The following is a 144179-nucleotide window of genomic DNA, read 5'->3' on the forward strand; positions in this document are numbered from 1 at the left end:
CTCATGGTTCTTCTCCCCCTCCGATTTCCCCCCCTTCATTCTTCCCCTCCTGCTACATTCTTCTTCTTCTTTTTTTCTTTCTTAACATATATTGCATTATTTCAACAACTGCAGGTTCTATAGCAATATTTGATGTGTCATTCTTGGTATCAATTACTTGTACTTTTACCCTTTTCCTTGGATTAATCTTGCCAAAGAACCAGCTTATTGCCTTCTTGTTGTTTCTATTATATATTTTCTATTTATTTAATATACCCTTGTCTTACTTGCTTTGGATTTATTTTGCTGTTCTTTTTTCTGACTACTTGAGAAGGATGGCTAGCCCCTTCCTTGTTGGGCTTTGTTTTTTACTCCCAATAAATGCATTTTAGGCCGTTTACTTTTGTGCGTTACTGCTTTAACTGCATTGCACAAGGTTTAGTGGGTACTATTTTGTTATCACTTGGTTCAAAATGTTTTTTTATTTTATTATAATTTCTTCTTTGACTCAGAGGCTACTTATAAATACATTTTTAAATCTCCAAATATATGAGGATTTTATGTTTATCTCTTGGTTACTGATTTTTCAGCATAACTGTATTGAGGTCATAGCACTAACTATAATTTCAGTCTTCCAGTGCCAAGTATATAGTCAATTTTGTGTGATGCTCTATGTGTTCTTAAAAAGAAAGTGTCCTACACAGTTTTGAGACCAGTGTTCTAAATATGTCCAATAAGTTAAGTTTTTGCCAATCGCATTTTAGAAATTTCAGTATTTCACCAATTTTGTCTGTTTGTTCTAGGTATTATAGAGAGACTGTGTTTAAAAAAATTCTCACTGTGGTTGTGAATTGGTCTATTTTTTTCTATAGTTGTGTTCATTTTAGACATGTTATATATGTGTACAAATAGAAATCCTCATATCTTGCCAGCGAATTGAACTTTTAATCATTTGGAAGTGACTACCTTTTATTTAGTAATCTGTTCATTTTTAATACGGCTGTACCAGCTTTCTTTTAGCTAATGCTTGCATGATAGATCTTTTTCCTTCTGTTACTTTCAGCTTTTCGATATCCTCGTGTTTTAGGTATGTTTCTATGTTTCTTATATGCTGCCTATATTTGTGTACGCTGTTATTTGTAATTCATTCTGAGAATCCTTTTCTTTTGACTGGAATATTTAGTCTATTTATGTTTAATGCAGTTATTGGACTTTAAATTATGCAATTGTTAATTTTATCAACTTTATCATTTTTCTTCTGCCCCCACCCCCCAAATAACTTTAAAATGTGCTTTAGTTTAGATTGGTTTGTGGCACATTCTCTGAGTTTCTGCTTGTCTGAAAATAACTTCACCTTCTTTCTGTAGGATATTTTCAAGGGACAGACGTTCTGAGTAGGTAACTATGTTCTTGCACAATACTAAAGTTATTTTACTTTTTCCAGCTTCCATGGTTGCTGTTTAGACACCAGCTGTTAGTCCAGTTGTTGCTCCTCTGAAGAGAATCTGTTTTTCTTTCGCTGGCTGTTGTTTAGCTTTGGCTTTCTGCAATTTCACTATTCTAGATTTGGGTTTCTTTTTACTTATCCTACTTGGCATTCATTAGACTTCTTATTGTGAATTGATGTCTTTCTTCAGTTCTGGACAAGTCTAAGTCATTATCCCTAAATCGCCTCTGCCATGTTTCTGTCTTCTCTCTTCCAATTAAAAATATGTTAAAAACACTTTCTCACATGTCCTTTGTCTCTCACTTTCTATTCTACATTTTCCTTTTTTTTTTTTTTTTGGCACTTCATGGATAATTTCTTCTTACCTATCTTCTCTTCAGCTGTTTAATTTGCTTCTAAACCTGTTCACTAAGTTTAAAATTTTTATTGTTTTATTTTTTAATTTTAGAATTTCTTTTCCTGTTTTACCAAAATTTATGGTTTCTGTTCCCCCGAGTTGTATGTCCATCCTTTATCTCCTTGAATATACCAAGCATTGTTTTATAATCTATGTCTGATAATTCTAATATCTGGGGTTCCTGAGTCTGTTTCTGTTTTCTGTTTTTTTGACTGGCTCTTGCTTGTGCTATTTTTTCTACCACTATTTCTTCCCATGTATTTGAAAAATTATTTGTAGAAACAATTTTGGGCATCAAGTGGACTAATAGGATAATGTATATCAGTTATACTTAAATAAAAATATAGATAAATAAAACAAAATAAAATGATTGTTGAGATTCAGGAAGCCTCCCTCCAAACAATTCAGCAACATGATCCACTAATTTGCTGATTGTCGATTAATGTAGACCAACTGCTGTATTACTGGCAACATAAAGACTGTGTCTATTACTCATTAACAGTCTTTCAAGATGCCATGTTCTTGGCTTGCTTAATGCCAGTCAGAAATAAATTTCCAGATATAACATTTTAATCCATGATATTCTTTTGCTCTCAGCCAGGAGGATGTAACAGGGAAAGAAAATAGAGCTGAGGGTAAAATACATGTGTATAAAGGCACAGATGTGATACAATAAGGTATATCCCAGTTCTTTTTCCCACTAATCCTATTTCAAGACAGCCATTTAAACACTTGCTGAGCATAAGAATCAAGAACGAACCATCTACCATCTAGGTTGCAGCAATGAATAAAGCATGCCAAATCCTAAGGACTCTAAAGGTAAAGTTACCTTCATCAGGCTGGGAACTTTCACAACAACGAAAAATGGGAAAATGAAGGCAGTTTTTACTTATTTTTTTTAAAGATTTTATTTATTTATTTAAGAGAGAGAGAGAGAACACAAGCAGGGAGAGTGGCAGAGGAAGAGGGAGAAGAAGGTTCCCTGCTGAACGGGCAGCCCGGACGCAGGGCTCAATCCTGGGTCCCTGAGATCATGACCTGAGCCAAAGGCAGATGCTTAACTGACTAAGCCACCCAGGCGCCCCTGAAGGCAGTTCTTAAAGCCATATCAAAAAGGATGAGGGTGCAGAAGCAAAAGTAGCAGGAAGAGAGATTTCTGAGGGAATAGGACATGCTGAGTTGGCCAACAGCTGAAGATGTAACCTGGGTGTCCCAACACAGAAGGCATTGACAGTGGCTTTTCAGCTCTGTGGCTCTGCAAGACAGAGAACCACATGTCAGGTAACTCAGATGGATCCAGGGAGAACATGAAGAGGGAAATAAAGTGAAGAAAGGCAAAGGAGACCAACAGATCTGGAAAAGGAGAAACAAGCCAAAAAAGGTTCTCACCCACATATCCACATAGTAAAGCACTTGAAGCGTTATTAGTATATCACATGCTTTTATTGTGTGGCCATTTTAATACACTTTATTATATAATTAATATAACAGCACAAATAAGTTTACATTGCCGCAGGAACTTTGGTTTGGATGTTTCTTGTTTTGAGAGTGTAGCTTCTCTCTAAATGATGCCCTAAGGATATTTGTGTATCTCATTTTTCTTTTTTTTAATTATTATTATGTTATGTTAATCACCATACATTACATCATTAGTTTTTGATGTAGTGTTCCATGATTCATTGTTTGTGTATAACACCCAGTGCTCCATGCAGAACGTGCCCTCTTTAATACCCATCACCAGGCTAACCCATCCCCCCACCCCCCTCCCCTCTAGAACCCTCAGTTTGTTTTTCAGAGTCCATCGTCTCTCATGGTTCATCTCCCCCTCCGATTCCCCCCCTTCATTCTTCCCCTCCTGCTATCTTCTTCTTCTTTTTCTAAGAAAGTGATATGACTTCTTTGCCTGGGCTTTTGTATCACTTTAGAGTTTGTTCCGGAGTGTAGAGGAACTGCCAAGTGGAATCACCACCACACAACCTGGGAAGGAAAGGATGTCTTTGAGAATAGAATTCACCATGTAACTATCTTTGCCCAAAGAAATCCTCTTAAATGTGTATTGTGCAAGAACTTTTCTGGGCTCTGCTTCAAACTAAATTGGCTTAGATTTTCATGGGGTGCACTGACAAGTGTTTAAGGCTAGACAATAAATCAGAACCTTGGATCACTGGAGGAGCTATCCAGCACAAGGAAAATAGCCCCTCCTTCCCCACCCCAGAGTGAGCGTTTTTCCAAACACATGGTGCTCACTGTTAAAAGAGGTCACTTATTGAAACTGGAAGTCGGTAATATGAAAACTGACCCATTCCCTTTGGCATTAACTTTTCCACATCTCAACCTGTATAACATTATAAAACACAACCGTACCACAACCAGATGTAATGTTTCTTCCTGTTTGAATTAGTCTACCTTTGTTCTTTGCTTCCATAGCACAGAAAACCTTTAGGTTCACTAAGACCTTGTACCTTGTGTACCCCAAACATTTTCAGGCTCTGCCAGAAAGTGGATACAAATGAGATCATTTTAGTATTTATGAAATAAGTGTCCTCCAAAGCTGCTGGTATATGCTAATCAACTTCCTCTCTGCCATTTTCCCTCCCACCCATCCCCACACATTCTTTGAGTTCCCAGGTTTCTCATATGCTCCCTGAACAAGTTGGCACCTCTGATCCCTATGTGGGATGGTTTTCCTTCTTCTCCCCGCTCCCATCCCTCTTGTCCTCTTCCCATAAAGCCATTTAAGAACTTTTCATTTTTTTACCAATGTTAATGGTGCCTATTGTGACCAGCAACATCCAGGTCAAGGGCACGAGTTCCTGCAGGTCCTGAAGCCAACAATCCAAATATTCCAGGGTTGGTTTGCTCATCAGGTATTTCCTGAGAGCCCACTGTTTTCCAGACCCTGTGGCACTAGTTCCAGGCACTATGGCACCCTCCACATATCTGGGCCATACACTGCCACTCAGGCCCCTAAGTGACACTGCATGGGCCAAGAATTTTGAAAAGGTCTTTACAAAAGTTCCTTTAATTTTAACTTACCACTCATTGAGCAGAGATTCAAAACCAGTCCAGTAGCAAAGGCAGAAGAGAAAAGCATTCTACTCAACTGGTCTTATCCCTTTCTTCTCTATCAGGAGCTCTTCTAAGCTGAGTAATAAGGAAAAACAAACATTTTTCTTACTCTTTCCCTAGAAATTGCAAGTCAATGTGCATTCACTCATGCTGTCAGAGAAGTCATAAACCCACCAGTTTCATGAATAGCTGAGCTCTCAAGCCTCTTGTTTTAGCTATGACATTCTGCTATGATATTCTGTTAACATACTTAAATATATTTCTTAGGTTCCCCACTAAATTATCAATAGCTTAAGAACTTGTCGACTTTATACTCTTTCCCCACACATTACCTAAAATAGTGTCTTACATATCATTATTTAATTGCATTGATAATGACCTTTCATGTATAGTTCTAGTAAATCCCAAGGGATAGGACAGTCACATTCACAAAGTCACATTCAAAGAAAACACAAGTCAGTCTGCATAACTCACAAAAAATTTATATCTTCACTATTGGTAAAATGTTAGAATTTTGTATCATGCATTCACTGCCCAGAAATTTCCCAGGAGTCTTATCTTCCTTCTCATCACAGTTACATGACCACAACAATTATAAAAACCGAACAAACAAAACCTCTTCTACTCTCTTTATGTATTTCTTTTCCCATCTATCCCTTGGGTGCCACACTCCCAACTTGTGATACTCTGCAACTATTTCTCCAGTCTTTCACTGTGGATATATAGTTGAAGTATAATTCAAATTCAAATTTCTCACTTTTGTCACTTTTTAAATGAGAATCATCAACCTGGTGCGGGAGGGGGAGGATAGTGCAAGAGCTGACTTGGAAATAAGTCTATGCTAATGATATAGTAGTAATTTTTCCATGTTAAACATATAGCTTCCTTGTTTTTACCTGTTTATTATTTTTAAAACTTAAAAGCAAAGTTGGTACTGAAAAATCTATTTTTAGATGTTGTTAGCAATTTTGTCTAAAGAAGAAAAGTTCTGACACAAAATATGAGTAGCCCGAAAATATTTTTCTGCAGTATTCTGACAAGTTATTTTTGTGGTATTTTTGCCTTATTAAGCTCTTGTGAATTCAAGCAGCATTGAATTATCAGAGGGAAACTAAGAACAAATTTCAAACACTACATTCAGCTAGTGTTTAGAAAACCAAAATGAAATGAGGAGCATTCCATCTGGATACCTTTTTGCATACCCCTTCACATCATCCATTCATTTGCTATGATCATCTATTACTGTGTAAAATACCACTGCAAAATTTATTGGTTTAAAATAGCAACCATTTTATTACCTCTCATGATTTTGTGGGTTGACTGGGCTCTGCTTGGCAGTTCTTTTGCTCCAGGTGATTTAGGTTGTGGCTACTGTCATCTGGGGCCTCAACTGGTCTGCAGTGTCCAAGCCGGCTCACACGCACGTCTGATGCCTCAACTGGCCTGCCTCAAAGACTGATGTTTTCCATCTATCTTTTCTCTGAGTTGGGATTCTCAGGTAGCTGGGCCTCTCTCTCTCTCTACTTCATCTCAGGGTCTCTCATGCTCTCCATGTGGCTTCTGCAGCAGAACTTCCATGAAGACTCAGAGCTCCCAAAAGCACAAAAGTAGAAACTTCCAGGCCTTCTTCAGACTTAGGCATGGAACTTCCACATTCTATTGATTAAAGCAGTCAATAAACAGGGCCAGCCCAGACTTTACATGGAAGGGAGTGAAAACTAGAAGACGTGATTCATCAGGAACCATCTTTGGAGCCTAGCTACTTCCAACACGCACAACAATTTGCTGGAAATTTTAATGTCTCTTTTAACAGCTAGTATTTTCTTCTGTCTCTATCGCCAGTTTAACCTGATCTTTCTTCCAGTTGAAAATTTCCCCAAAGTATCCAGCAGTATTGCTTTGGAGTTATTGCACACATTTTTTTTCCTGAAATAATTAAAACTTTGTATACTTTTTTATAGAAACACTAATATTCAATATCTTAGATGATTTAGAGGTCTGAAATTAAAGCTTACTAACTAATAATCACTAAGAGTGATGGCCCTGATGAAATAGGATTCTACACTTTTTCTGTGTCAAGGGAAGTGGGTTTTTCCCCCCAGTTTTATTGAGAAATCATTGACATACATCACTGTATAAATTTAAGGGGTACAGTATGATGGTTTGATTTATGTATATTATGAAATGATTACCACAATCAATTCAGCTAACATCCATCTTCTCATATAGATACAATTGTAAAAAAGAAAGAAAGAAGAAAAGAGGAAAGGAAAAACATCTTGTTACAAGAATTCATAGGATTGATTCTGTTAACAACTTTCCTATGTAATCACACGGCAGGGTTAGCTATATCACCACACTGTACATGACATCCCAATACTCTTTTATCTTACAAGTGGAAGTTTGTACTTTTTGACCACCTTCCTCCAGTTCTGCACTCCCCACTTCACAAACTACACACTTAAACCTAAAGCGTAAAGCGGTTTCCCAAAGAATATTTCATAACATTTTGGTGCTGTGGGTTATCAATGTTATTGTGTGGGCAAGGAGTTTGGAGGAAATGCTTTGGTTCAATAAAGTCAAGGAGATTTTTTTTTTTTAAGCCAAAATTTGTTAGACCCTTAATGTGCAAAGTGGGATTGAATGTGTTTTGTTTCCTTAACGTATTTGAACATGGAACTTTTTGACTTAAAACCACCCCAGGGACTAAAGTTCCACCAAACACTCTCTGGGAAAATGATTTTTAAAGAATCATGTACTCTGAAGATCATATATATGACTACCCAGTGCATTTATGTTCCATGATTTGGAAAAATATTTATGAGTGTAAAATAGATCCCTGAAGCATGGTTGTTACAATAATTATGATCATAGTCAGTGACATTTATTGAGCATTTACTATGTACTGGATATTGTGCTAAGTACTTTGTATCTATTTGCTAATGCTCTGAGTGGTTCGCACGTATTATCCCATTTAATCCTACTAATAACTACACGAAATAAATATTATCATGATCTCCATTTTACAGATGAGGAAACTGAGTCAGGGAGGTACACAGTTCGGAGGTACAACTCTGACTTGAACCTGTTTGTATGCCTCCATAGTCTGGGCACTTCACTCCTGTTCTAGCCTGTCTTCTCTTTTGCATATCAAGTCAAGTTTTCAGTTTCGAACGTTAATGGTTCATTTTAGTCTGAGATTCCACAACTCTAGAGAAAACTAATACTTATCAAGCACCTACAACATACCAGTCTTTGTGCTTTTATATATATTTATTAGGTGATTTATCCTTACAATAACCATAGGAGAAAAGTATTGAATATTTTGTGAGAAATGAGAAAAAAACCCTCTTTTGCTTTGCTAGTAAATGTCTTGCGAACGTAGGATAAGCATCTCATAAACCACTTCAGATGATTTCTCAGGAACCCACTCAATTCTGAAGTACAAACTATCATCCTTCATCTTCCTCTAAAGAGTTGCTTCCCTGAAACACCCAGAGCATTCAAACCGATTTTAGCTTGAATAAACCCTTCCTCCAACCTATTGAATTATCTACTTGAGTCCTAGGGAAAATTATATAGAATAACATGTTTGGAATCCACACTTGTTAAATTCTATATCCAAGTGATAATGTATCTCTTTCTTCAATAAATGTAAATATAAATTATATATAGATGTGGAAATTAATAGTACAGCTTGAAACTCTACTTTTTCACACAGTGTCATTTCAATATAGCAAAATGGCAAAAATACCCATAGAAACATACTTTTGAAGTCATTTCAAGATGGCAGCCTGAGCACAGATTTACAACCCAGGCCTCTGAGAGTCCGCTGAAATAGAAATACAGACACACTAAAAAGGATAAAGCGTAACAGCAAAGTACTTTAGATGGGGATGTGGAGAACGGTGGTCATTAGTGAATGAGAAATCTAAACAAATGTCTGGCTGACACGAAGCAGATGGAAGCCTCTAAGAATATGAGACAGCACAGAGTTCCCTACATAAGCAGTGGCAGTGAGGTGAGGCAGGAGCTCTTCCACCAGCAGCAAAGTTGGGATAAGCTCAAGCTTGGAGATGGTAGAGATGAGGCAAATAGGGAGCTGATAACATGTTCTTTGGGTCTGTGGAAGCTAAGATCTATAGAGGAAAAACTGTCTTACCTACCCCTCAATCTCCACCTCTACTCCCAGAGAGGGCAATCATCCCAGAAATAGAACCTAGAGATTTAAAAAAATGGACTGTGAAGGAAGGTCACCTCGGTTCAAAGTCTGCTTCTGCCCCTGAGTGACTGGGTGACTTGAGGCAGGTTATTTAAGCTCTCTGTGCCTCCATTTCCTTGTGTATGAACCAGGGACAGTTAGAGTACCTAACTTAAAGGAGTGTTGTAAGTAGTAAAGGAATTTCTGTGTGTGATGTTCTTAAGACAGTGCTGGCGTGTGATCAATTAGCCATCATCTTTATCATCATCATCATCATCACCTCAGAACAAATCTCTTGAATAAACCAGGAAAACATCTGTGGCTTAGGGTTTGGGAATTGGAATCCTAAAGTAAAGCCTTCCTTAATCTGGAATTTGGTGGACTAGGACTGGCTGCTGGCTCCTTAGCCACTTATCCCAAAATAGTGCTGTCAGTGCATCCCTCCACCCCAGCTTCACAGGGCTTTGAGTCCGACTTCCCACTAAAGGAGAGGGAAAGTATAGCAGGAAACAGACCTACTAATATAATAAAGAATAAAGCAAACCTACTCCAACAACCCAGTCCTTTGTTTTAAATATAAGTAGAAAAACCAAGGATCACTAGGCAGAATATACCAGCATCTTTATTTTTATTTATTTATTCATTCATTCATCCATTCATTTTTTAAATTCATTTGTTTGTCCATTTATTTATTTATAGGAGTCAAAATAATTTATTTTATTTTTATTTTTTCCAGCTCTATTGACATATAACTGACATATGACATCATGTAAGTTTAAGATGTACAACATGGTGACTTGGTATACATATATATTATGAAATCATTATCACAATTAGGTTAGTTAACACATTCATCACCTCACGTAGGTACAAATAGCAGAAATTTATCCCAGAGGAATTAGAGATAATTCAGGGAGCAGAAGAGAAGTTAAAAACAACAATAACATACTCCCATTAGAGTTCTCAGAGAGACTTGAGACAATTTTGCACCTACTATATATATGCACTATATATGCACATATATATATAGTGCATATATATAGTATGTGTGTGTATATATATATATATATATATATATGCCATTAAAAAAAGAAACCAGAGCAACAATAAAAAAAGAGCTCTTTGGTATTAAAAACATAATTTCTAAAAAAAACAAAAACAAAAACAAAACAAAACAGGGGCGCCTGAGTGGCTCAGATGGTAAAGCATCTGCCTTCGGCTCAGGTCATGATCCCAGGGTCCTGGGATCAAGCCCCGCATTCGGCTCCCTGCTCAGCGGGGAGCCTGCTTCTCCTCTTCCTCTGCCTGTCACTCTGCCTACTTGTGCTCTCTCTCTCTCTATCAAATACATAAATAAAATCTTTAAAAAATAAATAAACAAAAACAAAAAACATAATTTCTGAAAATTAAAATAATTTCAAAAGAAAAGTGCTAAGGTAAAATCAAGATTTCCCAGGATTTAAAGCATCATGACAACAAGATGGAAGACTAAAAGAGAAACAAACAAAAGCCTTAGAGCGCTAATTCATGAGGGTTCCACATAAAACTAATGGATTCTAGAAAAAAAGAAGTCAAAATGGATGGTACATGTGTTACCAAGGATTATTATATTGGACAATGTGTTCCATGGCTGAGGAAGGACTTAATGATTCAGATTGAAACGATACGTGAATGCCAAACAGGGGGAATGAAGTCCACACTGCTCCCATCATTAGGGAATTTCAGGAGACTAAGGCCTAAGAGAAGATCCTAAAATAAAAACCCATTGAGAATAATTATGTTAACAACAAAGTAGTAATGAGGTCACATCGGAATCAGCAACACTGGATGCTAAAAGACAATGTCCCCAGGTACCATCCATTCACTTTCTCTGTAATAGGTAGGGATGCTGATTGTATGGCCTTTGTTTCCCAGCCTCACCAGCCCAGACACAAAAATAAGATCATAATGGTAATGATACAATTATAATTTTTTCTAGTTTGGCCCTCTTAAGTAAGGACCCTAGCTAGCCTTCAAATCCCTCTTAACTATGTTAGGATTTTTTCAGTGTGACCTGCCAATCAGTCCTGTTGGCTCCAAGAGGCAGCCATGCATTCCACCTGTCCTGCACATGCCCCTTTGGGGAGGTGTCCCATTCCTGACAACACCAGTGTCTGCCCAGGGTCTGCCATTGATCATTGTCTAAGCGAGGCGGGCTATCATGGCACTTGGCTGCACAGGCCATATCAACCGTCTTCCTGGACTTGAATCCCAGGCCCATCACATACTAAAAGTGTAACCTTGACCTCTCTAGGCCTCCAATTTAACATCTGTAAATTGGGAATAATAATAGTATTTATCCCACAGTGCTTTGAATGATGCAGTGAGACAATCCCATTTTAGAACTTAGCACAGTGCCTAACACATAGTGAGCATTTGATAAAGTCTTAGTATATAGCAAAAACAAAAGCGATCTCACACGTGATGCCACTGATGCCTGCCAGTGTACATACCCCAAATGCCGGCTGCCTGCACATGGCACCATCTCCTGGCTGAACAGAAGCTGCTGTTGCCTTGGGTAACATTTCACTCAGGGGAGCAGTCAACATAATTCCCTTGATTTATGACTTCACTCACTTTCTACTTTAAGCACCCATTCTGAGGGGCAGTAGAAATTCAGTGAATTCAGAGCCCCTCTCTTACCACCCAGGTGGCATGTACGTTTCCAGGGGATTACAGCTCCTCTGTGTTGTCTGGGGAGGGAGGAGGCAGCTCCTAGTCCTTGGTTCCTCCCCTGTGATGTACTTTGGCTCCTCGGGGTCCTCCTGGACATCAGTGAAGTTAGCTGCTTTGTGTCCCCTGAGTCTGATCCTAAAGGCCTTTCAGACAGAGCTCTCTGACGGCTACTTGCATGCCACGCTAGAGCCTCAGAGAATCTTCTGGGACTCTCTCTGGCCCTTCACCATCACTGGCCTCATAGTGAGTTCAGGGGAAATCATTCTATGGATGACCTGGCCACCCAGGCAGATCTCTTCACTCAAGTTCTGAGAAGGGGCACAGAGGCACTCGACTTGGCTCCAGATTCCCTGGACTTGTCTGGATCGTTCTGTCCACTTTCTCCTCCTTTGAGGACTCTGGGAGTTAAGAGGAGAAAGATGCAGTCCCCTTCGAGTAACAAACAGCATCTGCTTCCACTGCTTCCTTCTGGTTATTCTTATCCTATGCTGGGAGGAATGTCATCTCACTGTGGGGAAGGAGGAGACAGGAAAAGCCGAGGTCATACATTATGCACTCTTTGCCCAGAGGCCCTCAAGGGCCTGTTGCTTTCGGCTCTTCAGCATGACCTCCCTGATGACAAAGCAGAGAAGGGCAAGGAAATGCAAAGATACAAAAAGATATTTAGGAAAGCCAGATTGTCATCTGCCACAATCTTGATAACTCATAGAATAGTCCCAGGGAACATATATCGAGAACCTGCCAGATGCCAGTCTTTCTCTAAGCACTTTGTGTGTATTAACTCATTTAATCCTCATAACAACCTATGAGGCAAGTAGGATTTTATCCCCATTTTCCAGATGAAGACATGGAGGATTGGGCAAGTTAAATAATTTTCCCAAGGTCGGTGAGGATGCCCATAAAAAAAGTGGAATTCCAACCCCAAATATGGTGGCTTCAGGGCCACAGCCTCCACCACTTCCATCTACTTCTCCCGGACCGTGACCCAGCCAGCCCCTGCGTTTTTCTCTGTCTCTTACTGCAGCATGGGGCCTGCAGCCCTGCCTCTGGGCCAGAGGTCGGCGGGGGTAGCAGGTGGAGCGGCACCGCCCCCCATGCACGCCCACTGGCCGTGAAGCCACCGTGCCTCCTGCACCTCTCTCTCTCGGGATGGAGTTACTACCTGAATCCCTCTTAAAAGTCAAGCCACTGTTCCCCTGTGGGCCACCCCAGTCCTCTAGACTTCTTCATCAGGCCAGGTCATGATGTCTATTTAGAAAAGCAAAACAGGTGCACCTAATCTCAGCTGGTCCACCCGAGACCCCCTGAGCGCCAACCATATTCCCCCGCGCGGTCCCATTTCTGCTCCAACAAGATGAAAGAAACTGTCATGAACCAGGAGAAACTCGCCAAACTGCAAGCACAAGTGCGCATTGGTGGGAAAGGAACTGCTTGCCGAAAGAAGAAGGTGGTTCGTAGAACGGCTACAGCAAATGATAAAAAAACTTCAGTTCTCCTTAAAGAAGTTAGGGGTAAACAATATCTCTGGTATTGAAGAAGTGAATATGTTCACAGACCAAGGAACAGTGCTCTACTTTAACAACCCCGAAGTTCAGGCATCACTAGCAGCGAACACTTTCACCATTCCAGGCCACGCTGAGACAAAGCGGCGGACAGAAATGCTACCCAGTATCTTAAACCAACTTGGAGCAGACAGTCTGACTAGTTTAAGACTGGCTGAAGCTCTGCCCAACCAATCTGTGGATGGAAAAGCACCACTTGCTACCGGAGAGGATGATGATGATGAAGTTCCAGATCTTGTGGAGAATTTTGATGAAGCTTCCAAGAATGAAGCAAACTGAATTGAGTCAATTTCTGAAGAAGATAAAACTTGAAGAAGTTACTGGGAGCTGCTATTTTATATGATGACTGCTTTTTAAAATTTTGTTCATGGATCTGATAAAATCTAGATCTCTAATATTTTTTCCTTTTTTAAAAATTTTTTATTGTTATGTTAATCACCATGTATTACATCATTAGTTTTTGATGTAGTGTTCCATGATTCATTGACTGTGCATAACACCCAGTGCTCCATGCAGAACGTGCCCTCTTTAATACCCATCACCAGGCTAACCCATCCTCCCACCCCCCTCCCCTCTAGAACCCTCAGTTTGGTTTTCAGAGTCCATCGTCTCTCATGGTTCCTCTCCCCTTCCAATATCCCCCCCTTCATTCTTCCCCTCCTGCTATCTTCTTCTTCTTCTTTTTTTTTTCTTAACATAAATTGCATTGTTTCAGAGGTGCAGATCTGTGATTCAACAGTCTTGCACAATTCACAGCACTCACCATAGCACATACCCTCCCCAATGACTATCACCCAGCCACCCCATCCCTCCCACCACCCCCCACTCCAGCAACCCTGTTTGTTTCCTGAGATTAAGAATTCCTCCTATCAATGAGGTCATATGATACATGTCTTTCTCTGATTGACTTATTTCGCTCAGCATAACACCCTCCAGTTCCATCCACGTCATTGCAAATGGCAAGATCTCATTCCTTTTGATGGCTGCATAATATTCCATTGTATATATATATATACCACTTCTTCTTTATCCATTCATCTGTCGATGGACATCTTGGCTCTTTCCACAGTTTGGCTATTGTGGACATTGCTGCTATAAACATCGGGGTGCACATACGCCTTCGGATCCCTACATTTGTGTCTTTGGGGTAAATACCCAATAGTGCAATTGCTGGATCATATGGTAGCTCTATTTTCAACTTTTTGAGGAACCTCCATTATGTTTTCCAGAGTGGCTGCACCAGCTTGCATTCCCACCAACAATGTAGGAGGGTTCCCCTTTCTCCGCATCCCCGCCAACATCTGTCGTTTCCTGACTTGTTAATTTTAGCCATTCTGACTGGTGTGAGGTGGTATCTCATTGAGGTTTTGATTTGGATTTCCCTGATGCCGAGCGATGTTGAGCACTTTTTCATGTGTCTATTGGCCATTTGGATGTCTTATTTGGAAAAATGTCTGTTCATGTCTTCTGCCCATTTCTTGATTGGATTCTTTGTTCTTTGGGTGTTGAGTTTGATAAGTTCTTTATAGATTTTGGATACTAGCCCTTTAACTGATATGTCATTTGCAAATATCTTCTCCCATTCTGTTGGTTGTCTTTTGGTTTTGTTGACTGTTTCTTTTGCTGTGCAAAAGCTTTTTATCTTGATGAAATCCCAATAGTTCATTTTTACCCTTGCTTCCCTTGCCTTTGGTGATGTTTCTAGGAAGAAGTTGCTGTGGCTGAGGTCGAAGAGGTTGCTGCCTATGTTCTCCTCAAGGATTTTGATGGACTCCTGTCTCACATTTAGGTCTTTCAACCATTTGGAGTCTGTTTTTGTGTGTGGTGTAAGGAAATGGTCCAGTTTCATTCTTCTGCATGTGGCTGTCCAATTTTCCCAACACCATTTGTTGAAGAGACTGTCTTTTTTCCATTGGACATTCTTTCCTGCTTTGTCAAAGATGAGTTGACCATAGAGTTGAGGGTCCATTTCTGGGCTCTCTATTCTGTTCCATTGATCTATGTGTCTGTTTTTGTGCCAGTACCATACTGTCTTGATGATGACAGCTTTGTAATAGAGCTGGAAGTCCGGAATGGTGATGTCGCCAGCTTTGCTTTTCTTTTTCAACATTCCTCTGGCTATTCGGGGTCTTTTCTGGTTCCATACAAATTTTAGGATTATTTGTTCCATTTCTTTGAAAAAAGTGGATGGTATTTTGATGGGGATTGCATTGAATGTGTAGATTGCTTTAGGTAGCATTGACATCTTCACCATATTTGTTCTTCCAGTCCATGAGCATGGAACGTTTTTCCATTTCTTTGTGTCTTCCTCAATTTCTTTCATGAGTATTCTACAGTTTTCTGAGTACAGATTCTTTGCCTCTTTGGTTAGATTTATTCCTAGGTATCTTATGGTTTTGGGTGCAATTGTAAATGGGATTGACTCCTTAATTCCTCTTTCTTCTCTCTTGTTGTTGGTGTATAGGAATGCCACTGATTTCTGTGCATTGATTTTATATCCTGCCAATTTACTGAATTCCTGTATGAGTTCTAGCAGTTTTGGGGTGGAGTCTTTTGGGTTTTCCACATAAAGTATCATATCATCTGCAAACAGTGAGAGTTTGACTTCTTCTTTGCCGATTCGGATGCCTTTTATTTCTTTTTGTTGTCTGATTGCTGTGGCTAGGACTTCTAGTACTATGTTGAATAGCAGGGGTGATAGTGGACATCCCTGCCGTGTTCCTGACCTTAGGGGGAAGGCTCTCAGTTTTTCCCCATTGAGAATGATATTTGCTGTGGGTTTTTCATAGATGGCTTTTATGATATTGAGGTATGTACCCTCTATCCCTATACTCTGAAGAGTTTTGATCAAGAAAGGATGCTGTACTTTGTCAAATGCTTTCTCTGCATCTATTGAGAGGATCATATGATTCTTGTTCTTTCTTTTGTTAATGTATTGTATCACGTTGATTGATTTGTGGATGTTGAACCAAACTTGCAGCCCAGGGATAAATCCCACTGGGTCATGGTGAATAATCCTTTTAATGTACTGTTGGATCCTATTGGCTAGTATTTTGGTGAGAATTTTTGCATCCATGTTCATCAAGGATATTGGTCTGTAATTCTCCTTTTTGATGGGGTCTTTGTCTGGTTTGGGGATCAAGGTAATGCTGGCCTCATAAAACGAGTTTGGAAGTTTTCCTTCCATTTCTATTTTTTGGAACAGTTTCAGAAGAATAGGTATTAATTCTTCTTTAAATGTTTGGTAGAATTCCCCTGGGAAGTCATCTGGCCCTGGGCTTTTGTTTTTTGGGAGATTTCTGATGACTGCTTCAGTTTCCTTAGTGGTTATAGGTCTGTTCAGGTTTTCTGTTTCTTCCTGGTCCAGTTTTGGTAGTTGATACATCTCTAGGAATGCATCCATTTCTTCCAGATTATCTAATTTGCTGGCATAGAGTTGCTCATAATATGTTCTTATAATTGTTTGTATTTCTTTGGTGTTGGTTGTGATCTCTCCTCTCTCATTCATGATTTTGTTGATTTGGGTCATTTTTCTTTTCTTTTTGATAAGTCTGGCCAGGGGTTTATCAGTCTTATTAATTCTTGCAAAGAACCAGCTCCTAGTTTCGTGGATCTGTTCTACTGTTCTTTTGGTTTCTATTTCATTGATTTCTGCTCTGATCTTTATTATTTCTCTTCTCCTGCTGGGTTTAGGCTTTATTTGCTGTTTTTTCTCTAGCTCCTTTAGGTATAGGGTTAGGTTGTGTATTGAGACCTTTCTTGTTTCTTGAGAAAGGCTTGTATTGCTATATACTTTCCTCTTAGGACTGCCTTTGCTGCATCCCAAAGATTTTGAACAGTTGTTTCATTTTCATTGGTTTCCATGAATTTTTTTAATTCTTCTTTAATTTCCTGGTTGACCCACTCATTCTTTAGTAGAATGCTCTTTAGCCTCCATGTATTTGAGTTCTTTCTGACTTTCCTCTTGTGATTGAGTTCTAGTTTCAAAGCATTGTGGTCTGAAAATATTTAGGGAATGATCCCAATCTTTTGGTACCGGTTGAGACCTGATTTGTGACCTAGAATGTGATTCTGGAGAATGTTCCATGGGCAGTAGAGAAGAATGTGTATTCTATTGCTTTGGGATGGAATGTTCTGAATATGTCTGTGAAGTCCATTTGGTCCAGTGTGTCATTTAAAATCTTTATTTCCTTGTTGATCTTTTGCTTAGATGATTTGTCCATTTCAATGAGAGGAGTGTTAAAGTCCCCCACTATTATTGTATTGTTGTCAATGTGTTTCTTTGCTTTTGTTATTAATTGGCTTATATAATTGGCTGCTCCCATGTTAGGGGCATAGATATTTACAATTGTTAGATCTTCTTGTTGGATAGACCCTTTAAGTAGGATATAGTGTCCTTCCTCATCTCTTATTACAGTCTTTGGTTTAAAATCTAATTTGTCTGATATAAGGATTGCCACCCCAGCTTTCTTTTGGTGTGCATTATCATGGTAAATGGTTTTCCACCCCCTCACTTTCAATCTGGGGGTGTCTTTGGGTCTAAAATGAGTCTCTTGCAGACAGCACATCGATGGGTCTTGTTTTTTTATCCAATCTGATACCCTGTGTCTTTTGATTGGGGCATTTAGCCCATTTACATTCAGGGTAACTATTGAAAGATATGAATTTAGTGCCATTGTATTGCCTGTAAGGTGACTGTTACTGTGTATTGTCTGTGTTCCTTTCTGGTCTATGTTGCTTTTAGGCTCTCTCTTTGCTTAGAGGACCCCTTTTAATATTTCTTGTAGGTCTGGTTTCGTGTTTGCAAATTCCTTTAGTTTTTGTTTGTCCTGGAAGCTTTTTATCTCTCCTTCTATTTTCAATGACAGCCTAGCTGGATATAGTATTCTTGCCTGCATATTTTTCTCATTTAGTGCTCTGAATATATCATGCCAGTCCTTTCTGGCCTGCCAGGTCTCTGTGGATAGGTCTGTTGCCAATCTAATGTTTCTACCATTGTAGGTTACAGATCTCTTCTCCTGAGCTGCTTTCAGGATTTTCTTTTTGTCTCTGAGACTTGTAAGTTTTACTATTAGATGTTGGGGTGTTGACCTATTTTTATTGATTTTGAGAGTGGTTCTCTGTGCCTCCTGGATTTTGATGCCTGTTTTCTTCCCCAAATTAGGGAAGTTCTCTGCTATAATTTGCTCCAATATACCTTCTGCCCCTCTCTCTCTTTCTTCTTCTTCTGGGATCCCAATTATTCAAATGTTGTTTCATCTTATGGTATCACTTATCTCTCGAATTCTGCCCTCGTGATCCAGTAGTTGTTTATCTCTCTTTTTCTCAGCTTCTTTATTTTCAATCATTTGGTCTTCTATATCACTGATTCTCTCTTCTGCCTCATTTATCCTAGCAGTTAGCACCCCCATTTTTTATTGCACCTCATTAATAGCCTTTTTGATTTCAACTTGGTTAGATTTTAGTTCTTTTATTTCTCCAGAAAGGGTTTCTCTAATAACTTCCATGCTTTTTTCAAGGCCAGCTAGTATCTTTAAAATCATGATTTTGAACTCTAGGTCCGACATCATACTAATGTCCGTATTGAGTAGGTCCCTGGCATTCAGTACTACTTCTTGTTCTTTTTGTTGAGGTGATTTTTTCCATCTTGTCATTTTGTCCAGAGGAGAATAGATGAATGAGAGAACAAAATGCTAACAGGGTAACAACGTCCCCAGAAAATATACTCTAAACAAATCAGAAAAGACCTGAAACCGGGGGAAAAGAAAGGGAAAGAAAGAAAAAAGAAAAAGAAAAAAAAGAAAAAGAAAAAGATAACAACAAACAAAAACAGAACAAAACAAAAAAAACAGAATATGATCAAATATGATCAGGCTGGTGAATAGATCAGTGCCACACACTAGATTTGGGGTGTATTTTGATCTGTTAGAAGAAAGTGCCTCCCAAAATTTTAAAGAAAGAAAAACTTATATATGTACAAAAATAAGGGTTGATACAATGAAGGAATGGAATATGACTGTAAAGATGAAAATTATAAAAAATTTTATAAAAGGAATTGATAAGATAAGAAGTTGTTTGAAAAAAGAAAGAAGAGGATTTAAAAAAGAAAAAAAGGAAAAAAAAAGGGAGAGAATGTGATCAGGCAGGAGACTAGAACAAAGCCATACACTAGAGATTTAGGATATATTTTGATCTGTTAGAAGAAACTGTATAGCAAAATTTTAAAGAGAGAACAACATATATATATGACAAAAATAAGGGTAACTACTATGAAGGGATAGAATATGACTCTATAAATGAAAAATAAAAATGTTTTTTAAAAAAGGGATTGATAAGATGGTTGAAAAAGGGAAAAAGAAAAATTAAAAAAAAAAAGACAGTTAAAAAAATTAACTTTGAAAGACTAAAGTAAAAAAGCCATGGATTCTATGTGCAGTATTCCCCTAGCTCTGGAGTTCTGCCATTCTCATTGATCGGTAAACTTGGTCTTGGCTGGCTGTTCTTGCTGATCTTCTGGGGGAGGGGAGGGGCCTGTTGCCATGGTTCCCAAATGTCTTTGCTGGAGGCGGAACTGCCCCGCCCTTGCCCGGTCTGGGCTAAGTAATCTGCTTGGGTTTGCTCTCGGGAGCTCTTGTTGCCTGCAAGCTTTCCGTTTGGCTTTGGAGGACAAGAGTGAAAATGGCGGCCTCCCAATCTCCGCCCCAGAGGAGCCGAGAACTCGGGGCCCCGCTCCTCAGTGCACCCACAGAGAAAAGCTGTCAGTCACTCCCGTCTTCCTGGTCTTCGGCCGCACTCCGTGCTCACCCGGCCTGTGACCGAGCGTTTCTATCTCTGGCACCTGACTCCGTGTGGAGTCTCCAAACCCAGCAGATCCCTGTGGTGCGCTCCCATGCTGCTCCTCCCGGGGCAGAAAGGGGAGTCTCCCCGGATCTGCCACTTGTTGGGTCCCTGCTGGAGGAGCAGTGGCCCGATTGTGCCGCGGATCATGGTTTATGATAACCCCGAGCTGAGAGCCCGCGCCTGGGCTCCGTCTCTGCGGCCGGCTTCCCTGCTCCGATACCTGGGAGCTCTGCCGCACTCAGGCACCCCCGGTCTTCCTGTGACCCCGAGGGTCCTGAGACCACACTGTCCCACGAGGGTTCCACCCCCCACTTAGCCACTGGAGCGACGTCCCTCAGCGGAGCTGACTTCTAAAGTTCCGATTTTGTGCTGCGCGGCTCTATCACTTGCCGGTAGCGGCCAAGGGAGACCCCCTCCCCCACCGTCTATCCACCTGAACATCGCCTCAGATTCACTTCTCCGCACATCCTACCTTCCAGAAAGTGGTCGCTTTTCTGTTCAGAGAGTTGTTGCTATTCTTTCCTTCGATCTCCTGTGGAGTTCATAGGTGTTCAGAATGGTTTGATCCCTATCTTGCTGAATTCCTGAGAGGAGACGAAATCCAGGTCTCCTACTCCTCCGCCATCTTGCTCCTAGATCTCTAATATTTTTAAGCCCAAGCCCCTTGGATACTGTAGCTCTTTTCAGTTTTTGCTTATACACAATTCATTCTTTGCAGCTAATTAAGCTGAAGAAGCCTGGGAATAAAGTTTGAAACAAGGTTAATAAAGTTCTTTGCCTAGGGGAAAAAAAAAAAAAGAAAAGCAAAACAGGGCCTAAGGGAAAATACAAGCTCAGCTTAAACCACCACTTCACTATTACAGCTGTGAGACTTCGATAAAGTTCTTCATTGTCTCTGAGCCTTAATGATTTCATGTCTAAAATGGAGATAATATGTACATGGTAGGGTCATTAAATATGTGAAGTGTTTAACACAATGCCTAGCACGTAGAAGGCACAAAGTAGATATTTATGTGGCTGCTTCTGTAATCTGAGTTTGCAATGAGCATGTAGATGTGTTCTTTTTTTTTTTAAGTTTTTATTTAAATTCAGTTAGTTTACATACAGTGCAATACTAGTTTCAGGGGTACAATATAGTGATTCAACACTTCCATACAACACCTGGTGCTCATCACAAGTGCCCTCCTTAATTTCCATCCCCTATTAACCCATCTCCCACCCCCTTCCCTGAGGGGATAACCATCAGTTTGTTTTCTGTAATTAAGAATCTGTTTCTTGGTTGCCTCTCTTTTTTCCCCTTGCTTTGTTTCTTAAATTTTACATATGAGTGAAATCATATGGTATTTGTCTTTCTCTGACTTTTTTCACTTTGCATTATACTCCCTCAATCCATCCATGTTGTTGCAAATGGCAAGATTGCATTCTTTTTTATGGCTGAGTAATATTCCATTATATATATGGAGAGTTAATATACCAATCTTCTTTATCCATTCTAGCCTGTGAGGGCATAAACCTACTTCAGTTGCTCTGTGTGAAACGCTCTGCTTGAGGTCCTTTATCCTAGGGTCGAAACCATCACCTGATTATCTGTATCACAATCAGTGTACTGAAAGATTCACTCTTAGCAAAGGTTTTTTCCTCAGCAAATGACTGCTCTGTATCTCTTGGATTATAACCAGGGTTAAGTCAATTAATTTTTTTCCTGAAGGAACTAAGCACATAATCTTAAATCAAAGTGCTCAATACTAATGTTAATAGCTACCATTTGTAAATTACTCACTAGGTGCCAAGTACTATGCTAAAATTGATTTAATCTTTACAGTCTTGTGAGAAAGGGATTCTTGTACCCATTTTATAGAACAGATCATTGAGGTTTGGAGAGGTTAAGTAACTTGTCCAAGGTCACAGAGCTAGCACATGGCAGAGCTGGACTCTAAACAGTGTTGTCTCCATCTGAATCCAAAGCCCATGCTCTCCACCACTATTTTAAAATAATAATAGGATTAACAATGGAACATAATGAGAAACTGAGCTTCTATACTCTTTTTGCTTTCCAACAAATTGTATATTAATTTAAGTCACATGTTCCATTAAGCCTTGTAATATAGAGGCAATGGCAATAAAATAGAATTTGTCTTTGTAGAACTGTTAATAAGACCAAGGAAAAGAAAGCCCCATGAGAATTTCCTATTATCTAAATATGTGCAAAATCTTTTGGAGGACATTGAAGGCCAATTGTTAAAATCTTGTGAGTTGGTTTTATTTAAATCTTCCATGAGTATATTCACGGGGCCTCTCCAGTGTAGTCAAAAGGGACTGTCCCTGGGTACATCTAAGTTAAAAAGTTCAATTTTCTAATTTGAATATTAGGTGCCGATTTATTTCTCCATTGGTGTTTGCTGTAATTCACTTAGCCAATTCCCTTGGGACTGTAGTTAGCAAACTTCCTGGAGGTGGGGCGTCCTTTGGAAATTAAAAAATAACAAACAAACCAGAGTCAACAGATAAGTGACACATCACTGTTCAGAAGCTTTTATGGGTTTGACAGAGAACAGAATCCAACACCCACATCCTTTCATAGACCTGATTAACAAGAAAACTTCTCCAAGTAGATAGAGCATGAAAATTGGTGCCCCTTGGAATCAGTTGTCTGAGTTTAATATTTTCATTGCTTTTCCACTGTTATTATTATTATTATTGCCATCTTAACTTATGCATTATAGCCACAGCATATGCCTCTGGGTACAAGAGGAAGGAAAGATTCAATTTTAGTGTCTGTCTTATTTGTGCTTTACTTGAAGCAATTTGGTTTGCCACATGGAGTGAATAAAGCTGTCATGTTATTTTTTTTTTTCAAAAAGAACACAATAACTATAATGGACTATGCATTCATTACTAAGTAGATTAATTTTTTCTTCTGTTGAATGGCATAAAAAAGGGGGATAATTTCGAATTGCATTGTGTCTGGTGAATCATGATGCACATTTCAAACCTAGGCACACACCAGGTCCCAGCTTTTCTGCCAGTGTTTTCCCAACACACAATCTTTTTTGAAGAATATTACTCAGAATGCAATAAAAACATGTTTTATGGCTTATATGTAGTAATTTGCTGCAGGAAAATGTAAATTAAAATATAACCTTCGACTCCCAGAAAATACTGTCTCTGTTGAATATTTAACTTTCTTTCTTTTGGGGTAGGGGGGACTTAAATTCTCTCTTCCTTTTTTCTCTTTTTACATCGTCTCCTTTACATGCTCATCTAACAGCTAAACATTGCCAAATCCTTCCTTGTATGTTAGAGATGTTAGCTGTGCTCATACGAGCATTCAGATGTGCCTGGCCCTGCCCAGAGGCTCACTCTGGTGGGCCCTTGGAGCCCTGTTTCATGACGGATTGAAGATTTCCCTAGGAAATAGCTCATTACCAGAGAGGAGAGAGTTGAGGGACATATGTTTGTTTCAAGACAATGAGAAAGGGTCGGAGGAGAGGGTCATATGGGCAAAATGTGATCATTTAGATCACTCATTCTCCATGGAGTCCCCCTGGGAGTGGGGACTATGAATACAAACTTTAAGAACTGTTTTACCAAAAATATCTTTAGACATTGGGAGCACAAAGAAGCACTTTTGGTAACCTAGGTAACAGATGGTAATAATAATAATTAGCATTTATTGAGCTCTTCCTAATTACTAAACATGGAACACACATCGTCTTACTCATGCATTATCATAATCATCAGGTGGCCCTTGGATAAGGCCTTTATTCTCTCCATTTCAGAGATGAGGAAGCTGAGGCTTGGAGGGCATACCTAACTTGGCCTGTGGCCATGCAGCTAAAAAGTGGCAGATCCAAGATTCTAACTCAGATCTCTCTAATCTTAAAATCTACTGTCTGGACCACATTGCCAATAACATCTTCCACCAAGTCCAACAGGAGTACACTGGAGCATGGGATAGAAGCTGTGGGCCGAGAGGTCGTTCAGGCCAGCCTATATGTGCCATGGAAGGTGGGAGACTACCGGGCATTAATGCACACTCAGTGTGGGTATCTGATTCCTTCCTACTCCTATCAGAAGCTTCTTGTTGGCTTCTTGACAATCTCTTAGCTGCTGAGTAAGAGGAGGAAAGCAGCTCCTGGCAGACGTTAGCCTCAATGACCGCTTTTGGGAACACACGTGAAATAACTCCTGGGTTTCCCAGAATAATTAGGGGGAGATTCAAAGGCAATTGGAGTTCTGGAAGAGTGAACTGGTGACAAAATAAAATGGATTCTGTTTTGTTACTGTTTGATGACCCTATTTTTAACCTTAGATTAAAAGGTTAGGAATTTTAGGTCCTTGGTTAGGACTAGGGAAATGGGTTATGCAAAGAACCTCCCAAATCAGGATTTGGCTGGTAATGAAACGAGGAACATGGCCTCTGGTTTTTATCTTTGGATGCCCTTACATTCTGGTTTGTGAATTCTGGGTGAGTGAAAACAACTCTGGAGTGCTGTTTTCTTCCCTCTGAGCTTGTTTAGGAAGAGGACAACTTCTGCCTCTTTCCTCCCCAACCTCAATTATTATTCAAAAAGTATTGCCAAGCACAGGCCCTTTACCAAATGAAAAAGTGCTTGATCACCAATCATCTTTGTCATATTTTTTTTTAAAGATTTTATTTATTTATTTGACAGAGAGAGAGATATAGCGAGAACAGGAACACAAGCAAGGGGAGCGGGAGAGGGAGAAGCAGGCTTCCTGCCGAGCAGGGAGCCTGATGTGGGGCTCGATCCCAGGACCCTGGGAGCATGACCTGAGCAGAAGGCAGACACTTAACGACTGAGCCATCCAGGCGCCCCATCTTTGTCATATTTGGAACATCTACTCTTCACAAGAGGCACAGCACAAGGGACTGGGGACCCGGAAATGACTAAGCTGGGAATCCTTGCTCTTAGTCAATTCCCCTCTCCTGCAGAGAGACAGACAGGTATGTAACTAATCACACACACAACCAAAGAAAACAGAACTAAGTGGAGACAAAGTAGCAAAAGTATAGGAGGCTTTAGGCATTGAGTACCATTCTTATGAGGGTGGGGGCTTTGTCCATTTTCTCTTGTCAATCCTGTTTAGGTAAATGTATGTTTTGGGTAGATGCTATTTCACATTATTCTTCCTGGCTTTCCCACTCTGTTCCCTCACTTATTCATCCTTCTTGGGCTCTCTCTACAGTCTCTTCCTCTCTCCCCTTCCAAAGCCCTTCCCAGACACCCACTGAAATTACTGAGCTCCTACTCAGAACCACCTTCACATCAAGCTACTAACGACATGTTCTTGCCAACCATTACTCTTTAGTCCATCTGTCTTCTTGTCTGCTCAGAAGAGTCCAAAAGTATTTCTAGATCTTTAACAATCTTTAAGCTACATGGGGGAAATGCATTTAAACTAGTTAATAAGACCACAGGCTAAGGGCAAAGCGCTAAGATCGACTTTTATGTACCCAATTACCACCTTAGATGTCAACTGTGCACCAGGGGGTTCTTAATGAGTTACGTAAGGGAGAGAGTCTTTGAAATGGTTTGGCCTTTCCTCCTTCCTTTATAACCCGGCATCTATCCTACTCTGCTGGAAGGAGCAGCTGAAAAATGCAAAAGAGAGCAACAGCAATAAGGGAAAACTGTACGATAGCGGGGACTTGGCTGTGTTGCTCACTGCTCCATTTCTACCACCTAACACGCAGTGGTACTAGATAAATATTTGCTGAAAGGGGAGGGAGGGGAGAGATTGAGATAAACATTGGACTTGGCTTCTACTAGATGAACTCTGAGATCCCTTCTTACTGAGATTTTAGGACCCAATAACAGTGAGAACATAAATTTGAAAAACTATGTAAACTCATGATGTTGCATTGTTTCCTATCCCATCTTCTCTGTATTTACAAGTCGTTACATTGGTATGGCCAATATTGAGATCAAGGAAGGGAGAACAGAATCAAGGCAATGGAAAGAATTTCAAAAGGCTATTTATTTTATCCCCAGTTGGCAACTAAATCATCCCATAAAAGGACGTACGGTGACATAATGGAAAGTGTGCAGGCTTTGGAGTCAAACAGAGCTGGGTTTGAATTCCTGTTCTGCTGCTCACAGACTGCATGACCTTGGACGACGTAACATCTTTGAGCCTGATTCCTCTTTTATAAAATACATACCATAAGAAAATATTTGAGGGTTTTGCACCTTGCACAAACTGACACATAGAAGGACCTCAAAAATATGTTAGTTCCCTTTCTCCTCAGAAAGCTATATGCACATAATTATTTTTTAAAAGATACATTTTGGGGCACCTGGGTGGCTCAGTTGGTTAAGCATCTGCCTTCAGCTCAGGTCATGATCCTGGAGTCCTGGGATCGAGCCTCAAGTCGGGCTCTGTGCTTAACGGGGAGCCTGCTTCTCCCTCTCCCTCTGCCCCTTCCCACTCATGCTCTCTCTCTCAAATAAATAAATAAATCTTTTTTAAAAGAGATACGTCTCAGGGCGCCTGGGTGGCTCAGTCGTTAAGCATCTGCCTTCGGCTCAGGTCATGATCCCAGGGTCCTGGGATCGAGCCCCGAATTGGGCTCCCTGCTCCGCGGGAAGCCTGCTTCTCCCTCTCCCACTCCCCCTGCTTGTGTTCCCTCTCTCACTGTGTCTCTCTCTGTCAAATAAATAAAATCTTTAAAAATAAATAAATAAATAAAAGAGATACGTCTCAATTTCCTTTAGTATATCAACATCTTACAGATGTTCTAGCCTCATAAGTCTACAGATTTTGTAATTGTGCTGACATGAAAGGCCTTTTACTTACTTAAAAAAAATGTTGAACTTACTGTTGGTTGGAATATCAGTTGAATAACATCACTACTGCCAAATCCCCATTTGTACAGTAACCCTTCATAAACTTAAAGATCATTGTTGAGTCCTTTGTGAGCCTGTTATAAAACCCAACCCTTACATTGCCTCATTTGTCAAGGGTTTTTAAAGAAAAGAATTCTTTTAAACACTTAGTATATGACTAGGTCTTAACCTGCTTTAAGACAGGACCTTGTTTTCACTCCAGCAAGGCAGAAGCTAAAACATTAATAACAATTCTAACTATGGAAGATATAGATCAAAGCTAGAAGAAAAGAAAACATATATTACCTCCTTCTACTAAATGAAGGTTAAGCTCTCTTCAAAGACCTTTAAGTTTAAAATAGTTGTTATACAGCCAATTGACTTGCAAGGTGACTGGAGACAGAGGAAACTTGACCTCTAATAAGAAGTGTTTAAAAATGGAAAGAAGGTTCTGGAGCAAACTTTTCTAGGCCAGGGACTGAGTCTTAATCCTTCATGATTCTCAGGCATCAGGGGCACGTCTGGCACCAAGTAATGGTTAGAAATCTTAAGCTGAATTGAAGTAACAGTTGTCACCTCCATAAAAACTGTAACAGGAGTACTTTAAATAGAAAAACAGAAAATATAAAAATTAAAACCTAATAATATTAATATTATACTCATTATTTTAAAAGTGGTCCTACTATTTCCTTAAGATGCATGTTGCCCTTTAAAGCAAAGAATAATACTTTATTTTTTTTTTTATGCTTTTGAAAAAATATTTCAAAGGCCATTAGTTCTGGGTCATAAACTACTATCTTTTCTCTGGATCCAATTAAAAGTACTCAGTAAGGGAGCACCTCGGTGGCTCAGTCGGTTGAGTGTCACTCTTGGTTTCCACTCAGGTCGTATCTCAGGGTGGTGAGATCGAGCCCCACCTGGGGGGGGTCCACACTCAGCATGGGGTCTGCTGGAGATTCTCTCCCTTCCTCTCTCTCCCTCCCCCTCTACCCCCCCCCCCCCCCCCTCGTGCACATGCACACACCCTCTCTCTAAAATAAATAAATAAAATCTTTTTAAAAAATACTCAGTAAGGAGATTCACATGAAAACTGATTTGTCTATGTGGTATAGATTCATTGCCACCCACTTCTGCCTTCAGTAGACAGGGCCATTCCACCGCATTTACTTCTGGGCTGCCATTTCCTTTCATGGCTGACATTCATCCCTACACATGTAGCAATACACAGGTGTCCTAAATGTGTGAAGGAAACTTATTTCAGGCATACAATAATCGGAATACATAAAAGTCTTCTGTCTTGCAATTCGGTAGGAAGGCTAATAACTACCACATGGGGTTGTGGTACAGAGTAAGTAAAATAATGAATGTGTCACTCAGTATATGCCGGGGCCATGAGAGTAGGCACCAAATTAATGTTATTAGTGGTTATAGGAACAATAGTAGTAAACAGAATAGATCCATCTATCAGGCAGGCCTGAGTTCAAATCCCAGCTCAGCCATTTTACAGCTATGTAAATTTAGGGCAAGTTGTTAAATCTCTCTGAGCCTCAGCTTTTCCATTTACAAAATTTGGACACTTACGGCATCTATCTCAAACCACTTTTGAGACAATTGAACTTGATAATCCACTTAAAGAATTTGGGACAATGTATGTTTCTCGGTATGTGTTCAACAAATGTCTATTATTCTTATTACCATCATTATTATCAATAATAATTCACTAATTAATTTTGTCTGTACTTTAAGGGAAAATGGTAAGTAAATTAAATATCTAGAAAATGAATCTCAAGTCTTGAAACCAAAGAAATAACTAAATATAGTAATTACAAATGGAGAGAGGGGTTTGTATATTGGTGATCAGTTGGAGCTTTCTTAGGATAGAGATCCTTCTTTTTCCCAATACCTTGATACATCTTAGAGAGGTGGTGGAAATAAACGTAAGAACTTAAAAAATACCTGCTTTTGGTTAAGATATGCTCTCCTTTTCATTTTAAAGATCACTTATTTGTAAGAATACTAATTATAATTTATTTTTAAGAATTTTATTTATTTTAATTTTTTATTTTTAAGAATTTTAACTAGATACAAAAAGTTGGCAAAGTTGTTTAAAATGTTAATTAAAATAGACAAAAGCAGAAAATAGAAAAGATTTTAGAGGATATGTATTTACCGCATCATTTTGAAGATGAGGGCACTGAGATGAAGACTTGCCTGGGGTCATCTAGGGGAGTATGCGTGGGGCTCAGGCTAGGTTTCGTGATTACTCTGCAGACCACTCTGTTACAGCTCGACAAAAGTTAAGTCAAGGTGCTGATTAGCCAAGCCTGAGTCTCCATGAGCCAGAGAAATGGAAGTATTTCACTGTAGTCCACGACTGAGTTCTTCAGTGCATGAAAATCCTATCATGTTCTGCTTGGTATGATTCATCTTTGGTGTATAATATGTCATAGCTATGCATTGATTTTGTCAATTTAATGTGAAGAAAATTAATGTAATTAATTATTGAATGAACCAGTGTTTCCTTGTAACCCCATGACACTTGCCCTAGAACATGCATCTACCTTTCTTCCTTCAACTGTAACTCTTTTGTATGACCAGTGATAAGGCTTGGCTCCACAGCTCTCAAAAGCTCTTAAGGTTTTCCCATCATATATTTTATCTCTAGAGTGCCCATATATTTTATGAAATCATTCACATTACTCCTCAGAGATTAAGAACTGATTAATATAGGACATTAATGACATTTTAAGGTCCCAGGCTCCACTTTATCCTAAGCTTGTGAAAGGCCACTGTTTAATTACAATCATTCCATTCTCAGAGAGATTTCCACTTTGTAATAGATAGATGGCTGCAACAGCCTCAGAACACGCATTCCCTCTTAAAACGCAGACCAAAAAAAGCACTTCAGTCTTTTTTCCAGAACTTGTGAGAAATATTTCAAAGGCTTCTCAATGGCATTGGTTTGGTCACATGTCTATGTCTAAGCCAATCACTATGGACAGAAGAATGTGTGGCCAAGCTTGGCTCAGACACCATCCCTGGGATGAGGTTGAAGGCAACCCCACCAGGACCATATATAGTGAGAGTGGCAAGTGATGAATCCCCAAGTAACCACTGGAGATGGAGTGGCTTCTGATCTAATAAATGTCTGCTATTCGGGGGAAAGTCTCCGAGCCATGGAATAATAGGATAGTAAGACTGGGACCCTTTAGTTAGGAAAGATGGAACCTAATGGAACTTCTTAAAACTATAAACATTCTATACAAATGAACACCAAATCCTTAATTATTGTAATAAGAATACCACTTTTGAAATTTTGAAAGTTATTTTAGTAGTGAGAGATGCTACTTTATGTAGTAGGCAATATCTTCATGGGATTCTTTATCATCAAGGGGCTGCACTTCTGAAAAATATCATTAATTCAAAAAATTCGGTGGAGGGGGGAAAGCCTAAATTAGTAATGTAGAAATGGATAAGACACCCCAAATTTCTGTAACTCCTTTTGAAAACTGAGCTAAATGATCCTCTGGAGCAATCTGTGTATTCTCTTGAGGACTGGATAGTCCCCCAACCTTAACAGGCCAGTTCAACTGCATAAGCTCTTAAGTCCCTAAAAAAGTCTAAGGAGGAAGCAAAGCAGAAAGCTGCAACCAGGCTCTAAAGAAAAAGAACATGCATTCCCCTGCTTCATTTGTAGATCTAACAGAGAGAAGACGCAGCTGTAATCTGCATAAGTGAATCAAGAGAGTAAGAAAAAAAAACCATGTTTTAAAATTCAAAGAAATTTTGCTTGAGACCAAAAACAAACCAAGTAAACAAATGATTGTACATTCGAGCTAAACATTTATCTTCAAATTTTTTGTTTTTGATTTCTAAATTATAACTCACATATAAAATAAATATATTATTAATTATATGATTACATATCATATAGAATATTATATATCATCATACATAGCCTCATAGTTAATCATTGAGTACTCGATGAGCAAGGACATTTTTGCTCTTTTCCTCCTGCCTCCTGAAACAAAGGTCTGATAAGTTCCTGATTCTTACATTGGAGCCTGTTTCATCAAAAAAAGTAGAAATTCTTAAGAATGTAAATGTGTCCTTCGGGCAGCCTTTCATTCCCTTTTCTTTTTTTCCTGGGGTATCATTGTGCTTTCCTGGTGATTTAGCCACTGAGGAATGATGAAAAGAATTATCTGTCTCAATGACTTGTGGCTTATTGTAGGCACTGGGGACAAAGTTGAAATAAAAGGTCACAATGAGATTTGATTGTTCTTCATGTTCTGTCACAGACAGGAATAAAGGCATGCCTTGGGAAAGAAGCTGTGTAGAAACAGAACTTCTTGCTGTACATTATGCAAAACCATAGATACTGTGCTTTACAGAAAATAAATGTTTTTAGAGATATCATACTTGGTTCCAAATTATGCCAAAATCATTTGAAATAAAATCTTTAAAAAAATGTGAACATTACATTTCTAGAAGTTTGGGATCTATGAACCCAAGATACTTTTTTTAAAAATGGGTTTGGGGCTCAGAGTGGGCAGTTGCTTAATTTATTCCTTAGCTATGCCCATTGACTTGATCAAAGGTGTGACCGTATGAGTAAAGTCATATACCTATTTGCTCACTCACTGAACAACTATTTATGGGACTCATTCTATGTGTCAGAAATAGAACACTGAATAGGACAAAGACTTAGCCTGGTGGGAAGTCTCCTGGGAACACAGAAAGTAAATAAAGATATTTAAATTGTGAGTGTAGTAAGTGACACAAAAGGAAAGCATGATGGGAGTGTCCAATGAGGAAGCCAAGAGGTAGGTAGGTGGAGGTAGTCAGGGACAGGATGAGTGGCAAGAAGAGGCAGAGGACACTATATCTCTGAAGTTTCTGAGGTGGAAAGGAGCATGAGGTGTTCAGTGAGCTAAAAGGAGATCCACAGGAAGAAGGCAGGTGTGAACGAGGGTTGAAACAGGAGAGGAAAGAGGCAGAGCACATAGAGTCTTGAAGGCATAAGAATCTGAAGCTTTATAAACAATGGAAATTCATGGGAGAGGGTTGTTGTTTTTTTTAATGCATGTCATTGTCTTATTTTTGTTTTATTTTGAAAGATCCCCTTTTCCACAGTTTAGGGAATCAACCGGAGAGGTATAAGCACAGAGATAGGGAGACTTCTTGTGTCTGTTATGGTGGTCGAGAAAGCAGGTGATAGTGACTCTGCCCACCAGGGATGGCAAAGCTGGGGGAGAGAAATAGAAGGATTTGAAAAGTATTTAGGAGCCAGAATCAATCATAGAATGGGTAAAGTGAGTGAACATGACTCCCATGTTTCTAGACTGGATGGAGGGCAGGGAGGGCAGTCCCTGGCGTTGGGACCTCCCACGGCAGAGGATGTTTGAGGAGAGACTAATGTCAGTTCTGGAAAGGTTTGTGTCATATCCAAGCAGAGACAAGGAGTTGACAGTCAGTTACTTGGGCCTGGAATAGAGCGGAAAAGTCGAAACTAGATCTCTTTGCAAGTTTTTGTACTTAACACTTTCAGATGCTTCCTAGTTACCAGTCCCTTTCTAAGCACTTCATAAACACTAAACTGTTTTCATCTTCCTTAAACCCTCTAAGGCAAGTGCAACTGTTAAACCTCTTTTACCAGGATTGTTAAAGTTGCCCAGCTAGGGGATATAGAGTCAGGATTCCAACCCAGACCGTCCGGCCCCGGAGTCCACACTTCTAACCACGAGGCTGCAAGGCTGAGCCCAGGAATCAGATGGGCGGGTGAGATGGTAGAGCACTAAGAGGAGACAAGGGAGCCCCGAGGAGCTCACATTGTTAAGGTCAGGAGAGGAAAGTGAATTGGCAAAGGAGACAGGTGACTTGTACAAATCCATTAGACCCATTTGTCCCAACATGCTCTCCCAGCAGGGCCTCACACATTGAAGTCAGCAGAGCCCAGATGACATTCATCTCCATTAGCCTGGACACCCTCACCACCGGATACAAAGTCTCAGGGATTTATCCTCCTTGAAAACCTAGGACAGAGCTACCACGCCACTTTCCCGGCTCTGCTCAATTGGTGTTCCTCCAAGGCTGACTCTTTTGCCAGTAACTTGACTTGTATTATTTTTAGTGAAATATCATGTAGCAAGCTGCTCCTAAAATATTTCCAGTCTGGAGTGCTGGCAAGAAAAAAAAAAATCAAAAAAGAAGAAAGCTGGGAGTGGAGGGCAAGAATGGGAAAAGAAACGGAATAATGAAAGGTGAAGGGCAGACCACACCCAAAAACTGTGTCAGAAAGAACACAATCTTTTAAGTGAGAAGGCTGGAAACTTATCAACACGTTCTGATTGATCTTAATCTCAATGAACTGCCACCCACTCCTGCCTGCATCTTTCCTAATTAAGCAATTACCCAGTTCCTCTGTAGTGAGGGTGTTAGTTGGTTTCCACTGGCTGTACAATTTCACAGTGCCTCGGCGCCGGGAAGCCTTGGAAAGTCCTATCTAAGAGCCCAGGCTGTGGATTTGAATAAGCACAGGGTGAGTTCAGGCTCTGTGTTAAATGCAGGACTTTAGGAAGTCACTAATCTGTGGTCTCAGTTTCCTCATCTGAGAAATGGGGATGATGATAAAACCTACTTCATAGAGTTCTTATGAAACATTCAATATAGTACGTGGCCCGTAGAATAGTAAATACTCAAGAAGCATTCATTAATCTTATTTTTATTATCATTAGAAAGGTTGGTGCTCTTTAAATGCTTTTAGCAACATAATATGCCATGGTATTTGCAAGAGCACCAATGCACCATATTAATAGTAAGTCATGGTCACAGCCATTAAAGGAGGATTTTGAAACTTAATTTGAGTATTACTAATTGAATTACTCTTAACTACTGTTTGTATCTGGCAGCATTCGGAGAAGCAGAAGTACTCTGTGTGTGTGGGGGGGGGGTGTTGGGGAGAGAGAGAGAGAGAGAGCGAGAGCGAGAGCGAACACAGTTTGTCATAGAGATTAGACTTTATACAACTGTGGGATCTGGTTCAGCAGTCTCTGTAAGTCCGTTGTCTTCCTGTCTGACACGGGAGCTTGAAGCCAAGGAGCAGGCCATCAGAAAGAGAAGACAGACGTAGAATCAGGGAGAACAAGGACAGACTGGAACCCATAATAGGAACTGGAGCCCATAAGGATGGATTGAGACCGAGTTCTTGTTATCTCTGACCTTAATTATTTGGCTGTCCTGCAGAAATGGGGACCCTTAGTCAAGGAACTAAATACACAAATGGTCCAGGAGTCAGAGAAGCTAAAGAAAGCTCTGGAAGAAGGAAGGCAGTTGTAGGCCCATCCACTACCTCACACCAACAAGGTGAGCTAGCAAATAGACAATAATGTGTGAAAACTACAGAATGATAGTTGCTTCAGTTTGCCCTCTAAATGTCCCAATAAAATCTCTTTTGTAGTCCACCCCAAAGGGAAGCACACAGGAAAGGGAATTCTGGGAAATATATTTCAGCCCTGCCAATTGCTGACACATCACAAAACCACCCAATTGTTATTGCCGTGGATATTTACTGAACAGATATGTGCTCAGCACTGTGCTGACTGCTTTACTTTCCTTATTTCATCTATTTTCACCCCAAACCCCACAAGTCTAGCTATCACAGTTGAGGAAACTGGGGAAAATAATTCTTCTTGAGTAACTTGGCCACAGTCAGATGAGATTTATTTATAAGTGATGAAACATACAGGTAAGTGTTGGAGTTGGTGTCTGCATTAACCAGATTTTCTGTATCATTAGAATTCCTCTCCAAAACAGCTTAGCTAATGACTACGGCAGATAATCATCATGCAGTTCCTATCCCGCTCTTGTTAAAAATAATAAGGCAAGATAGGCCCAAGGCACTGATGTACCTAGTGATAATATAACACTCTTGGAATCCTAATGAAAGCGAAGTAATTTTCAGGTACTTTTATACATAAATATTATTCTCTTAAAAATTAAATAGATATCAACACCAAATGGAATTAATCTTTAGGCTCAATTTATTTCATTTCAAAAGCTATAAATTAATTTTAGTTACATTCTAAATGGAAGTCATAGCTAGTATACCATTATCTTGTCTGTGGGTATGCAATCTGCATCAGTTTGCACTGAATTTAATAAGAATTGAAACGGAAATCCTCATTGTCATTTAGCTAAGAGTAATCAATATCTGTGAAGTTGAGATTCCTGTGGCAACCATGGGATCTCACCCACACAGGCAAAATCCCAATTTACCAGTTAAAAGCTGGTTATAAAGAAAATATAGGGTAACTGCTGAGTAAGGTACAGATCCTCCTGTAGATAGCTATAAACTCTGGACATAGGTAAAAAAAAAAAATTACCTAGCTGAAATCACTAGAGACTGCAGTGAGGCAAACAGATTCTTTTTTTCTTTTAAGATTTATTTATTTTAGAGCGAGAACGAGAGCTGGGGGGAGGAGCAGAGGGAGAGGGAGAGAGAGAATCTCCAGCAGACTCCCCACTGAGTGAGGAGCCCGATGTGGGGGCTTGATGTGGGGCTCGATCTCACGACCTTGAAATCATGACCTGAGCCAAAATCAGAGTCAGATGCTTAACCGACTGAGCCATTCAGGTGCCCCAAGGCAGCCAGATTCTTACAGGAACTCCATGCTCGTAGGAATGAAGTAAATAGAGTGCGTTTCCATGATTGTCCTCAGCCTGGGACCGGGTATAGTCAGTAGGGATTCAGTGACCATGGGGGCACTGGTGGAAAACTGTAGTCTTGTCCTGGGGACTCAAAAGACTACATATGAGGAAACTTGTCACCAAAGAAACAGGGGAAGCTGTGTAAGGAAAATGGTCAGAGAGGGCCCACCAAATTCTGTCTGCTATTACTCTCAGTCACTCTTGAACTATTCATGTGCAGAACAGACGCAAAACAGCTCTGCCAAGCCAGAAGGTATAAACTGGATTTAGAACTGCTACTCTGAGTTTTCAGTTCCAGTACAAACCAAGAAACTTTCTGGCTAAAACAAAATGAACAATATCTATTGATACTTATTGTAGTGCTAGATAGTTCTAGTAGGTTAGCTCAAGATAGAGAATGACTAGCCATTTCCATATGACAAACTATTGTAGAGCAAACCAAGTGCAAGGAAGATGAAAGAAATGCTCTAAGTTGACCTTGAAACCAAGCTTTGGAAATGTGACCTAAATGTGGAATTCAAATAAATCCTACATCTCATGGGCTCCTCATGTTCTTCCTCCTGCATAAAGTCTTACTTTTCTGATTGCTGCATACAGACTAATACATCACCTCTGAAATCCTTGCTATTTCTTTTTTTTTAAGATTTATATATTTGAGAGCGAGAGAGCTGGGGGAGGGGCTGAGGGAGAGGGTGAGGGAGAGATTCTCAAGCAGACTCCTTGCTGAGCACAGAGCTGGATGTGGGGCTCAATCTCACGATCCAGAGATCATGACCCGAGCCGAAATTGAGTCAGACACTTAACCAACTGAGACACCCAGGTGCCCCAAATCCTTGCGATTTCTGATCTTTCATGCAGCATGACTCTGATACTATCTTATAATAAAATTACTTTCATGTAAGTATCACCTCAAGTTGTGTTGGGGTTAACAGGATATTGTGCCATGATCAATTAACGACGTCTGCCATAGGCAAGTAGACCATGTCATGTATACTCCACATCCCCCTTTTCGAGCCCTCTTAAGCATTTTACAGATATTGTCTCACTGAACCCTCACAATAACACTCTGAAGTAGATATTATTTTTTCCATTTTGTGGATGAGAAAACTGAGTTTCTGAGAGGTTGCATAAGTTACTCAGAGTCCCTCCTACCCTGTTGTCAGTGATGGAATTAGGCTTCAACGCCTGAACTTTTCCCACCATACCACTATGATTCTCTTTATAACACTACCTCCTACCTACTCAGTTCCTGGCAAGTGCTTTGCATAAAATAGGTTCTTGGTAAACATTTTTATGGACTTAATAAATGGATAACATGTCAACTTGGCACATAGCAGCCTAAAATAAGGAGGTTATTTTTTTAGACAGCTGTGAAGCTGAGGGCAAGTCTGAATCAGAATAACAGAATTTTTTAACTGGAAGCCATATTTGAACATAAAATGTTATCATGTCTATGGTGCACAGAGGATTGTGGCCTGATAAACATGTCTTCAAGTGACTAACAGTAGTATCATTTTCAGTAAAAATAAGACAACAATATTAAAATCCACATGATAATTAATCTATAATTTTTTCATGGCAGAAATTGTCATCAAATGAAATTTTAACCATATTACTTTGTGCTTAAAATTCTTAATTGGGCTGTCATGCATATCAAAGACCATAGCTGAGCCCTAAATGTTCTTCATGATCTGATCAATATCTTTATCTTTAGCCTCATCTCTACTTTCGCTCATCTGACTAGCCTCACCTCAGTCATATCAAGTCACTTAAAGCATTCATATAACATGTAATTTTACCTCTTCTCTCTCTCCCTTTTTTTTTTTAAGATTCTATTTATTTACTTGACAGAGAGAGCGAGAGAGCACAAGCAGGGGGAGCAGCAGAGGAAGAGGGAGAAGCAGACTCCCTGCTGAGCAAGGAGCCCATTGTGGGACTTAATTTCAGGACCCTGAGATCATGACCTGAGCCGAAGACAGACGCTTAATCGACTGAGCCACCCAGGCGCCCCTTCTCTCTCCTCTTATACAGTATTCTTTCTCTCTAAACTGTCCATTACTCTTCTTTATTCTTTAACATTAATTTAAAGTGTTACCTCTTTTTGCAACTCTTCTCTGATCTCTGGAACCTAAAGTTTCCTTGTTCTTGCTCAGAGTAGAAGCCTGGATTCATCAGAGCATCTTCTTCATTTTAATTGTTGATTGAACTTTCATCCTCTTCGACCTGACCGAAAGCCTTTGAAGACACAGATCACATCTTATTTTATAACTATATCACCCAGGATAGTGTCTGGCATACAGCAGGAGCTTAATAATTATTTTTTGAATGAATGAATGTCAGTTCTATTCCTAGATGACATGTGGGTATAAAGGAGATAGGAAGGAAAAGGTCAACTATTTGTCATGGGGATGGGGGGGGCGGTTTTTCTAGGAGATACAGTAGTTTATCTCTAAGTTTCTATTAGTCAGTCTGGTAGGGACTGCAGTTAGTATTCACCAAATTTCCCAGTTTTACTTGCAATTTGGTTGGTCACGGGATGCGTTATGGTAAGTGGGATCTATGCAGAAATTATGTAAGCCACTTTTCAGCATGGCTGACAAAAGTTTCCCATGTGTAATCCTTCATTCTCATTGTCTTCCTCCTATCTCCTGTTGGATGGTGCTGGGGTGACTTTGAAACTTCAATACAGTGGAGTCACAAGATGGAAATGGTCTGAGTCACTGCTTGGGTGAGAGCTAGTGCAGAGCCATTCAATTAGAAACAGCCACACTGGAAGTTAAATCACTGAGATTTGGCAGTCATCTATTATAGGAGCTTCTGTCATTTATCATGACGAGTAAAGTCAAATATGAATTCTATTTGTACCCATGTTGCTCTTAGACAAGATTCTACAAACATCTGAAAATGGAGCTTTTAAGGCCTTAAGGGGGACTCATTTAATTAAGTAGCACTTATTAAATCTCTCACTGCAATGTGTTCACAAAATAGAAGCTGGAAGTTGCAGAGGAAAACATTTCAGAATCGAGCAGACAGGATGCATACCCAGAGGGGACCTGAGATATGGTGTGTGTGGTCTCAGAAATATACCTATAGACTAGTTTTGAGCTAGCCCCTGTATCTTACCTTTAGGACCTGTATATCTAGAGTCTGCAGAAATGCAGCCTGCTTGACTCTCTTAGTGACAAGCTAGGGAAAAAACGAAGGTAAGACTGTAATTAAATGAATCTTTGTGGGTCAGGATAAAGTATGTATGGCAAGGGATGGGGACCCAGAGGGGGGCCTTTCTTCCCATCCGCATGCCCCTTTCCCTTCTTCCTACTCCCAACTCTGTTTCTCTCCTACAAGTGATGGTGTTTCTGCCACTAAAGTCATGCTCTGATTATTGTAGTAGCCAAACTGTAACTCTAGAGATGTGGTTGCTGGTAAGTAAGAAAGTAGAGCAAACCAGCTGTGAGTGCACTTATATAAGCAAAACAGCCTAAGACCGTTCAGGTATCATGACCCAAGGGCTGGCTTTCCTGTGACACTGTAGAGGATATTCGATTCAACTCTATTTTCCTTGTGTAGGATCTTAGAATGTGACAAAACAGGGTAATGCAAAGCTGAATGGATATTGTAGGAACTGAGGAATTACTGGGTCTGATTAGATTCATGGCTTAATCCAGCAGAGGCCCAAATAAAGGCATCACTCAATTCTCAAGAGTTGGTCTCAAAAGGTTAATGCAGAGGACATCTCTTGGGGTGACCTCCCAGTTCTCTGTGATCACATCTATGGGGGGCTTCCAAGAACTGAGGCTGTGTTCTAGGATCCTGCCATCATTGCCACGGGAACTAGACAACTGACCAAACTGGGGCCATGAGACACTCAGTCCCTGGAATTTGGGGTGTCATACATATCAAAGCATGGGGTACATGGGGCTCAGGCATATTGAAGAGCTCCTTGGAGAAGAAGCTCATGAGCTTAAATGTTGAGATCCTGAAGCTGCCTTCATACCTTCTTCTCCTATATTTTTGTTTTTAACTACTCCTTTACATTTTTATAATTTTCCAATTTCATTCCACTGAACTCCCTCTTTTTCCTTTTGCTTGTCTCAGTTGATTTCTGTTACTTGCAACTAGGCAATGACTATGGTGAGGCACAGACCAGATTTTTCATGTCTTTTATGGTACTGCAAACTTTATCCAGATCCTTTCCTAACCGATTTAGTTATCCGACCTCTGATGGCATCTCTGTGGTATTGAGTTTTGTCCTCTGCATGAAGTTGGCTTTATTTTTAAATTGTAAAAATCTTTATTTTTCCAGGATGTTGAATATAAATCTAAAACTCCCAAAGTAAAGTTTAAAACAAACAAACAAACAAAAAAACCCAAAAAACAAAATATGACTCACAAAAAAGGACATTTTAATAGTTAGAAGTTACGGGAAAAGATTTGTCAAGCATCATTTGCTAAATCTCACACATAGTAAGAAGGTGCTCAGAAACTATAAAAAAAGGAATCTTGTCCTATATTAGGCACATAGGAGGGAAGGTCAAAGAATAAGATTACCTCAAGCAACATGTTATTTTCTATCTGGATCTTAAGAGAGATTTTTACTTTCAAATGTTGAATAGCTATTAAAATGGAAAAGATCTTAAATGATGGGGAGGAAAACACTGCAGGAAGTCACAAAATGAAGCAAAAACAGAAGATGCCTACAGACTGCATTCTTTGAAAATACTTTACACCTGCCCACAGCTCTCCATGTGGCAAGGTCAGCATACTTCTAACACCCCTGAGGCACACCTGTGAGGACCGCATCAGACCGCAAGTAACAGAATGGTACCAAATCAGACCACTTGTTCATCGTTAACCTAGGAATCCAAATTAGAGCTGAGATCGGAAGCCCAGATTTCTACAAACTCTTGGAGACCTCGGTGGGATAAAACAGGCCACCCCACCTCTGAAAGGACAGCTGCTTGATGTTTTCAGTTTCATGAGAAAAGTTTGCATTCCTTCACTTGGTTTTCTGAGTGATTCAGAAATAGATGGCAGAAGTTTTAAGGATTGTTTTTAAAGGCTCCAGAAATCCTTCCTTCCTTCCTTCCTTCTTTCCTTCCTTCCTTCCTTCCTTCCTTCCTTCCTTCCTTCCTTCCTTCCTTCCTTCGTACCTCCCTTCTCCTGTCAAATACCAGTCCACTGACCATAATTAATGGGGAAAAGTAAAAAAAAAAGTCATACATAAAATATACATTCAGAGACATGGACGCTGATACGTGAAATAAAAGGATGTGGTCTAGGGTGCCTGGGTGGCTCAGTTGGTTGGGCAACTGCGTTTGGCTCGGGTCATGATCCTGGAGTCCTGGGATCGAGTCCCGCATCGGGCTCCCTGCTCGGCGGGGAGTCTGCTTCTCCCTCTCCTGCTCCCCCCTCTCATGCACTCTCTCTCTCTCTTTCTCTCTCTCAAATAAATAAATAAAATCTTTAAAAAAAAAAAGGGATGTGGTCTAGATTTTCAATTAAAACAATTAGACAATAAGCTGAGAATCTATCTGGCCTCAAGAGTTCCCTCAGGAGTTCACAGATATGTCTTCAAACCCCAGACAAACTGATCATTTCTGTCTGAGCAGCAAAGTCTAGATATACACATCATTACATGCATTAGAGCCCCAAAGCTCTTTGAGTAATCTCAAAAGCTTTTCATTTGGTTTGGAAACAGAGAGGAAGAGATAATTAGTCATCATCTGCTTAATCTTCAATGACAGAGATTGGTCTGACTGGCCTGACTTACTCCTGTCTTAATTCTTTCGAAAGCAGAGGAAAGACGGCACTGTGCTGTGGAACATTCCTTCTTGAGTACGCTAAGCAGAGATCAAAGCCTGTCTTCCCCCTGGAGACCCAGCAACATGTTGTCCTCCATAGAGGATTTGGAGCAAGGTGAGTTGTGTCAGATTCATCTACATGTAGCCGTGCTGGCCCTGACTCTCCTAGGACTCCTAACTTCCTTCATAGTGACAGATAAGGTCTAAATCACAAAGGCCCCATTCCCTACCTGCTTAGTCATGGGAAGTCCAAACTTCCCAGTGAATCCTGGCAATCTCCAGGGGCTGCTTCTGTGTTCTAAGAATTCAGCTTGGTTTGTATTTGCCATTCATTGACTTTGGGCTACCTAGCTCTTTTCTCTTTATAGGGTCTCATCTCTTCCTGCTGGTGGGTTCCATGGTCTCTCCTCCCAATATTCTATTACCAATTGCTTGACAAAAACAAAAACAAAGATCTTCCCAAGGATAATCAATAATTTGGAGTACATTTAAAGACAATCCAAATCCAGATGGAGAAGAGAGATGTCTACACACAGTAACAAATGAGCCAATATTTAGAGTGCTTCTTATGAGCCAAGCTCTATGTGATTTAACTTACTTCTTGCTACCACTTTATGAGTCGTGGACTCTTATTAACACAAATCTATAGATGAACAAACTGAGACATAGAGAAGGTTAAAAAATATTTTGTTGAAGTCACATTTAGTAAGAGGCAGAGCTGGGATTTGAGTCCAGGAAATCTGGTTGAAAAAGCTAGGCTCTTCACCATGATACTGTATATCCCCTCTACCTCCTAATGAAGTAAACATCATCTGCAAAGATGCACCTTTATCCATTGTTAAAATAACATGCTGCATTATCTTTTCAAAACTTTTGTCTTATTGGAGTTCAAATTTCTCCATTCCAGGGTGTTTACTCTCCACTTGCACAACTAACAGAAAACCACAGGGATGATCTGCCCCAAAGATAAAGTCTCCACCTCTTTGTGAAATGTAAATTATTCTGCTCAGAATCCTTGCTCTTGTCAGTTATATTGGTTTTTTAGCTTCTGTCCTCACCAACTAAAGAAGGTCAAACTTCTCCCTGCACAAAAGAAAGCTCCTGTGTCATGAGGCAACTGTCCCATTTCATTCCAGTGGACTTGGTTTCAAGTTTTTAAATCCCTTCTTGACCATCCTTCTTTGGTGGAGAATGCTCAAGGTCAGTGTATACAGCCACTAAGACACATGCTTTCTCTGACTTGTTTGTCCCCACCTCTTTGAACTCTTATTGGTTTTACCTTCTGTCCCAGGAGTCCATTCTTGGTCTGCCTCTTTTCCCACTCTGACCATTCCCATCCTTTCAGATGGAAACAGGATGCCAATGTTTCCCAAGCCCAGGTCTTGAGTTATACCTCTTCCCTGAATTCCTCTTGTATATACTAATCTGCCTTTAGGATATCTCTACTTAGATGCCCCATGGTCACCTCGAATATAGCACAACCACCACCTCAGGTCATTGCACTAGCTCTTTCTCTGCCCAGAGTGATCTTCTACTAGACAGCTCAAGCTCTTTCCCTCACAGCCTTCCTTGACCATCCTCTTTAAAATAGTAGCATCCCACCTCCCACACTCTCTCTGTCTGTGTCTGTCCCTCTCCACTAGAATGTAAGTTCTATCAGAGCATTGCCTTTTATCTGCTCTGTTCGGGATTGGAACAGTGCTTGGCATATTGTGGTCACTTGATACATGTTAGAAGAAAGAAGGGAAGGAAGGAGGGAGGGAGGAAAGGAAGGAAGGAAGGAGCAAATAATGAACAAACCATCTCCTTGTTCCCATCAAAGGTCCTCCCAGCCCCAGCCATTCTGTTTCCAATGTAGCAATCTAAAGCGCACATCTCATCATATGGGTCATCATTTTAAAGAAATCCTTCAAATCCCTCCTATACCCACAAATACTTAGCCTGGTACTGGTTTTATATTCTACCATTTGCCATCCTCACCAGCCTTATTTCTGACCACTCCCACAAGCATCCTGTGCTCTACCCAGCATTTCCCAAATAGATGTGCCATGAACAAATGGTCCTATGGAAGGTGAAATCCGGACAGCTCATCACACTGTTGAAAAATAAACTGAGGCATATTAAATTTTTTTTTAAATGTTTTATTTGTTTATTCATGAGAGTCAGAGAGAGATAGAGAGAGGCAGCGGCAGAGGGAGAAGCAGGCTCCCCGCCTAGCAGGGAGCCCGATGCGGGACTTGATCCCAGGACCCTGGGATCATGACCTGAGGCGAAGGCAGACGCTTAACCATCTGAGCCACCCAGGCGCCCCGGCATATTAAATTTTTTAAAGTTTATTTGAGCAAAAATCAATTTGAATTGCACAGTGCCAAATCAGAAATAGTTAGGAGTGCTCTACCAACGGAAACCAGGGGCAAGGTTTTTATAAAGAAGATATGGAAGCAAAGCAAGGAAATGATTTGATTGGCTCTGGCTTACATTATTTGGGAAAGCCTAGGTGGTTGTTTGTGGTTGGTTGCTCTTCTTACCCTAGAGGCATTTACAAGAATTGCCTGAGGTGTAGGTTTTGGATAGGTAGGCTACTAAGGCATCAGAACCACAGGCTACCAGCCTCCTTGATTGAGTCCTCTAACAGTACTGTATCTCTGTGGTTAAGAGTCACAAAGCACACTGGCATATTAAGAAAATCATGTCATTAATAAACCAGATCAAGCATACATTTAAAAAGGAAAGCTGCTTAGGAAACTAAAGTTTGTTCAGTCCAGGCTTCTCAAACTTTTTTTCCAAGGAACAGCTATGAACGCAGGTCTCACGGAACACAGTTTGGGAAACACTGCTCCATAAGACCCCTTACAGTTTCCTGTGCAACCTAGGCTCCCTCATCCTCCCGTGCTTTACTTTTATACTTCCTGTGTCTAGAAGGCCCATCCCTCTTCCGATTGCTTCAAGAATTTCTATAACCCCATCCTATAACGCTTAATGCAGGTTCACTTCCTCTGAAAAGTCCCCTCAGGGAGAATTCATCACCCTCTCCTTGTGCTCTCCAGCTGGATCTGTGACTCCCCTCTGTCATAGCACTCACCTTGTTTATTGTTCCTGCTTATTTTCTGGATCCTCCACTAGGCTGTGATCACCAGGGGCCTGGGGGGGTCCTTCAACTCCATACCCTCCGTCACTATTCTGGTGCAAAGGACACTGTAAGTGTGATAAAGGAAGAGTCTCTTTGGGGGACGTTACATGGAAATTTATGTCCATGGTATCAGACGTGAGGAGTGGGGTAGATGATGAGGAATGTGCAAAGAAACATTGACTCTGAATCAGTTATGTGAAGAGCGTTTTACCTCCTTCTGTGGGAAGGCATACAGGAAAGAAAAGATATCGTCCACCGGGAGGTGGTCTGGTCTGGACCAAACCCCCCCTGACTAAAAGGCATTCAACACTCTGAAAGTGACTTAATGGGTCTCAAATGCCTAGAATCAATAATTTTCATTGTTGCCGCTGCCTGCCTCTGCAAATGGGAAATAAACAGCCCATCTCCAGCGCACTTAAAACACAGATGCCTCCCAAACCACACGTTTGCCCTGGAAACCTGTCACAGTCATGCCAGCGGCTTGTTTTTACTTTCCAGATTCCAACCACAGACAGGGTGGCTTTTTTGTTCTAGAAAAAAAAAAATAGCCTAAGGACACAAGCAAAAAATAAACATGTGATCCTTTCCGATTTAATAATGAAAAATGTGACATTTACTTGCAAGTTCATATAAAATGAGAAGACAAGGAGTTTGGGTCATTCAGCTTCATAGCATCCAGCATCTGTTCCAGTGCATGGAACATAGCAAGTGCTCACAAATGTGTGATAAATTAGTATCTGTAAAATGTGTCAGATTAGAAGATTTCAACAGATGCGTAAAGCAAGGATATAAACCAGTAACCTTGCAAGGCTGTCTAAATGAGAACTAGTCCTGGCTCCCAGTCAACAAAGACTGAGTTAGGTCAGTGCTTCCAGCTTTGTGAGTGTGCTGTTGGACTATCAGGACCAAGTAAGGGGTGGAAGCCACGGGAGGGAGGTGGAGATCACTGACGGAAGTGTCTTGCCATTCAGCTGATTGAAAAACCAGCTTACTGAGCTACCAGCCTGAAAGCTCTGTGTTTCCATGCACAGTGATTAGCTGTGCTCCCTGCTTCTTTTAGCCACCCCTATTCTAGGGTTCTCTGTCAGGTGCACATAAAGAGTAATGATTTCTAGGTCTTCCAAAGCCACTTAGTAACTACATTGTCTAAAGAACTAGATGGGAGATAGTGATCTCTCACCAGTTGGTTTCTTTTGAAAATTTTAAATCAATTTCAAATGACTGGGGCTGACTCTGCTCTTATCTTCTTGGTGCTGCCCAGGAAACAATTCTGTCCTGTAATGGCACCCAGATCAGTTTTCTGCTCTTCTCTCCCCTGTTCTGCGGTCAGGAAGGCTCACTCCTGTGACTGCATCACCTGGGCTGCTCTGCCCTCTGACTGGCAGTTTTGTTTAGCTCGTGAGAGGCCCCAGCGGGACATCAAAACATAGGAGAGGGAAGCCGTCATACATTTCTTCCTGACCCTCCCAGCGGGTGGCTGTGATTTTGGCAGTGGTCCCAGGCTGCTATGACCGCAACTCTTTCCACAGCTCCAGTCCCCCTTTCCTTCCTCCTTTTGGCCAAGGGGTGGTAGTGGAATCCCACAGTGAGTTGTCTGGGGCTGACCTACCATTCCTTGTTGATCCCCTTAAACCTGCCCCCCAGCCAGGCAATAGTTTCTTTAGTAAATTATTTTCAGTTAGACATGAGTGTGCCTTCTGACTGATACACCATGTTAAAGAGTTCCATTTTTATCCTAAGTATATCAGGAAACCATTGAAATGTTTTAAGCATTGGGGGAAGAATGTGGGAAAAAAAGTCATAATTAAATTTGAATTTCAAAAATCTCACTCTGGCTATGGTTTGAGATATAGATTGGAAAAAGATGAGAGTGCATATGGGTAGGTCAGTTAGAAGATTATCATACTGGTCCAGAGGTGAAGAGAGAGGGGCTTGGACTGGGGTGTTGGTAAAGGTGAAGATGGAGGATTCAAGAGATGTTTGATTGTAAAATCAACAGAAGCTAGCGATGGGTTAGATAAGGAGAGAGGGAGGGAGGTGAGACATTGAGATGTCAAAAGTAACTCCTTGTGGGAGGATGGGTTAGCCTGGTGATGGGTATTAAAGAGGGCACGTTCTGCATGGAGCACTGGGTGTTATGCACAAACAATGAATCATGGAACACTACATCAAAAACTAATGATGTAATGTATGGTGATTAACATAACAATAAAAAATTTTTTAAAAAAGTAACTCCTTGCTTAGCTTTTGATTATGCTATGTGATAAGAAACGTAAACGGAAAAAAAAAAAAAAAAAGAAATGTAACTGGAAGGCCAGCTTTCTAGGATAATGCTCATGAGTTTGATTTAGGACCCGTTCGTTTTGAGTTGTCTTTATGATATCTCAGTAGACAAATAAACGCACAAGTCTAATAACTCAGAGTAGGGGTCTAGACGAGATTTGTATTTGAGAGTTGTCTCTACATAGCTGTTAATTAACCCTGTGAATTATGACCCCTGGGAATGAGAAATGCCTCCATGTTCCAGATAGAAATGTTACTGATACCTGTTAAGAGACCCTACGAATGAAGACAAATGAACAAATATGTGAAGTGAAACTGCCAGTTGGTTTTTTTATTTCTCGGGTCAGATGCATGCATTTAAATACAAATATTAAAAATCTAAAATAATAAAAAGGTTATTTTTTATTAAGTACATATTTTATCATGTTTTATTTCCCAAGTCTGATGCAAAATGTTTTTATGCCTTATGAGAAGATGCATGCTAAGTGAACAAAGTGATATACTTACGTTCTCAAAAAACTTTTTTTTTTTTACCCTGAAGTGCTGGTGGTTCATATGGCACACATTTAAGTTGAGTTGTCATGGTAACTAACTGCAGAAGATTGCAATCCTATTTGCTCTATTATTTGTGCCATGTCCTAGCAGGATGACCAAGGTTCCTATCTGCGTCACCCATACCCAATTCAAAACAACGTCTTCTTGATCCAGAATCCTTTCTTCTGCAATTTCCCGAGAAACTTTGCTAGATTCTGTAGTCTCTAAGAATATTTACTGAAAATGATCATATTGTGGGATCTCATCTTCATCCATCTTATAATTAAAATGGCTCTAGCTGACCATGTAGAACAAAAATATCCATTTTTGTCAATGTAAACAAACAGGGCTACCTTTGGCACAACAAAAGACATTGTTTTAGTTATAAAGGTACATGCATTATATACAGATACGTACATGTACTGAAACATCACATCAAACAATGCTTGCTTTTGCCATTTGCAATCTGCTCTACGGTTTTCTATTCTATCCTACTCAGGTTTTTAAAATGCTGATTAAGGCCCACCAGCTTGACCTCATAATTCACTCTTGGGTTAAGCCTCCAGGTTGCAAATTGTCCTCTAAATCCTAGTTCCTCCATCAATTTTATGGTTCTCTGCCTCACCATTAATGCATCCTTGGACTCTCACAATGAAAGGAGGAGATGAATGACTGGCGACATAAGCAGCTATGGGAGGATGCAGGTGTGTGCGTGTGCGCATATACACATGGGTCTTTGTCACAGTCCGAAGGCACCTGTCATTCTGTCAGCTCTATGGAAGTTGATTTTGTTATATCAGACAGGAATTTTTGCCTGGGCTTACATACAAGAGAATTTGTGTTTCTGCTGAGTAAGGGGTATATGTTTAAGTTTAAAGACAAAGTACATTGTGAGGATGACCAGGTTCCCACATCCTTGTTGGCTGCCAGAAACTTTGAGGCTAACCACAAGGGTGCATTCTCTTCCTTCTAGATCCAAGTTCCATTTTTATCCTTATTTTTCCCTCCTCCCTATCTACATGCTATTTCATATCTTATGTATCTTTGAAAACCACCCCAGAATTCTTTTCTTTCTGAAACATTGCAGTCTATAAAGGAACGAGGGGTATAAAGAGAAATGGGAAGTGAAGCAATAAGGTGGTTGAGAACATGAGCTCTGGAGTCAGATGGCTTGAGTTTAGCTTAATTCCTGCCTCTTTCACTTACTAGTGGGGACCTGAAAGAGCACCTTACTTGACCTCTTTATGCATTGGCTTACTCATCAAGTAAATAAAGGAGAGAAGGACATCTCTCTCAAATGCTTATTGTGAAGAACATGAGGTAATGCATGTGAAATATTTGGCAGAGTTTGTCGTGTACAGTAAGTGCTCAATTACTAATGTAAGGTTAGCTATTGTAAAAACGAGTATGCTTGAGTTTGTTCATGCCTGTTTCTAGACTCACACACACACAAACGCTTGCATGCATCCCAGTGGCATGTGGACACACGGCCTGAAGAAACACTGACAGCCCTCTAGTGATCCAAAGCTGGTGGAATGTGTAAGGAAATGGTGTTTTTATGACATCCTAATGCCCTCCGAAAGTTCACATGAAATTTTTGCTAGCTAGATATAGTAGTCTACTGAGCCGTCCTTTAGGGAGTATCACAGACTGGACAGCTTAAACAACAGAAATTTATTTTCCCATCATTGTGGAGTTTAGAGGTCCAAGATCAAGGTGCCAGCAAATTCCCCCTCTGGGGAGACCTTTTCTTGCCTGGTAGACGGTTGCCTTCTCTCTGTGTCGCCACACGGCCTCTTCCCTCTGTGCATAGAGAAAGACAAACCTCTGGAGCCTCTTTCTTTTCTTATAAGGACACTGGTTCTAGGGAACCTTATGACCTCCTTGAACTTGAATTACCCCCTTCAAGGCCCTGTGTCCAAATACAGTTACTTTAGGGTTTCAGAAGGTCAACACAGGAATCTGGGGGAGGGGGACCCAATTCAGTCCGTAACGGTAGCGTTGGAAGAAGGGAGCACAGGAACTGTCGGGCAGAGAGATAAAAATTTAAAAAGCAAACAACCAGAGAATGAGATTTTTCCAGCATGGAAGGGGGAGGAGCTAGGGGAGGGGAGTCGCCTGGGGGAGGCCTTCCTCCACCAGGACACACTGTCCCCGGGGAAGCAGGGCTGCTGTGGACACTATAGTAGAGTCTATATTGGAAAATCCCTGGCTATGCTCCGTTTGAGTCCCAGCTTCAGGTAATGTGAACGAGGCTGGGGCGCCGCACGAGAACAGGCATTTTCTCATGCCTCAGGGAAGTGTTCCTAGTCAGGCCGGAAACGCCACGGCCGCTGCTTAATGGCGCTTCTTGCTTCGGGATCAGTAAAGTGTCCAGTACATTCTCAAACAGCCCCTCACCGCCTTGTCATTTTCTCTTGATCGCTCATCAGCAGCAAAGACATTTTGGGGGGGCGGGGATTTCATTTGCTAAACTCTGTAGGTAATGTCCCTTAGATGAAATTACAGTGGGAAGGAGGTGATGACGCTGAGCTAACAAACCGCCCCCCCCCCACCCCGCCGACACAACTAGGGAAGGGTGTGTGAGTGTGTGTGTACAAGGAACAGCAAGTAACAGGTCTTGAAAATCGGTCACGTTTTATGATAAGATCCTCCTCTTAGTCACCGCACCTAAAATGAGTCAGTTTGAGAGCCGTGAAGAAAACTCTGACCTCAAAAGATTCTTCTATTCAAACTGTGGCCAAAGCTAAGATAAACGAGTTGACTTGGGAAAATGGCTGAATCTTTGTTTCCATAGACATCACACAACAATTGAGCTCATTGTTTCTACCTTTACCAACAATTACAAATATAGAGAAGATGAAGCTGGAGGAGACCAGGGAGAAATGGCAGGGGGAGAGGGGTGAGGAAGAGCAGCTGGAGGAGGAGGAGGGGAAGGAGAAGGAGAAGGATGGAGTGGAAAGAGAGTAAGAAAAGGAGGAGGAGGCGGCTGGGTGAGGGGTGGCACAAGGAGCCAGGGACAAGAATCAGGTGGGCTCTGAGCTCTAGGTTCAATCGTCACCCTGGAACTTACAGTCTTTGAACTTAAGTGTGAATGTTTGACACTTTGGGGGCCTGGGTTTCTTTCTCTGCATACTTAGGGGCTAGTGTCTATCAGTGGTTTTGAAAGCTATGTTGTTGCTGTTTTTGTAGTCCTTCTCTTGTTCCTTTTTTTTTTCCTTTTTTTTCAATGAAGTTCTTTTGACTCAACAAAAGGCTATAGAGACCCAACATGGAATTCAGACAAAGGCAGAACCCGCGGGGATGCAGAGCTCACTGTGTTAGGCAGCTACTGGTCCTGGGCACCCGGAGAACACTGGCAGAAATCTGGATGCCAGGGCCTAAGCCCTCTCCCACTTGACCCTGCCACGCCCATTACGCTCCCTCCCCAACTCCAGTAGCAGGCAGTCTGGCTGCGAAGCCTCTCACAGAGCCCGTGCAGGAAGCCTGCTGTCTGGTGACTGCTGCCTGAGTGAAGTCCTCCTGGAGCCCCAAGGACGGACATCCCTTCAACAGGAATCAGGCCACGCTATACGGACTTTCACTCTCCAAGAAACAGAAAGATCACAGTGCCGTTTCGAATGTTTCCAAAAACTTTCAGAAATTACTATCTCTGTCCCAGAGGAACAGCGCCCCCAGCCCGGGAGCCACTCTGTGTCATCAGACATAACGGCAAGGCAGACATCTCAGCTCAGGTTCAGACTGCTGCACAGCGACTCTCTGCCCCAGCACAGCCTGACTCACCACCACGTGAAAGACCCACACTGAAAACTCCGGCCTGAAATGATTGCCGGAACAATCCTGGGCACCATTCCACCACCGTCGCCATGCATATGTACAGCCTCTGCGAGGTCTAATCCGAATCCAGAGTGTTGCAAAAGCCCGCCTGAGAGTTCTGTAACCAAACCTCAGTCCGGGAGCCAAACCATTTAACCCCCTGGCATCAAACAGTTCAGAAAATGAACTAAATTTAGAATGCCCAAGTAAGCACTGAAGTTCTTTCCTTGCTATTTGGGTGCAAAGAGCTATTCTGGACATCACACCGTTAAACAGAGTAACGTAACTGACAAGCAGCAATGGCCAACGTGAATTCAGTTTTGGAAATGAGCTAGGCTCTTAGCTTCTCTATAGATCTGCCCTGCAGCTGTCATTCACTGGCAAGCGACAGAGCCGGGCTGTGTCAATCAACACACATTTGAGGGATGACTTCAGGACTCCCCACGTTTGGCTGCTCTTGGTCACAGACCATCAGAAATGGTCTACTTTGGCCACCTTTTTTTTTTTTTCCTTCCAACCACATCAGATTAAAACCTTTTTTTCCAACAATTTGTTCCCAGCACAAGGTATTTCCAAGTAAAAGGCAGTTATGTGAAATCTACCATCAGGCCACAGAAAACAGAGTAAACATTTAATATATTTAAACAATCACACCCGTATTTCTGTTTTGTTCGCCTAAAGCAACTCATGGACTCCCAATATTTATCCCCTTCAGTGCCAACATCGGGCAGCTGCAAATGGGCAAAAAGAGCACTTAGAAGTGAATTCCAAGGTTTCGGAAAAGCTCACAGAAACAGCACGGTTCTCCAAGATAAGACTGCAGAAGCTAACCAGCACATCCAGGGCCTTTATTTTAGGCCGGAATTATATCACCGTCATGGAGTAAATATTCTTTTTAAAATCTTATGCTGATCCAAAGTTTTGATTAGCAGTTATCTAAATCTGTGATTAGTAAAAAAAATATATATTTAAAAAAAAAATTTTTTTTAATTTATATATACATATTTTTAAAAATATATATACATATAAAAAACATTTTTTTTCATACCAAATGTGGTTTGGTACATTGTATCTTTCCAAACACGGGACCTAAGAGATGACAATAACAAAAGGAATCCTTGAGGGTGACAATATGGGAAACTACTTAGAAGTTATTCTAAGGAAGTAATTGAGAAAAATGTAGCTACAAAACAATTTATCCCAGCCCTGCCTGTGAGAAGAGAAATTTAAAGCCACATGAAAGACCAGTAACAGAAGAGCTGTTAATAAATGACGACACATATGTACAGTGCAAGCACCAAGCGCTCATTAAAGGATGCTGCAGATGTGAATTTATCGAAATGGAAAAAATGTTCATAATGTATTACTAAGTGAGAAATGACAGGTTACAAGGCAGTTTAATGATGAGCATAAACCGAAAGAGGGGTTCCTTTTTCCCCTCTTATTCTCCAGCTGGTTTGGAGACCCTTTAAATATCCTTATAGTTTTGTTTTTTCTGTGGGCCTTATCTCCCGACTTGGGTCTCACCACAGTATGGACCATAACCAGCCCAGTACCCTGCACGTCATCAGCATTCGATAAACACCTGTCAGGGCTGTCTACATGACCTTTTCCTTTTTTACCAGACTGTAAATATCTTGTGGGATGGGTCAGGCCCTGCTTATCTCTGCACCTCCTTTAGTGCCTTATGATAACTTCTGCAAATAGTAAGAGCTCAATAAATATTGGTGAACAAAATGAATGACCAAATTATGAGGCCTGACTCTGGCTTCTTTTATGTTTACTAGCCAATTCTAGGCCATTTCTGTCTCCCTTTAGCTCAGAATTTCTCAAGGGAGGGACGATTTTGCTCCCCAGGAGACATCTGGCCATATGTGAAGACTTTTCTGAATGTTCTGCCTGGGGGCAGGGGAGATGTTACTGGCATCCAGTGGCTAGAGACCAGGCACAATGCTGACCATCCTACAACGCAGAGCACAGACTCCCCCAACGAAGTTACCCAGCCCCAAATGTCAATAGTGTCAAGGTTGAGAAGCCCTGCTTTTGCTGTGGATGTCCCTTTAAAAGTCATCATTACACCACACTCATTTTTCTCCTCTTCTATCCCTGCCCAAACACACACATACATAGCGTTGAGGGAGTCTCCAAGATTAAAACGAGAAATCTGCAAGCCTGGTTTTGTCATCTATTTACTGAAGGATAAGACCTGCCCCACCTACCTTTCAGCATTATTGTGAGGGTAATATAAAAGAATAAATCCTTAAATGCTTTTAGAAGCAGATGGAATATATTAAGAAGCGCTGCCAAGATACATACTGAGGGGGAAATGGGATATTTAGTAGAACATGAAACTCACTCCCTCACCAATAGACACATTTCCTTTCTATTCCAAGTTGTCCAATAAGTATTAATTAAGCACTATTTATATAGAATAAAAAATGCTACTAGTTTTTTTGACAGAAAGAAATCATGCAATTTTATAACACGAAGGTAAAATTGAAATCATTTCTGGGCTCCAGGCAACTAGAAATATTTTTGTTAAGCTGGTAAATGCTTTTTTTATTTCTCTATATGGGCATGAAGCAGGGCTGCAGAGGGTGGCTGAGTTAAACCCAGAACTTCTTACCATGCCCATATAATCAAACAACCATATGTTGAAGGTTTTGCTGGTCATATTTATGTGAACTTTGCCTCTTTTGGTTTGGCTACCAATATCCAAAGCTCTTGAATTCTTAATCTATAGATCATAATGTGTTGAGATCAATTCCAAGGAACTGACCAAAGAAAACATCAGAATCTACTGAATGAAGGGAGTTCTCAGAACTTAAGAATTTAAATCTCAAACAGAACATAACAACGTTGAAAGGCATGAGAAATTGTTTTAAAATAAACTACATACGTTGACTCTGGTCAGGCTCCAAAGTGTTGATTTGCTGTGAGGATGGTCTAAAACATGCATGATTGTGTCTCAAGGAACCTACTGCCCACTTGATCTTATAACTACAGAACCGTGATTTTATGCACATGCTTAAGAGACATGTTGGGTTTTCCAATTTTTTTCCAAATTTATGGCCACAGGGTTTTACAAATTGGGCCCCTGTGAGAACATGAGCCAGTTGGGAAACTCTGGAGGAAGAATAGATGTTTTAAAATGTCTAGAGAAAATAAAATGCCAAACACACTTAAGATAATTTTGAGTCAAAAGCGTGAATTGATAACTTTGTCATCTGCTCAATGAATATTTATAGAATGACTTTTATGTAAATAGAGCAAAAGTAAGGTGTTGTGTTAGAGACAAAGAAGTAAAGAGCTTGGAACCTATCTGGGAACATACGTGCATGAAAATATGTCATCTGAGATATGTCATCAGACAAGGAATGGGATATGTCAAGTCAGCAACAAAGTCAATAATTTCTATAGGTGAGAGGAAAGATGATCATGAGATACAGAGTGACAAGAAAGGCTTCGTGGGGGATAAGGGACTTGGCCTTGAGTGACAGGTAGACTGGTCAAGTGAAAAGGAAGGGAAGGAAAACATTTTTGAAAAGAGCACTAATGAGAGAAAAGATACAGAGGTGGAAATTCTTTGATGCATTCAAAATAAGCATCATTAATGTCATTTTTATATCCAAGATGCTATGCTAACTTCCATAGATACAAAACTGAATTAACCACACACTGCACCTTCATAGAGTACCCAGTCTAGTTTGAGGACAACAAATAGCACTATTATAATGCAGTGATCTCTGAAGTGAGGTACAAACCCTCCAGGAAATGTGCAAGATGATCTGTTGGGATACAGAGGAAAACAACAGATTTTCTAATTATGTTTATTCTTAACTTAATCATTTTAATTTACATATATTCTAGACATATAAAAATGTACTACTATGGTAGTGTGTTTACATAATTTATAAATAGCTATGCATATATTAAGGATGAGTGCTTAAAAATATTTGCTGATAATAGTGCAAGATCAGAAACTAGTGGAGTCCTGCTGTGGTGGTGTACTTGTCACACTGGAAGTGCAAACAAATCCCATGGGAATCTAAACCCTTGAGGCTGGACAATATCCACATGGGACAGGAGGAGGGGGTGGGGATGAAGGGAAGGAACTACATTAGAAGTTAGGCTAGAGGGGGCAGATTTGGGACAACATATGGAAGTCATAAGTAGCTTGTTCTCAGAAGAGCAGATAGATGTTATAGATGGGCTGTGGGGGCTAAAATCGACTATGCAAGGGCAAATTCTCATCTGCAGAAGAGTAATGTGTCATTCAAAGACTACAGAAATTCTAGCTAAAGAAGAGTTAGTCTATACGACCAAGGTTGTCTGCTTTTTGCAAGTTTGCTGATTCTAAACCAGGTATAGAAGTCTCACTCTTTAAAGTAAGTTAAACATTCATGGTTCATACCCTTTGGAAGCTTATATCCACGAGCTAGTATGTTCTATTCGAGAGAGAAGACTTCCTTTAAGAAACTACATAGGGCTGAACTCCTCTAGCCTGTTCCTTCCCAATTAGCCATGCTCTGAACAGAAGACACTTCCAAGGTGAAATCATCCGTGCTGTCTACTAATGTCCCCTTGATTTTCCAGAGCAAAGACTATAGACACATCAATCGCCATTCCTTATACTTGAGTTAGGAATACTCTCTAGTGGAATTTGACATTCCCCCATAGCTGTGGATTAGCCCTAATGTGTATGTGGATGAAAATCAATTTACATAATACTGCATGCAAGCTCAGAGGAAACACCGCTATGCACCTTTATTCTGTTAGCACGGGATATGAGAGGAAGTGCTAGCAGTGAGCCCTGGAGACAGAAGCAGAGCCTAGAGTTTGAGATGCCAGTGCCCGGCAGAGCACCACACTGTTAAAGTAATTGTGCTGTACTGACAGTGTCCACAACAGCCAAACTGCGGAAAGAGCCAAGATGTCCATCGACAGATGACTGGATAAAGAGGATGTGGTATATATATACAATGGAATATTATGCAGCCATCAAAAGGAATGAGATCTTGCCATTTGCAACGATGTGGTTGGAACTGGAGGGTGTTATGCTGAGTGAAATAAGTCAATCAGAGAAAGACATGTATCATATGACCTCACTGATATGAGGAATTCTTAATCTCAGGAAACAAACTGAGGGTTGCTGGAGTGGGGGTTGGGGTGGGAGGGATGGGGTGGCTGGGTGATAGACACTGGGGAGGGTATGTGCTATGGTGAGTGCTGTGAATTGTGCAAGACTGTTGAATCACAGATCTGTACCTCTGAAACAAATAATGCAATATATGTTAAGAAGAAAAAAAGAAGAAGATAGCAGGAGGGGAAGAATGAAGGGGGGAATCGGAGGGAGAGACGAACCATGAGAGATGAAGGACTCTGAAAAACAAACTGAGGGTTCTAGAGGGGAGGGGGGTGGGAGGATGGGTTAGCCTGGTGATGGGTATTAAAGAGGGCACGTTCTGCATGGAGCACTGGGTGTTATGCACAAACAATGAATCATGGAACACTACATCAAAAACTAATGATGTAATGTATGGTGATTAACATAACAATAAAAAATTTTTTAAAAGTAATTATGCTGTACTGATACATTATTGGGTGTTAAGACACAGAAAGAAACCACTGTCACTTGCGGCTGCTGGTTTGCATGGCTGCTGATGTATTAAATGCATTATATTAACATTTCATTCCAACCAGAACTTACAAACCTCGTAAGTACAATTAGAATACAGATTATCATCAAGGAGAAAGTTGTTTTCACCTGCTACCCTACTATGAAATTCTTTTGGCTGTTACTAAGGAAAAGAAATTCCTCTTCTTAGAGTTTTCAGCTGGTAAGTATCTGTGGCCACGGTGAGCAAAAAGTTAACAGAGAAGAAACTCCGAATTCTTCTAGAATCCTTGAATTTTCACAGCCTACCATGAAAAGAAACTATTCCCTAAGAAAAATAAAATGTTAATAAATCCTTGGTCATCATCACAACATAGGTGAAACTTTTCCACAGGGAAGTAAAAGAATTCTACTAAGATTCTTCTCTATCACACATCACAATGGAGAGCACTCTGAAAGTCACTAGAGGTTCCTGTAAGAATAGAAGTGGCCCCAACAGAGCAACTCCCTTCCTCAATGTCAAAAGGAATGAACTAGTAATACGACACTGGGGGAGATGGAAAAGAGCACAAATAGAATTCAAAGGTGGATTAGAGATGCTTCAAATTGTTTCTATATAATGGAGTCCAACAACTAGAACAAAAAATTACACCACGGAGGATTATTTAACCCAAAATTTAAAAAAAAAAAATGATCCATCATCTTTCAAGTTTAACTCACTAGCATTCTCTGGACAGAAAAGGTATATATTTAAGTTTTAAAAAAATTAAAAAAATAAATGCTTTTGCTATATTGCTCCCAGTGATGAGAGTTAGAAAGAGCCATTTATGTTTTCTCTCAATTCAAATATTACTTTTGCTTCATTTATCACCGGTCTGAAATTTCTTGAATGCCTTTCTCTAAGTGATAACATAGGAATCCATTAATGTGTCTCAAAGACAGCTGGACCACCCTAATAACCTACTAGGGGACTTAAAAGTTACATTTAATCAAATGTAATCTCATCTGGAAAAGTTCTAAGTTCTTATTAGAGCACATAATAAGAGACAGTCTAGAGTTTGGCACTTTCCTTAGTGGGGCTTTGATACTCAACTTTCCTTTTTTATTCTAGCCTCAAAGCAGTTTCTTAGACTCCAGGATGCTGATCTTTGTTTGGGGCTGCAATTATCTAAGCTAGTTGTGCAATTATCAGCTATTTGAGAAGGTTACAGTATTCGATTCAATATATAACATTGTCGTAATTTACACTGCAGATGTAATTTACATTACATCCGTGAATTGATAGATGAACTGAGAGTTGAGCATAGAGATAGATGAATAAATGTCATGAGAAGCATGGCACTTCACAAAAAATGAACACCTGTAAACTCATTGTGTACATGCCAATGATAGCAATTGTTAATGTGTATTCAGCCACAAGTAAACACTCAGCCTTCATTTTCTTATTCAGATAAAATTCAGTCCTCACTTTATTTTTTTATAAGTGAATGTTATTTTTTTTAAGATTTTATTTATTTATTTGACAGAGAGAGACACAGTGAGAGAGGGAACACAAGCAGGGGCAGTGGGAGAGGGAGAAGCAGGCTTCCCGCAGAGCAGGGAGCCCGATGCGGGGCTCGATCCCAGGACCCTGTGACCATGACCTGAGCCGAAGGCAGACACTTAATGACTGAGCCACCCAGGCGCCCCTCAATCCCCACTTTAAATGAGTGAGTAAACTACATAGAGTGGTTTAAATTTTCCAGAAATATATCCCTCAAATACTATGGTATGGATGAGTTTATTATAAGTCCATATCTTTTTTATTATTCTATCTTTAGTGAATGAAAATGTAATGTCCTTCAGCTATGGCATGAGAAAAAAGTCCAGTGCTGGCTATTAATAGTAAATGTGTACTGTCCATGGAATTTATGAGTTGGAAATACCTTTAGAGATAATCTAGTCTAAAGTCCCACCCAAGGGAGAAATTCCCAGTAGAACATCCTGGACAGGAGAGTGGTGTCAGCAAGATGGTGACATAAGGTTTTTCCTGACTTCTCCCCCCACCCCTGCCCCAAAAAGAACAGCTAACAACTATTCAAAATAAGACACCACCAACAGAGAAAATCCTAGAAAAAAGGGTGAGGCTGAAGTACCTCCCATGCCACAGAGAACAAGACAGACTGTATTTGAAGGGTAGGAGAAATAGCCCAGGCCAGCACAGCTCCATGTGCAGAGGTCTCCCCTGGACCTCCTGTGCCTCGGGTGGAAAAGGAGAACCTAGGGGGCCACCAGCCTCCTCTAGTATTGTGGATCATTTTGTAGGAGCCCCTACTCGGATATCATACCATGGGGATTGCAGGGGAATCTGCGGGGCGCAACCACTGGGAATCTGTGACGGAGAAAGAGGAGGGGCAATTAAAAAATGGGTAAAGGACTTGAATAGGCATTTCTCCTAAGAAGGTATACAACAGGCCGACACATAAATAAAAGGTTGCTCGGTATCACGAGTAATTGGGGAAATGCAAATTAAAACCACAAAGATATAACCTCTCATGCATAGTAGAATGGACATCATAAAAAAAAATAGGTGACAAATGTTGGTGGGGATGTGGAGAAAAGGGAACCCTGATGCACTGTCAGTGGGAATGTAAATTAGTGCAGCCGCTATGGAAAACAGTATGGAGATTCCTCAAAAAATTAAAAATAGAACTACCATATGATCCAGCAATTCCACTTCTGAGAATATATCCAGAGGAAACAAAAACACTAACTTAAAGAGATATCTGCACCCCCATATTCAAAACAGTGTTATTTACAATAGGCAAGACATGGAAACAACCTAAGCCTCCATCAAACAATGACTGGATAAAGAAGTGTGGTGTATCTGCACAATGAAATATGATTCAGCCATAAAAAACAAGGAAATCCTACCATTTGTGACAACATGGATGGACCTTGAAGATATTATGCTAAATGAAATAAATCAGATAGAGAAAGACAAATTTAAACACCCCATGATCTCACTTACATATGGAATCTAAAGGAAAAACAAAACTCATAGAAAAAGAGATCAGACTTGTGGCTACCAGAGGCAGAGGGGTAGGAAGAGGGGAAATTGGAGGAATGTAGTCAAAAGGCACAAACTTCCACTTAGAAGAAAAATAAGTACTGGCATGTCATGTACAACATGATGATGACGGCTAGCGCTCCTGTACGACAGCTAGGAAAAGTGTCAAGAGAATAAATCCTATGAGCTCTCATCCCAAGGAGAACATTTTTTTCCTTTTCTCTTTCTTTTTCTTTCTCTTCCTTTTATTGTATCTATATGACAAGATAGCCAGACCTACTGTGGCAATTATTTCAAAATACGTGTAAATCAAACCATCATGCTGTATACCTTAAACGTATGCAGTGATGTATGTCAATGATTTCTCAATAAAACTGGAAAAAATTAAAAATAAAGGTGAAAAAGAAACACAACCAACCAACCCCAAACATCCTGGACAGCTGTTTCTCCTGTCTGTCTAAACCTGCTAGCAACCAGGAAAGACCTTAGCAGAATAGCTCTTACACTCAGGGCGCCTCTCTTTCCTCAGAATTCTTTCTTTTGGGGGGCGATGTGCATTCTTGTAACTTCTTGGTTGCCTACCAGGCTACTAGATCGGTAACACTGTTTTTTAAGGGGCCCAGGCTCAATTCTAGTGACTGCCACTTTCAAGTGTGGTCCATCCATTAGATGGGGACCAGAGCAGGATGGAAGAGTCAAAGAACATCCTGGGTATCGAAGTTCATCCAAATATATTTGAAAACCTTCGTAGGCATGTTACTTCTAACACTGTGATCTTCAACAGGGATAAATACAAGGCTGTAACACAATTCATTAAACCAATGACATTAAAAACTGTAGAAGAGACTTGACTTAGCAGAAAAGTATAAAAAAACTTCTTTTTTCCATTCAGACTTCAAATGCGAAGGCTGCACCTAATTAAAAATAATTAATGAGAAACCGCATGTGAGTCAGTAGTGGGCCGTGGCCAAAAAGTCTGAACAATCTTAGCCTGATATTAATAGAAACGTTATTTTCTTGAAGGAGGGAAGTAAGATTATTACCCGCTTTTTTTTTAATCATAGTCAAAATGCATCCTTGAACTCTGCCTTATGGGTCTTTTGGATAAACTGTATCTGGAAGGGAGCAATCAGGATGGTAAAGGATCTGGAAAACCTATCAGATATGCGAAGAGAACTGTGGTCGTTTAACCTAGAGAAGGAAGACTAAGGATCATATTGTGGAGGAAGAGTTGGCCTCAAGAGCAGAGAATCAGGGGCACAGACAAAAACTGCAGGCAGTCAGATTTCAGCTCACTGAAAGAAAGAACTTTCGAGGCAGAAGCTACTCAGAGACTGGAGTGCTGTTTCATCAAGCAAGAGGAGTCGCCCTATATCGGCAGTGCTCAAACACTGTCAGATGTACTTATGATGGAAGTGTGGTTGAAGAAAGCAAGCTTTGGAAACAGAGAATCAAATGTTTGTTGAATGCCTACTACTTGCCAGTTCCTGGGCATCCAGCCTTCACAAAATAGGACTGATACACGTACTGTACTCAGAGTTGATCATCGTATTGGAGGAGGGTTGGACTAAAAACTCCTTAAATTTTCTTTTAGTCCTGACAGTTTATGATACTATTAGGCTAATATGCTCTATTATACATAGTATTACCCACAAATGAGAAAATGTGTCAAATGTGACTTTATAAACACTTTGGGAGAGAAAAGCTTTTTATAGCATTTGATCCTTGATTCAACATTTACTGAATGCCAGTTATGTGCTAGGTACTGAGGTGCCCTATAAGGAATAACCTATCTGAAAGGAGGTTACAATCTGTAATTTTAACCACCCTGTAAAGCCCGTTTCCTCCAGTACTTCGGCCAGTTCAGAGTCACAACACCAATATATAGGATGATCATATAATCTATTTTCCAAATTGGGACATTTTTGAAAGTGAAAAGGGTGCTATTAATAATTGCATCAAGACAACAGGTATAAAAAGGACTGTCCAGACTAACTAGGACATCTGGTCACCCTAATAATAAGCCTCTAGGGCAGAGGGAAGCCCAGGCCTTCCGAGAAGAATAAGTCATCTTTGAAGCTGAAGATGCAGACTGGGCATCAATTGGTTTGTCAACCCAGCTCCTCCCCACTTTGTCCATTCCAAAAATGTGATTCTTAGTCACTCTTGATTCATCCACAAGTGGGCACCAGACCCAATCAGAGTCTGTCCCTGAGATATTTTTAGAACTGGCCCTCTTGAATGGTGACAACTACAAGATATAAAACTTCAGTGTTATTGGTGAGGGAGTGGTCTATGTAGAGAGAATGAAGTCACCTCAGAGGAGCAATAAAAAAAGAATGCCAGCAGTCCCTGACTCCTCAGTTTCAGTTTTCCTGATGCTCTCTCTCTACTGCATACCAGTGCTGCCTGTGACCTGGTTGTTCAAACTTTTCTTTATGAGAGATCTACTGATACTCTTCTAATATTTTTCCCTTTCTGCTTTAGCTAGTTTGAGTCGGGTTTATAGTACTTTCAATCCAAATTGCACTGACTAATCCAAGAGGCAAAGAAATAATTTAAGTGAAAAAGATGGCTCCCATGAAGCTTGTCATTTGACTCTCATCTGTAGGTTTGGCTTTGTTACAGTTTCCAGGACAGAAGCTATTTAAGCAATTCTGAGGCTTAACATCAATTCTCCATTTCTCTTCACCCAACCCCAACTTCGAGCATATATTTGACAAATGGGCTTTCACCCACCTGGCTTGAGACCCTTCTCATCTTTGCCACTAACTGATGTCATTGGGTGTCTTTCTTGGTCCCTGTTCCTGAGTCTCCATTCTGGGAACTTGTACCTAGCACAATCTCTCCCAAGTTAGGGTGCCTGCCGACTTTGTCCACTTCCTTCCCTAGGGATTAATCCCTTAGCTATGGATGTAGCCCTGTTATCTGCAAAGGATGCTTATTAGTCCTTATTGTACTTGCCCTCTCTGACGCATTAACACTGCTGACTGTGTACTCTTTCTTAACTTTGCCTGTTCTTTTGACTTCTATGACATGGATTTCTTCCCATTCTTGCCCCACTATTCTAAACACTTCTCAGTGTTTTCTGAAACCATCTCTATTTTGTCCATTATGGAAATGTTAGAGATCTTGGGAGGAGCCATCTATTCCCTCTTCTTCCCTATTCTTCCTAGAAAGTTTAGTTGAATCTCATGCTATCGACTGCCATCAATTGAGATGACTCTCAATTCTATTTTGCCAGACTATCTTTCTTGAACTCCTGATTCATAAGTCCAACTGTCTGTTGGACATTTTCTACTGAGTGGCCCATTAAGTGCATCAACTAAAAGCATCCAAAATTGAATTAATCTTTTCCAGAAAACTAATCCATTTCTGATATTCTCATTTTCTTCAAATAACATTACTATTCACCCTAGCACCTGAAACAGAAACTTGGGAGACCATTCTAGGTCCTTCCACTCCCTGGCACCACATTTTAATTCACTATGCTCTATTTATTCTACCTCCCACTAATTCTTGAAGCTGTCCCTTTGTATCAAATCTCACTGCCAATGCCTGATGGTTTCACTCCTTTCTTTCTTTAGTTATTGCAGTGATATCTTAAGTGGTTTTTCTTCATCCAGTCCCACCTCCTTCAAATAACCTTCTTTCATGCTGCCATCGTAATACTTATGAAATATTCTCAAATTCAAAATTCTCCGATGACTATTATCTACAAGACAAAGTACAAATTCTTTAGTAAGGCATATGAAGTCACTCTCGATCTCTCCTAGCCACACTCCCTAGACCCTTATTCCAACACTTCATCAGTCATATATGGAAGACCAGCCCTCTAAACAGTTTGTCTTTTTCTTAATAGGTTACTCCCTATTATCCTTCCATGGAGGTCATAAAATGTCATTCAGCTCTGCCTGGTTCTTCTGGAATGCTGACTCTCAGTTTGTTCCCTCTTGAAACCCATGTCGTGAGAAGCTCAAGTCACATGGAGAGACCACCTAATGATGTGCAGTACCAGCTGAGTCCAGCCCAGGTGTCAAATATGTTAATGAAGAACCTTCCATGTGATTCTGACCCCAGCTGGCTAAATCACCCCAGCATCCCAGCTGAGGCCCCAGACATCATGAGGCAGAGATGTACCATCCCTGCTATGCCTTATCTGAATTTCTGACCCACAGAATCAATGAGCATAATAAGAGGATTGTCATTTTACATCACTAAGTTTTGGGTAGTTTGTTACACAGCAACAGATACCTGAAATACCGAATTATGATATCCTTTCGTTATCTGGGATATCCAATGCTAGAATAGTTTTCTATACCTTCCACAATTTATCCCAGCTTATAGCTGTATAGTGCTGTAATTGTTGCCTTCATAAGTATATTTGATTCTTTTTTGTTTGCCCAGTGCCTAGCACACAGAAGATTTGCAATGAATATTGTTGATGAGGTCCCTGAACCTTCTTCCTATCTAGTTACTCATTACTGCATTGTAGGCACCCAGTGAGACCTTTTCCCACTCTATATTTTATTCTCAGTTGCTGATTGGGTCACCTTTGCCTCTCAAAATAAGTCCTTCAGCAACCACAGCCTCAGAAGTTCACCCAGACCCTTGCCTACTACAGAAATCAGTCTAATTTCAATTCAGCTTCTCCCTAGTGAGCTCTAAGTAATTACGGAAGGCTTGGCAGGGGTCCTAAGAAATGCCATGGAAATAAGGAAAAGGAATGGCATTAGGAAAAGTGGGGGAGAAAGACATTCATCTTCTGAATTCCAACTGTGTGTCAGGATCTGTGCTAGAAGGGCTCCATGTGTCTGACCTAATCCTCTCAGCAACCCCTGAAATAGACATTTCAGTTTTCATTTTATGGATGAAGAAGCTGAGTTTCAGTGAAGTTCAGTAATCTACATAGGGCCACTTAGCTGGCAGAATGGAAGATCAACCCCAGTTTGCTTGCTCCAAAGCTGATGTACTTCCTACGTCATACATACATTTTGGAAGACTCTCCTGTCAGCAGCACTCGCCCCCTGAGAGGGCTGATGGATAAAGTTTCACAAGTCCGATTTTCTTTCATTGACTTTAACCACAAAGGGGACTGATCCTCTGATAAAATGCTAAGTACCTAGAAACAACATAAGAAGTATAATCAATCAATAATATTTCAGGATGCATATGTTTATTCAAGGGCAGGTCTGACTGGGAAGGGGATCAGGGAAGGGAGTGGAAGGAAGGAAGAGCACACAGAAGGCCCCGAGGGAGAGGAAGGAGTTGTCTTAAGGTGAAGTCAGAGGGAAAACACAGGAGAGAAGGCCTGGAATCTAAGACAAAAGCCCTTTCCCTAGAGACTTGGGTGGGGTCGTGTCCTGGGGAAGATCAGAGGATCTAGGACATCCTTTTGTATAATATAGACAGGAAGCTGCAAACTTCTTCTTTTACCTCTGAGCAGAGGAGCTTTAAAACTCTGCTAAACCAAAGACTACAAAGAAATGTCCCCAAATGAAACTTGGTTGGTAGGATCCTATTTTTCAGTTCTCATTAATGTTAATTTTTCATCATTCTTTTTACTTACACATAAATTGATTTTTTTTTTTTAATTTTATTTTCATGGTTGTCAAAAGACTCACGCACAACAAAGTTGGGATCAGGATCAATTTCTATTTCTTTTCCATTAAAATCAATATAATTTTAGTGAAGGACAGTTGATTAATATTTTAGAAAAAAAAGAAAAAGAAAAAAAGACTCCTTTTCCCAGGCATCATTGATTCATGTCTGAGCCAAAGAATTACCAAAGGCCAGTCTCTGTTTTTCCTGTTGAGTAAGTCCTGGGATTCTGGGTTAAGCGGCTACTTTGATGTCATTAAAAAAATCAAATTTTAAGTGCATTTTGACAGCCTACAGTGTGCCTAGCATTCCCTACCTGCATACAAATAACCAACCTATATGTATGTGCACGAGGAACTAGGAAATAAGATCACGTGTTTGAAATCTGGTTTCCTAAGCAAGAAGTTCGGAGGTTGCTTGATAAGAGCTGGTTATATAAAATTAGTGGGTTTTCTTCTAAGTGGGGACTCATTCCTCTGAATTAAAGTTATAGTTATTCCAGTGCTCCTGCTGGGGCTTGTTCTAGAGTTGAGTGAAGATGTGTTATCCGTTTTAAGAAACACACACACACACACACACACACACACACACACACACACACACACCCTGGATTTCCATAGAAAATGTAAGGGAAACCAGAAACCTGTAGTATTATGGAAGCAGAGGGGAAAGTGTTTCCATAACAATAGTACAATGAGAGTAATGACTGATGGCATTTATTGAGCATTGTCTCTTGTTCTAGGCATAGTTCTAAGTACTAGACATGTATTAACCTTTAGCCTTAAAATTGGGGGTAGATACTTTATGATTCCCTACTCGCAGTTAGAAACAGTGAGACATGAAGATGTTCCTTTTTCCAAAGTCTTACAGATAATGAAGTGGGAAGCTGGGAGAATAAAGTGGTTGCAGAGTTAAACTTAACTCTGATTAAATCCAGCTCTGCCTTTTCAGTCTGTGCCTAGGCAGCAAAAAAGGTTTTAGACCTTCTCTGTCCTTACGTTCCTCAGCCTGTTAACAGTTGAGAAAACTAGGCACTGAAGATAACTGTGGGGAATGAAATATTTGAAAAATCCCTGCCTTTGGGAGCTTCCCTTCCAGTGGGAGAGGCAGATCCTAAGATAAAATACATAGTATGGAAGAGAGTAGGAAGTGCTGAGGTGAGAGGTGAAGCTGGGCACGGAGAAAGGACGTGTTGGGGGGGAGGGGGTATTTTAGACAGACTGGTCAGGGACGCCCTAAACAGAAAGGTGCCATCTCAGTAGGGCCCTTAAGTGAGGGATGAACCGGGCAGATATCTGGGGGAAAGCTCTCCAGGCAGAGGGAAGGATGATTGAAAAGGCCCTGAGGCAAGAATGTGCCTGGCCTGTGAAAGAATGGCAAGAAGGCCAGAGTGGTCCGAGTGGGGGAAGCAGAAATGGAATGGGGTCACAACAGGCAGGTCTCATAGATGTAGCAGGAACTCGGACTTTTATTGCGGAGTGAGATGGAGAGAGGTTGAGCAGAGGATTTCTATGACCTGACTTGGGTTTTTAAATGGATCACTCTGGTTGCTGTGTTAACAATAGACTATTCTGCAAGCTGCTGCAATAATCTGGGCAATAAATGATGGCGCTTGGCCAGATTATTAACAGTGGAGGTGGTTCGGCTCTGGAGATATTTGGAAGACAGAGCCACCAGGTTTTGCTGGTGAATTGGATGTGGGATGCGAGAGATACAGGAAATCAAGGGTGACTTAACGTTTTTTGGTCTGAGAAAGTTTAAAGAACGAGGTTGTCATTTATTGAGACGGGGAAGACTGCAGAAGAAACAGGTTTTGGGGGGGAGAAAATGAAGAATTTGGTGTGGGGCTTGTTCAGTTTGAAGTGCTTATTAACTCTCCCCACAGAGAAACTGAAGAGGCATTTGGACACATACATGAATCTGGAGTTCAGGAAAGAGGACGGGGGGAGATACAAAATCAGAGCACATATATGGGATTTAAAACCGTGAGAAGGATGAGACCAGCAAGAGGGAGAGTGTAGAAAGGAAAGAGACAAGGCTTACACACGGGTCCCTGCTCCTCTCCAACATTAAGGCAACAAGGAAGAATGCAAAGAGGAGTCTGACAGGGGCTGCCAGAGAGGTAACTGGAAAACAGACACATGGGAGGTCCCAGTTGTGAGGTGAAGCCAGTGTTCACAAGAGAACTGTGAGCAAAACTGGTGGTCAAACAAGGGCTCTGACCTTTGGAGTTAGTGAGGGAGAGGCCATTGGTTGATCTCATCAGGAAGAGTTTTCTTGGAGTAGAGATACCTTGGTGGGGTAAGAGCAGGACTGGAGAGGACTCAAGAGAGTGGGAAGAGAGAAACAGGAGATATCAACAAGCGTAGCCCACTCTTTGGAAAAAATGGGCTATATGGGGGGCGGGGGGAGAGAAATGGAGTAGTAGCTGGAGGGGGTGGCCAAGAGAAGTTTCTGTTGCTGATTTTGCTTTTGACAGAAGAAGTGACACATATGTGTAGGCTTCTGGGACAAATCTAGCAGAGAGGGAAGCATTGACGATGTGAGAGGAGACGGCAGAACTTCGGGAACAGTGAGTGCGCAGGTGAGAGAGGAGGGATCCGGTGCACAAAAGGAGGGCTCGACCTTCGGGAGGAGCAGGTCAACATTCAGGACCTGAGTTAACAGGGCAGAAGATGGGACGTAGGTACGAGTGATGGGTGTACTCAGCTGCGTGCATCTGTGGAAGGTCTCTTCGGGCTGTTTCAGTTTTCTGTAAAACCAGAAGGTAGGAGGAAACAAGGTAATTTACCTGAGTGCAAATGGGAAGGTACTGGAGGTCTGAGGAGAGCAGAGGAAGTATAAAATATTCAGGGGATTAGGAGTGTAGCTAAACTAGTGAAACGTAGGGCAGCACTAAGGACCCACTAGTAGTCAGGGATCTCAAATTTAAAGTGAAGTCAAGCAGCAGGATTGCATGTTCTTCTCCAAACCCTTTCGGCTCTACCAGTGAAGGTGCAGAATAGACCTAAGAGCAGTTTCAGGGGAGTCATACATCAGGATGACTTGAACAGATGAGGAGTCCAGAGCCCAGTCTTAAACAACTTGTTCCAGAAGTCTTACTGTGAAACACGGTTCAGAAGTGATGCAATGTGTGGAGGGATGGTGGGACGGGGAAACGTAAGATCTTTCTTGAAAGGTGGGCGATACTAGCATATAATTCCACACTAACGGACCAACGAGGGAGAGAAGAAAAAATTGGTGCAGAAGAGAGAGGGGGTCACGGGAGGGGTAAAGTCCTGAACAGGTGTGGGAACTGACCTCTGATAGGCACAGGCGGAACAGATTCGGAGGGAAGATTGGAGGAAGATCAGGTTTTCCCCTCTGAGGGTCTCCGTTTTCCAAATGATAAGATGAGGTCACTCGTTAGGAAGAGGGCACACATGGGAAGTTGGAGGAGCCAGGAGAAGGAAGTATCTGGAAGACTAGGTGAGTGTACTTCCTATGGAAGCACAGTAGGATTACCGGCCATTGTCAAGTGCCCATTTGAGGTTTTTTTTTTTTTAATCCAGAGCTCAAAGTTAAAGCAACCAACTTAAAATCAAAGTGAAAGGAATCAGTCTGGTTCTGGGATTTTCTTCAGCAAGCAGCTACTTAGAGGGTAGAGAGTGGGGTTCACCAGGGAAACCTACAGTTGACAGAGCTTCATCCGTGAAAAATATCCTATCCCTAAAACCCAGGGACAGTGCCAGAAAGGGAAACGAGAGGGTGACACTAGATGTGTTACTCTGACTGCTGATCCCTTTAAATGAGTTTCTATTTTAAGAGCCTGGCTGTCAATAGTGCTTAATTTAATCAGCTTCTTGAAGGTTAAAAGGAAATTGGAAATCTTTGTGAGTACTGAAACAAGTTTTCATTAGAAACTCAGACTAATGGGCTAAGGGTGTTAGAGCAAATGTGGGTGGCTTATTTATTTATTCCAAAAGACAGTTATGACCCTGCAGGGCATATTATTGGACATTGTTTATCTGGGTCTTATCAGGATATGCCAGTTGCTTATCTCAGGATCTCTCCTTTACCCCCAAGCTATCATTTCTAGCACTGGCCTGCAGAATCATCCCTGAGATCAGTCCTGACCTTAGTACAAGGAGATTTTAGGAGCTCTATTTCAGAACTCAATGGACTCTAACCTCCTTACTCTGGCATGTTAGGCCTTTTATAATATGGCTTTCCATCTACTTTCCTAGATTCATTTCCCACCACTTCACCCACCTGTACCAGGCTACTTGTAGATCCCTGATGATTCATACTCTGAGTAATTTCCCCTCTCCGCCTAGAATATACTTCATTGCCTTGTCCACCTGCAAAACTGTTCTTATTCCTTCGAGGCTCCTCAGTAGCACTTCCTCAAACTTTCTCCATTTCCCTTAGCTTTCCCATCAGCACTTAATATCTAGCCCTTTAAGCACTTACCACGTTGTGCTTGATTTATGTATTTGTCTACCACAATATTCCTTGAGGGACTGTGTCAAATTTATCTCCGTAGGCCTAGCACTTAGCCCAATGCCTTACATATAATAAGCACTTTGTTTAATAAACAGCATCAGATCCAACTCGTAGAGAGAAAAATAACAGCTCTAGAAATAGAGCTTCTACTTTTTCCCCTCAGATCAAGCCCTAAACTTGTTTCAAGATCTGTAGCATTTGGGTAGTCAGTATGATGAAGTCGTTAAATTTTGGCGCTCCGGGCAGAGAGAGCTGGATTCGAATGTCAGCTCTACCACTTACTACCCAAGTACCTCTTTGGGCCTCAGGTTCCTCATCTATTATCTGATGAAAACAAGAGAATCAACGTCATAGGGTTGCTATAAAAATAGACGAGACAGTGCATGTAATGTGCTTAGCTCCATGTTTCCAGTGCTTGGCACATAATGGGCAATAAGCAATAGTTACCATAATCATTATTATGCACTGTAATTATCTGGAAGCTAGATTCTTGCTGATTTGTCTATGCCTGAGCGCTCGTCTTGAAATCATAAGTATTTTAATTCCTCATTGAATTCGTGTCTGCTTTGCATCCCCCTCTGCCTCTCCCACCACTCCTTCCAAACTACTACCCGACTCCAAGGTGTCTGGTCTTCTAGGGGCAGGTCCCTGGCACCAGGTAGCCAATCTCTACACACTGCCTTCCTGAGGGTCCCCGTGACCACACCCCAGCTGTGTGCCTCTGCAGACCAGCCATCCCCGGCGGGGTTCTCCACTCCAGCTTCTTCCTGGGCTTTGGTCTCTAGCTGTTAGTAGAGACAAAGGCTCAGCTTTTTGCCTCCTCCCTGGACCCTGTCTCCATCCCCAGTATCTGCCCCACCTCAGCTTTTCCAGCCGCCTCTCGGTCTGCATTGAAGTGCCCTGGTTAACCTTTTCTTTTCTCCATATCTGGTCATAACGTACATTTTATATCCTCTGTGCACACTTGTGTTGAATAGTAATGGTCAGTCCTATGACTGCACGCGAAAGAGGGTGCTGACCTAGTTAAATTCTTTTGCTATAAGGATCCCCAGATACCCTCCTGCAGCATCCAAAAGGTCTCTGATTTGTCAGATTGTTGGCAGTTCTAACCAGATCACACATACTTGATTATATTACAGTTTGTTAGTTTCAACCAAAGCCATCTAAGTGGCCCGATCACTGCATCCTACCTGGAGCTCAGAAGCCCCCGACTGTATCGGATGGTGGTTAAAGACACTACAGCTTTGATTTTGATTCAAATGAATTTCCCGAAGAGAAACCTCAGGCCAAGGCAATATTTTGATTAAAACTCTCTAGCTAACTACCAAATAATCTGAAGAGATTAGTGGATTTGCAGCAGATGTCTGTATGTGGAAATAAGGAGAATCCTATTTCTAAATGTTTCCCGAGGCTCACAGTTAGAAACGACCTTGGCCAATCTGTTTTACCTAGAGTCTCGGTCAGTTGAAATGGCAAATTTTGCAGAGAGAGAGAGAGAGAGAGAGAGAGATTGAGAAGAGAGAGAGAAAGAGAGCAAAAGATGCCCCTGGAACTGATTATTCCTGGATAAACAAATCACCCTTAAAACAGAGCTACCATCCATTGGTTAAACAAGGCACTGACTTCCATATCACCAAATTAGCTAACAACTTCATCTACAAGACTGTTTTTCATGAATATTTACTCTCCTAGAATGTTACTATATTGCGTAAATTTGTATGGACTTACAAGAAATCAATTCCTACGTAATGGTTATGTTCTATGTATACAGTTATATTTTATAAAAGAAGCCATATGTTGAGACCCGAGGGCTTCTGTAATGTAACCAAAGATAACGTTTCCTGCAAAACCAAAGGGAGGGGCTTCCTTTTGTTTCCTAAGTCGAGAAGTCATCAGGCAATAAAATGATTCCACTCGTCTTATAAGTGGTTAGTTAATGTGACGCCAGAGAGGAGGAGAGGGTTGGAGGGAGAACCGTCCCTGTTTACAACATTTTGAGTGATGGCTCTTTGGATCAGGATTTCTTCCCTCCATGTGCAAAAAGCAGCAGAGATGAAAGAGACTGAATCATTCTTTCCAGACTTGCAAAAGATGCCAGCCAGAGGCTCTGGATGAGGTGGAGAGGGGGAGAGGCCAGCTCTCTCCTAGGGCTGCCGTGTCCAGCCTCCACGGGGACTGGAGCGGAGATTCACCCCACATGTGTACTCCAGCAACCCACTCCCACGTGAAGCTGCTCTTCCCAAGTGCCTGTTGCTAAATATAGCGCCTGCATTTCAGACTGACAGGAGAGTTCCTGCTGTGTACACCAGGAGCTGAATCTTCACTTCACACACTCCTAATATGGTAAGCCCTGCAGCCTATCAGCCCGGGAGCGCTGGGGAGAGACCCGCTCTGGGGCTGGCATGCTCCCTACTGCTTAACCCTTTCACAGAAGATGGACTGACCACGGGTCGCGGCAGATTCTCCGGGTACTAATAGTCACAAGCCAAGCGCACGTGATCTGGAAACCAGGATCCAGTCGCCCTTCCAAAGAGCAGTGTTTGTGGACAGTAAGCCTTCAGATCCAGGAAGCAGGGCGAAATGAACTGCCTGAACTCCATGGGCCACGGAAATGAAACGGGGAAAAGAAAAATAAAGGAACAAGAAAACCTGTTTTCAGGAGGGTGGGAAAGGCAGTAGCGAATAGGGCAGCAGAGGAACTGACAAGTACGCCCCCCACGCCCCCCTCAGGCTGTGAGTCTGCTCTGACACAGCCCCTGCCGCCCCAGGCAGAGAGGCCAACAGGTGTCCAGGCTGGCTGTTTATACCAGACCCAGAAGTGAGCAGAGAACGCAGGGAACGCGTCCCCAGGCCCCTTGATGTTCTTCCCAGCCTGCTGCAGACTCAACCACCCCAAGGACTGGGCCGTTCAGTGTTTCAGAGTGTTTACCAAGAGCCAAAGGACTGTGGCCCTTGCAGGAATAATAAGGAAGAGGCAACGAGTGGTTAGACAATAAATGCTCCTAATAACTTGCTAAAGTGTTAGAGTGTTGGTGTTTTTTCCTTGGGGGAAAAAAGGGAAAACCGCTGTAGCAGCTTCCCACTGAGAGGGCTGTTAGGGCTGGCGAGTCCCTTTTCAAGAGGGGATGATGTATAATAAAACAAAGTTAAGTTTCAAGACGTCTTCATCATGCTAAGGATCGCTCTGCTTCTCAGTGTTTTGCTGACTTCCATAATTTGGTAGGATTAGGAGTCTCTTAATAGGCTGAGGAGGGTAAGGACTCTTTTAAGCAGTATAAAGTATTTCTCCCCTGAAGGGTCAGGTGCGGGCCCTCTCAGATACGGGCTGGCCCTGCTGCTCAGGGGTCTGCAGCGATGACGTCAGGAGCTGGCCAACAGTGCCCGCTTATTTACCTTTTGGATGCCTACGTTCTAAAAACTGCTTTGCACATTTTACTTTCTCAAGACCGGAGTCCTCCAAGAAGCACATTATAGGAGGTCCCTAAATTAGAAATGAGACCATGGTTGGGCGTATTTGTGACACAAGGCATGGACCAATATTCTGCCAGATATCATCATTTCCTAGTGAAATCGGTCTGTGTGCAGGTATGCATTTCCTGGCTCTCCTGCACTACCCACGTATGTGTTGTTCCGCCTATCACTCCCTCTCTGAGGGGGCCAAGGGGGCCAAGGACCCACCCTCAGTGCCCAAGGGTAGCTTCCAAATGGGATTGTTAGATGGGAGCTCTGCAAAGTCTCAGGTTGCAGACCGACGGGGTCCTTCTGATGAGGGCTGAGCTCCAGGCAGCCGTGGAGGTGAGTCCCCCTCCGGACATAGGCAACACCTCTCCTAACACAGGTGAGACCCACCTCACTGGCTTTTTGCCCCGGTGATGAATAAGGAGAGATGGCCACCTGTAGCTTTCGCTTGCCTTCCACATGGCTCTCTGGCCCCTGGCTGTCCTTTGCCACCTCTCACTTTATCCTCTCCCCCTGGGACCCCAGTCTGGCCCTTTCAGGTCACATCCCACATAAGTCTGTCTGTGCTCCGAGGAGGGATAGGGTGGGCAAGATCTTCTGCTGTCCCCACCGCCCTCAGCAGCCCCCACCCTGGTCTTTTCAAGCTTTATTTTTGCACAAACTCGTAAGTGGGGTGCTCAGTTCCCCTCAGAACCTTTGCTTTTCATCCAGATTAAACCCCGTTGTTTTAATGGTTCCCAATGCAAGAACCAGTTTAGGATGTTTGAGGGGCAGAAACAAGCAAACCTACACTTAAGTATTTCTTTCCTTTACAGTTTTGGACACAATAATCCTCATTTTCCTTGTATCGGTGTGGACCCTCTAGCTACAAGGAAAAGTGTCAGGAATTACGGAGAAGGAAGAAAGCATGGAAATTAATATATGAGATCTTACCTCATACCAATTGAAATATCTATAGCCTTTATTACAAAAGAAATAAATGATATCCATTTGGCAGAAAAGGAACACTGAGAGAAAGCTAAAAAAGCATTACTTCATTTTCAATAAAACTTAGATTAAAAGTCTTTGTCAGAATTTGTATCACTGCCCATATTTGCAACCCAAATTAAGAAAAGAGAGAGAGAGGGAGAAAGAGAGAGGAAGGTGAACACTTCTCTAGAATTCTTCTTGCAGTTAATTTCACTAATTCATAAACTTGAAGCTCCACCTTAACTCTAGCCCCCGCCCCCCACCCCACCCAGAATGGGTTGATCCTGCTTTGTGCTTTGCATCTCAGTAGTCTTAGGTCCTAAGAAAATGTGGACTATGAACCTAACATGCTCACATTCACAAGGATTTATATCGGACATTAATATTAGCCAATAGGCTTCACTTACTTCATTCAACGATTATATTTTGAGTTGTGCTACATGTCATTCTCTGTTCTTACTAATGGAGATACTGCAGTGAGCAAGGCCCAGTTCCTACCTTTGGAACTTTTAGTGGAGGAAAGAGACCAAAAGAAGAAAACAAAACAAAACCTGATTGTCATCATTATTCCAAAGGAAATAAACAGAGTGATATGGTATGAGAGTGTCTGCCGTAGGAGCACTATTTAGAAAGCATGGTTCAAAGAGAGAGACCTCTCTGACAAGGAGACGTGTTGAGTTAAGATAGGCCTGGAGTGCAAAGGTGCCGATAGAAGAACCAGTTTAGGATGTCTGAGGGACAGAAACAAAGCCAGCGTGTGGCGTGAGCCCAGTAAAACAGGGAGAAAGAGAAGAGAAAGGAGATTGGCCAGTAGGGAGGACTCAGAAAAAGCCGTGGAGAGGCTGAGATTTTTACTCTCATTTCGGTGAAAAAGCATGGAAGGGATTTTAGCAGGGAAAGAATGTGATCTGATTTCTAGGTTCAATGGCAAATTTCTAATTTCTGTGCTCACAATTAATAACTGCAGCTTTCTCATCAAAGCGATGACAGTGCAGATACCAGACGCCTGGTGCGTGCCTGCACATCAGCCTAGCAACTCAAGAGGCTCCATAGTCTCGGTCTCTTGAAGTTTGAAAATTCTGCATCCCCAGGAACTGAGTCATTGCAGGAGTTGATTCACGTCCCAGAACACGCCAGGCAGGAATGCTCTTTTCTTTTCCCTCTGGGTCAGGAACCAGCAGGATCTTCCTCTCTGATTATATTCAAGAGTGTAAATAGCTCCTGCCACCAACCTAGCTAGAGGGACTACCCACCAAGTTCTAGAGAAGAACTATTACCCTGACCTTGGTACCAGATTCTTGTTCTAGGTCTGCACAAAGAAAGCTAGACCAGGGCAGACGAGAACATTTCCTGTTTCAGACAACAGGCCTGGGAACAGACTGGTAATAAAACAGCACATAAGCAATAGAATGATCTCAACAGCTGTGCTTTGTATGGACTTTCTTCCCTCTGCTTTGGGTGGGGGCTTTTTTAATAGTTTCTGACACCACAGCTCATTGGCACTTCAGTAAAAATATCTATGCTGGATTGTCACCTGCCCCCGTCCAACTTGACTTCTAATGATGTGGCAGGTGAAGGGACAGGAGGCCAATGATCTTTAATATGGAAGGGACTGAAGATATATTTTTGTGAGTAGAGATCCTCTCTTCAAGTTTGGCCACCTACACTTTCCAGAGCTACAAATAAGTTGACATGATTTCCATGCTATAGTAAGGCCTTGAGGGGCTCAATAAAACATACTATTGACGAGGTTTTTGTTTGTTTATTTGTTTGTTTGTTTCCACACTGCCTTCCTTACTCTCAGGCTACAAAAAGGGATAGTTGGTAGTGCTTGGGAAGTACTCCCCAGTAAACAGAAGCATAAATCCCAGGTCTAATTAGTAATGCTATTCAGTTTTCAGATGAGCTGATATGCCCTTTGTAGGGCTTTGGGTTGGTAAAGCCTGTGGATCAATGTCAGTTTAAAGATGTTTTTTCTCGGTTCACACATGGAACACAACAAAGGAAAGGGTTCTTCCCAGGGAGCAGTGGGGAGATCTGTTTCTTCAAAGTGGGTGAAGCTGTAGACAATGACCATTTTCCACAATAAACATGAGCTGAACCATTACATTTTTTAAACACAGATTTATTGGATAGGTTTGTGTGAATGTATGCCTTTGGCCAAGTTCTCAAGGGTTGTCTTTCTTCATGGGGGAAAAAAAAAAAACCCTCTCAGCCAAGGCCAAGGAAACTATTTCAGCTAAGAAAGGAACTGCTATGGCCTGTGATGTAAGCCATGAGGTAATTGTAGCCGGAGCCGGCAAATGCAGCCAGTGGAAAGGCTTTAGCGAGAACCCGGCTGTGACAAGAGGCCCCTGATAGCCCTGCTCTCATCTCTACGGCTTCTGTGACAGGAAAATGGCCTTGAGATGACTTTCAAGTCCTAAATTTCTTTATGAAAGAAAGTATTAGGAAGGAATAAGAAAATTGCAGGCAGGCCCTAAAAATTGAATCAAAGGGGAAATTCTTATGAGTTTATTTAGAAACGACATATTTAAATTCTTTTGAAATGCTCTTTTATCTTACAATACAAAAGAGGGACTCGGGGAGGGAAGAGACCACGGCCAGGACGCTTGACCAGATCAAGTCTTCACAGACCAACCGCTGGAAATGGATTAAATTAAAAGATGGGATTGAATTAGGCCACCTTAACACTTTGATCAGGGAGCCCATTTACCAAGTGTGACATTGCTGGATATTTGGCTGTGACATGAAGGAAGAAAGGGAGAATCGATCGCCTTAGCAGCCGCCGCAGACACGCATGTAGACCAAGCATCTAATACGCAGGTAAGTGGGAGGTAGGGGCATGGTGCTCCAGGTTTTGCACCTGCTCTCCTCAGGCTCCTGTCTCTGCCTTTCTCTGTCCTGTTCTGCACCCCCGGGACAAAGTGTCCCTGGTCCCCGACAGCCGGCTCCTGGTGGGATTTGAGACCAGAGGGTGAGAGGAGGCTGCGGGCGTGGTGGCCTCTCCGCTCCCCGCTGCTTCACTCCCCACTGCTGACAGGCAGCATCCTGTCAGGTCGCTGGCCCCAGGCCTGTTCTCAGTGGGTTCTGGGAGCAAATTCCCCTTCCCTTGCCCTTCAGCCCTGGGAGAGATAATGGCTCTCTGCTCTGGCTAATCTCTGGATGCTTGCCATCCACGGTTTGCTCCCTCCCCCGCCCCCACCTCTCCCAGGAGCCCCTTCATTATATTCTCTTCACTTAAACCACTTGAGTGGAACTGTATTTCCTGCCAGGACACAGACCCATAAGGTCCTGAATACATTTTCTCAAAAAAGACTACAGCTCTATTCTAAGGCAAAGGGTCAGGGGACACCATCCGTCCCTCATTCAGGTTCAATGCCTTAATGTGGAAAATGATGTGACATTACTACAGAACCTAGACTGCAGTTCATTGTTTTCGTCAGGCATTTTTAGCACGAGGCCCGTGCGTTTTAATATAGACATTGCAGGTCTGGGCCAGGGGCCCCCGGAAATCCACTGTAAGATTTATATTATGGGGGAGCCCAGCCAGAAGGTGTGGGCAGGCAGAGGTATTAAGAGAACTTATGATTCAGAAAGAGCCCCAATTTATAAAGGAATAGGAACCCTTTGCATTTATTTTTCTTTGCTATGTAGATAGTCAAGATAAGAGAAAGATGAAAGAGAGAGGTAAGAGAGGACAGAAAAGCGAGGGGGGGAGAGAGGGGAGGGGAGGGAGGGGGGCGATCAGTGGAAGGAAGGGAGGGAAGAAGAAAAGAGAGAGCTATTAATTCTTTCTTAAATTTCAGCCAGGGCTAAATAAAGTTTCTTTTTAAGAAAACGGAACAATTTTACTTGCAGAATTAATGCCAAGATTTTTGCTTTGAAAAAGGGGCCAGCCTACAAGATACTTAATTTACAACCTGGAGCTCAGAGGCCCTTTCCAAACACCCTGTCTGAGATATCCCCGTTCTCCCATACCCCATAGCCCATGACCTGGCCCTCAGCGGTACCTGACATCCCATTATAGGACTTCTGTGTCGGTCTGCTGTCGCCCTTCCCCTCTGGCCCGTGAGCTCCACGAGGCCGGGCGTGCCGGACGTCGGGGCCAGGTAGAGAGTGTGCATCAAGGCCAGCGTGAACGTGGGAACCCAGCATGTCCAGAGACCAGGGTGGCCATTCCTCCTGGAAGGAAGACAGATGAATGGCGGGGACGGAACGACTATGATTACATTTTGTCTCAGCAAGTCTGAATCGAGGACACTTACTTATTCCAAGTCGAGCCTCTCCCAAAATTGCTTTTTGTGCAAACCCGATTCAGGGCTTGATTCACGTGCTGTTAGTGGCAGAGAATGAAGTGTCTCTCTTCCCTTCCTTGGTGCTGTCTCTTCCTATGAAAATAAGAAAGAAAAACCTCCAGATGGAGAGCCTCACATTGTCGGCAGAGTTAGAAAAACCCCTGGAATTTGTGTCAGTGATGCAGTTCGGTGCAGACTGACAAGGGAGTAATCTCCCATCTTATCGCTTTAATTTCAGGCTTCAGAGATGCCCAGCTCTGCTGTTCAAAGGGTTTTATTAAAAATTTGTGAGGAGGGAGAAGAGGTCTCCGGGGGCCTGTCTGATCTCGTTGTCTCTGACACAGCCCGCAGATGGAGCAGCACCACGGAAGGCTGAAGATGGCCGTCCACGGGGCTGGGGTGCAGCCCCCCGGTACTGACCACGCATGTTCTAGTCTGCTGGGATCGCTCACATCACCGTGATGCTCACTATTAACCTAGTGTATCCGTCTCTGTCATTAAACCACTGGCGTTCTAGTCAGAAGACAAACACCCACGGCTCCCCAACCTTTAACTTGCCCCCTTCGCGCACCTTCTGCTCTTGGTCCTCCGGGGAGAAAACCCCATTCTCTGGTAATTTTCTCGATAAGTCCAGATCGAGCTACGGACTGTCAGCAGTTCCTCGACGGCTTTGATGCGTCGCGTGAGTCCGATAGTCTATAAAGAGGAGGGACTGTCATTTGGATCATCATCCAGACGACGTCAGACCCCTCTGAGTCTAGGTGCAGCCCTCCCAACAGCCTGAAAAGGCAGAGATCGGCCTGATGGCACCGACTAAAACGGAAAAGGAAAGACTGGCTTGTGTGTTCCCTAGGAAGGAGCGCTGGGTCACGTGAAGGCCGTCGCACACCAGACAAGCTGTCTTCTCCATATGTATTTTTCTGGTTGCCTAGAGAGGTCTCGAGCCCGGAGAGCGGCCCTGCTGAGTTGCCCAGTGGGGTTCTGCGAAGGTTTGGGATGAAGAAAGATGTGGGACCCGGGAAGTAGAGAGCGCTGACCGGGCGTCCGGATTCCAACCCCAGCTCACTCACCAGCCCCATCACAGCCTCGCTCAAACTGGGGTAAACGTGGGGGTCAACTGAGAGTCTTTGAAAAATGCAGATACCTGGGCACAGCTCCCAGAATCATTATAAAAACAAATTTGAACCTCCGCCATCACCTAAAAGGGCCAGTGGAAGGTGTATGTTTATAAAAAACTGGGGAAAACCTTCAAAGTGCAGAAAATGCAAAGCTAATGCCGAAGATGAGTCTTTTGGGTTCCCCTGGTCACACTGTCACTCTTGGAGGGGGTTCCGAGTCAAAGAGGTAGGGCCAGGATGGCATAGGAGAGGTAGGCGCCCCCCACTGCTCAGGCCCTAGGACTCTCATTTGCTCAAGGGCAGACTGGGGCTTGATTCCACAGCTGCCTTGGGAACTTGGGAAACTCCTGGTCAGCAACCAGGCTGGGGAAACCACCTCACTTACCTAAGGCCCCAGGCATCGGTCTTTGATTCTTTGGTAAGTCCATACCCAAAAGCAAAGATAAAAAGATTCCTCCCTCCCCCTCCCAAATCCCTTCCATCTTGTCTATCTATGAACTTTGTTCCTACTTAACTTCTTGCTCCTCCTCATGGGAGAAAAGAGGGTGGCTCTTCTTCCTTATATGTTAGGGCCTGTATTAGACTTGGCAATGGTCATGATTTTTACTCACAGCATCACTGCCTCATTCAGTGGAGTTGTGCAGTGCACTACCTGTACAGCTGTCGATGATGACCCTGAGGAAGCCATGACTAGACAAGCATGCCATAGACACGAAAGTGCAAATGACTGAACACACACACACACACGGTCAGTAAGCCACCAGCATGGCAAAGAAAGGAAAATAGCAGTAACACCGAAACCAAGAGAATGACCTGTTTTAACCTAGACAGTGATCACACGGTTCCATGTAAACTGTGATTTTAGTAGCTGCTTCTTTGGCCCTAGAAATTATGCTTTCCCTTGAAGAGCTGATGTAGCACTCCAAATGATACATTCAGTACTGGAATTCAGTGTTCTGTTTCTCTGCAGGATGGTAATAGAGACTGGATACATGTCCTAGTGTCTAATTCTCCAGTTACATAATTAGTAACTGTGCATCTTGGGAAAAAAAGTCCTGCTACAAGATAGGATCTGGCAGGAGGCAAAGCTGAAGTTGTTGTGCAGGGTAACATTTTTTTTAGTACTAAGGCTTCTTTAGCCCCAAGTCATTATTAATTGTTTCTCTCTTCTTCTGTTATATTACCATCGTTATTATTACTAGGTGACCATTGTTAAAAGACTGTTGCTTCAGAAATTTGAGAATGAGAGAGTGGGAGGGAGAACGGATGTGACACCGCCCTCATCTCCAAACTACTGCTCTCTGCCTCTCCTGAGAAGCTTCCAGATGCTTGTGTCCTATCTCCAATTTTCATGAGACCCCCTTGCTTGTCACAATTCACTCTTTGGTGAATCACCCTGCGCAGGGCAGGGCACACCAAGGGAGGGAAGAAAGTGAATTCAGGTAGCTAGAAGGCACTAAATCTATGGGATACATCGACCCATTTCCTTTTCTTTTCCTTTTGGTTCTTCAGTTGTATAATTATTTCTTATACACAGGCTCAATAGATCTTTTTCCAGAACATGTAAGCTTACGGTTCACCTAATGGGCCATCCTTTAAGATCTCTAATCATCCTCAAAGTTTGGCTTCAGCTCACTGACCACTTGAGGAGACCAGCAGAGGTCTGCTCACTGGAGCTCCTGAGCAGGGACTGACTTGAGCCACAAGTGGAGTCGGAGCCTTTTTTAGATGTTAATCTCCCTCAAACAAAGAGAAGTTCCTCCTTTGGAGAAACGCATCTCTGCAGTGCTAATGGTTGAGGTTGATCTGTTTGTTTTCTGAGGGGGCATTTTATCTGCTCTCTGGAAAGTACCAGAGCTCTCCTCACAGTGGTGGTGTCATCCTCCCTTTCATTCTCCCCTCACTCCAGACACATGTACTCTTGCTTTCAAGCCCGTTCCCCGCCGGGGATGTCCTTTTTCTTTAGCATGCACAGAAGATGAGAATAGTATCATCTACTGACATGTCTCTTAAAGTTTGAGAAGCAGTGTTGGCAACTGCAACCACAACAAACAGTCCACATCCAGGGTGCGCACTTCTGCCTCGAACACGGGAATTCAGGCCAATTCAAATATTTCCAAAACACCTCTCAGAGCCAAATGCTCAGCTCCATGCACTGGAGGGGCAAACACTTCAGTCCTCCTCTCAAAGAGCTGTTTTTAAACAGCCCTCCCCATTAATGTTTTGGTTAGGTTTACCTAAGAAGATCAACACTTCACAGATTCCTAGTTACTTCTAGGTCTAGTCTGTGAGGTTTTTGGCTATGCATAGTTTTGTTTCGTTTTGTTTTTTAAGCTTTTATTTATTTATTTGACAGAGAGTTACCGAGAGCTGGAACACAAGCAGGGGGAGTGGGAGAGGGAGAAGCAGGCCTCCTGCTGAGCAGGGAGCCCGATGTGGGGCTTGATCCCAGGACGCAGGGATCATGACCTGAGCCGAAGGCAGACGCTTAACGGCTGAGCCACCCAGGCGCCCCACTGGCTATGCCTAGTTAAAGGTTAACACTCGATGCCGTACGTCATTGGGTGTAGTTGGTACTAATGGTAATGAATATTTAATAGAACCAAACAATGCACAACTAGCTTTTTTGACCATGGTGTCTGATGTTACATGAAGAATGGATAAATGTAAAATTACATGATTTTCAAGAGATTAAAATGGTCTGTCAATGCTGAAGAAAAGGTTGATTAGAACTCTCCCTGGGTGTCATAGAGTAAGCTGCACTTTGCAGAAGAAATTTCCAAACATCTATACTATGACAACATTCCTTCCAGATTTTCCGAGACAGTTCCAGTTTCTATTAATTTGCTCTCTTGTTGCCATAAATATCCTCATACTTGTCATACTGGGTACCATGTATTTTTGGTTTATAATCGGCATAATCAAAGCTCACTGCAAACTTTGGTGCACATCCAGGCCTCTCAGACATAAAAAGAGGTCGTGGGTCACTCTCAAATTTTGAGGCTGCATGTATATTATATTTTTTTAAAAAGCTGAATCAGGGCTATAAAATTTGTAGTTTGATTTAAATACAGGTATTTAACAATTTAATACTTTTAGCTTCCCCCAGTACAATATAATATAATTGTACTATTCATAAGAAATTAATATAATTCTGTGCACACACACACCCTACGTATGGTGTGGGTACCACTCTTGTCCTTGAAGCCCCGTATCTCTGGCTAGACGTTCATTTGGAGATGATGGTAAACACCTCAGTGGAAGGTGCTTCATGATGTTGATACCACAGGAGAGGGAAAAACAATGTTTCCTCCATTCTTCTAAGTGTTGACTGGGACCCATATAACAAAAGACAGATTCCTAAGAGGAAAAAATGAACAGGAGTTTATTAACAAGTATATCTCATATGTCCACGGGAGAAACCCAAGAAATTGAGTCACTTAAGGCAGTGGCGTAGAATTTAGGTATAATACAATCTTCAGCTCGACCAAAGAAAGGACTGTGTTGGGGAGGTGAAATGTGGAGAGGTGACCAGGTACATGAACAGGGAACGCATGGGTAAGGGTCATGGTGCAGGTGTAAGCTGGTGACTTTGCCACTGATAAGCCCTTTGGTGATTTAGAGTCATCCTTCTCTTCCCAGTACAGAAGAGGAGACACCCTTACAGATGGACATTTCCTTTATAAATATACATTTTCCTTAAGAAAGGGCAACTTTTATTCTGTTTTCAGAGCTTTTCTTATGTCTGCTGTTTCTTAAAATAAACAGCTCAAAATAATCCGTATGCCAAGAGGCATGTTTGGGGGTGGCCTCTTCTGGTGCCCTACAACACTAAATGCACTTGTGGCCTTCCAGGGACAGGCCATAGGGTGAATGCTAATAAAGCAGCCCTGAAAATTAGCCCAGGGCCCAAGTAAACATGTCCTGAGCCACAGCGAAGAAAGCGAGTCCACACAGTTGCAGGTGGGAGCACTGGACAGGCTCGCTCCTCCTCCCGCCTGGCTTTGGCGCTCACAGTGTGGGAAGAGAACCCTGGGGCCTGGAAACAATTTCACAGGCCGATACATTTTTGAAACTAACTGCAGGGTTGCTGGAGCCTCCAACTTTGGGCTCTGTTTCCCACAGTAGCCTTCAGGGGAGCGATATGGAAAGCTCAAACAGGATCAGCTTTCCAAAGCCATCTATCTTCCCACCTGCTGCCCTGTGGTAAACCTGGAGCTTCCTGACCCCACTGGAGGCACCCTTGTTAAGGGCAAAATGAAATCTTCCCATGGAACAATTACTCACCAAGCCCAGCTCTGAACAAGACACCAGAGGTGAGTTTTAGGGAAGTTTTAAAACACGGGAATGGGGAGTTTTTACATATTTGCATATCTGTATTTGAAATTTCTGTCCTCAGGCCCTGTTCCTGAGGCATCAGCACTAAAGTTGTGATCAAAGGCTCCCTACTAAATTAAGGAAAGGAAATGTACAGGGCAACAGCTATAAAGAAGACAGAGGAAATCCCTGTACGGTCCTTTCTCTTGCATCACCTCCTTCTTGGGAGGAGGGATGGTTCTGGTTTTCCTGAAACATCCTTCCTAGAGTTTGAATGCAGCCCCCCCTCTTCCCCCCCGCCCCACTCTGTCCTTACCAGCAGCTGTCCAGGGGCTGGGGCACTTCATGTGGTGAAGTGTTGGGTCAGCTGTACATAAGATCCTTAACCCTACATTTATTTTAGGGACTAAAGAGTGGAGGGGGTAGGAAGCAAGGATACTCAGACTTTAAATGTTACCTCCGATCCATTGCAGCAGGTAGCACTGAAAAGCCCATAGCAGTAAGCAGCAAATACAATTGGCAGGTGTTTAACAGTTAAAACAGCTTTCGTGGCGCACTCATTACGTGCCAGCCATGGTGTTAAAAGCTTCTTACACGGGACAATATTTTATCTGCTCCACTGCTGACAGGTTTATATTATTTGTCCCCTTTTTGCAAAAGAAGCAGCTGAGGCTTAGAAAGGACAGGGGATTCGTCCAAGGTCACATGGGGAGTGTTGGTGAATGCAGGATTCAGGAGCACCCTAACTCCAAACACGAAGATGACAGAGAGGGAACTATGTGCTTCTGAATTTTTCACAGCTTTTACCACTCATTCCAGTCATTTGGGATTTAACATAATCTAAAAGGTTGCACCAATTTTCATGCCGGCTTTTATAATCCCACCAGGACTGCAAATTCCTTGAGGTCAATGACTGGATTTTCTACTTCTTGGTGTTCTTCAAAGTGCCTACTATAGCAATTTGCACAAAACAGGCAATTAAAAAATATGCACATTAATAAATCGAAAAGGCGAGAGTTAAATTACTAATTATCAAGTGAGTTGAAGAAAAAAAAAACAAGCCTACTAAAATATAAAATGGATGAGGATTTGTCTTCCGCATTTCCCAGGATGTGGGTCATTTTTTTTAAAAGGCAAATTCCAAGTCTATCTTGAGTTCCAAAGGAGGGGAATATCAGAGTCAGGTTAATTAACTTTCTGAAATCACTACATTAGGACTGAAGAAGGCAGGGGAAGCCTCCGACAGCATCCTGGATGTGTCGGTGGGCAAGGATTCCAACAAAGCTCCGATGTAAATCAAGCTTGGCTCCCATAAGCCCCAGATTCTCACGGCTTCAGAGACGCCTCCTCTAATCCTCTCGCTCTCTCCTGAGGGCTTAGAGAGCCTGCAGTGGCCGGAGGGCAGGAGTCACAGAAGCTCAGCCCTGGAGCACACAGGAGTCAGCAAGATAAGCAGCGAAATCCTTTAAGCCAAGACCCTGGGGGTAGACACGCCGGGGACCCAGGTACCGGAATGTTTCTAGATTCCGATCTGCAAGGAGAGAGACGCATTCTGACATCACAGCCCAACAGAAAGCCAAGTTAAGGGGCCACGCTGCTTTCCTCCCGAGAGGCCTGCATTGTCTACACTGTCCCCTTACGAGCAGCGTGCCCCCCAGGCGTGCGCATGCGCGTGCACAAACACACGCAGCTACCCTCACTGTACAGCGCCCCCCTCTGTTTGCTTTATCCAGGTGCACAGCTGCGACGCGCCTAGACAGTGCTGGACGCCAGGCCACCATCTCCCTTCCTGAGGGCAGCGGCTCGCGAGGCAGGAAACAGTGAGGAAAGTAACACCAATATGTTAAAGTGACTAAAATCCCCCTCTCCCTCTGGTCCTAGCTGTCACCTGGATTTTGTTCCAGTAGGAGGTACCCTCCTTAAAGACATCTTTCTGGGGATGGGAAGGACTTCCTTTTCAACCTTGGTCTGGCACCATTTTTGGCTGTCGTCTGTGGGCAAAGGCAGAGCCCAGCCTTCGCAGGCCGGTTCCCTCCCAGACGTGCGTCTCAGCCAGCAAGGGCTCGGCTGGCAGCGCACATCTGAGCTCCCGGCCTGGGAGGGGAAGGGAGGGGAACGCGGAGGGAAGGGAAGGCAGGGGGGAGGGGGAGGGGAAGGGGAGGGGAGGGCCGCCCTCCCAAGTGCTCCCTTCCCGGAGCTCCCTGTTCCTCTCCTCCGGTGAGGCCAAAGCCTGCCACGGAGCTCCAGTTTCTCCCACTGTAATGGGATATGCTGCCATTAGGGGCCTGGCGCTGTGTCTGCTGTATTAAAAATGAAAATATTTGCTTCTAACTGCAGTCACCGTCTGTTTGTAACCTTTACTCCTACCCATATGCCAGCCTGAAACCACCACTACAGCCCTCGGGTCTCTCTTGGACTTTCCCGACAGACTAACCTCCCACTTCCTCTTGGAATTTTTTGAATAACCAAGAGCTAGTCTCATGAGCTGTTTGTCACTCCAAGCATAGTCTGCTTTTTTAAAGGGCTGCACGTCGTGTGTCACTTCCAGGCCCCCACGGTGAGGACCATGAAAGAGAAGGTAAGGATCAGAAATTAAAATATGAAAATTGTGCAAACCCACAGAGTTCATTATACCTTTCAGAAAGCAACTGGGTAGATTGAAAAAGAAATTGTTCATGTTATGAAAGAAAACAAATGAAAAAATACAACAGGATTTTAAAAATATTTTTGGATAATGATAGCATGCCAGAAGAGGAAGAATCCTACTGAAAAAGGGGTAAAACCCATGGGAATTTTAAAACATCTGAGGATGTGTAATATTTAACAATGCTATAGCTCTAAGGAGAAATGAGATGCTAAGAAACATAGTAATTATATGGGTCAGGATATTAATAAAGCAGTTTAGCTTAAAAGCAGGTGTTAGGGCACCTGGGTGGCTCAGCCGGTCAAGCGTCTGCCTTTAGCTCAGATCATAATCCCAGGGTCCTGGGATGGAGTCCCGCATCGGGCTCCCTGCTCAGCAGGGAGTCTGCTTCTCCCTCTCCCTCTGCCCCTTCCAGCTTGTTCTCTCTCTCTCTCTCTCTCTCTCTCAAATAAATAAAATCTTAAAAAAAAAAAAAAGCAGGTATCAAACACTCAGTTCTGGGTAGTAGTCTTAGCAATCGGAACTATATGAGACATTTCTTATCCAGTGCTGGCATAAGGTAGAAGCCCATGCTGGCCCAGTCAGTTGCCCATACCTGTTAGTCATCATTTCTTGGTTACCAAGAAAATTATCAAAATATGAGCGGGCTCTGGAAAACAAAGCAAGCTGGGATCTCAATATTCTATGTCACCGGGGAGGAGATCTAAATCTAGATTGGATGAGACAGTGATGGGAGAGAGAAGGAAGAGACTAATCCTGCCAACCTCATGAGCAGCTGAACAGTCAGATGTACACTGTAGAGAGAATATGACGCATTCAGATGTGATCACGCAACCCAGTGCAGAGGGGTCTGTGGTGGGGATTCAGGAATCAGATAACAATCAAATCTTGCAGGAAGTGGTACCACATTTCTATGCACACAGAGTTACAATAACATCTAGAAGTTGTAGGCATTCCTGTTAACAGTAACACACCTGCCAGTCTCTGTGCTAAGAGTTTCACATGTTTTATTTCACTGAATCCTTAAAACAAGCCAGTAAGACAAGTACTACTTTTATCTCCTATTTTTAGAGGGAGAAATTGAAGTTCAGGAATGGTAACCCCACTGGTAATTGCCAGAGTAGGGATCTGAACCACACAGGGTGTTCCATCCTGTGGCGTCTGATTCTCCAATATTCACCTGACACTTTCCTCCCTGGATACCTCCACTAGAGTAGGAATGGCCCTTATTGGTTAATTGATCATGGTAATTCATTGACCAGTGATGGTTCAGGACCTCAGACTTGGACCAGTCAGCCTCTAACATTTCCCATGAACAATTATTGATCCAAAAAAAGCATACGACTGAAATCAGTCTAAGCAAATGAATGAGAAGGACTTGGATTCCAAGGAATGAGGAGAAATGCTCTTGCTCTCGCTCTCTCTTTCTCCCCCTTCCCTTTTCCCTCTCTCCCAAAGAGAATAGAAAAGCATATGGCACCAACTGTTACATGAAGCCACCACACTACCAGGTAGAGAATTCACCTTAGGATGAGGTCTTCTTCGTAGATGGCTGTATGGACAAATAGAAGGAATCCGGGTTGTTGATGACATAATTAAATGGCAGGGATCAACAAATATTGAGGCTTCCCTACCTCTGGATTTCATTTTATGAGCCAATAAATGTCCTTACTGTTTAAATAACTTTGAGTTGAGTAACCATTCTCTACAACTGAAAACATCCTAATACCTACCCCATGAGTCTTTCTCAGAGAAGAAAGGGAAGTGTCCACTCATGGATGATCTCACTCATGTGAAGGCATCCATAATGTGCTCTGTTCATACATGAGAAGGGTGAAGTCCAACATGGTTAAGTGACCATGTTGGACCTCTTAGCTAGTAAGTGACAAGGCTGGAATATGTACCTAGGAGGGTCTGACACCAAAATGTGCTTTCCAATAAGCACGATGAAAATCTTGGTCAATAATGAAAGGTATGCAATCATATTCCAGTCCCGTACAGAAGTTAGGAAGGACGTGCCGAGGATGAAGCCTAACAAGAAATTTGGTTTTCACTGCAGAATGCCAGTCAGCAAGGAACTTGTGTGCTGGCGTGGGGAGCCCCTTGTATGGCTGGGCCAGTGTGGCAGGAGAAGGGAGGGGCTGTAATGAATGTAAAGAGGCTAATCCCTGACACACTGAATGCTGGGTGGAAGACCAAAGCATCACTTTTAGACTCTACCAGATGGTGTGTGTGAGGCTACTGATAACCCTTCCTGCCCTAGTCAGGACTGGCTCAACCCCCAATGGAGGCATGGCACCTCAAGTGTTAAAAAAAAAAAAAAAAAAAAAAGAAAAAGGGAAGGGGAGGGAATCCATAGATATTAGGAACATGGTCATTATGTAAGTGACAAAGTGACTCCCTGCCAGATTGTTGGTTTATCGGGATGTATCTGCTCTCTCTGGTCAATGCTGCACTATATGCAAGTTTCTAATATCTGTTTGTAGTGTATTTTCATGTATAACATATTATTTTTCTAAAACTGGTAACTGTTCTATCCTAAGTGCTTGCTCAGAAGTTTGCATCTGAAAACTCAAAGTACAGGGGTACCTGGCTACCTTTCCCAATCTCTACCTGTTCCAGAGCTGGCATATATGTCTTCTGACCTTGAATACTACACTGTTTTAGGGAGTGCCATTTACAGGGCTCCTTTCAAATGGTACAGTGCACAGCCTGAACAACCATACCCCAGTGTCCTGCCTGGTTCTCTAACTCATTGTCCACTATTTGTCTAAGACATTTTCTTAATTGTGTCTGTGCCTGTTTTCACTATTATATATGAGATAGATCAGCGGATTTTGCCATAGTTGCTCAAGTAGCCAGCGTAAGGCAAAATGTTCTGGTTTTGGTTTCAAACAAAATGTGGGCTGGAATTTCGGGTCTGCTACTTACTAGCTAGTTGGCCGTGGCCAAGTCAACCAACTGAACCACTGTTTCACCATCTATAAGATGAAATGGATAGTATCGACCTCATGGTATTAATGGAATGATATGTATTAAACAGGATCAAACATGTCAATGTTTATTTTTGTTGTTATAATTATTCTTATTATTAATACTATCAAAGTCCTTAGCATGGTGTCTGCAACAGAGAAGATCCTCAATAAATATTAATTTTCTTCTCAAATTTCTATATCAACCTGTCTCCGGTTTCTCTGCAGGGGATGAACCCAGTCCAGAAGATGCCTAAATTCTAAGTCAAGAGTACTCTCTCCTGAATATTTTCCAAACTGGGTGGGAAACATTTTGCAAAGATGTCACTTGAGTAGTTCTGGGTTGAGGGAAGAGGGAAAGAAATTCTTTGGTGAAACATCTGAAAAGCACTCTATTCTTTACCTGCTCTTGAAGATCCCCGTTGTTTGTTGGCATATTAAAGGCTTTGAAAAATCTCATCCCAAAGAACTTATTTAATTGTTTTACCAGGTATTTCTCAAATCAATTAGACTATGGATTCTTTTTTACATTAGACAAATTAACATCTCACTTTTGTGCTCTATAGAACATGCATTGGGAAATTTTGGTTTAGGGACAGAAGCTAGGAAAACTGGGGAGCACCAAGAAGAAGGTTGGTGTGACCAAAACGATGACACAAACCAGAAGGGATACTGGGGCAAAATTCTTCTGCAAAGTTCTAGAAGGGTCTAGAGTTGTGACATGATAGGTGTTTATTATTCCCTCTGGGCAGAGAGGGAGAAATATATGGAAGCAGAAGAATGAAAGGCAGCAAAAAGGAAGAGGAAAGCCACTTATCACTAGTTCGAGCATTTACTGAACAACTACTAGGAGAAAAATGAGAACGTCATGTGAAGCAAATATGAATAATGTTGTCCCTTGTTAAAGAAATAAAGGAAAACAGAGGAAACAGAAAAAGTAAGAAAAGAAATAAAATAGATTAGAAAGGGAAAGAAGACATGTTTGAGAAAAACCTTGTCAAGATTTCCAGGTGGCAGATTCCAGTCTTTCCTGCTTCACACAAGCTGCCTAAGTAACCTATCTTTAAGTACACGGCGATGCCCAGCAAAATAATTAATTACGTCTTTTTTTAAGTGAATTCTGCCAAAAGATTAAAATTTTGTTTAGGGGAGAAAATGAACAATGAATACATATATTAGAAAAATTCAGTCTTTAAAGTGGGCAACAAATTAGCTAAGGGCAATAATGAAATGCAACGGTATCAATGAATATTTATGGAGCATCTCTACAGCAAATATGAAGGACTAGGCTCTGAAAGAGCAGAAGAATAAACCTAAAACTAGAGAGGAGGCAGTTTTTCAAGTGTGCCTTTAGAATATGCATCCCATTCTGTCATTTCATTTGCAAAAAAATTGTCAACAAATTGTCTTCAGTGAAGGAAGATGGGAAAACAAAAGGGGAAAATTAAAAGCTTCATTCAGAGGCAAGCTCGGCATCTGGGAGGCAAGTTTCAGAAACTCTGAAATATTAATGTCGTTCTTGGAATATTGGAGCTCATTACTGCCTCCTGCCTGTCCTGCCTCCTCCCCACCTATCTGTCCTGCCATATTGTCTCCAGCCTGCCGGCCTCCCTCAGCCCTTAGAAAACGAAGGTCCCAGACATAGAGATTCACCTCCTAAATGCTCTCCTCCCTTATGCCGGGTTTTGTCTTGGGTTAGCCCCTCCTTTTTGCATGTGCGCACTCATTCATTCCTTTACTCATTCTTTACCAAATATTGATCGAGTTCCTACTCCAGACCCGTGTAGGTGTGTAGGGCTGTGTAGGTGTGGGGCACTCAAAGGATCTGCTCCCCCTTCAAACTTTGTTGAAATGAGAGTTCTCTTCCCTTCCCAGTAATCACAGATTTTGTAGGTTTTTATTTATTTCTTTTTTTTATTTTATTTTTTTCTTTTTAAGATTTTATTTATTTATTTGATAGAGACACAGCGAGAGAGGGAACACAATCAGGGGGAGTGGGAGAGAGAGAAGCAGGCTTCCCGCTGAGCAGGGAGCCCGATGTGGGGCTCAATCCCAGGACCCTGGGACCATGACCTGAGCTGAAGGCAGACGCTTAACGACTGAGCCACCCAGGCGCCCCTGTAGGTTTTTATTTTGCATCTTGAGAAGACTTCTCTGATGTTTTCTCCGGAAAAATGCAGACACCCTGGTGAACCATGTTTAACACTATAGCTGATTTCACTTACTCTCATGTTTGATGTTCTGTCACTTTTTTGACAGGAGCAATGTGTTTCCGACCTGGGTTGTGGGACTGTTGTAACAGGGAGTGGCGATGGGTGCCCTTACCCCTTCTGTCTTTCTCATTCCAGCATGAGAGCTGGTGCACAGAGAGCTGGGTGCATAGATCAGATGACGTGGCCAGAGCAGTGTGCGGTACACAGGATGGCAAACTGTTTCTGTAAAGACCAGATAGTAAATATTCTTGGCTTCGCAGGCTATATGGTCTCTGTCGCGAGCGGTCACATGCCCCACAGTAGGACAAAAGCAGCCATAGACAATTCAGAGAACACATGAGCATGACTGAGTCACAGGAAAACTATATTCATGGACACCGAGATTTGAATTTCGTATAAGTTTCCCATGCCATAAAATATTATTCTTTGATTCTTTATCCAACCACTTAAAAATGTAAAAACCATTGTGAGCTCACAGGCTATAGCAAAACAGGGGGGGGGGCTGGATTTGGCCTGCAGACAGTCATTTGTTCACTCCTATTGTAGCAGACAATCATCTCAGTGTAGGATCAGTCTATGAACATTGTCCATGTCACTTACCAGCTGGGAGCCGTAACTACTAATTTAGTTTCTTCCGGCCTCTATTTTCTTACCTGAAAGTGGGAGTAATAATTTTGCTCTTGCATGGTGAGGTAAGGATTAAGTGAGAAGGAATACAAATAAAGTACTTTTTTTTTTCATTAAAGAGAGAGCACGCGTGCACGTAGGTGCAAGTGGTGGGGGAGGGGCAAAGGGACAGACTCTTAAGCTGACTCCAGGCTCAGCTGGTCAGGGGGCTCGATCTCATGACCCTGAGATCATGACCTGAGCCGAAATCAAGTCAGGTCCTTAACCAACTGAGCCACCGAGGTGCCCCTCTCTTCCTCTAAGCTTAACTCTGCTTTGCTCCAACATTTTCCATTTCTATTAATAACATCACCAAGCTCCAAACATCTAGATCAGATCTGATTCCTCTCACTTTTTTTTTTAAGAGTTATTTATTTATTTCAGTAAGAGAGAGAGCAAACAGAGGAGAGGAGCAGATGGAGAGGGAGAGAGAAACCCAAGCAGACTCCTCACTGAGTGCAGAGCCCGATGCGGGGCTCAATCCCATGACCCCGAGATCAGACCAGAGCCAAGAGTTGGACGCTCAGCCACCGACTGTGCCATCCAGGTGCTCCAAGTCCTCTCACTTTTTTTTATTCGTAAATCTTGTTGGTTTACCTTTCATAATTTCCTAAGGTCCATATTGCTGACACACTTTTCTAGGCTCTTGACAGCCCACGGCCCATGCCAGCCCCCCATCCAGCTTTCAATATCCCAGTCCCCCCTCCAATCCAGCCGCCCAGTTTATCCACAGAGGACTGCACCAGGCAGAACTGAAACCTCGTGACGTGCGCCCAACACTACAGAACAAACCCTCCTCGATAAGAGCTGAGTGACCTTCCAGCATCTGTCCTGATAGCCTGTCTTGATGTGATTTCCTATAAAGCTAACCACTCCATCTGTGCCTCCGTTCCTTGGTGTCCACTTTTCCCTCCTCCTGGGATGCCGAATTCATCAAGGCTTTCTTATCAATGTTTCCTTCTCCAGGAAGCCTTCAACTTAAAGTCATCTTTACTTCCTGTGAATGTCTGATAGCATTTCTCTGTACTTCTTTCTTGTCAGTCATCACTCTCTTTGTGTTATTCATATACGTGTTTATTTTACTAGACCAGTGATTCTCAAACAGAGGTGACTCTGCCCCCCAGGTGACATGTGCTGGGAGGCAGTGTCGGGAAATGGTTTTGACTGTCACAGTTGGGGGATGGGGAAGGATACGGCCGGCATGCCCTGGGTAGAGGCCAGAGACGCTGCCAAGCGTCGCACATCACACAGAACAACCCCCACCCCCAACAAAGAAATGCCAATAGTGTGAGGTTGGGAAACCCTGGGCTAGTTCTGAGTTCTTGTAGAAAGGGCTTCATCACCCATTCCTTTGTGTTTCCTACAGTTCCTAACTCAGTCTGGCATATGGTCAGTGCTCAATAAATATTTGTTGACTTAACGGAACAGTAAGTTTTGGAGAAAATGCGCAGTCCTAAGGGATGACACACAACACTGCTTTACAGTAGTTTCCGGGTATATGTGGACAGTATGTGTGCTTCTCCGTACCGGAGGTCCTCCCTCACCTCCCTTGGTGCGGGGCGCAAGTGACAGCCCCAGAGGGTCTCCTGGGTGGTGGCATCAGTCCAGTGATTCACGTTTTATAAGAGTCCTTCAAAATTGTTTATTCTTCTATAAAACATGTAAAATGATGCTTCGTTTTAATATTGGAACATGCTAGGCGTGTATCTTGATTCTGAATTCATTGGATGATTTTAAGCATACCAAGGTGATCACACCCTGAAAAGCTGGCCTCCCTCCTTCAGTCCGGCCTGCAGCTCAGCCATCCCCGCAAGACCCAGACTTTGACTACGTTTCTGAGGCTGCCATTAATTTAAACAACCTCATATTTTTACAAAAATCCCTGCTCAGTTTTCTCCTAACTTACACCACTAGAGTTTAAGCCTGATTCTTTTCAGTCTGCTCTCAGAAATAGAGAGCCACTGGACATAATAGGACACCATCACTGTAACAGTAACAGCTGAATCCTTCTGATTGATAAAGGACTTGTTCCTGGCTTTCCCACTGACTGAATTAACAATGTAACCTCCCCAGCGGTCGTCAGGGGTGGGTCTCCAGTCTCTCATTGTCCTTCTCTTTCCTGCTCATTGGTGCTTCCTCCAAGGTAGGCACAGGAGAAACAAAAGGGGACATTCATCAGTCATTTTAGTAAATCCTGATTTTAAGTGATGGTTAAGTTTAGGTTTGTAGATAATCTAGGGAATATCTACGTTCATACCCATTAACATAAAAAACTGCAGCTTTTTGGTAATTGGGCTTAAATCCAATTGTATTCTGGATATGTCTGAATTTGTTAACTAATTCTCAGATGTCACTTCTCTTTTATCAAATCGTTTCCCGAGTATCTCTTATGTTTCCCAGGAAGCACAAATTTTAAAATAGTTGTTTCTAGTCTAGGATATCATACTTAGAAGTAAAATTTATAATAATCCTATAATGGAGATATTTATGAAGAGTTTTTTATGCAGGAAAGATTGACTGTATACAAATTTCACGCCCATCCCTTCGTAAGTAACTGAAATCTGAATTGGAATATGGAAGCAGTTCTCCATCACAGTTTGTTTGTAGATACAAACAATAAGCAAGGATTTGCTCCTGAAACAGCCCATAGTTTATTCAGCATCTTCCACCGAGGATGACTTCAGTCCCTAACTACAAAAACATACCAGCTTTTCAGTAAGACTTGTATTCCCAAGTGACACATGGCCTGTGACCGAGGGTCATGAGGTGGGATGATGTTGCTGAGCAACATGGCGACGCCGGAGCCCATAGGAAGAGTGAATGGCTTGGGGAGAGGAAAGTTGATCTTCCACCCCATTCGCCCCATCTGCAAAATATGCTTCCAATAATCTGATTTTGGCTTGCTTCTCTTAAAGATATATTGACACCGAATAAGGTTTTTTAATTTTGTATTTCAGAGTGTCCAGGGAAGGTCGTCCATGTTATATGTGCAAGGCGCCATTTCATCAATGTTACGGAATACTTTATAGCACTTCACATGCCCTCTTATTTAATCCCCTCAGCAACACCATGGGATAGGTACTGCAATTACTTGCATTTTCCAGATGCAGAAACAGAGGTTGAGAAGGGTTAAGAGATTTGCCCAAGTTCACATACCTGTCATGCCAGGGCCAGAGGTATATTTGAGCCCAGCAATATCCACTTCAGAGCCTATGTTCTTTACAGCCATCAGGGTCCCCTCAGTCTCACCACGAGGGTAATAACTGTGTGTGTCATTAGATTCTCCAGGTTCCTAAATACCTGAAGGTGTTCTCTTTTTTTATTATTTTAAGATTTTATTTATTTGAGAGAGAGAGCGTGAGAAAGAGAGAGAGCATGAGCAGTGTGGAAAGATAGAGGGAGAAGCAGACTCCCCGCTGAGCAGGGAGCCCGATGTGGGGCTCAATCCCAGGACTCTGGGATCATGACCTAAGCCGAAGGCAGACGTTTAACCGACTGAGCCACCCAGGCACCCCTGGAGGTGTTCTTTTAACTTAAGACTTCATAAGACAGAAGAAATAACTAGTGAGACAAACTGAACATATATTTTGAGATGAATTGTGCACATATTTGGACAGTTATATATAACACATATGTATTTATGTGTATAGGACATGCATTATCACATTATAAGCCCAGGACTTGGGTTCACGTATTAACACTGTCATCTGAGGCTTGTCCTTAATAAATTACTTAACATTTCTAACCATTCTCATTTTCTTCAACTGTGATGGAGATAATAATAAGAATATTCCATAGGGTTGATTCTGTGACAATTAAAATGAGATCATCTTCTAAAGCAAGAGAAAATAAAGAATACTTGTAACAGCTGACACCAGAGTTCTACTAAGAGACAGAACCACCTAGAAAAAGAATATCTCAGTGTGGTTTTGATTTGAATTTCCCTGATGGCTAATGATGATGAACATGTTTTCATGTGTCTGTTAGCCATTTGTATGTCTTCTTTGGACAAGTGTCTGTTCATGTCTTCTACCCATTTTTTGACTTGATTATTTGTTTTTTGGGTGTTGAGTTTGAGAAGTTCTTTATAGATTTTGGATACCAGCCCTTTATCTGTAGTGTCATTTGCAAATATCTTCTCCCATTCTGTGAGTTGCCTCTTTGTTTTGTTGACTGTTTCCTTTGCTGTGCAGAAGCTTTTTATCTTGATGAAGTCCCAAAAGTTCATTTTTGCTTTTGTTTCACTAGCCTTTGGAGATGTATCTTGAAAGAAGATGCTGTGGTCGATGTCAAAAAGGTTACTGCCTATGTTCTTCTCTAGGATTTTGATGGATTCCTGTCTCACATTGAGGCCTTTCATCCATTTTGAGTTTATCTTTGTGTATGGTGAAAGAGAATGGTCGAGTTTCATTCTTCTGCATGTGGCTGTCCAATTTTCCCAGCACCATTTGTTGAAGAGACTGTCTTTTTTCCATTGCATATTTTTTCTTGCTTTGTCAAACATTATTTGACCATAGAGTTGAGGGTCCATATCTGGGCTCTCTATTCTGTTCCATTGGTCTATGTGTCTGTTTTTGTGCCAGTACCAAGCTGTCTTGGTGATTACTGCTTTGTAATATAGCTTGAAATCGGGCAACGTGATGCCCCCAGCTTTGCTTTTCTTTTTCAACATTCCTCTGGCTATTTGGGGTCTTTTCTGGTTCCATACAAATTTTAGGATTGTTTGTTCCAGCACTTTGAAAAATGTCATTGGAATTTTGATTGGGATGGCATTGAAGGTATAGCTTGCTCTGGGTAGAACAGACATTTTAACAATGTTTATTCTTCCAATCCATGAGCATGGAATGTTTTTCCATCTTTTTGTGTCTTCTTCAATTTATTTCATGAGTGTTCTGTAGTTCCTAGAGTATAGATCCTTTACCTCTTTGATTAGGTTTATTCCGGTGCTTGTCAAAGAGTAACTAGTATCTCGATTATTCAATTAACATTTATTAAGCACCTACTATGTACCAGGATATTTTAACAGCACTGGGGATACAGTGTTGAATAAGGGAGGTTTCCTGCTCTTGACCTTACTTTCTAGTTTGTCCTTCTTCCCTCCCTCCTTCTCTCCCTCCCTTTCTTTCTTTCTTCCTTTCTTTCTCTCTCTCTTTTTCTTTTTCTCTTTCTCTCTCCCTCTCTCTCTCTCTCTCTCTTTTTTCAAGTAATCTCTATACCCAGCATAGGACTCGAACTCACGATTCCAAGATCCAGAGCCATGTACTCTACCGGCTGAGCCAACCAGGCGCCCCTTGCCCCTACCTTCTTTCGGGGGCACAGAGCAAAAGCAGACTAGGGAGACAGACAATAAACAAGCAAAGAAAGAAATGAATAAGATTTTTTCAGATAGAGAAAGGATTGTGGAAAAACAGTTTTCAAAGGATATGTGTTATGAGTCCTTCAAGACAGAGGTGAGGGGAGGAATGAAAGCTAATTTAGTTCAGCAGATCAGGGAGGGCTTCATAAGGAGGGACTATTCAACCAGGACCTGAGGAGCAGGAAGGAGTCAGCTGTGTGTAAATCCTGGGGCATTCACTCCAAGCAGAGTTTGGCAAGAACAAGGCTACAAGCAGAAAAGCAAAGAGAGGTGAGACTGACTATAATAGACCAGGGAGTAAGATGCTGCATTGATTTCCTAGAGCTTTGCCACAACAAAATATCACAAACTGACTTAAAATAGCAGACTTATTTTTTCACAGGTCTTGGAGGCTAGAAGTCCAAACTCAAGGTGTCATCAGGGTTGATTTCTTCTGAGGGCTGTGAAGGGGAATCTCTCCCCTCTCTTGACTTCTGATGGTTTGCTGACAGTCTTGGGCACTCCTTGGCTTATAGGTTTATCACCCAGTCCTCTACCCTCACATGGCACTGTCCCTGTGTCTCTTTATCCCCTTGTTATGAGGACACCAATCTTACTGGATTAGGACTTACCTCATGACCTCATTTTAACTTGATTTCCTCTGTAGAGACTCTATTTCCAAATAAGATCCCAGTCTGAGGTATGGCGGGTTTAGGACTCCAACAGATCTTTTGGGGGATACACAATTCAACCCATAACAGTAGGACACAGAAAGTTTAGATATTATTTTTAAGCACCGATGTGAAATGCTTGGCACATGGCAAACAATGAATGGTAGCAAATATTATTATGCAGAGAATTTCTTAAAAATGCAAAAAGTTAACAGAATGGGGTTATAAAAAATGGAATTTGATTATGTCACTGAACTGGCTGAAATCCTTCCAATGCCCCCCCATCTTCAAACTCTGAGAAATTGCAAGTCTTTACGAGGTCCACAAATCTCATAGGATCTGAGTCCCCTGTGATCTCCGACCTTGTCTCCCACCGGAGACCAGCCCCTGCCTGTTCCTCCCACTCTATCTACACTGGTCTCCTTGTAGTCCCCAAGTGCCCCAAGCATGCCCCCCAACTCAGAGCCCCTTTGTGTTTATTGCTTCTGCGTGGAACGCTTGTCTGCCAGCTATGGTCCCTAATGTCATACCGGCTTCACTTCTCATACCTCTCAGAATAATGCCCTCATCAATTTCTGTCTTCTTCTTCACTGAACTTTTCCTCTTAGTTTTTATAACTATTTAGACTTATTACAGAGACGCGCATGCACACACACACACACATCTGTCTTTGTCACCAGAATGTTAGCTCTGTTAGGAAAGGGAAATGTATGTTCTAGTATGTCCATTACCAGAGTCACAGCCCCCAGAACAGCGCCTGACACCTAGTAGATGTTCAGTATGTTTGCTGAATAAATGAATCAAGGGTGCTGATGAAACCAGGTGTCCCTATCCTCATTCAAGTATGATCTTCTCTCTTTTCGATTGTGTCTGCAATCCACAAATGTCCCACTATTTCTTTGTTTCACCAATGAACCAACCATCTTGGTCCCCTATAAATTGGTCTATGTTCATTGTTGAACACTCAGCGATACATATTTAAAGCACAGATTTTTATCTCGGGGACATGGAGTTAACAGCTATGTTTCCATCTCATTTTGTATTCTTCATCTACTTGCAGTTATATAAATCTGGGTTCTTCAGGGATGGGAGGTGAGATGCCTTTATGATGAACCCCAGAATGCTTACAGATGTCCTCTTCTCTGTCCTGCAGTGGCGAGGGGGGGCTTCCTCAGCTCCAAGAGAGCAATCAAGTCAAACAATTACTAAGAATCTGAAACATTTCCCTCTGAAGAATAGAAGTAAATTAGACAGAAACCAAATTAGAAACAGGAATATTTATTGCAGTACATAATGTGACTTCAGATGCACCGAACCACACAAGAAAATCAATCAAATTGCTTTAGAATCCTATCTTCTTGTATTGCTTTGTTTCATAGTCACAGAGAGTATAACATGAGTTGATCATGTACCTTATGAAACTGATTTAAAAAGAAAAGACTTTTGACTATTTCCAAAATTTGCATCAGTCTTTAATAGAAGAAAGGCTGCCACTGCTAACGATATTCAAAAGAATGTGCTGTAAGTCCTTAAATTAATTCCAAAGAGACAGTCCAAAAATGTTTTAGAAAAGGCATCATCACTGAAATAAATGAATAGCTTCCCAATGTGACCACTCAATTAAGTGCACAAATTTTGCTGAGATAATTATAAATTCAGGCATACCTTATAATAAATTTATACATATTGGGGTGCCTGGGTGGCTCAGTTGGTTGAGCGGCTGAGTCTTGATTTCGGCTCAGGTCACCATCTTAGGGGCGTGAGATGGAGCCCTGCGTCCAGCTCCACACTCAGTGGGGAGTCTTCTTGAGATTCTCTCTCCTTCTCACTCTGCCTCTGTCCCTCCCCGCACCCTGCCCCCAAACCCTGCGCTTGCGAGGGCTCTCTCTCTCTCTCTCTCTAAAATAAATGAATAAATAAAATCTTTTTAAAAAACAAATGTATACATACTCAGTTTATATTAAGTTTTCCAGTATGCATCTTGGTTAATCAAAAAATGTTTCGCTACAGTTTTTAGAAATTGTTTATGAGAGAACCATATATTCTCCAAGAAAAAAAAAGATTACCTAATTTGAAAATGCATGGTGCTGGTGACACATTTTAAACTATGCAAATAGTTATAAAAATCACTTTACTATTCTCTTACTCCATTAATTTCATTGAGGTTCCTACTTTACAGAGAGGCCCTCCTTAAAAGGGTACTTACTCAAAAGACATTCCTGATTAAATGCCATAAGTAATAAAACCATTATCAAGAAGGAGGCGGAACGGAGAAGAAAGGAAGGAGGAGGAAGAGGAAAGGGAAAAAAAACAAACATTTCTGAGTGACAAAGATTTCCAAATTCCAGCAAATACCCCAGTAATTTCAATTAATTAACATTTACTACAAAAATGTTAGTATTTATCGCGCCCTTAGAGTTTCATTCCCAGCCTCAATTGACAGTAAGTTAAGATGTGCCTGTCTTTTGAGCTGTTATTATATTTGCAGTTTGAAGTTAGCAGCCCATTTACCCAGACTGGCCAGCTCCTTCAAGCGAACACTACTCTTTTTCTCACGTGGCTTCATAGACAACTTCAAATAATTTACCAGCTAATTCAGTCAGAAGAAGCAGATCGGTAATGTCCACAGACTCATTCACTGTAATCTGAGAAAAAGTCACGAGGGTATGATATAACTAATAGCACCCTGGGAGATTAATGGAGAAGGGCTGGCTTAGAAAGTTCTCAGCAACATGGAATGTGCTCCTTCATTACTTGGCTGAGGCATGTTTGGTCTTCATTCCACAGGACAAAGATTTCTCATCATGCACTGAGGCATGTTTCAGGAAAAGATGATAACTGTTAACAGTGGGAGAGCTTCATGCTGAAGTCAAAGGCATTTTGGTGGAGGCAAACAACACAGAGGTTTCTACTTACTATAGAATCAGAGGGCTTGGCTCTAGTTAAAGTAGAGAACGAGTCTCATTCCGGATCATCTCAGAAACATAAATTGCTCTAGAAACCTAGAGGTAGTTACGGAACGCTGGTCTCAAAATGAAAGTGCCACTAGGGAAAATGGAAACAGAAAAGCTGAAACATATTCCCTCGAAGTTCCCCAGAGCTTTTCTTCATGCCCAAGGCATTTCTGGTGGAAACGGCCTTATGAGATGAGAGTGTTGTTTTGAAAATTAATCTTGTCTCTTTGGAACATTGAGAAAAATACTTCGGTATTTCAGTTCTTCCACTCCTGCCTGCTCTTCAAACAAAATTTATTTTTGAAATATTTTATCTCCAGATTAGCTAAATTATTTAATGTTGTTAATCTCAAAACTATTTAATGATTCAAGATTTCAGGGATTTTAAAACTTCATAGCCAAATTTATTTATTAATCATTTTTTATACCACATGTATTTATTGAGCCCCTACTGGGCACTGGAGATACAACCATGAAAAGACCAACAAGCTCCCTACTCTTAGGAAGCTTACTTTGAAGTTGGGAGAGGTGGAGAGGTTTCCAAAAGGGAATAAATGAATAAACAAAAAATATATATAGCAGATGTTATGTTTCCTGAGAATCAAAATAGGGCATTCTGATAGAGAGGGACAAGTGGCTATTCTAGATCGACTGGTCAAGGAAGTCCTCTCTGAAGAGGTAAGAGTAGAGCTGAGTATCGAGTGACAAGAAGAAACCAGTGATGCAAAAATCAGGAAGGAAAAGCATTTGGGGCAGAGGGAAGAGCCAATGCAAAGGTCTTAAAGCAGAATGTGTGTGGTCTGTTCTAGGTACAGGAAGAAGGCCAGACCAGGTAAATGGGTGGGAATGAGTTCAGAGTAGACATGGAATAATCCCCGTCCAGAAATTAGCAGCTATTGCTGTACCCTTGATTTAATTGGTAAACATCAAGGCAGTAAATTCTGATCTGAGTTCTGTCCCCTTCCAATAGTAACTGCACTTCACTGTTAATGAACCTAAAATAGTATGTTAATTGAACTTTCATGTCCAAAAATCATCTTATATATCATCTGCCTACAGAAAAAAAAGTTGAGATTATTTAGCTTGACATTTACAGACCTCCAAAAACTGGCACTAATCAGTCTCTACAACTTCATGTCCCTCTACTCCTCTCATAAATACTCTCCTTTAGCCAGACCTGTACTCCAACACTCCTTTTATTTTAACCTCAATTTTTTTCTCCTGCTATTCCCTATCATCCAGCATGACCCACTCCCTCCTCTCAACAAAGTTCTATCAATTTCTATCAGTCAGAAGTCTTTTTATAACTAGCAAAAGAAAACCCAGTACAAAGTGGCTTACATAAAAAGAGGAACTTTCTAGCTCAAGTAAATTAAATGTCGAAAGTAAAACAAACTTTAGGCAGACTTTTATCCAGAGGCCAATGTTGTTTACTTTGAGATTATCTTGACTCTGCATGGCTCCACGTGCTGGCTTCCTTCTCAGGCTGGCTTCCTTCAGGATGGCAAAACCGGCTCCAGAAGTTCTAGGGCCTGCGCAGGGTTGAATAGTGTTTCCCCAAAAGTCACATATGTCCACCTGGAACCTGTGAATATGGCCTTATTTGGAAATATAGTCTTTGCAGATATAATCAAGTTACAGTGAGGTCGTACTGGGTTTCAGGTGGGCCCTAATCCAGTGACTGGTGTCCTTAGAAGAAGGAAGAAATTTGGACACAGAGAGAAGTGGAAGAAGGCTCTCTGTGAAGACATGAAGACAAGACGGCAGCAGAGATTGGATGGATGGGGCCACAAGCCAGGGAAAGCCAGAGACGGCCGCCAACCCCTGGAAGCTAGGAACGTGCGAGGAAGGGTGCTTCTCTAGAACCTTCAGAAGGAGCATGGCCCTGTCAACACCTTGATTTTGGACTTCTGGCCTATTGAATTGTGAGAGAATAAATTTCTGTTGTTTCAAGCCACACAGCTTGTGATTTCTGTTAGCAGCCCTGGGAAATTAACACAGGCCCCCTCTCCTTCCCTGCCATGTAGGGAGAGTAGAGAAAGATATACCTGGTAGTTCCTGTGGGAAAGAGAAACTTCTCTTCAGAAGCCTCAGCAACTTTTCCTCATGTCTCCTGTGCCCATGTCTGAGTCAATCACTGCATCCAGTTCTACTTGGAACTAAGAGATTGTCTCTCCCATCTAAACCACAAGGCAAAATGGGGGACAAGAGATTCCTGTCCCCTCTCTGACCCCTCAGAAAAAAACAGCACTTATTTCCTTTGTCATGAAAAGAGAGAAGTAAATCCTAGGAAAGGAACCAACTCTACTATTTGGTAGCAATTTAGATGGTTTTGGCTAGAAGTTACAGAAAACCTGCCTCTAACTGGCTTAAACATTGAAGAAATGTATTCTCTCACATAATAAGAGATCTAGAGGCAGATCAAGCTGTGGGCATAGTACCAATAGGGCTCCCGCTCTGGATCTCCCTTATTCTCTAGCCTTCCCCTTCCTCCATGTGCCAGCTTTGTCTTCATGCCAGGGTCTCTCATGATCTTAAAATGACTGCCAGAAGCAACCAGGGCAACCAAATCCTTTTTCTGTGCAGGGGGAGAGAATAAAAATCTTATTCCCAATGATGAAACAGAAGTCCTTCCTTTTAGACTGATTGGACCCATTTAGCTCACATGCTTACCCCTAGACCAATATTAATTGCTGTGGAAATGCCATCCACTGGTTGGCTTAAGCCTAATTCCCTGAACAAACCCTGGGGGAGGGGAAGGAAGAGAGGGTGAGATTACCATAATGGTTTAGCATTAGACGAATCAGAATTCTCCCTTGGAGCTAAAGATGGAACTTGCTTCCCCTGATTTATATGCGCTATGGCGGGGAGGGTTTCTGAAAAATATGATATGGGTGAATGGACGCTGGTTAGGCAACCAATGTTGCCCACCACAGCATCATTTCAAGTGCAAACTGGATCTTACTTCCTCCATGAAGCCTCCCCTCCCCTATTACTCTAACCAGAAGCAAACTCTCTCTCTGAATTCTTCAGAACTTGTGACTCACACTGACATTTCACACTTACCATAGAGTTTTAATAACATTTACATACATATTTCTAATCTCCTGAATTCTTAGAGTACGTGTACATTGCAATATACTTAGTATATCGCCTTGCCCAGAATATTTTATGCTCACAAAAATCTGTCATTTATTTGAGTGACTTCTTTTTTTTTTTTTAAGATTTTATTTATTTGTGAAGAGAGAATGAGAGACAGAGAACATGAGAGGGAGGAGGGTCAGAGGGAGAAGCAGACTCCCCGCTGAGCAGGGAGCCCGATGTGGGACTCGATCCCGGGACTCCAGGATCATGACCTGAGCCGAAGGCAGTCGCTTAACCAACTGAGCCACCCAGGCGCCCCTATTTGAGTGACTTCTAATATAAACATGGAGAACCAGGCAGCCTTTAAACTTAGCAATAGAGATATAGATCCAGCTCACAAATTCAATCCTTCCTTCTTCCTAATAGAAATCTCCCCTTGCTCATTATCTCCCAGGAGTCTTTTATGCAGACGTACTGATGATTCTCAGCCTTTGAATTTGTCTGTACTGAATACAATGGTTAGATTTTGAATCTAATTAAATAGAGAGAAGCACTGATAATGCATGACTAGGCTAATATTTTGAGTAAGAATCTAGATAAGATATAAACACTAAAGTGATAATATAAGTTTCATTATGGAAGCTGAGAAAGATAAAGGAAGGAAGATCTCTTCAGTTGTGCAAAGATGTTTTGGTCACTTTTTCCGTTTTAATAACAAAAATCACAATTGTGTTTAACCATTCAAACTGTAAGTTTTTCAGCGCATTCTAGGTCTAATCTGGTAATCATACATGCAAGTTTCAAGAGTTCCATTGCTCAGCACTATGTTATTAAGTCTCTATTATCTTTGAAAATGATTGTACCATGTTCAGTAACCACATTTTTTAGAAGGATTTCTTATCTAAAATCTCAGTGATCTAGCATGGATTTTGATTATTAATTCATTAAGAGGATTGTGACCACTTTGAAGATGTCTTGATGACATCTGAAATGTTCTCTACAAGTGAATTCTAGTATTTCTGATGGTTATTATTGTTACTGGTAATGAATAATGTCATGTCCTGGTCCCAGTACATAACCAATAGTAATAAAAGCAGTCAATATTGCATTTCAAGGTGAATTCATCTTTCAAAGAATGACAGTGAATAATTAAATCCTTTATTTAAAAATAGAAAGAGTTGAGAGTAAAATGTCTGTAGACAAAACACCTGATTTTCCCTCTAAGGGGGAAATGGGAGCAAGCAAATTGGATACACACACTCCCAGCAACCTTCCTCTAGGTTACTAGGGATAACAAAGCCTGCCTGACCTGAATGCTAAAAATGCATTACCATTAATTTACCACCTTGAGTAAGCTTTGGTCTAATTTTTAAAAAGAACTAAGGAGAAGTTGAACTCTAATAGTGATTCAAATCTCCAGGAACATTTAACGTCTGCTGACCATTATTCAAGTCACTAGACAGAGTAAGAAAGAACATTACTAGACAGTTCAACACCCACATTTTAGTTCTGTGCACTTCCAGGCCCATCTTTTACCTCTTGCTTTCTAATTACGTATGTATTTAACTCTTCGATAGACCCATTAAAGAACTATTGATGGGCTGGAGATGGTGGGGAGGAGGCAGGCAGAGAGAGGGCATTTCAAAGATAATAGCATAAAAATGGTCTTGATGCGGCTGGACGGAAGGCATTTCCAAGGCATAATTTTTTTTAAGATTTATTTATTTTATAGAAAGAGAACATGCATGTTGCATGCAAGAGCAGGGGGAGGGGCAGAGGGAGAGGCAGAGAATCTCAAGCAGACTCCCCTCCCTGAGTGGGGAGCCCAACCCCAGGGCTCAATCTCACCACCCTGAGATCATGACCTGAGCTGAAACCAAGAGTCAGACGCTCAATCGACTGAGCACCCAGGTGCCCCATAAAATCTTTTTAAATTCCCAATTTCCGAAGGAGAAAGTTGATTTGGGACTGAGGACAAGGGCCCTGGCTGGTTACTTCGCTCACAGGCACTGGGAAGCAAGCGAATGGTGAAGGGCGGGGGGGCATCAGCCTCTCAGTCCAGACGCAGCTCCACTGCCGTATTGTGTGACCTTGAGAAGTTACCTAACTTTTCCTAGGCTTCAATTTTCACATCTGCAAAATGACAGTGATAATAGTCCTGCCTTACTCTGCAGGGTGGTGGCGAAGATTCAACCATCTATTCCACGTGAAGCGGCTAGCAAAAGGTCTGCGACGCATGAGTGTGAGCGACTGTCACAATCAGGGAGAAGGCGGCCTGTTCGCGGCTCCCTCTCAGTGCTCTGGCCCACAGCTGTCAGCCCCCGCCCCCCCCCCGCCCCAAGCGATTATCCACAGATGGAAGAGGCCGCTTCCCTCCTTTCTTGCCTCCTCATTTCCCTCATTCTGCTTCTAGAATAGTTTATGTCACAAGAGGTGAAAATAATAATGTCTCTATTTACATAACATTAACCTTATTTTCATCCTTCCCTCAGAAATGCTCCGCTATTATCAAATTAGTCCATTTTGAAGATGACATCCCCTAGAACTAATCAAACCGAACAGCTTCTCTTCCTCGATATTACCCTCGATTCTCATCCATTAGGGTAACAACTTGCACGACTTTTAAAGGAGGCTGGGCCCACTCACACTGCAGACTGTCAGCGCTGGGCGACCGCAGTGGTGACTGTTTACCGAATGCTAATTCTTCTCTGTATGTGATGTGGTCTGGCTTTCTAATGCCCACACTCCGTCAAGTCTGCAGGGAGGGGAGTCGTTCCTGCTCCACCCACAATCTAGTCCTCTCTTATCTCAGTCGCCTGCTGCACTCTCTAATACTAAACTCTGCCACGCCACATTTCTGAATACAGATAGTGAATGATAATGATTTAATAAATCTTAGCTCTTGATTACCAAACTAGGGGAACATGGCATAATCTAACAGTGGAGTGCTATTTGAAATCTGTCGCTATGTCTGAAACATACATCTGGTGTGTCCCGTACGTCTAGATGTCCTTTGTGTTTGAGATGTTACTGATGCTGTTGTTTCTCTCGCATACAAATATCCCCTAGAAGGCAGGTGTAAAACCAAAAGTCCTTGCTTCCTCCCCTGCTTTTGAGGCTGCATCTCAATAATTCTAACGATGTCTGCATGCCAAATGAAAACTGCATTATTTACATACCTCTAGTCAATGATAGAAAACAGCTAGCCATTTGGTGTTATTTCAGACTAAAGTTTCAGATGTTGGGCCCAAATCACATCTTCAGATCTCACTTTTTTTTTTTTTAATCTATCTTGGTGAATTCTGTTTAGAGCATGTATTTATACATACCACTCAAATGGTAGAAAACTGATTGATTAAACACACGACTACCAAGTTGTGGGGCCTTTAAAAATGTGTTACATTCTGTCAAATTTTATATTCTGCTGAGAAAAAAATGTTTATAAAACCAGTTGCAGATTACTGCTCCTTAATGATTATAACTCTTTTGAAAAAAAAATGTTTCCCTGCTTTCTTTCTTTCTTCAGTGTGAATATGATATATGCTCATTTTAAGAATTCAAACAGTATAGAAATGTACAAATGTGATAGTAGAGATCACTTGAAACTCCACTCTCTGAAGATAGCCACCATTTACATTTTGCTGAATATCCTTAGCGGTATTTCTCTATGAATATGTACATGAAGATGGAATTCTCCATAATGTCCTAGAACCTGGCTTTTCCAGTCAGCAATATGTTTGGACATTTTCCCATGCCCATAAATATAGCTCTGCATTTGTGTTTCTCATTATGTCCTCCTTTCCCTTCCAGATAAGAGTATGGTGCATAAGTGGGATGGTGTAGAAACAGGTAAAGGGTGGAGGGAGAGACATTAGTCTCCATCATCATAGTTGATGATGACATAGTATCCACTGTACTGACAGACTATAGCTTTTCACCTTACCCCTTCGTGATTGATGTTTGCTTCCACTATTTCACAATTATAAATTTATTGAGCTCCTAACCCCCACAACTTTATTTTTTTAAAACCTATTTGTAGATACCGCTTTATGTTAAGCCTGACTCTTGTCTGAAATATCTTATAGTTGAGAAAAATTATGACAATATTAGTTCTGTTCAATTCTGAATGCTTTGTTGGATGCCTGTGATTTATTTTTTTAAAGTCAGTCTCCTCTTTCTCGATAACATGTAAAGTAACCTATGTAAAAGAAAAGCTTTATTAGAATATGAAGAATTGTTTTTAACTGGCTTTCCTGCATAGCAAACAATTCGAGATTTACTTGCTAACAGAAAATTGCTGGTTCATGTGTCAGTTTTTGCTTATGGTAGTTCTGACAAATTACGCAAGAATATGCAGTTTCATCCCCGTAGAAAATCTGCTTTTCATAAGTCAGTGGGCTCCAGTAAACTGAAAAAGGTTAAGAAGTTTACCTAAGTTATGGGACAGAGCTGACTAGTGAGATCAAAATTCATTTCCAGAAAGTAAGACAAAAAGACCAATTCAGAATATTAGCATTTTAACTTCTTATGTTTAGGAAGATTCATTCTTTTGGAAAATACTATGTATGCACAATCATTTATTCAACCACTAAGCTATGATGTGCATTATTGCATGCACGCGGTCCCAACACATTGATGGCTCAGGGCTGGGCAAGTATGTTTCTAGGCCTTTGCTGGTGTCTCAACCTACAGTTGAGCCAAGTGTATTCCCCTTTTACCGCCAAGCTCCTTCCAGAAGCTGAGTGGCAGCTCTATGCACACCTAACTTGAAGTGAGGACACCAGAGTCTGACCCCTGTGTAAACCTGAGGCTCATGTACACCTCAGAGTTGTCACCTTCACATCCAACATGAGGGAATATTGGGCCAATCTCAGTTTTTGCAAATGCCAAATCATATGAAAGACTCTGGCATACCGTAAGCCTTTAAAAAGCACTATTTCGAGCTACAATATTCAGTGTCAAAGTAGAAAAAATTTTTTTTCTATTTGGTCCCCTTCATGACTCAAGTCAAAATAAGAAAAACCAAAACCAGTATGTAAATCTATCCTAATCTGTGTAAACTAACAAAGAATTAAAAGTTACTTTTTTAGTTAAAAGCCAGGCTCCTTTTTTTCTTTTTCTCAACAGATTAAGCATATTGAAAAAAAAAAAATCTTGAAAACAAAAGCCAGTCGCCTTTACTTAAATACTTAAGGTGGTGGCTACGGTTTGGTTCCTGATTCTTATCTCTACCCCGGTTCTGAATTGGGTTTCAAGCTCTAAGTATACTAATTGCTGGTCCTTTGTTCAAAAGGAGCACCTTAAAGATCAATGGAAGAGAAACTGTAACATGAAACATGATTTTATCTTGTCCCCACAGATAATCAGAAAATCGGTTCACCTAGTGGTGAGTTGGTATGACTATCTCAGTCAGAAGCAGATATTAAAGCTGCCGAGGACAGTCAGCTAGTGACCCAGCCAGTGTCACTGGGTCCCATTCCACAGCCCCAGGGAATGGGAAAAGCAACAGCAGTTGACCGGGAGTCCTCTTATTATCCACCCACCAAAGACCTCGCCTTAATTTCCCTGTTTCTCCAGTTCTTTCTGACTATTTAAGTTTATTTATGTCTCCCCCATTTGTGGATGAAGTCCTTTCCTAACATAGCCCCTCTCGTTCCAACAGAACATGTTATAGAGATAAATTCTTCTCATCTGTAGAACCACACAGTCTTAAAGGGGGAAAAAAAATCTTTGTGAATCTTTGTGATCTTTTACTCCGGTCCTCTCGTTCTTCAGATGAGGAGAGAGTGTCAGAATAAGAATGAAAAGCAGGTCCTGGGACCTCCAGAACACTTTTGTTTTTAAGATTTTATTTATTTGAGAGCAAGCGCGCGCACACGCACACACACACATACACACACACACAAGCGGTGAGGGAGGCGCAGAGGGAGAAGCAGACTCCCCACTGAGCAGGGAGCAGGGGCGGGCTGGCCTTGATCCTAGGACCTTGGGATCATGACCTGACCCGAAGGCAGACATTTGACCCACTGAGCCACCCAGGCGCCCTTCCAGAACACTTTTTAAATTTGCTACAGCTACTAAGTAACTGTTTAAGTTACCCCTAGTCAGTTTTTAAATTAGGTGAGCTCAATATTTTTCTTTTCTCCAGGGAAGAAAAGAGCGAAGAGCTCCACTATGTCTCCCGTGGTCTGTCCAGCCTCAGGGAGTGGTGCCTCTCCAGCACCTGGACCCTTTTATTGACGGCTGTGTCCACATCTGATTAAAAAGTGGGGGAATTCAATCAGGTGGCTGATTGTCCTGAGCACCCTTTTCCCTGTCTCACCCAAAAGTCTAAAGCTACCATCTTCGCTTCCAAGACAAGAAAGATTTGTGATTCTTGCCCTTCATGACTAGTAATAAGAGAACACATGTGGCAATAAAAGTCTCCCTTGCAGTGTTTTGACAACAAGCATCTTTGTCCAATATATTCCCCTCACCAGACATTAGAATTTATTTTATTCGAATTCTCAAGACAATTTTTTTGCCCCATTAGAGTTTTGTATACTTAAGAAATACATTACTTTAAAATTATGGTTTTCATTAAAAATTATCATTTATCTTTTCCTGTATTTACTTTTGTTGCAGTAAATTGTGACATTTTTCTGTTCCTATCATAGCAAGACAAATTCACTTTGGGAAGATAAATGTCACATTTTAATGAAAACCAGCGTATGGTGTGGATGGGGATAGTGAACCTAAAAGGGGTGCAAACAGGCGCACGCTTTGACATTTCTCATTCTTCTTAGCCACAGCGTAAGATTTACCTTTATTTTTTAATATTGGAGAAATTACCCTGCAAATCCCATCAGGAAGATAAACTAGATATCTTGGGAGTTCATCAACCGTCACAAACCTAATCCAGAAAAAAAATTCCTGACACAAGACAAATTTGCAGTTAAATGAGAAGTGGAATAAAGCAAACGAGAATTGGAACGTGGAACGTTCTGTACTCCCAATAAGAAAAGGGGCCATACGAACATGGCACAGAACACAGGAGGGCCCGTTGCTTCCATTCAAGGCTGGGGAGAAGAGAGGCGGGCCCAAGGCTACACCACGTGGCTCCTGGGAATTTCAGCTCTGCGCCCTGAATCATGTAAAGGTGAGCTGCATAACTGACTTAGTTTTTTTTACGTATAAACTCATATAGTTCATAGGGGATATTCATCATTTTTTTGGCTGCCCAGCATCTGAACCTCTTTCCCAGGTTTGGGGAATTTCTTTTACTATGAGTCATGGCGGGAAGCAGGGCCTGCCTTCCGCTGCAGGAGCAGAAGGAGCAGATAGCAGCTTTTCCCCTTCCAGGAATAGAGTGAAGGTGCAACCCAGGCTTGGCCGACCAGGTGCTCCCAGTCAGATCATGGAGCCTCATGCAATTTCTGCAAATAGAATTCGCTCCAGCTGCAGGGACGACGACAGCCAGTGTCCAGCAGCAACAGGAGGAGAGGAGGGCATGCAGCTGCTCGTGCTGGTGGCCGCCATGCTACCAGAGACCTGCCCGCGGGCTGGCAGTGGCCTCCCCAGGCTCACCCTTCAGTGGTGTGGGGCTGGGAGTCCCCAGGCCTCACATCTCTCCTAGTTTTTGCCTCCTGTCCCAACCTGATTTTCTAGAAGCCCTTGCTACTCAAAATGTAGTCTAGAAACATGCTGGGAAAGCAGAATCTGAACCTCCCCCCAGACTTACCGAGTATTAAAGTATAGTATGGTGCCTTGCACAGAGTAGGACCTTAATGAATATTTCTTGAATGTATGGATACATAAAAATGTGTTGAAATTTGATTTTGCTGAAGCTATCTGAATGTATTTCTGCAAAACATATGTATGCAAATAGCCCTTAGCCCAATGGTTATACTCTTGAAAAAACACTGAGTATTATATATAATGAATTGCCTTTTAAATGCATTTCATTGATGTTCAAGGGACTCTTATAGTGAATCCTTCTGTAAATTCATTATGCCTTTTCAAGTGGATAATCACCCTTTCATTTATCTGTGTTGTTAATTTGTATTCTTTAAAGCAGGGCACGCCCACAGTAAAGATTACTGTAATCAAATGATTTGTCACTGAGATGACCATTGAAATTCTCTCCGTGGCCCTCCTTGTTTTGGTCCTTGTCTGTCTTTCTATTGGTTCCCGAAAATGCCAGCTCCACATGATCAGCAACAGCTGAGCAACCAAAATGGATACAGAAAACAGTTCTTTTTACAAATTCAACCAAATGGTACAATTCCAAAGCACTGCGCTGTATTGTACTTGGCTACCTGCAATTACTGAATTAAGGGCAACTTGCCCTCTCAGTTGGCATCATGCCAGCCTTGAGAGCCTTCAACAGTCATCTCAAGCCAATGTTGGTAGAGTGCCACTAATAAAGTGCCTAAGCAAACACAAAGCTCTCTGGTTCTCACCTAGAAGAGAAGAGCTCCTAAGAAGCAAACCTATTTTTAAGAAGCTTTGTTGAAGAAAGCTGGAAAAGAGATAGTCGTAGTAAGAATCTGAGGAGGAGGAAATGCTCCAGCTTTGCACTCAGAGTCAGTCACTGAATTATTTGCTGTGTTCTCAACAAAGTTCCTTAACCCTCTCCATCTTTAGTGTCCTCCTACATAACCTAGAGGTAGTAAATAGTTATCTAATAGGGTGTTGCGGGCATTAAGTGTGAGAAAGGATATAAAGCACACTGTCAGGCACATACTTATTGCTCTAAATACTAGCTATTGTGATTGTTGTATTCCTACTACAAGATGCCCAGCACATCAACAACTTATGAGATGATCCAAAACTAGTCATAGCAACACATATTTCAAAGGTAACAGAATGATTTTTCAGTGGCATTGACTTCGATCCCCACCTCCCACCCCAAACACCACAACTTTTAAAAACTGTAGTCACCATAGATTTGAGACGTTGTGGTGCACACAAACACAGGTTTTGGCATCACATATATCACGGGTAGAATTGTGCAATCATAGACGTTATTCCCCTCTCCCCTTTCTAAGGCTACACGATTTTTATTCAGGTATAAGCCTCTCTCTCCCCATAACCCATAGGTGGAGGGGAAACTCACCTTGACAGTGGACTTAATGGGCCTTTGGGAATGCCTTTCCCCTGGTCAGAGTGATTGGTTCAAGAATTCAGGCCTCAGTCAATCAGGGCATCAATCCCGTCACAAAGACAGATTTAATAATTGATCAATGAGATGTGAAGAGAGATGTAGCAGTCATGAGAATGCACCTCAGGGGCACCTGGATGGCTCAGTCAGTTGAGCGTCCCACTCTTGATTTCTGCCCAAGTTATGATCTCAGGGTCATGAGATCTAGCCCTGTGTGGGGCTCTGTGCTCAGTGGGGAGTCTGCTTGAGATTTTCTCTCTTCCTTTCCCTCTGCTCACATCCGCCCCCAATCACAGGTGCTTTCTCCCCACCCCTTTCAAATAAATAAATAAATAAATAAATAAATAAATAAATGAATGAATAAATAAGATCTTTAAAAAAAAGAATGCACCTCAAACAATTCCTACCATAGGGTCATCATTGACCAGGGGCCCCAGGTACTGCACTTTGAAATTCATCCCCAAGTTAGTGGATCCTAATGGTACTAAGCCAGACTGGTTTCTGGGAGACTCCTAACTCCTTTGTCAACTGACTTTGGCTAAAGGATTCTTCTAAGGCTCCGCTTAGACTACCCAACAATATAAAACATATTCTCCCTCTTTCTTTCACTCCACATGAGACTTCCATCACGGACTGACTGCTCTTCCCGCCTGCCCAGCTCCCTGCCAATTTCCTTTCACATGTGCATTTTCCCTTAAGAAAGCCCAACACATATAATCCTACCTTGATGTCAGCTCTTGGAGGATCCTGACTTACACAGGGGGTTTGCTGGAGGCTCCTGGAAGATAAGTCTCTTTGCTCTTCTTAAGGCACTGGAGATCATGCTCTTTCTTCCTCTAGATTTCATGAACGTCGTGTATAGAATAGAACTGCCCCAGTCATTTTCCACAAGAGTTCTCTTCTCCAGGTTAAATATCCCTAGATTTTCAACATTTCTTTATATTAAATGGTTTTCAGACCCTGTAACTATCTTTGGTGTACCTAGAAATGAAAAAATTACATAGTGAAACAGAAAATACAGCAAGAATATCCCTTGTTTCTCATATTGCAGCATTATATGGCTTCAGCTTTTGGAGGAACTGTATATATATTTTTAGGAATTTGGTAACCACCTTTACCTACTGAAAGGCTGACACACAGAATGTAGCTATCAAATGTTTACTCATTCATGCTTCAGTAATAAATGGAAGCAGAGAACCCAGACTCCAGAGGCAGACTAAGTCCAAATCCCAACTTTGGCTCTTGCGAAGCTATGTGTCCTTAGAAAATTTAATTAACCTTCCTGTACTTCAGTATCCTCCTCTGTAAAGATAATTACAGCACCTACTCTATACTGTTCTATGAATTACTTGTATTTAGAACAATGCTGTCACATAGAAAATGCTAAGTAATTGTTGAATAATTGAATACTTCAAAGCACCTATTACATGCTAACCCCTGGCCAAGCTCAGAGAGTAGAAGAAGGAAAAATAAATGAACATGAGAATTGCCTTTTAAGTAACTATTCCTAAGAATGGAATAGCTGCGCAAAAAATAAGACTGTTGACGTTGGCTAGGGATGCGTCAGGGATGTTGATGAGAGGCTTTCTAATTACCCTTTCAACTCTCGAATTCTGTGATTCTGTTTCCAAATTCCAAAACTGTCACATTGTGCTAGATCTGAGCTCAGTGAACTTTCTCTGCAGAGGGCCTGGTACTAAATATTTTAGGTGTTGCAGATCATGCAGGTTACGGTGCAACTTTTAACTCTACCATTATAGTGTGAAATCAGCCATAGACAACATGCAAATGAACAAGTATGGCTGCATTCAAATAAAACTTTATTTATAGACACCAAAATGTAAGCTTCATATAATTTTCTTGTCATAAAATGTTATTCTTCTTTTCAATTTTTGAACCATTTAGAAATATAAAAACCATTCTTAGCTCCTGGACTAAAACTGGGCCTCTGAGCCATAGTTTGCCAACGCCCATGACAGATCAAGCAAAGTATGAGGTAGGGTCCCGATCAAGGATGAGCTGTCAACTGTGGTTGAGAGTTCTAATGACAAGTACACATCTCCAAAGAAGAACTAAGACAGAACCAGGCCTACTGAAACACCATACTATTGTGAGCACAAAAGATGTTCTAGGGCATAAGAAGCTGTAGAACATTACAATGAACTGTGGTGTTGCCATAATTGCAACAACTGTGGTTGAGTTTATCTAAACAAGATGTATACCCTTCGCATTCCCTCTCTTTATACATTTTGGATGATAATTTTTTAATTCTCACAAAAGAATCTTGAACTCTTGCACCTGCTCCCTGACACCATTTGAGGAGCTACCATTTGGAATAGTTGTTTCTCAATTCACTTCCTCTCTTTGTGGAAATAACTATCCCAAAGAGCATAACCCATTATGATTTTTACCCACCTCTCCTTAATTAGCTTTAAAAAAAAAAAAAAAGCTTTCAAAAAAGACATTTAAAGAGTTGCTGACATGTCAGTCTTCATTATAAATTCTTAACAGTTATCAGGAGTAACTTGGCCCTAGGGAAGATTTGTGAGTGACCCCAGGTTCCCCACTGACATGGATCAGGAGAGTCTTCCAGAATCCCAGGAATAGGCCTACAACAAAACTCTGCGCTCTCTTACGTGCCTATCAGGTGTCGATCTCTCTGTATTGTCACTGGTGCACTGAAAAACTCGCAAAAACAAACAACTAAATCTCACGTGTTTAGTTGCAAGTTTAGCTGCAAGTTACAGAAAACTCAAAATAACAGTGGTTTAAATGAGACAGAAATGGGTTTCTCTCTTACCTAATAAAATGAGGAGGTAGATGAGGCATAGGGCTGTCATGGCAGGCTCACCAAGTCCTCAAGCCTTCAGACGCCTCTAGTTTCCCTCTCTGACATCATCACTAGAGTGGCGGTCATCCACATGGTTCAGCTTCCAGTCCCAAATAGAAAGGACAAAGGAGTAGAGAACTCAAGGGTGCACAATAGTTATCTTTCAGGGAAGGTGCTAAGAAGCTGCCCAAACTTTTTGCTAACCTCTCTTTGGTTAGAATTTAGACACATGGTCATACCTAGTCACAGGGAGGGAAAACCTTGTCTCTCTGAAGACAAAGAAAACATCTTCTGGGGGATGCTAATGCATATCCGCCATGCTTGGAATACAAAAGTTCTACCAGGCTGGGGTTCATGCTCTGGGAGCTGCTCCATCTTCTTTCCTTCAGGGAGGTACTTCAGTCAGACCAGAGAGAAGCCTGTGTACCCCAGGACTGTGGCCATCAGACAGGATCAACTATAAGGAGAGGCAACAATTGCCATCAGAAATCAAATTTATAAAGTTTGACGCCCTGTGGAACTCTCATCTGATTTGACTGTCTTCACACCTTCCTCCTCATGAACGCCCGGAAGAATCTCACCCTCTGTGACTTTCTACCTTCCCAAATTCACATTTATAACTCACGATGGAATGTATTAGGCACATGTTCTTGTTTTGAGAGGAAATAGTTGAAATCTCTTGTAGGTAAGCTGCCTAAGTCCTATGAATAAGTAAACATTCTTTTCTCTACTTCCTCAACTTCCAAAATGTCTCGAAAATTCTCCTGGGATCTCATGTTTAATCTAAATCTAACATACATTCATTCCCTTACTATATATTGTGGAAGTGTTTTGAACTTATAATAATCAACTTTGGGTTTAAGAAATAAAAAAAGAACCATCAGGTCTTATCTTTGAGCGTAAGGCACAGTGAAGTGAGCACATGCACCTGAGACATTTGGATGTAATTAAATCCGTATTGCTCTGGCAAGGTAAGGTGAAGAGGTGAGAGGATGATTTACATACTCAGATAAATGAAACTGCCAGTGAGACATAGATTTTTGAGATTTTAATTATCTGATGGCTTGTTACAGGGAGTAAACAAAGGGGTTAATTCTCCATCTTTCATTCCTACTTTTTTGTTTAAGCAATTTGTAGTCCCAGAGGGTGTAACATACAAATGATGTAGGCTAGAGAGCTCCGTGTGTACTCCTACACTAGATGAGCAATGGGCTTTCTTTCTGCTTTTTTTTTTCCTCTAAGATGTCTGCAAAATGAGAAGTGTAAGGAATAGTCCTAGATTAGGAGAATTTTGCAGGAAATTGTTTTTTCCTGGTCTATGTAATCACACACTAGAAGAGTAAGTGCAAATAGTGACTGATTCAGGTACCTCACCTTAATCAACTCTGAAAATATTCCTTTATGTCATATTTCTTAAGTCTAATAAATAATAATATCTGAACCCACCTTCTGTAATACTGTAAAATAGTACACACATTTGTGTTGATAAAAACTAAAACTACCTCACAGCATAAACTATATATCTTTTTGCTACCTTCCGTTTAAGCCAAAATATCTAAAATACACAGACATAATTACAAAGTCATTTTGAGACTAATTTCCCATCCTCCTTTCTCAGGAAGCTTGTAATTTTCTTTGCCACCTTTACAATCTATTTTTCTTTTTTAAGATTTTATTTATTTATTTGACAGAGAGAGACACAATGAGAGAGGGCACACAAGCAGGGGGGAGTAGGAGAGGGAGAAGCAGGCTTCCCGCTGAGCAGGGAGCCCGACGCAGGGCTTGATCCCAGGACCCCGGGATTATGACTTGACCCGAAGGCAGACGCTTAATGACTGAGCCACCCAGGTACCCCCTACAATCTATTTTTCTAAAAAAGAAGAAAGACAAGAAAAAAAGCTGTTCCATTCCACATACACAGCAAAAGCAAAGCTATTCAGGATTCCTTTTGGTTGACTGAACACTCCCCAACACACACACACACCTCCCATATCCTTCAAGGCAAGGTCCTCAAAGCTCTCAGGCTGAGCTGTCCTTGTCCCCCAAAGCTTTAACCTCTTGAACTTTTCTCCTGAGGGTCGAGTGTCTTTCCTCCCTTCATGCTGGCATTCCACTGAGGAAAGTCTTGGTGTCTCTTTGATAAGTTGTTCTTACAATGGTAATTGTAGAGAAGCTGAGGAATAACAGCATGGGGAGACTTTAATTAATTCACTGTCTTCCACCAGGCATGAAACATATGCAGACTTTGCTTCAGCTAAACTCTAACCAGGAAATGTCAGAAGAGAGGTCTAACATCCACATTCCCAAAATGGCATGGTACAGGAGAAAGCATTTGACTGGGCTTTAGGAAACCTGTGTTCCATTCTCCCTTCTTCTGCCATGAACATAGTGATAACTTGAGGTACAACCCTGATGATAATGTGCACAGCCCATATTCTTTACAAACTACCTTCAAATCTATCAGTACATTCAATCTTCTGCCCCAGCTTTGGTTCGCTCATGTCCATACTCCCCAATACACCATCATTGTCCCCATTTTCCTCCATCTTGTCATCACTCTAAGTAGAAGATGATAGTATTTTTAACCACTCCTGGTTCTCTCTGTGTGTTTTTCTTACTCAGGGGAATATTCATGGCACCTGCCTACTCTAAAGCTGCCCACCCACCCCTGCCACCCACCATGTGCAGTGTAACTAAGAACGCACCATGTTCATTCTAGGTAAGCACCCTCCCCCTCCCCCCAGGAGCAGATGTTTACCTAAGAGAGCAGATATGTGACATTTTTAGCTGAAGCTGACCATAGTTGGAGTGACAAATCACTTACTGGAGAAAATAATTCACTTTAAAGAAAGTAACTACAATTTATGTAGCATTTACTATGTGCTAACCACAGTAGTATTTAATGTTACCTCTTTTAAAACAATGTTCTAATGAGGTAGGCATCATTATCCACATTTTATGGGTGAGACTGGGAGCTTACATACATTACCCTAAGTCACAAATACTTCCAAGTGAGAAATAGGCCATTCTCATCTCCATATGAGAAACTGCCTTTTAAATTTAACGTGGTTTAAAGCAAGTGCCTCCATTTTGAAACGGGTGTGAAGTAAATCCTTCTTCCCTTTCTCCATGGGGCACATTTTGGACCTAGTCTAGGATGGCTGAGGAGGCAGGGTGGAGACTGTGGACATCTGTGCCTTTATGAAATCTCTAGAAGAGTCAAAGTCTGCCTTCTAGGATTGTGGGCAGAAAGGAGGAAGTTTACCCCATGGCTAAGTGCCCATTACAAAGTGTCCTCCTCCCCTCTTCTGACTTGGAGTCACCAGGGAGTCCAGTCTGTTTTTCTAGGTCTTCGCTGATCCATCCCTATAGAAATGGTGAGTGTCTTGTGAAAATAGTGTGTACTTTGAATGCAGAAAACCCTGAGTTCAAAATCCACTTATGTAAAGAAGTTACTTCTCCCAGTCATGTGGGAGTTAAATGAAATCACATGGAAAGCACATTGCATATGGTAGGTATCTGATAGGTGTCCATGGGTTTGGCCTCCCCTCTACTAATACTTCTGCTTCCTTCCATATTCCCAACATAAAGGGAGAGTGGGACCCTCTGACCTTCCCCTGAGGGTATAAGTCAGCCTCACTCAAACCTCTGCAGCTTCTGAATGATCCTCTAGCCCCTTGCTGGCACTGCTCAGGGCAGCCCTCCTATCAGCCAGCCCCTTCACCTCTCCGTGTCATCTCTTTATTTAGTTCTCAACAAACCTGTACCTTCAAGAAGCCTTGCATTCTTGCAAACCAGCGGGGAGCCCTAAATTCTGATAGTATTTAGTCTGAATTGCATTTTCCATTGCTTGATTATACATCACACCATATTGTTTTCTGCTTATCTTCTCTAAGGCAACCTGTGCCCCCAACCTGGTGGTACTTAACACAGCACAGAGAATGTAGTAAGTGGGGCCACTTCAAATGGCATCATTTCATGGATGCTTTTTCTTCCAGAGTTGTACAATGCAGCCCCTGATTCAGGATCTAATAAAAATGTATTGACTGGACTTGTAAACAAACCTGTCTGGTTTCCCAGACTTCTAAGAAGCCAGACTTTGTGAATTGCCCCTCCTTTGCCGCTGAATTCAGGTGGAACTCAGGGAAAAGGCTAATGCTTACCCACCAACTCTGTGGTAGCCAGCCTCCAAGATAGCCCCCAGTAATTCCCACCTCTGATATTCACACCCTCTCATTGTCCCGTCCCACATTGTATTAGGGTTGGTCTGTGCTATGGTTTGAATGTTTTTGCCCCCCTCCTCCCAAATTTATATGTTGAAATCCTAATGCCAATTGAGGGTATTAGGAAGTTGGGCCTTTGGGAGGTGCTTAGGTTAGGAGGATGGAACCCTCATGAATGGGATCAGCATTCTTATAAAAAAGACTCCACAGAGACTTCTCGCCCCTTCCACCATGTGAAAACACAGTGAGTAGGTGCTGGCTGTGAAGCCCAAAGAGAGCCTTCACCAAAATGAGACCATGCCAACACCTTGATCTTGGACTTCCCAGCCTCCAGAACTCTGAGAAGTAAATTTCTACTGTATATAAGCCACCCAGTCTGTGGTAGTTGGTTATAGCCATCCAAACAGACTGCTAGAAGACAGTTTGTTCAACGAATGGAACACAGGACGAGTGATAGTGTATCACTCTGGAGGCTAGATTATGAAAGTCATTGTGGCCTCTGTCTTGCTTTTTCTTGGGTCACTTGCTCTGGTGGAAGTCAGTGGCCATGTCTTAAGCACACTAAAGCAGCCCAGTGGAGAGGTCCACATAGGGAGGAACTGAAGCCTCCAGCCAATAGCCTTGAGTGAGCCTTCTTGGAAGCAGATCCTCAAGCCCCAGTCAAGCCTTCAGATGACTGCAGCTTCATGGGAGACCCTGAGCCAGGACAACTTGGTTAAATTGCTCCTAGATTCCTGACTCTCGGAAACTGTGTAAAAAATAAATGTTGTCTTAGACTGATGTGATTTCAGAGCAAATTTTTATGTAGCAATAGGTAATAATACAAACTCTGCATTCTTATTTGCTACTATCTTTCTCCCCCTGCAGAAGTGACCCCTTCTCCCAAATGTATACCCGAAAACCATGAGGTAAACCAACTTTGCTACTTTAAAATTATTTGACTGATTTCATTACCATATGACATACCCAACAAACAACCTGACTTTCCTTAACAAAAATATCAGGTTTGACTGTATTATAATTGGGAACAAAACTTTAAGTATATTTGCATTTTTTTTCTACACAGTCAAAGGTTATTGATGGGATACGTGAAAAGTACTTGAAGAAAGCTATAGCAACCGGTATTCTGAAAGTCAAATACCCTTAGCCACTATAAGCCACAATAAAGAAAATAGAACCATAAATTAACCTCTGAGGATGCTTTTGTCACCCAAAGAGAGTATCTTTCACGAAAGACTGATACAGTATACATGATATTCATACAGTCCACTACCTTCTACTGAGTATTCTCAACGTGCCAAGCCCTAGGGCAAAACTGTGAAACATTTCCTCCAGAAATTCAGAATCTAGATAGTCTAGAGAGAATTAATCACTGGCTCAGAATTTTGCATTTTGCTTGACCTGAAAAACACACACACACCATATATTGGACACAAACTATTTTAATCAAAAATAGTAATTTATAAGTATGCGCTACATAGGGATTCTCAAAGCACATGATTAGGAATGAAGCAAATTCCAAGAAATTTAAAAACGAGACTTTTTTTATAAGTTAGAAAGACCTAACAGGCAGCCCTGACCACATCATTTGTAATGCTTAGTGCAAAATGGAAATGCAAGCCACTTGTTTGACAATTAAGAATTTGAAGACAACAGCAGAGCATTAAACTTAGCATAGGACCTTTCTGAGCAAGGGGCCTATGACACGAGCTAGGCCCAAGGACAGTATATACTTTATAGCTTGTTAAAAAGATCTCCCAGGAGGTAAGTGCTGGAGGCAAAAGGGAGGTAGAACCAGAAGGCAACAGTGTGACCCAGAGCCGCCATTCTGTGAGATATTGTTATCCCTCTTGTGTAGAAGACAAACTGGGGTCCCAAAAGGTCAAGCGACTCCTTCAAAGCCACTCAGCCCACACAGGATCTAGATGTGGGTCATCTGACCTCAAATCTGATTTCCTTTCCACAAAATCAACACAGCCTAGTGCTAGGAATCGTGCATTACAAAGAAGTGCAGAATTTCGTGGGTGCAATCCAGCAATTCTCTAGTGAAAGCTGGAAGGTGACAGGCGGGGCCCTGACACACTGTCCCCACCTGTTGTTTTCACATCTGTGGGTCTGACACAACCTCAGGGCAAACACCAGACCAGATTCCATATTCCAAATCCCTAGTCACCACCCCTGCCCACCCTGCCCACCCTCCCATAACAGCTTCAGACTTTAGTTCTCCCATCAGTTTCTGGATTGGAATGCTAGTCAGCCTAGCAATCTCATGCTTTGGTTTGCCTTACTATAAGATCTAGGAATTTGAAGCAAATGCCCTATGTTTGACTGCTCAACAAAGGCTTTTTTAATCTACAGCATGCAGCTTTACTTTTAATAGCAGCTTAAAGGACTCTTGAAAATTACAGACATCATCTTAACTGATCTCTCATTTCCCCAAAAGGTAAATGATAACTAGTATGGAATTTGCCAGCATAAATCCACACCTGAATGAAACAACTTTAATAATTGTTTTTAAGCTCACTTCATTTTCTCCACTCTTGCACGAAAAGCATGAAAATTTGTTTTTATGACAAATTTTAATTAGTGTTCAAGAAGCAAATTATTAAAACAAAACCACGTTATTCTTTATTAGTACTACTCTTAAATGGTATTACTTATGAAATATTAGCTTTTAATTGGTAAATATATAGAATCTTGATTAAAGTACTTTCACAACCCTGATTTATAGTTTTTCCTTCTTATTTCATGTTTCTCTATACAGGAAATCCAATGTCAAGTGTGACTTATTTCCCCTAAATTCCAGTTTTATTTCCAACTTGCGGTAAGGCACTGGCTCAAGCTTTTAACTTCTCTATATTTCAGTTTTCTCTGCTATAAAATTGCAAGTACAGAGTACTTGTCTGGCTTGCAAGGAAGCTTGGGAAATTCTGGCTCTAGGAGTACAGTACTTTAAAAGTACAAAGTATCATTATATTTATGAGTATAACTTGCTTGACAGTTTCATTGTACTGTAATATAGGAAATACGTATTTGAAAATAATGAGAACACAGAAATTGTACAGGTTCAGGAATGGGTATTCTGAGATCCATCAAGAGTTAGAATGTCTTTAAAAATACTATGACACTTCAAGTGCCAAGATAAAACTCAAATCCAGAGTCCCTTCATGTCTTATGGTGAGGGAGAGAAGACTTTGAGAATGGTATATGTTTATTCTCAATATTAATATGTATTAACATATATAATATATAATGGTACATATACAATAAATCGTATATAATAATACATGTAATATATAGTCATATATATTATCATCCACCTATGTTTTTATTACTATTATCCTATTTCCTATATTTATTCCTTATGGCAATTGGATGAGGAGTATAAAATATCAGAAGTGACCAGTGGGAAGGTTTCATGAAAGAATGAAGAAGCATGGCAAAAAATGAAGGGGAGGATGTGAAGGAGTGGGGGCAGAAACCAAGGGATGGAGAGAGAAAGAGAGGGATTCTCTTGAGAGACTTCCTGTAGTAGTTGGTATACTCCTCTTTGTGGCCTTTCTCTGTTCTGTGTGGCTGTGTCTGTTTTGTTTTCTTTTTTCCTTGAGCCCAAATCCCAAGAGAGATATTCCCTAATGTTAAATGAAAAAGAGGTCAACACTCCTCCCCACCCCCCACCCCAGCAATCACAGTGTTGTGTGTTTGATTGGCTTTCTCTAAGTTCCTTTTTTTTTTTTAAGACTTAATTTTTTTTCAGAGCAGGTTTTGGTCCACAGCAAAACTGAGGTTAAGGTATAGAGATTTCCCATATTCCTCCCGCACCCACACCTGCAGAGCCTCCCCCCAACCCATGGCATCATCCCCCACTAGAGTGGTAAGCTCTTTTCTTTCTTTCTTTTTTGTTGTTCATATTTTTCCCTGGCTTGTCCCCAAGTAGTCACTTCCTTCCAATTCATCCTGTGTTTTATTCCCTCCCTATTTCCCTTTATTTGTTTTTCTTGTGGTTCTCCTACACTTTATTTTGTTTATCTTCTGAGCCATCACATCCTCTATTAGCTGAGGTTATCTCTGGGTGTTGGCTCCCATCTGAACAACATTCATTTTCTTCTGACCCTACTTTAGAAGGGAATTTCAATTAATTATGCATGTATTTTTTCCCAAAGGGCTGATCACTCAGATTTGCTGAGGTCCCTGCCTGTCCTACACTATTACAGAATTTCATCAGCTGGAGGCCAGCTGCCAGGAAGCAAGCACATCCTTCTCTTTACCTAAGGATCATCCCACTCCTAGCAGGGACTCTCCAATCTGCCTTGGCCCTCACCCATTCCTCAGCTTTGTTTTTGAAAACTTCTTTCTTGACAACTAGATGTTGTCAGTTGCAGATTTAAGCAGGATACAGAAAAAAGTACCCTGAACTCCATTCCATCCCAGGACATTATCAAGATAAGCTCAGCCTTTATCATATGGTAATATTAACTGATGGTTTTTAATTGCAATTCCTACAAATGACTTCTTCTATAAATCTGTGTTCATATTCCAGCTGCTGGAGTGGACTTGGAAGCAACTATAGAAGACATTGTGTGACGACAAAGTGACATTTGCCTTAGATATCCCTTCTTTAGGGATTGTGTATCAGTAGCTTTTGGGTGGCATATAGCCTTATGGGAATTTCTTTTGCTTCCTCCCACCTTTAAAAAAAAACAAAAAAAAAACTACTGTCTTGATTTTCAGGCATACACACACCATCTTAAATAAGTGAAAAGAATTTTTGTGGCACCTCTTTTCAAACGGCCCAAGTCAGTGAGAGACTGCCTTTTGTTCCAAGGGTTTAAAGCACTTAAAAGATAGGATCCTGCTCTTAAGGTGAAGAAATGCTAGGATCAGGGAAATTGGGGCCTTGAGAGACTAAATTACTTATTCCAAATGAAGGACTGATGGGGAAAATGGGATTAGATGTTAAGCTGCTGACTTCTTCCACTAATGCACTGTTGATGTGTGCTTATGAGAAATTATAGCAGGTTCTACAGAAGACAGTGATCAAACTAAAAAGCTCTACACAGCATGGGAAACCATCAACGAAATTAAAAGGCAACCTATGGAATGGGAGAAAAAATTTGCAAACCATATATCTGATAAGGGGTTAAGATCCCAAATCTATAAGGAACTCCTACAACTCAATAACAAAAACCCAAACCATCCAATTTAAAAATGGGCAGAAACAGATATCCATTGATAGATGAATGGATAAAGAAGATGTGATATATATATATATATATATATATCACATACACACACACACACACAAACACACACACACACGATGGACTACAACTCAGCCATCAAAAAAGTGAAATCTTGCCATTTGCGATGATGTGGATGGAACTAGAGGGTATTAAGTGAAGGGAAATAAGTCAATCAGAGAAAGACAATTATCATATGATCTCACTCATACGTGGAATTTAAGAAACAAAACAGAGGATCACTGGTGAAGGGAAGAAAAAATAAAATGACAAAATCAGAGAGGGAGACAAACCATAAGAGACTCTTAATCATAGGAAACAAACTGAGGGTTGCTGGAGGGGAGGGGGGGTGGGGGATGGGGTCACTGGGTGATGGACATTAAGGAGGGCTCGTGATGTAATGAGCACTGGGTGTTACATACAACTGATGAATCACTGACCTCTACCTCTGAAACTAATAATACATTATATGTTCATTAATTGAATTTAAAAAAATGGGCAGAGAAAGTGAATGGACATTTTCCCAAAAAAGACATCTAAATGGCCAATAGGTACATGAAAAGATGCTCAACATTACTAATAATCAGGAAAATGCAAATCAAAATCACAGTGGGATGTCACCTCACACCTGTTAGAATGACTATCATGAAGATGACAAGAAAAAACAAGTATTGGTGAAGATGTGGAGAAAGGAGAACCCTGATGCACTATTGCTGGGAATGTAAATTTGTTCAGCCACCATGGAAAACAGCATGGAGGTTCCTCAAAAATTTAAAAATCGAAACTTAAAAATATGATCTAACAATTCTACACCTGGGTATATATCCAAAGGAAATGAAAACAGGACATAGAAGAAATATTTGGAAGATATAAAAACAAATGGACAAACAACAGTATCCATTGCTGGATAAATGGATAAAGAGGATGAGGGAATACCTGTATCTATCTAGATCTAGATCTAGATCTGCCATTTGTGACAACTTGGATGGACCTTGAGGGCATTATGTTAAGTGAAAGAAGTCAGAGAAAGACAAATACTGTATACTATCAGTTAAATGTAGAATCTAAAGAAAAAACAGACTCCTAGAAACAGAGTAGAATGGTGGTTACCAGGGCTGAGGTGTGGGGGAATTGAGATGTTAAGTGGTATGGTGTTACAGTCAACAATACTGGACTATATACTTCAAAGTTGCTAAGAGACTAGATCTTAAATGTTCTCACCACAAAAAAGAAATGATAATTATGCGATGTGATAGAGGTGTTAGCTAATGCTACCATGGTAATCATACTGTAATATATAAATGTATCAAATCAACACATTGTACACCTTAAACTTACACCATATTATATGTCAATTATATCTCAATTAAAAAAAAGACTGAGTTTTTTAAACCAGAGACTCCTAATATTCCCTCTTAATATAGTACCCCGTGTGGGCTTGTTTTCCTTCATAACTTTATCACAATTACGATGAAAAGTGTATCTGTTGTTGCAAGTGATACGGAATAACTCGCAGCTGACCAGTACTTCTGTCCAGCAAAACAGGAAAGGTCAACTTAACTGTGGAGATCACCTGTTGGAAGGCCACGGAGAGCTGCTGGGGAGGCGAGACTGGAGCATGAGGCCCCCAAAGAGGAGAGCCGACTCCCGCAGCCCCTACCCAGACGACATTCCTCCGTTCTTGGTTCTGGCAGAAGCTGAGAATCTGGGGACACAGAAACCAAGAATTTCTAGAAGATACAGTAAGGAGGGGTGTGGCAAACACGCAACTGGATTTCCCTTCAGGACATTTCCTCAAATGGTGGCACAGGAGGAGCAGAGAAAGGCTAAACGACACAGGCAGCAAACCTGGGAAAATCGTCTCGGAGGCCTCGGCAGTCTCGCGAGAGGAGACTCGGAGTTGGGAGTTCGGGCGCCGCCGGGGGGCGGGGCCAGGTGGAGACGCCGGGCTCTGAATCCCGGCGAGGTTCGACTGTTACCTGGCCCCACCCCGGAAATTAAATTGAGATGGATCGAGACCAACATGCAAAAGGTAAGACAGTGAAACTTCTCAAAGGAAACAGGAAAAGATCTTCATGACCTTGAGGTAAAAAAAAAAAAAAAATTTTCCCCCCACTTAAAAAAATATAATACTCCCATTTTGCTTCAAAAACATCTCAGCATTTTGAAAGAAATCAAAACCTTTTATATTAAGAGTGAGGACTGGGGTTATCTTGGGGGAGAAGGGGCAGCTGTAACTTGAGAGGGGGCATGAATGAAGGGAGGGGGGCTTTTCCTGACTGGTCTTCCCCCAGGTGTGTTCAGTTTATGAAAACTCGTAGAGCTCCATGCTGGCTCTCAGTGCACTCTTCTGTGTTATGCTTCAAAGAAAACATTTACATGAAAAGAAAATCTTGGCATTCTAAATATACCAAAAAAAGGGTGAGGGGGCGCCTGGGTGGCTCAGTCGTTACGCGTCTGCCTTCGGCTCAGGTCATGATCCCAGGGTCCTGGGATCGAGCCCAGCATCCGGCTCCCTACTCAGCAGGAAGCCTGCTTCTCCCTCTCCCCCTGCTTGTGTTCCCTCTCTCGCTGTGTCTCTCTCTGTCAAATAAATAAATAAAATCTTAAAAAGACAAAAACAAAAACACCCACCCAGAATGTTGCAAATTGTGTGTTTTAAGGTCAGAAGTCTTCTGCACTTTCATTAAAGTGATGGCTATTCACTTTAGTGATAGAAGTTTTGCAGGTTGTTTTCAAACTATCAGATTTAACCAAAAAGAACCAGAACACATCCATGCCAGCTGATATCCCTTTTCCACGGCTAAGATTGTCAGCAGAATGTTATGTCACTACATAGAAAAACAAGACAACCTGAAGCAGCATCAACAGGTTTGGCCTCATCCCTGAACCCCCTACAGAAGGTGCAACCTCCCACAACATTACAGTACCCAGCAGGGACCACAAGAGGTTGTCTAGTTTGTTGTGCTCTTTTTGCAAACTGTAGATATATACAGCTGATAACAGGATTTCTAATGGGTACTACTACCTTACAAATAAGTGACAAGTAATTTTTTTTAAATTCCAGGAACATTTTAACTGCCCACTCACACAAACCTCAAGGTCATGGAATGGGGACAACAAAAGAGAGTCTTTTTATTTTAAAAATATTTATTTAGTTAGTTTTTAAAAAAATATTTTATTTGAGAGGGAAAGAGAGAGCACGAGTAGGGGAGGGGCCAAGGGAGAAACAGACTTGCCGCTGAGCGTGGAACCCCACATGGGGCTCCATCCCAAGACCCTGAGCTCATGACCTCAGCCGAAATCAAGAGTCCTACATTTAACCGACTGAACCACCCAGGCACCCCTATTTATTTTTAGAGAGAGAGAGAGAGCACGTGCGCACGTGCGTGTGCATGCAAGGGTGGGGAGGGGCGGAGGGAGAGGAAGAGAGAATCTTAAGCAGGCTCCACACTCAGCGCAGAGCCCTACTTAGGGCTCGATCTCATGACCCTGAGGTCATGACTTGAGCTGAAATCAAGAGCTGGACACTTAACTGACTGAGCTACCCAGGCACCCCCAAAACTATTTAGAAATACAACTTTGATAGATTTTCTGGGTGCTTGTGACACCCATAAACCTTCATGGAAGCCACCTGCAATTTTTAGAGCCCTTCAGAAACTACAATGTGACCATTTCCAGTTATGGAATCAAACTCAATGAGAGCAACAGACACCTTCTCAAATAAAAGGTGGGTTAGTTGCTGCATTTTTCCTACGTGTATTCACGTGGAGGCAGACACATGGTTTTATTAATTTTTCTCCTCCTCATCCTCTTTATCCCTTTCTCATACTCCTCATCTTCCTCTTCCACTCTTTTTCCTGGGACTGTTAGATGGCCCCTTTATCCCATTTTCCTTTAGATTATAGGTGGTAACATCGTTCTCATTCATCTTCAACTTTGTTGCCCCATTATAAGGTGGCTTCTCACTATCACTCAAATGATTCCACATGCTTTATTTTTCTATCACTGTGTCACAAATTACTACAAACTTTGTAGCTTAAACCAGCACCCATTTATTAGCTCACAGTCATGTAGATCAGAAGTCCAGTATGTTATGACTGAGTTCTCTGCTCAGGGAATCACAGGGCTGAAATCAAGTTATCAGCCAAGCTGGATCTTCATCTGCAAGCTCTGAGTAGGCATCACTTCCAGGCTCATTCAAGTGGTTGGCAGAATTCAGTTCCTTGTGGTTGTAGGACTGAAGACCCTGTTTCCTTGACAGCAACTGGCCAGGGCCCTCTCTCACCTCTTTAAAGTTTCCAGAATTCCTTTCATGTGGTCTCCTGCATCTTCAAGTCAAATTCCCTTTATTCCTCAAATCTCTCTGACTTCCTCTTCCACCAGCTGGAGAAAGCTCTCTGCTTAGAAAGGTTAAGTCATGTCCATCCAGATAATCTCCTGTTTTAAGGCCAGCTCTGCCATAGAACACAATCACAGGACTGAGTGATGTCTCATCACATCTGTAGGTTTCAGGGATTAAGGTGGAATATCTTTATGGAAGCATTTTAGGAATTCTGCATACCATAGCATATTACCAGCTTTTTTGGCCACATCTTCAATGAAAATGTGTAGGTGTATGGATTTGATCTTGGACAGAGGTCTAAGTAGAAGAGGAAGAAGCCAGATGAGGTATGAACACATTTGGGATATTGTGATCTTTCTTCTTGCCTCCCTTAGCTGGTCACTAGCCTTAATTTCCTTTACCATTTCATCAGATTCACATTTCTCTTTCCCACACACTGTAGCCCACCTCCCAGAGCACTTGGAAAATGCAGAGTTCACAGGGGTCTCTGGATTTTCCTGTCTATGTCCCTCCCAGCATGTCTTCACAAAGAAGGCATGAATAGGCATTTTGCCCTTTGGTTTCTTGGGGACACCATTAGCTATCCTGACTGTACTGTTTGCTAGTCCAGGCAACAGAGTGCATAACAATTTCCCAGTCTTGCAGTAGCTGCCTCCACAAGAACTGCCTCAGGCAAAAATTTCTTAAGACACAGAAAAGCAATAACCGCAAAGAGAAAAAGTATTGATCAATTAGATTACATTAAAATTAAGAACTTCAATTCTTCAATACCATTGAGAGTAAAAAGATAAGCCATAGATCCGTAGAAGAGAGTTTCAATACATATATCTGTAAAAGGTCTCTTACTATCTGGAATCTATAAAGCACTCCTTCAAATCACTAAGAAAAAGGTAGCAAACTCAATAGAAAAATGGGCAAATGTCAAAATAGATACTTCACAAGAGAAGTTATCCATACGGAAAATAAACATATGAAAAGGCATTAGACTGCATTCATCACTAGGGAAACGCAGATTAACATCATAAAGCAGATGCCTCAACATACCCTCCAAAATGGCTAAAGGGAAAAAGAGAGACAATGTAGAGCCATCAGACCTCTCATACTCTGTGGACCAGAGTGCAAGTTGTTACTACTTTGAAAAGCTGTTTGGGAGTGTGTACTAACACAGATCACACCCAGACCTTATACTCAGCAATTTCACTCCTAAGTATATACATAACAGACATGCATGCATATATTCAACAAATGGCATGTGCAAGAATGTCAACTGCAGTATTATTTATAATATTCCCGAACTGGAAACAGCCCAAATACCCAACAGTAGAGTGGATACACAAATAAGGGTATATTCATTCATACAGTACAATAATATGCAGGAATGAGAATAAACTACAACTTACATGCAAAAAGAATGAATATCAAAACATAACACTGAGTAAAAAAAAAGCCAGTCACAAAAGAGTACATGGCGTGAGAGCTTTTTTATAAAGTTTAAAAACAGGCTAAAGTAATCTGTGGTTTTAGGACTCAGAATAATATTTACCTGGGGTGTGTGTGTGTGTGTGCTGTGAATGGAAGGGGGCAAAGGGAGATATCTGGGATGCTGGTAAGATTCTCATTCTTGATCTGGATATGAATTTGTGTGTGTGTGTGTGTGTGTGTGTGTGTGTGTGTATGTGTGTTCATTTTGTGAAAATTAATGGAGCCGTAGGCTTATTATTCCTTCAATTTCTGTATGCACTTTATTCTTTAACAAAAAGTTGACATTATACAAAATGATTTATGTATTTAATATCTCTCCCACTGATGAGCAAGGAACCATACCTGGTTTGAGCACGGCAATAGCAGCAGCCCCTACACAGTACCTAACACATTGCTTGTTGAGTGGCTGATTAATGAGTTTTGAAGAGAGGTTCTTTAATATAGCAGTGCTTTTTTCCCCCCACCCGTATCAGTGGAGTAACATTTACCTGTGTTTTGCCAAATATCTTTATATATTGCAAGGCAGTTGTTTAAGGTAGATGGGCTCGCAGAGGGGAGAATGGAGAGCAAAGTGCAGTAAGGAACTGGAATCTAAGCTTCCTGGGGGCAAGGAATTTTGTATCGCTCATTCACCGTGCCAGGCACTGTTCTGATACGTTTACATGTATGTCACTGAATCCTCACAACCACCAATGAGCTACCTCACAAATGAGGTAGCAGATGAGGCCACTGAGGTCTAGAAAGGCTTGATAAAACAAGTAGAGAATAAAACTGCTCGCATTCGAACCCTGAGTATGAGCTGAATCGTGACACTGTGAACATAGGCACTCGAAAAATATCTGTGGAAGGAGTCCCTAATGGACCTCTCCATAATCCCTTATTTTCCTCCTCCCTGCTTCCCACTCATAATTAGCTACGAATAGTCCGGTCTCAGTGGTGGGGCTGGAGGCTGAGGGGGGTGGGGAGGAGGCAAAGGGAGCCTTTTAACCCAGACTTTCAGATTTGAGAGGGTCTCAGAGACTTGGCATCATTCCCAAATGAGCGAGCTTATACATGCAGTAACATCACTCCTGTGACTGGAAGGAGTCATTCATCCCACTCTCTTAAGTTTGGGTCTCATTCTCTATAGCATACCCTACAGAAACATTGCTTACAAATGCTATAATCTTTTGAAAAACAAGATAATTATGTGGCATTTATTTGAATGCATGTGTTAAAATTACTGATTTTTTTTTTTTTTTAACATAAATGTCTGTGTGAAAACATGCAGCACAATGTTTGTAATTCTGTTTTGGCATTTCACTTTTGAACATACCAGGAGTATTAAAAAAGAAAAAATGGAAGTGGCTCAGGCCCTTTAACTCCGGAGAGACCCTGGCTAGCACACAAGCAGTGTTCTGTGTGCACACAGCAGCATTTTATCTCCTGCCAACCCCGGGTGTAACCACTGCTACACGGGGGAGAGACAAAAGGGGAGCCCTCAGGCTAATTTCAATCACTGAAACCCACAGAAAACTGAAAGCCTCATTTAGTTTCAACTTTTTACCCTGCAAGCCTTGTTCCTAGGGTGGCTTTTAAATAGCAACAAAAATGCTTGATTTTACTTTCACTTCCTTCCTTCCCCATCACCAGCTACGGGTGGAGGTTCTCAGGAGGTTTTGCTGACAAAGACAAACACCACAGAACCTCTCGGTTCAGTCCCCTTCAGTCCTCTGGGAGCCCTGTCAACAGTGACGGCAACTCTTTATTGACCATCATGGTGACTGAGCCCCCTCCAAAAGTAGAATTGGCTCGTCCCTGGCCTCAGAACTACGGAATGGCCAAGCATGGATCTCATCCCCTAGGATGGAGAGAGGAAACCTAATAGGGCCCATGAACGGAGATACGTGCTAGTGCCTTCAAATTGCTTGGCTTATCAGTGCCTCTACCTTCAATTCCATGAAAAATGCAAAAAAAAATTTTTTTTTAATTTCAGCTTGGCATTTTTTTACCATTTTCACCTACTGAAAAACTAATGCATTTCAACTTCTTTTATCATGCACTTTAAGCCTGTGGAAGGGTCTGTGTGCACCAGGTGAAGGAATTAATTTTCATTGGATGCAGAAATCAAGAGGGGGAAAACATTCAGCAGAAGATGAAACCACGTTCTTTCTTTTTTTTTTTTTTAAGATTTTATTTATTTATTTGACAAAGAGAGACACAGCGAGAGAGGGAACACAAGCAGGGGGAGTGGGAGAGGGAGAAGCAGGCCTTCCGCTGAGCAGGGAGCCCGATTCGGGGCTCGATCCCAGGACCCTGGGACCATGACCTGAGCTGAAGGCAGACGCTTAACGACTGAGCCACCCAGGTGCCCCTGAAACCATGTTATTTCAAAGGGGGAAAAAACGAATATAACACAAAGGAGAAACTATTTCAAATTTGTAAGGAAGAATACTTTTCACTAGAAAAATTTCCTCACGCTCTTCTTTTTGTTTGGCTTCACTCATGGCATTCCAAACAGTCAGTCTCTTGGCACCGCAGCTGTGAAATACATGCACTCGAGGAGATTCAGGCAGTTCTAACCCTCTCCCCCCATTTTATTAGCCCCCTCACTTTTACTGGGCAGTGTGCGCTCCATTGTGGGCAGTGTCTTGCCTTTGGCTCTCACACTGTGCTGTCTAAACTGTTCCATAATTGTATTTTACAGAATAACATTTTCATCTAATAGATGTTAATATGATCAGAGAAATGGTAACAATCAATATACAGTCACAAAACCACATTGCTATTTTTGAGGAACAATTTATTATAGACTAGTATCCAAGCTATCCTAGAAGACTGGGCTAGCTTAAGAGTAAAGTTAACTATAGACTTTATATCAGAAATTTGCATCTACTAGATTAAGAGTCCCAACCCCCCCCCCTTTTTTTTGTGAAGGGCCAGATAGCAAATATCTTAAGCTTTGCAAGCTGTGCTGTCTCCATCTTGACTATTCAACTTGGCCATTCTAGGAAAAGCAGCCATAGGTAATAGAAAATATATAAACGAACGGACGTGGTTGTGTTTTAACAAGACATAATTTACAAAAACAGAGGCAGTCAGGTTTGTGACATGGAGTTATAGTCTGCTGACCCCCTGATCGGATGATGGGTATGTTTGCAACTACCATTCAAAGGCTGATCCTAGACAGTAAGATTTAAACGTCTGTTTGACAACTTACCTGAAAAGTTGTGTGTGTGTGTGTGTGTGTGTGTGTGTGAAGATGGGGAAGGTTTAAGTTAAAATTAAAATGAATTTTCTCATGAGAATATTTTTAAGAGTAGGTATTTTCCAAGTGTGTTGAAGGACGCATCAGTTATTTTCCTACATACCAGTAACCGATTAATATAAAATCGGTTATTGGATGGACAGAATTTTCTTAAAATGCTTATACCCTGAATAAACAATACCCAGCTAAGCCTTGAGCAGCATTGACCTTCAGCCTTCAGCCTGGCCCATCTCCAGAGACTCCCTTTTAGGAATGCTTGCACACCAAGTCAGTGTCACCTGTTTCTGGGTTTAGCTGCTCCTTCAATCTTGGTAGCACTGTGTGTTACACTGCCTGTGCTTTTATTAAGGCAAAGCCTAAGGCCTGTAGAAAGCGCAGTATGATTTTTTCAGGCACCTCTTACTTTCCAATTTATGTCCATGGTGATGGTCCTTTCCTTTATTTGAGGTTTTTCCTGAGATTTTGACAGACACTTCCCAATAAGGATTTTATTTAAATTTCAATCAAACAAAGGAATTGAGAACATCCTGTGCCAGGTGGCACATTGTGGAGCGTCCAGGGAGAGCAGTGCCATCCCCTTTGCCAGCGAACCTTCCTCCTGAATGGAGCTGCCAGCCTTAGACATAAATGATGGTATTCCAAAATTAGTGCATGCATATTAACAGAATTTACTCCCAAATATGCAAGTAAATTGCATATGAAGCGAGAGGTAATATATTGTTTGGTACTTAAGTATTCTGTAGGCTGCCCTGCTGACTCCCAGGATAACAGGGGCATGTCTGCCTTCTAATTCCTCAGATGACAGGAGGCAGAATCTTGGGGTGTGTGACAGGGGAAGGATTCTGTCTCTGGAATTCCTTGCCTATCTTTCCCTGGCCGAACCTGGCTCAAAGATCTTTCCTTGTCTCCAACAGGGCTTTTCCAGTAGCGGGGCAATCATGGCAGCTATTTTATATGACTCTTTCACACTCTGTGATATTATTTTCATATTTGGCAATTGGGCTTTTATTGTCTCTCCTCCTGGAGGTGTTTGTGCAAAGGGAGGTTTGGGGAGGCTTATCCTTTGTGTGGTCAGTGTCTCCTGAATAAATGTGTGAATGAAGATCTTTGTTTACTCATTCATTAATGCCATGATGCCTACTGTATATTAGGCATTACCCCCACTGTTCCAGTGCTGGGGGTAAGGAATAAACAAAACAGGCAAAATTCTTGCTTTCATGGAGCATACATTCTAGTGGAGGGAGTCAGAAAACTAAAAATTATAATATTAATTTTTTTAAATTTTATTTATTTGAGAGAGAGAGAGCGTGTGCGCACAGAGGGAGAGTGAGAGGGAGAAGCAGACTCCCTGCTGAACAAAGAGCTCAATGCAGGGCTCCATCCCAGGACCCTGAGAGCATGACCTGAGCCAAAGGCAGACGCCCAACCGACTGAGCCACCCAGGTGCCTCCAAAAATTATAATATTAATTTAATGAGTGCTTAGTTCTTTAGAGAACAGTAAAATAAGAAAGGAGAAAAAGGAATCCGGGAGGAAGGGGAATAAAATTTTAAATATGTAGCCAGGGAAGACCTCACTAAGAAGGAGACATTTGAGCGAAGACCGAAAGGAGGTGAGGGAGAGAGCCGTATCGATTTCGGGAAGAAGACAGTTCCAGGTGGAGACCAGGGCAAAGGGCAAAGGGCTGGCATAATGTGGGCCTATTAGAGGAACAGCCTGAGGCTCTGGGCCTGGACCAGATCGTGAAGAGGAAAAAAGAGAAGAGGATGAAACCAAGAAAAGAATATGGGCATTTACTCTAAATGAAACAAACCAATTCCTTTTCTGGGTTTTCAAAAGTCTGAATGTGATCTATTCCATGGCATTTCCACTTCTTTCCCACAGAGTTGACCCCCATCCCCCAGATCTCTGCTTATTCTTTCGTTTTCTATATTTAATTTCCTTATACTTTAAATGGGAAAAATAACACTTGCCTTTCCTTACAGGGAATGTTGATGGGATCAAATGGCTATCACTATGAGAGCAGGAGTTTAGACTGTTTAGTGAGCTGGTAACACAACTATTTACTCAACAGCTGTTTATTAAGTGCCTGCTATCAGGAAAGCAAATGAAACCTGTGTAAGAGAGGAGGGAGGAAAGATTGAAGAATTGGAGCAGGCAGGAAGAAGGAAAGCGAACTCAGTAAGGTGGAGAATGAGGAATAAGAAAAGGGAAATAAAGGTGATGGCTCCATGTGTCCAACCACAGGGAAAAGAGGATAGCGTTGGGCATTGCACTGACATAGTTTTAAATCTTAGATACTGTACTTGCTGGCTATATGATCTTGGGCAAGTCACCACTCTGAGATTGTTTTCCTCTTTGTAAAACAGGGACCTGACATCTGCCCCACAGCATGTTGTCAGGATCAAAGGAGATATGCACATAAATACCTAGTACAGCACCATCACCAGTTTACTCAATACATATTAGTCAGTTTACAATTATTATTATCCTCATTCAAAGAGGACAGGAAAATCGAAGCAGCTCTGCATCTTCTGACAAGGAAGACGAAAGCAGGAAAGATCTCATATAGAGAAAACTTGTCATAAGGATCCATTTTAGAAGCAGCTAGCAGTATGATTATGCACCGGAATTCAATTTATTATTTGAATTGAGATAAGCCTAAAGGGACACCTTTTCAGTAATTCAGATCCCTAGGAATTTGGTTCATCTGGGAAACAGGATTTATTCTGGAGAATATGTATCTATAGGACAGAGGATAGAATTCTGGAAAAACTTGGTAATGCTTCCACATTAAAAACAAATATAAGAGACCTTGGATGGCTTGGATAAAGACTGTAATGTATTAGCAGTTCCAGGAAAAGCAGAAGACAGATTTGTAACTGAGCAATACAAAAATGAAATAGTGCTATGCCAAGGAAGAAGGGATTGACTTAAGCAGCTGCCAAGTGCTTTTACATTTGGGACAAAGTTTATAGCAGGCAGCAGGAACAGCCAAGGCTTGATATACATGAATCTCATACAATTATCTGAATATATTCTGTACTGTAGTGGGCATGTGTCACTTTTTTGTTTGTCTAGCATTTCTTACAGCAGAAAACTCCCCCTCTCCAATTCTGTGTGATTCTTTTGAGTCTATCAATCAAGAGATCCCAAGACCCACGCCACAGGGATGGACTTGTGATCCAGAGTGTTCACTCAAAATACCCCATTTCCTGGGCCACAGTAATGGGTCTAGGGGAAGACACATGACCCAAGCACGACCAATCATTTCTGGAGAAATGATATGGGTGCTGACAAAGAGTCTCTCCTTTTGAGATTGCTATCTGTCAGTACCATGTAAGCCTGGAGCTGCCTCGAACTTTGTTATTACCATGTAAAACAAGATGAAGAACAAGCCCAAATCTAGACAAGAAGAATCAAAAGAGAGGGAGGGAAGAAGTGACAGACAGCGATATTCCTGTTGCTCTTATTTGTTTGAACCCCTTGATTCATACATACCTGAATTTGCCACTTTTCATTTCTGTGATCCAACAGGCTACTTTTAGTTTGAGTTGGAATTTTTTCAGTTTACAACCAAAAGAGTCAGTTAAGAAAAGTTTGAAAGAAATGAAGAATCTAACTGATAAAGGCAATTTGTGGCAGCCTAAACAGGAGTACATAATTTAGTCTACCCCAAAAAAGATAAGAAATGTGTTAAGATATTACCAAAGATTTGGGTAAATGTGTAATTTAGTGTTAAAATGGCCAAGGGACACAGTCTGCCAAATCTATTCCAACAAAAGGGCAGGAGCTTGGCTCCCACAAGGACATGGCAGGTAGAACAATCCTCAGTGTGTCTCTTTGTGGCTTGGGTAGAATCATCCTAGAAGTTTGTAGCCCTATGACTCCTGTCCTGGTCTTGAACATCTGATACATAAGTAACTGTATCACAGTCCAGGTCTCTCAACCCAGTAAACTCAATGCACCTGAATGGTAAAACAGCTCCTCTCTATTGGGATATGATTGTACAAGTACAGGAGGCTTAGAATTAAACATAAGGATCATGGAGTAAGTTAGACCCATAGTATTAATACTGTTTATTAATAGGTTTAGGAATAAAAGTTATAATTTGTGTGTGTGTTTTTAAAGATTCATTTATTTGACAGGGAGAGAGCACAAGCGGGGGGAGTGGGAGAGGGAGAAGGAGGCACCCTGCTGAACAGGGAGTGGGGCTCGATCCCCGGACCCTGGGATCATGACCTGAGTCGAAGGCAGATGCTTAACCAACTGAGCCACCCAGGCACCCCTATAATTTGTGTGTTTAAAGTGTCAGTAATGTTTAAGAACATCTGACAGATTAGAGAATCTAACAAATTTACCTCCATGATACCTTCTCATTATCTTAACTTGCAAAGTTCAATAATCTGATACTGTTTATAAACAGTCTTTGAATGTTTTGATTCATTATGTTTTTAAGGGTGAATTTTTAGATTTACAAGTACTTTGATTTTGATTGTTGAGGTTTAAGTCAGCCTTGTCCGGCATCTAAATTGCTTTATTGACTTATAATGTTTTTGAAAAGTTTGGGAGAATTTAATTGATGACTTATTAATATGACTAATTGTATAGAGGATTTTAATCTGCTAGAATTATATTAATCAAATAAGTGGAGGGATTGTTTTAAATTTTATTAAAATTACTTGGTTTACAAGTAAAATCAGAATTGCAAAGTGAATGTGGGGCACCTGGGTGGCTCAGTCGGTTAAGCATCTGCTTTCAGCTCGGGTCATGAACCCGGGGTCCTGGGATCGAGCCCCATGTCAGGCTCCCTGCTCAGCGGGGAGCCTGCTTCTCCCTCTCCCTCTGCCTGCCACTCCCCCTGCTTGTGCTCTCTATCAAATAAATAAATAAGATCTTTAAAAAAAAAAAAAGAATTGCAAAGTGAATGTAAAGGCCTAAGAAAATTATAGTTTCACATTTACAACTTTAGTTAATTAAATATTATTTTATTACTCAAATATCTATATTCCTTTCTGTGTACAAAAGCCCTCACTTCCCAAACATTGAAAAAAAAAAAAAAAAAACACATGGTAAGGAAAATCATTATAGATGCAAAGGCCCAAGATGCAACAGTGCTTCGTGTAGAGAATGAGAAATGTGTGGCTTGCATGGGGTTTGAGGTCAGGTAAACTGTAAAAATATTCATAATAAACAATAATGAACTAACTGGACCAGCTACCAGGAATGAAAATAAAAGCAAGAATCACCAAATGTTCCTCCATTCATTTATTTATTCTTTCATTCAACAAATGTTTAGTGAATATGTACTATACATCAGGCTCTGTTCTAGCAGTTCTAATATATAGATGAAGAAAGAAAAATATGGGTTGTAGTTTGGTTGTGAAAGAGGCAAAAAGAGAGTAAAGCAGTTGGAAGTGAAGGAGTGATGCCAGCAGCAGATTGCTTTGATAAAGCAAAGCCCAAGTTGTCTTGTCTCAGATTCCTTAGCTTTGCCTGATGTCAGCAAGCAGGGAAAATAAGGAGTGAGAGCATCTCAAGACATCCACAGAAGAAAAAGAAAAAGCAAAATAAAAAGAAAATGGAATAACAATTCAGTAATAATAGACTCCAGACACAAAAGAAGAAAGGCTGGGGGGGAAAGTAATAGAGCCTGAGAGAAGTAGAGGAGGCAGCCAGCACAGCCATCAATGGAAAGAAAAGGGGTTGGTGTTCAAATGAAGTCTTACAGGACTAATTAAAATGACACAAATATGGTAAAGTACAGCATAAAATAGGAACAGGCAGTACAATTAACAAGAAGGAAAAAAAAAAAAGGGGTAAGTCTGTAGGGTTCTAAGAAGAAAATCTGCATATGAGTCGAGGCACAGGAAATAAGACTGAACACCAGTATGCCTTGTTCCAAAGGACTGGGGTTGGGCTCCTCCGATCCATCCAAAGAGGAAGGGAGACACATGGTACATTGACAGCTCAAGAAGAGAGGCAGTTAATCATGCTGTAGAGAAAGAAAGGCCTTACCACCCACTATAGTACAAGCCTTTGTAAGTCCTGTTAACTATACCTCTGGCCATGACTTCCAGTGACCCAGAGGCAGACAGCCAGAAAAATGGAATACGTAGTATAAATGATGATTTTTGGGGGGGGTATAATTTTGCTCTGATTACTTTAAAAATATTCCCAATAAATAAGTGTATTCATTCTAGAAAAATTAGAAAAGACAGATCAAATCACATATGAGAAGAGAAAATCACCACCATAAACAGTGATATTTCTGAGGGAGAAAGGGCAATTGACTTTTTAAATTAGTCAAAGTTTTTTTGCAGGAATTGACAACCATCCTTACCCCATCCTGAAAGTTGATAGTGATGGTCTATATACAGGAAAGGTAGGAAACAGAATTGCCAGATCCCAATTAAGAAAAAAGCTTTTAATCAGCTAATCTAAGATATTCCCTTCAAGTGAATGCAAAGATATGGTGGCAAGATCTGTAAAGCATTCCTCTCAAGTATTCATCAGACTACTGATTAGCACATACTCATGAGGAAACAACACAAGACCAGGGAAAGAACCATCCTAAAGGATTAGAAAGTATCAAATGCTCACATATGGTTGGGCATAATGCCTATTCCCACCAGCCAGACTGGAAAATCTCATAATTTATGGATCACTGGGTAGAGTGCTCAGAAGGGTCTTGCCTCAGAAATGGGGCAAAATTAGCCCTAGATTAAACACTGCTCTGGCCTAACAAATCTTAAAGGTAGGAACTTTAAGAATCAAAGTGTTTCCAAGTAATTTAGCTGCATCCCAAAACAAAGCTCAAGAATATTTATAGGAATAAAAAAATCCAACACCCAATAGGGAAAATCACCCAATGTCTGGCATATAGTAAAAAAACACCCAAAAACCAAAACAACAACAAAACTCCCGCAAAAAACAAGAATGCCAAAAACCACAATGAGAAAAAAAATCAATCAATTGAAACCAAACCAGAACTGAGGTAGATACTAGAATTACCAGACAAGGATATTAAAACAACCAGACAAGGATATTAAAACAACTATTATAGCTGTATATCTTATGTTTAAAAAGTTAAGTAGAGACATAGAAGATATTAAAAAGATACAAATCAAACTTCTAGAAATGAAAAAAATATGTGTGAGATGAAAAATGTACTGAGTGGGCTAAACAGCAGATTAAAAGCTACAGAAGAAAAGATTAATGAACTTGAAGACACAGCAATAGAAACTATTCAAAATGAAATATATAAAAATACTATAAAATGTATCTCTTGAAGGTAGAGTATGATGAGTTAAAAATGCATACTATAAACACTAAAGCAACTAATATATACATTTTTTTAAAAAGTTACAGCTAATAAACCAACAAAAGGAGATAAAATGGAATCATAAAAATAATTCAGTTAATCCAAAAGAAGGCAGAAGCAGGAAAAAAGGCAACAAATAATAGATGGAGTAAGTAGAATGTAGATAGCTGTTGTTTGGTGAAGTATTTTATAAATGCCAATTAGATATATATATATATATAGATAGATATAGATATAGATATATAGATATATATCTACCAATCATGTTGGTAGATAATTTTGTTCAGGTCATCTATATCTTTACTGATTTTTCTCTTATTCTATTGATTATTGAAAGAGGAACATTGATAGTTTCATCTTTGTAGATTTTTCTATTTCTTTTTGCAGTTCTGTGAGTTTTTACTTTATGTATTTTTAATTACATCTGTTTATATAAACATTTAGGATTGCCATATACTCTTGACAAACTGACCTCTTAATCATTACAGAAAGACCGTTTTTATGCCTGGTGAGGTTCTTTGCTTTGAGGTCTACTTTGATATTAATGTAGCCACTTCAGCTTCCTTTTGATTAATCTTAACATGTGTATTAGTCTGTTTGGGCTACCATAACAAAATATCACAGATTGGATGTCTTAAACAATAGAAAATTATTTTTTCATAGTTCTGGAAACTAGAAGCCCGAGGTGCCAGGAGGATTATTGTCTGATGAGACCTTTCTTCCTGGTTTGTTGTTGGCTGCCTTCTTGCTGTGTCTTCATGTGGCTTTTTCTCTGTATGTTCTCATAAAGTGTGAGAGATCTCTGGTGTTTCTTCCTCTTCTTAGAAGAATACCAGTCCTGTCTACTTTTATGACCTCATTTAACCTTAATTCCCTCTGTAAAGGCCTTATTTCCTAATATAGTCACATTGGGAGTTAGAATTTCAACATAGAAATTTGGGGGGGGGGGCACAATTCAGTTCATAGCAACATGATATCTTTTTATGTGTAACTTCTTCATTACTTTATATGCAAAAAGTACATGTCTTGTAGTAAGAATATAGTTGGATTTTGCTTTTTTCCCCAATCCTGACCATCGCAATTAGGGTGTCTAAATAATAATATTTAATGTAACTATTGATATATTAGAGTTTAAATATTTTTAAAAGATTTTATTTATTTATTTTAGAGAGAAAGAGTGTGAGCAGGAAGAGAGGCAGAGGGGGAGGAAAAGAATCTCAAACAGACACCCACTGAGCATGGAGCCCGATGTGGGCCTCAATATCATGACCCTGAGATCATGACCTGAGCTGAAACCAAGAGTCAGACACTCACTGACTGGGCCACCCGGGTGCCCCTGTTAGAGCTTAAATTTATCACCTTGCTATTTGCTTTCTATTTATTCCATCTATCATTTGTTCCCCTTTTCCACTGTTTCTGCCTTCTTTTGGTTTAATAGAAAGTAGAATAGTGGTTGCTAAGGGCTTAGGGGAAGGGAAATGGGGAGTCACTATTCAATGGCAGAAAGTTTGTTACGTGAGATAAGTGAGTTCTAGAGATCTGCTGTACAACTTTGTGCCTATAG

At 41.5% G+C, this 144179-nt stretch overlaps 1 protein-coding gene and 1 long non-coding RNA gene across 4 annotated transcripts; one reads left to right on the plus strand and one right to left on the minus strand.

Moving 5' to 3' along the window:
* Nucleotides 1-3681: 3681 nt before the first annotated feature.
* On the minus strand, nt 3682-79684 carry LOC116642505. Of its 3 annotated transcripts, XR_004301343.1 has the most exons (6): nt 79381-79684; nt 78780-78902; nt 78525-78696; nt 37863-38002; nt 4860-4967; nt 3682-3800 (listed from the first exon to the last, which is right to left on the minus strand). It is a non-coding gene; the product is annotated as an uncharacterized LOC116642505 (long non-coding RNA). The 3 variants fall into 3 exon arrangements; XR_004301342.1 differs by having other exon boundaries at nt 78780-79684; XR_004301344.1 differs by lacking the exon at nt 37863-38002 and having other exon boundaries at nt 78780-79684.
* LOC116642504 (transcription factor BTF3-like) lies at nt 13241-13653 on the plus strand. The gene has a single exon (XM_032420961.1). The coding sequence runs from the start codon at nt 13281-13283 to the stop codon at nt 13647-13649; it is 369 nt and encodes a 122-aa protein (XP_032276852.1). The 5' UTR covers nt 13241-13280; the 3' UTR covers nt 13650-13653.
* Nucleotides 79685-144179: the final 64495 nt, after the last annotated feature.

Source organism: Phoca vitulina, unplaced genomic scaffold, assembly GCF_004348235.1.
Source record: "Phoca vitulina isolate PV1807 unplaced genomic scaffold, GSC_HSeal_1.0 scaffold23, whole genome shotgun sequence".
In the NCBI taxonomy this organism is placed as follows: domain Eukaryota; kingdom Metazoa; phylum Chordata; class Mammalia; order Carnivora; family Phocidae; genus Phoca; species Phoca vitulina.

Excerpts from the sequence above, each read along its gene's own strand:
- LOC116642504 (XM_032420961.1), top strand. The coding sequence starts at position 13,281 with ATGATAAAAAAACTTCAGTTCTCCTTAAAGAAGTTAGGGGTAAACAAT.